Source organism: Diadema antillarum, unplaced genomic scaffold (genome assembly GCF_040938485.1).
Source record: "Diadema antillarum isolate AM-2024a unplaced genomic scaffold, OU_Dant_1.0 scf00000022, whole genome shotgun sequence".
In the NCBI taxonomy this organism is placed as follows: domain Eukaryota; kingdom Metazoa; phylum Echinodermata; class Echinoidea; order Diadematoida; family Diadematidae; genus Diadema; species Diadema antillarum.
The window spans coordinates 2,163,802-2,288,019 of NW_027270911.1; the positions used below are offsets into that span (position 1 = coordinate 2,163,802).

Here is a 124,218-nt window from a genome sequence, read left to right on the forward strand (position 1 = left end):
TGCCCTGGGCACTGCTAGTCTGAATTCATGGTAAGGGGTAAAATGCATGCATGCGTAAAAATAGTAAGCACATGATGTTTTCATATATTATTATTATTATTATTATTATTATTATTATTATTATTATTATTATTATCATGCTTGCATAAACTGAATAGAGACTAGCTTTGATAGTTGAATTCATCATCATGAATAGATGATAAAGCAGTCAAACCCTGGCCATTGTTCAGGACATTGTCTTTGGGTTAGCCATACACTTTTGATAGCCCAATATAGTTTAGTTCCTATACTGTTTAAGCCGCTAACAAAAACCCCCTTTGGCTTTCGTTGCAAAACCACAATAAACCACTGAGAAATGCAAGCTGGCATCGGAGCCAAAAATCCCACTTCACAGCAAATGAAATTCCACTGGTCAATGTATAGAAAGAGCGATATACAGAAATAAAAGAAGTAACATTGCAAGATTTGGGTTTTCATTTTTATATTTTCGTTTATTCTGAGGTCCCCATAATCAGTTATAGTCAAGTTTTGAATTTGTTTATTGTCCTTTTCGTTGTTCTGCGTTGGTGCAATGTAATGAAGCGTGGTTGTAACGTTATAAATCATAAGTTCTGATAGGTATCGTTTTATAAATACGTTTATTTCAACCTTTCATTTATTTAGACATTTCCAGTAATGCATTTTATAGGTACCTACTTGTGGCCCATGCTTATCAACCCAAAATTTCATGAACATAATAAAGGTAAACACTTGAACTTACGGATGCTGATAATAAGAGCAACAATTGTTTTATCCTCCATTGCACACTGGGCTAAAACACGCAGATGTATTAGAATACCGCATCGAGTCTTGACGCTTGAGAACCTTGCCGAATGCTTCCGTTCAGCGGACAATTCCTTGTCAAAATAACCGTGAGTGGTACAGGACGCAGCCTTACATTATCTTATTCACTGTACTCTCACTCACTACAAAAGCTTGCCCCCCCCCCCCCCCCACCCCTCCTGCTTTTAACAGAAGTATAGAGTTTAATGTTTCGGTCACGAGATCAAGAATGGGCCTATCGAAAGCACTTCTGGGGACAGTGTATTCTTGAGTGTAACTGAGATTGTTATAATGTATATTATACATGTATATAAACAATGCCTATCCCACCGTTACCAGAATCACCAGGAACAAAGCACATATCAATAGCATTTACTGCGAGTGGGATTGAGTACATGGGAGATTGACGTAGGAATATTCTATTGCACTGAAAAACGAGGTCCATGTGCAGTGCGCTGTTTTGATCTGAAAGGCAACATTTTGTGTTGAGTGCTGAGATTTTTTTTTTTTTTTTGGGGGGGGGGGGGGGGGGCAAATCGTGGATTAGTGTCTTTATCTAATTTTATGTCATACATTCGTCACCAGGAAAAAAAAAAGGTGCAAAGTGGATACTCACGGCATAATCATACCAGTAACATAATGCGTGTTGTGTTTATTTATTTACTCATTTATTTGCAAATGCATATCTGATATACCAGCTGGTGACACACTGATATAGAACATAATCGTTATCAAAGTACCTCTCATGCTTCTGTTAATAAGTTAGTCGTCTTGTTTTAAAGGCCTGTATACATTCTCTCTGTTTAGTATAATACTGTACTTTCATATTGTGAAAATCTAACTCTTTCTATCCACATTCTCGAGGGTAAAACTGTTGGATAGTTATATTGCCTGTCCTAACTGTTTTTGTTTTGTTTTGTTTTGTTTTTTGCACTATAGGAATACAGAATGGTCTAAACTTGGTCACTCCCATTTTTAAACACCGGAAGTGGCACCAGAAAACATTATTTTTTTTCCTTCTTGCCACCGATGAAACCCGGAAGTGGGCGTTGAAGGCTTTGCTTTTATTTTTCTATTTGTATTTCTTTTCTGGTTATTATTTTTTTTTTGTTAGCTGATGAAACCCTGAAGTGGCAACTGAAATATAAACTCCCCCCCCCCCCAACACACACACATATACTTTTAAAAACGCGGCCCCGGCCTTGGATTTAGAAGAGCCTAAAACTCAAAGGCAAGTTGTAAAATCCAGGCTTGTCAACCATATTGGTCGATGATCATCTGCTGCTCCCAAATTGTGGAATTAACTACCCAAAACTCTCCGCAACCAGCAATCTCTCGTCACCTTAAAAAACATCTAAAAACTCACTTGTTCCGTTAATATCAATAATCCACTGGTAAAGCGCATTTGAACATGTTTGTTTATGGAAAATGCGCTATATAAATGTATTATCATTATTATTATTATTATTATTATTATTATTATTATTATTATTATCATTATTATTATTATTATCATTATCATTGTAAGAGGACGCTAGCGTACCTTTGTATGGAGAGCCTTCAAGCTCTGTTTGTATATTATGGTATACACGAGTCATAAACGGGTGTACAACTGATGATACGGTAAAAAGACCTGAAAATACACTAATTTTAGTATACAAATATTCTTTGTCTTAAGAGTTTCTTGTTAAAACTATGGGCAGAGGTGACTCCAAAAGAACCATTGACTGAGAGGCTCAGCCCCCGAAGTGAATAGTATAATTGAAAAATGTCGTCATAGAAGTGACGTCATTTTGCAAATAGCACTTTACGGAGTGACAGTTTTCTTACATAGCTGAAAATACCTATAATCACGTGAAGCTCTTTCAACCAATCACCAGAGGAGAAATTTTTGATCCAATATATACTATCAACTAATTTGTCTGCCAGGAAACGTGATCCACCGGTATTATCAATCTAATGTATAATCAATATCTAATTGACTTATTCCTTTTCTAAAAGCATAGCTATTTCTCAGCTTCGTCTGTTTTTACCGGGGTTTTCACAGAAAACGGAAACAAAAATGTCGTTGTTGTTATTTTGATTTCAAGGCGTGTGTCATTCAGTTGTGAATATACGCGTAATACCTACTAAAATCTATATTAATATATCGTTTTCATTTAAAGAAAACAAATTCAAATTAATAAGGTAACAAAAATAACAATGTAGTATCTAGCCTTTTGTCAAGACCCTCTAACTGTAACGGGCGAGCGAATCGAGCCCAGCCAAGGGCGACAGCGTTGCGCCTCGCGCAACCCCACTCGGCTGGGCTCTCTTCACCATACAGCGAGGAGGCCTTTAGTCCATGGGCCGGGCCAGATATTGGTACCACCTGAGGTGGCAAAACCTTTTTGGTGTCATTTTGTTTGTCGGGCATAGATATGCTTATCAAGCTATGATACCATTTCCAAATGAGTAGCTTAGTCATAGTAAATGAATTTTTAACCAATTTGATCTCGTTGTTATATCCCTATACTTCTGAATTGAAACTAACCGCTATACAAAGAAGAGTATTGTCTTCTGTATGTTCACAGGTGTTCTGTTGTAAACGCGATGCGCTTGGTCTTTCTTCAAGGCAGCGAAGGGAATATCCAAAGGGTTATGATGTCCACAGCGCTTAGTCTTTAGTCAAGACGGCGAAGGGAATATCCAAAGCTTATGATACAGTGTATATCCTTTTATCTTAAAACAACAACAACAAAGCAATTCCTCGTGAATTTCACCGTATTTTTCAATGATTTATCATTTTCCGGTGAAAACGCTACGGTGAAAACGCTAACACCACGCCAATGTCGCTTTATTTCCATCCAACAATAAAAGATAATGCAAAAAACAATGTACCGGTACACTACAATACATTATTATAAATACTATTGTAAATGAACGGAGTGATTTTTGTTTAAAACTGATGTATTTGTTGAGAGGGTGGTATAAAAAACAGTATAGATAATCCCTTTTATTAGGAACTTTAGATATGATAACGGTACATTGGTCTAGATAAAGACTAAGTGCACTGCGTGACAGCTGTGGACATCATAACCCTTTGGATATTCCTTTCGCTGCCTTGAATAAAGACGAAGCGCACCGACGGAAGACAGCGCTCTTCTTTGTATAGCAGTTAGTTTCGATTCAGAAGTATTGGGATATAAAAACGAGACCAAATTGGTTAAAAATTCATTTATTATGACTAAGCTACTCATTTGGAAATGCTATCATAGCTTGATAAGCATATCTATGCCCGACAAACAAAATGACACCAAAAAGGTTTTGCCACCTCAGATGGTACCAATAACCCATTTTTCGGGTCTTGGCCCATGTACTACATGTACTTGGCAAAAGGCCTGTATCGGCCTGTACCGATAAACGCAAACGCCAATGAATACAAAACAGCTGTGCAACAACATAAATGATAAATTGGGGAATCCCCCGATCAGCAAGCCGCGCCGCCTGCGCGCTCGCACTGCTAGCTGCTCGCTGCACACAAGCTGGTTGCCGGTTGTTTGACGTGAAATATTACCTGTTGAGTACCTGAATGCAACGTCAAAATTTATAACAAGAACAAAAACTTTGGTGGTCGCGGTCTGAAGTTACAGAACTGTGGCAGTTTGGCTGAGGCTACCCGTGGAATTGGCTATCCTTTAAGCCAATGCAATCTGGAAATAGTTTACCAGTTGACGCGACATCAACACACCGACAACCCTGATCTACCTTACTATTGATAGTAAATGTAGAACACTACTCAGAAAACACTGACAAGGACAGACTGCACTGCGAGATTGTTACTGGTGCTGGAGACTGTGGCCATGTGGAAGAACAGTAAGTGTCCCTGTGGCTTTGCCATGTACATGTACTTTTAAAAGTACACGTATAGCCATTTTGTATTTCTTTTAGAGCTCATCGAGTTCATTTGAATGTACAAAAGTGTCCACTGCACTTACCGTGTTGTTTATTATAGTACTGAGGTCAAGCTTTAGTCTATAGAACATTAATCTAATAGTAATATTACCTGCGATTTGTGAGCTTATATCATGATATAGATATATAGCATAGCCATTCTAGCCTGACCAGACCGCTGTGCAAATGTTAGCGACAGCGGCTGCGTGTAGTTATAAGTCATAGACAAGTACTCTACACACATTTGTGGAATTAAATTAGTATTACTTAGTTTAACATATAACAGGTCATAAAACTGTTTTGTGGTTTAAATTTAAAGCTTCAGCTCAAACCAGCTTTGCTCACTGATCCGATGTCCGATGAAGTTATTGTCACAAACATATAGCCGGTTGGCTGCGTACAGTAAACAGTTACTAGTAGCCTACTACTAGTGTGAGTAGTACGCGTGAGTAGTGTACCTGGTAGGCTAGCCCCGGAGACCGCGCCGCCAGGCGCGGTCCTGGCGGCTTCCCCCCAGTTTCGCTAATGTGAGAGCTCCCCTATTCTGTGTGCTTGTGCGAGTGATTGTGAATTCTGTGAACATCGGTGAGCTGCTTATAAGACATCATTTTGTGCATCACAAGCAATGAAATGCCTCAAACAGTCGCCGATGATAGTCATTTAGGTTTCATCGACCCATGTAAGTATTCCTAGTAGTTTCTGTTGAAAATTTAAGGAAATATAGCGCCGCAAAGGCACCCGTTTGTTCAACATGAAGATCTGAAATGGGAGCACGGCGCAGCCGCCACACTGCGTGTGGCGGCTGTCGCAGTTACTGGTAGGCCTACTGATTCGCTACTCATTCGGTGTAAGACATGTATATGAGTAGACCAAAGTCTATAAAAGGTAAGGCATAATCGTGATATAGTCCCCACCACTGCGTGTCCGTATACTAAATAAAACCCTACCAGTTTGACCCAGAAGAGTCCTTTGCTTGTCCATGTTCATCAACTGCTGTACAGCGCCACTAGACTTGTGTCCTAATGTGGATTCTTCGTCCTGATGATAACGTCAACGAGAGGCAAATAAGTTATTAATTTTAAATGCCTACTTCCAAGGTATATTTCCAAGGTATAACGTAACCCTATAAACTATACCCTAACACTATTAAACCTAACGGGTGCATGCGCTATGTGGTGGCGCAGCAGTGGGGACTATATTATCACAATTATACCATAGGTAAGTCTAAGTATAAGGATATACAAAGCAGTGCAGCTATAACTCATTAAACAATGAACTTATCACAAATATTAGTGTTATAAGCTATGTATTTTATCATGTTTACTCAAACAGAAGAAAAGAATTCAGGCCTAAGAAATATATGGAACACAAACCTAATGCAACGTACAACACACATTAGATACCCAATATACACTGTGTATAGATATGTGTACACCAACTTCAGAGACTCCAACCCAAAGCACCTTCTGATCTGGAGATTCTCCCGCCTAAAACCCCTAGCAAACGGGAGACTCCAAGTTGATGTGTGTGAAGCGCGAAGTTCCTAGGGTTCTAGATGCTCTCTGGTGCTATTGAAAGCTTATTTTTTCAACATACAATAGCAATAAGTAAGAAATCCTTTCCAACGGGAAACACAGAGCCAGGGCGGGAGAAATTAGATCTCAAGCGGGAAAACGGGAGATTTTGCAAAAATGGGTTTTCGGCAGGAGATCTCCCGTCGAAAACGGGAGGGTTGGAGTCTCTGCAACTTGTCCATCCGCATGCATAAACCCACACACGCACCTCACCTCTTTTCATGCTATTATTGAAATCTCAGTACAATATCAAAATATAGTGTATTATATCCCTCATGTAAAGCTTCTTGCCATAGGATTGTACAGAGCACGAACATGGTGTAGTTTTACTAGCTAGCACGAGCAGCTGGATGCGGTGCAATTGGTTACTAGCCAGCGTGATATAGTACTTTTGGGAATCCACGATTTGCACCCAATTGTGATCGTGTGATCGATATCTACATTTCTCACTTAAGAATGTACGCAGTGCGCGTAGTAGCGATACTTTTGAGCGACAGTCCTGTGGCTTGTAGCTAGCTAGCTGGCGCTAAGAGAGCGCGGAGCGCGCGGTGTGCGATGCGACAGCTCTGCAGCATTACAGAAATCTGTGGTGCGATATGGCGTGGGTGTGTGCGACGGTGTGGACGTGTTGTGATCAATGCATTCAGCTCAATTGACAAAGTGACTGCTTATCAAGTAACGGAAGAATGATCGCAGGAGGACACCATATCAGGTACGAATTAGGAATAAACTAAAACCAATTTTGAAGATGATCTGGGTAACGAAGCCGCTTTATAGGCCTACTAACGTAGTCCTGGACCTCCTCGATCTTTCGGAGTTTTGCACGCTGTAGTGTAGCTCGTGTGTAGGAATCAACAACAGCGCAGCGGTGTCGTTCACTACGCGCTGCACGCACTGCTGCTGCACTGCTACGGCCTAACGTTAGATTTATCGTTCACGAAACCTGCACACTTTTCCAAAAGGGAACCGTCATTACTCTAGTAAAATGCTCGAGAGGGATATAAAACAAATATCGACTGCTTTCTTTCGGGCCATGGTAAAACTATTTGACCTCGGTGATGTCTCAACAGAGCCATGTCCCTCGACTTCGTCTCGGGACATAGCACTGTTGAGACATCACCTCGGTGCAAATAGTTTTACCATCTCCCTCTGCAGCAGTCGATATTTGTATAATATTAAATGACCTACATAGATATCAATGTGTGATTGGTCAAAATGCAGTCACGTGACCATTGTCACAAGGATGAGAAGCGTTATATTTTCATAACATGACGTAAATTACGTACAACCATGGAATATAACAGCGACAACGTTAAACAAATGCGTTATATCAGGAGGGGTGACGTCATCAAAAACCAATTGTTATGATGCGCGCAACATACACAGAGACGCTTTGCACACACACGAATGCAATCGTCGTGACCACAGTACACAGCAGCACACTACTGTATTAAAAGCGTTAGCGGTAGTAACACTTCATATGCACAGCATGCACGCGCTACAAGCGAGAATTGCGAAATTGCAACAGATTTGTTTTTGTCAAACTGTTAGCAGTGTTGTAACTGGAATGGCAGCTTGAGAGAGAAACAAACTGGTGAATGTGTTGGAAGCTATAGAGCCTACTACTCCCGTTAATGTTAGACAGTCGTGACAGGGCCAGAAGGCAAAGGATTTCCCATTCCGTATTACCACCGCCTGAACTGAGTAAGTTTCTTTGACACCGGTTGTTCTATTGTAGCGCTGGACCTGGACCAGGGCCAGGTCCGTAGTCTAACAGCTACAGTTCATGTACCAGTGACTGCAGACAGAAGAGATTAGGCCCTACATTGTTAGAAAGTTCACATTCTCATACATCACCACAAACACTTACCTCAACAAGCTTGCTTTAGACCAACAGCGGCAGTTACGGTAGTCTTCTACAATTTAAAAAAAAATAATTTTACAACTGTCATTACAAAATCTAGCTCTAACGTTACCGCTACGTAAATAGGCCCTCGCTACAGGCCTACGTACGTATGATTGAATAGCGACTGTTCTAGGAATGCTCCTGCACGGCTATTTATATGCCACGGAAGAACGAATTGCCGATAGTAGGGCCGACGCGAAAGCCATCATAATTTAATATGGCTCGGTTTGGCTCGATTGCATACCACTAACAGTGTCGAGCGTTGTAACGCGCGTTCATGAGTTTGACTGTGGGTTTGAAAACGGAGAACTCGTGTTGCTTTATACAGCAGTTTATTTCTTGTACTGGAGGTCATATAATATAACAGATATTGACTTCTTTCCTTCGGTAGGAATATAACATTTCATTTCCCTTGGAAAGTTATATTTTTGTCTCGAAATACTATATTTTTCCTCAGCGCTACGCGCTTCGGAAAAATATAATAATCCTCGACAAAAATATAACTTCCCGCGAGGATCTCAAATGTTATATTCCACCTCTGATAAGTCAATATCTGTATACTATTGTACGCAGTGCTAGCAAAGCTGGATGAGGTACATGCATGTGCACATTTTGGTAGTGAAAAATCAATTTATGTAAAATCAGCTCAGGCTTAGGTAACTATCCTTCACATCAAATGTGCGTGTACTCTTAAAGGAGGTTCTGCACAGTATAGGAAGAAGAAGAAGAAGAAGAAGACGAAGAAGAAGTTCAATGCATGGATAGGCCTACATATGGGGAGGGGAGGGGAAGGGCACAAGGAACAGAACCAGAACCCTTGTATGACAGGACCAAAGACCATCATTATTGATTTTCTCAGTATGACCAACAGGTGGGCCAAAAGTTGTGGATAGGCCTACCTGTAGCTGTATAAAGAAACAGAAGATTTTGTTGTTTTGCTTTGTGTTGTTCCACCCCCCCCCCCCCCAGTTCCAGTGTGTATTTATGACATGCATCCTTTTATTCACAGACATGATGATTCACCCTGCTTTAGCGACCATTTCTCTTGTCATGAATGTGGGCCTCCCAGCGACTGTCGTTGCTGATGGTAGTATTCAAGAAATATGTAAGTACACGTATTGGAAATGCCTTTGTGGCTATTGTAAATATTTTCTCCCAGAAAACATTTTAACTAAAATTCATGTGCCTACAAGGTACAGTGATTAATCATTATGCATATATTGGTGAATATATACATAAATAGATTATGTCATAAACTCCCTTGGTGATATCCCCCCCCCCAAAAAAAAAAAAATTGAATAAAATGACATTCTCTCCTTTAAGTTAGCAAGAGAGAGGAAAAGTTCCACTTGGTTGTAAATCTTGTTCGTTGAAATAGTTAATTCTCACAAGTCTTCTTTTTTAATATGTTTTTAAATCAGTGGTTAAAGCAGTCTATCTATCACAACATCATCTTTCTAACATTTAATTCTTACCATCTCCATTAAAGAAAAACATAATATTCATTGTGTAATCTTAATTCTGCTATTGTCATGCTGCTTTGATATCTTTGTGTAAAAGAAAGAACAAAGTAATCATACCAAATTAAATCAAACCCTTCAACGATCAATGACAGGCCAGGGGGTGGGGGGGGGGGGGAGGATTACAGGGGTTAAAAATGGCCCCTTGCCCACTTGAGTTCCGACGCTACTTGAACAAAATAGAGTGCCAAAGTGATGACATCATAGTCTTTTGGTAGGCTTAAGATGGAACCAGGCCTGAGCATGGTGAGCGACAATAGTGTTCACAGATATTTTGACCAGGTGAGGTTGTTTAGAACCCATTTCCATGGCAATAGATGGCCATGACTTTACAAAGGGCTGCACACTATAAACCATTTTCTTTCTACCGGCCCAACCTGTTCCTGTCAGACCAGCATACCCATTTTTTTCTAGAACTTTTTCAGTGGTCCAAACCTAAAATTTACTGGTTCTAATTTATTTATTTTTTTAGATTGGCCCCAACGATATTATTATTCATATGTTAATGGTCATGAAGGCCAGTGAATTTGAAAATTCCCAAAAAGTTACTGGCCCAACAGTGATTTTTACAGGTCTGGGACTTTCAGACTGGTGCCAGTGTTAAGTGTTGTGTTACATTTGGTACTCTATTGATACACGAGTATGTATGTATGTATGTATGTATGTATTATTATTATTATTATTATTATTATTATTATTATTATTATTATTATTATTGTATACATATATATTATATGCTTTTTTTTTTAGTCACACAACAAAGAACTTAAATGATGAACATGCAACTTAACACATCTTACTTTTGTAATTTTTATTCAAAAACTTTCCAAATATCCCACCAAAAGTGCACGCCAGATTGTTTAATTTCATATCTGAAAATGGAAAAGCTCCCCTACTGAAATCAACATGCCAATTCAATTCTGATGTGTACATGGGGTTTTGAGTTAGGGAATTTTGTATGCGGAGAGATTTTTCTGGGAGTTTTAACAGGTAAAGATTTTAGTGGCAGGTCCAAGATTTCAGAAATCTTGGACCAGTAAAATGAAGGATGTTTTCTAATTGGCTAGTGATGCTATATGAATGTCTTATTGAAACTTATTTGATTACTTGAAGGGATTATATTGTGAGAAAAAAAAAAATTCATGTTGAGAGAAACGTATCTAGGTGAAACATGAGAGTGGAATGTCATTATGTGATACGTTTACTTCAAGTTAATTGCCCCAACATGTACAGAGCTACCAAGTCTCACGCATTCTGCGTGAGACTCGAGCATTTAGGGGCCATATCTCACGATCTCACGCATGACACCCATTTTTCTCAAGCATCAGGCGAAGTCTGCAACTTGGGCCTATAATGATGAGCATAGCTCAAAAGATTAAAGTAATAGTTGCAATTGAAGGTATATTTCCCTTTTGTCTTTCAAAATATGTAAAAAATAGTCACTTAAGTATGCACCTGATCGCACTATTAAGAGCTAAAAATTGAAAAAGCTCCCTACCGTGGGAGGCCACAGGGGGGAAAAACCCCTCCCACACCCTCGCTCGTGCGCACATTCACATGCCGAGACGTCGAGTCATGAAAATCTCACTCATAAAATTTTTTTGGCATCCCTGCATGTACCAACATTAAATCTGTAGGCTTTTGTATTTAGATAACAATTAATGGATTAATGTATAACATTTTTGCAATGGTGCAAGAAATTTGAAGTATCAAGTAATTTGTGTATCCTGTATTAAAAGTTTGTTCTGTTTTGCCTCTGATGCCAAAGTTAATACCTGAGGTTTAATAACAAATGGCAAATATCACTGGAAAGGAAGATTTGTATACCAATCTGAAGCCTGTATTAGTACTGGTAATCCAATGTGAATTTATTTTACAAAGAATAGGTATTGTAAAACACATCATTGTTAACTTGAAAATACGAGATATTGGTCATGAGAAGGTCTTTCTACAGGCCTGCAGGTGGCATTGAAAATGATGCCTTTGAACAAAATTTCTGCTGTATGCCTATCACTTAGTATCTATATACATTTGTTTGCCTTTTACCCTTTATATTCCATATGTCTTTTTTTTTGTGCTCTTATCCACAATAAAATAACTTCTTTGGTAATTCTAAGTCCCATTTCAATTTTGCAATGGGAGAATTAATCATTGCATTATAGGCAAGGCATGTACACCTGGGTCCACAATGTCATAAGAAACACAAAATTCAATCTTGTTGTCATCACAAAATATTTCAGTCATATTGGCATCAATAAAAGAATTTGTTCAAGTTGTTAATCTGCGTACTATGTGTGTTTTGTTCTGCCATAAAAAAAATAATAAAAAACTTGAATTGTATTGAAAGCGCAAATAAAATGCAGGCAAAAGTTCTTGTCTACACTATACACATTGAGGTTTAGAGGCCGAAAAAGGCCATTGGCTCCAATTCGGGAAGATTTCATACTGCAAAAATGTCTTTTTGTACAGTATTCTGTAATTACTTCTGTTCATATAAATTGATGAGAATGTTGTTAAATTGTCATAATGATTTAAATTGTACAAGAGGAGAAATAAAGTAAACAAACTGAAAATGAAAGAAATGTACCGGTAATGCCGTGAGGTGATTATCATTTCTCATACTGCACATATCTTACTCCGTTTGATCAGTTACTCCAGAATATCTGTATCATACTCATAATGCTTAACCTCTGTTGTAGATGCCCCTGAAGGCAAGACGGTAACGCTGTCATGCCCATGCACTACTAATGAGGTGGACGACTGGTTCTGGTATAAAAGCACATCTTTGATCGGGTCATCATTCACTGGTCCAACTGGCCGCTATGTCATAACAGAGGATGGTGGTAACCTGACTATTTTTAATATCACCAACAGTGACCATGGGACTTATGAGTGTAAGATGATTCTAACACTCCCAGGTATAGCTGAATGCACAAAAAAGTTCAACGTAACCATTCTAAGTAAGTATCACGCAGTGATTATAAACAATAAAATTTTCACCTTGAAAGCAATTTAATCATATGTACTCATTTCTTGATGGTAATATTTATCAACTGATTAGTAAGAGCACGATACTAATCTAAATGCATAGTTCGTATCAGAAGTCTGTTTCTCAAGTGCAGACTTTTTTACACCTGTAAAACAAAAAACCCTCCCCTACCAGTCCCCCCCCCCCCCCAAAAAAAAAAGCACCCATGGATGCACATTATGCCTTGTTTCTTAGACTTTAGTATTCATAAATGCACAATATAACTATGACAAAATAAATACATGTAGTATCTTTTACCTTGGAGACATGCATTTTATGATATAATGTAGGCCTACATGTATTTGTGCACAAATCATTGAGACAGATGTGATTTGATGACATTTGTGACCAGTAGCATTTTTGATGAAACATGCAAAACAAGTATTTCATAATACCAGGTAACCTTTCTTGTTTTAAGTCTGATTTTAATGAAACTTATATCATTTTATCTTTTATCATCTTTTCAGATTGTGGTTGTGAATTGCACTTTATTAACCCCTTGGGGACGGGCTGATTTTGCTACAACATGCATTTCCCATAGACACCTGCCCCAGTATACTCGGGACTCGTCCTCAATGGGTTAAACAAAGGGATGCAAACTTTATAATAACAATACAATACAATATTTACATTTGTATGTAGCGCTCTTACAAACTATTTAGATTTTAGTAAGTAGTGCAACTGCTATTTCCCAAAACAAAATTTAATGGAAATGACACTCTAGGCAAAAATAATGTAGAAATGCAGTGTGAGGATGCAGAATGTTGAATGATGCCAGAAAGGTTGAAAGAGTTTGATTTACAAACAAATCTGGTCATGCCAGAAACAATCTTTACTCTTGTGACAAATAATTTGAAGCAATAGGTCCATTTAAGTTTAATCAAAAGCTTTAAAGGGAACTCAAACCCCAAGAGCAATGTGGATTGAGTCCTCAGTGGCGTGCGCCCTCAGTGGCAGGGTGCGGCTCACGATATTGCTTGGCATGTGTACACACTGAAGAATCACGATTATACAGCTGCACACTCATTCAATGATACTCGGTATTATGATGATATGTAATTTTTTTTTGTCTTTGTCGATTTTTATAGAATATTATATGCTCAAACCATATATATATTTCTTAAATTGCATTCAATGATAATTCTTGCCCATTTTTTGGTCCCACCCTTTTTATTATGGTTGTTTTTGGTATGTCATGGTTCCTTCCTTTTGGATGTGCTTTTTTTTTTCTTCTTCTTCTTCTTGTCCCTATTTATTGCAAATCCAGTTCTTTTTTATGCGACTCATGATTTATGTAACAGTGTATAACGACATACAGTTTTAATATTGTATATTTGCTCAGGGGATCAGCCTCGAAAGGCCTATGGCCTACTGCTGATTTCCTCCACCATTTATTTTAATTGTTATGTCAATCTGGAACACACACCTTTTAACTTTTAACTGTGATTATGTATTTATCCAAAATGATTTTTGGTTTGTATTGTATGTATGTGTTAGAACTGATTGATTGTGTATTTATATGTTTTTACCTGAACTGTGGAAATAAACTGAAACTGAAACTGAACTGAAACTGAGTGAAAGCAGCAACATTAGTAGAACACATCAGTGAAAGTTTTAGGGAAATCGGACATTCGATGCAAAAGTTGTGAATTTTTAAAGTTTTTGATGTTGGAAACGCTGGATGAGGAGACTGCTAGAGGTTATGACGTATGAGTAGACAGCATTATAAAGAAAAGGTAAAGGGAATTACGGAAAAATTCACTTTTCTAGCATAATGAAAGAGCACTTGACTAACCCGGAAACCGCTTTCAGAAAGCAGGGGGAATAATTGCTACCCTTAACATATAATATGTATCAAGTTGATGGAATGTGTTATTTTCATGAAAAAAGCGGTTCCAACACCAAAACTTTAAAAATTCATAACTTTTTCATCGATTGTCCGATTTCCCTAAAACTTTCACTATTGTGTTCTACTGATGTTGCTGCTTCCACTCAATCCACATTGCTCTTTGGGTTTGGGTTCCCTTTAGTGATTCGTATCCATCTGCATTGATCTGCAAATTATGGATACCATGATCATCCAAAAACCAGTCATAATATTGCTATTAGAATTTTAAAGGAAGCAAACAAACATGGAAATAAAACAGCGTCATGTTCATATGATCAAATAAAATTTCCATGTTAATAAAAAAAATTCTTTGGCAGATCGGGAATTTTGCCTCTATACTGACACTTTGGGTTATGACTTTATCTTTCTTGACAAGCTGTACACATGGATCCCTGTGAGGACCCTCATGGACACAGTGGATGTGACTGCCTCCTAAATGCCACCAAAGCAACTGAGATTATATGCACTGCATATGGGTTTCCAAATCGACCAACCATTCAATTTACAAGTAGTAGCAGGAACCCAATTCCAAGCATACGTAGCACACATGGTGATGTGTGGTCTTCTAGTGCAAGAATTGAGCCCGCATCTTCAGAAAGAGTTACCTGTAACGCAACATTCGAGCAGCATTCTGCGACAACAAGTGCTTGTTTGGTTTCCCCTCCTCCTGGTGAGTGAACTTTTGTAACCTCTTGTAAAGTACCCTCTTACAAGTTCATTGCTTTGATAGATCCATCTTGAAAAATAGATGTAATCACAGACTTGCTTCCATAATCTGCAAATGCATGACAACCTTAAACAAGAAAACAAATCTGATATTTGCGTCAATTTCTTATAACAGAATTAAATCCTCACAGAAGAATCTGTTCTGGCATATTTGACATTATATACTTCTTGAGATAAAAAGGTTTCATGCCTTATTATTCTTTCTTACAAGCTGTGCACATGGTGCCCTGCGAGAATGGTGCCAGACAGAGTGGTTGTAATTGCACCATCAATGCCACTAAAGAGATGGATCTTACATGCTCCGCTACTGGGTTCTCAACTCGTCCAACCATTCAGTTTACTGATAGTGATGGAAACCCAATTCCCAGCATTCCCAGGACACATGATGATGTGTGGTCTTCTACAGCAAGAATTGATCCCGCATCTTCAGAAAGAGTTACCTGCAGTGCTATGTCCGAGCAGCAGTCTGCAACAATAAGTGCTTGTTTTATAGTTTCTCCTCTTCCTGGTGAGTCAAACTCTTTTGACCGCACGTTAAATGGAGAAATGTTTGCTGTAAATGTTAACAAACCAATAACTTTTCACTATTTGTGTGCAATCTAATGGGAGAGTTGTAAATTAATGGCATCATGTAATAGCTAATATGCATGATAGTTGTGACCAGTATTATTGTTCAGTGAAACATATGTAAAAACACATGTATACCTTTCAAGGTTATTTTTTTCTTTTAGTCTAGTTTGATGAAACATTTATCATTTTGTTTGTCCTGATCTTGAGTGTGGAATTTAATTCACATTCATGAAGGAGTAATTGCATACTTGGTAATGAAATGGGCAGTTTCGAGGCAAATTTACTGTAAAAACTGTTATTTTGCGCACAGATAATTTTGCAAATGAGGAAGTCAAGGACATTGTCACGAGATGTTGTTTTTGCAATTTTGACTTTGATTCTATTGTAAGTGCACCGATGCCTGTCCATTCACCATATTTCCATGGTTGTTCAAAAAAAATCACAGCCCAACGTTGATTGCCAAAATTCATCATTCCATCATTCTGATTTATGGTATGGAATTTCACTTTCATAAAGACATGATTGCATTCTTGGTATGGATGGTTTAATCAAACTCGATAAGTAAATGGAATTGCAGTATGAGGATGTAAGACATTAAATGATGCTAGAAGGGCTGAAATCTGTTTTATGTAACAAGATGCTTTTTTCCCCTCGTACAAGTTCATTGATTTAATAGGTCCATTTTTCTATGTAAATTGTAATCACAGGCTTGCTTCCATAATCTGCAAATGTATGCCATCCGTAGATAAACAAGAAAACAAATCTGATATTTTTGGAGCTGATTGACAAATTGCCCTTCATCGACGTAAATAAGTACTGAATTGATCAGTGTTTTAGTAGTAGCCATGATAAAAAATCATAGGTGTACATACTCAAGCAGGATTCGAACCTACCACCTCCTGATCACCAGACAGGCGTCATCTCCACTAGACCACCGAGCTTTCGCCCGACAGCAGGTGTTGGTTCTAATCCTTATAGCATGCAGCGGGTGCTGCTTTGTTATTCAAATTCTTGAAATTCTTCCATCGAGATGTTTTCATTGCAACTGATTGACAAATTGCCCTACATCGACGTAAATAAAGCACTGAATTGATCAGTGATCAATCTGATATTTGCAGCACTTATATGACCGAATAAAATGCTCACAGAAGAATCTGTACTGGTGTATTTGACATTACGCTCTTGGCTAAGATTTCATGTCTTGATTTATTCTTTCTTACAAGCTGTGCACATGGTGCCCTGCGAGAACAGTGCCAGACGGAGTGATTGTAATTGCACCATCAATGCCACTAAAGAGATGGATGTTACATGCACCGCTACTGGGTTCTCAACTCGTCCAACCATTCAGTTTACTGATAGTGATGGAAACCCAATTGATGGAAACCTAGATGGGGATGTGTGGTCTTCTACAGCAAGAATTGATCCCGCATCTTCAGAAAGAGCTACCTGCAGTGCTGTGTCCGAGCAGCAGTCTGCAACAATAAGTGCTTGTTTTATAGTTTCTCCTCTTCCTGGTGAGTGAACTTTTTGACCACTTATTTAATTCAGAAATATTTTCTTTACTCTCACAAATTGAGTACATTTCTCCATGGTTCATAGGCAACAGGGTTGGGATTATGATCAAACAACCTGACATACTCTAACTTGTATCAAAATATGTAGAGAAAAGGTACGTTTATGCCAATGTCTTGTGTATAGGGTACATTAGGGAATCCCTAGGCAAAATTATTTTGATTATACAGTGTTTGGAGAAAGCATGTCGGGGGGTGGGGGGATGGAACCAGGTTGCCCAAAGTTTTTACATTTTCATCTTCTTGAAAATGCATGGTCTAATTTTCACCAAACTTTGCATGAACTGTAGCTCTGATGATATCTATTTTCATATTCATGGGGGCACCATGTGCCCCATTTCGGTTCCAGAGGAGGCCTGCAACACCCAAATGAGGGACAAGACTGGGGAATCAAAGAAAAAATAATAGCTTTTAATTTCCCCAACATTACCAATGGCTTTTGTGATAAGGCATCTTATTACCTCCGCCAAGGGAGGAGGTTATGTTTTTGTTACCGTTGGTTTGTTCGTTAGTTAGTTTGTCTGTGTGCAAAATAACTCAAAAAGCAGTCAACCGATTTGGATGAAACTTGCAGGAAAGGTTAAGAATGATACAAGTAACAGATGATTAACTTTTGGTAGTGATCCAAGATTTTTGGGGAAATTTATGAAGGATTTTTGATATTTTGACAGGTAGGGTCAATGAACTTGGGAGTTCAGGCTGCGCGTATTTGAGGTTTGCTTGCGTGCACTAAAGTGCGTGCTCTAGTTTCTGCTAGGGCGAGGCGCGCCGTAGCAGCTGAGTGTTTATGACATAACAAAACCTTCTATAATTGGAAATCGGGCGATTTTCGGCATACAATGTATGGGTGGAAATCACTGATATCTCTATGGAAGATTAAGATCAGTGGTGGAAATGAGCTGCATGCTTGGCGGAGGTCTATGCTCTCAGAGTGCTTTTCTAGTTTGTTTCTGTCTGCAAATACATGGTGCATTTCATCAGAAATGCATCCAGTCATTGAATGAAAACAATCATAAAAACATATATGAAAGACTAACATCACATTCAGAATTAAGATAAGATATTCACAAAGTACTATTCAAGCACAGCTTGTGTTACTTTTCTGGCTAAAACAGTGGCTCTCCATCTTTGCTGTCACAGTCTCGTTCTTTTCAGAATGTATAGGATATTTTGACGTGAAAGACTACAATGGCATTGACTTTCAGGCATAGCCATCAGAATGAAAGGTATTTTTTTGTGAGTCAGAAAATGGAAACAAAAGCAGTTATATATTAAAATAAAATGCCTCCCCATTTCTCCTTCATGCACCTCATTGCAATGTAGTATACAAATGATGCACAGGATAGAGTGCGTTAGTGGTTGTTTTCTAAAATGGGTCGAAAACTAACAGCATTTTTCACGTACCTTTGTGAATCAAGATGTCCGAAGATGTTCGTCCCAAACATTTACGCACGTCGCACTCGGAAATCCCGCACATAAGTACTGTACATATAAGAGTATACGTATGCCACACATGTTATGCACAAGAAAGGCTGGCCGGCAGCCCGAACTAGAAGTTGTTTACAGGATTGACAGCGCGTATAGTAGCGCGTGACGCACTTGTAACAACTGATTGAGTGCGCACTGTTAGTGTAAGCATTGTGACGTCAGGCCGTGCATGTTAGTGAGAAATTAATGCAAGCACACGTGACTCATTTCAGCGCTTCCAATTGGCTACATTCTTGAACCCATTTTATAATAGATTTTAAATGTCAGATTGCCCATTTTCACAAAAATCGATGTAGATACAACCACTATTCATGAATACGAATAGATTACATTGTTATCAGTTGTTCTACTTTCGATGTTGACATTACATTCGCAACACCCTTTAATATTAAGTCATTCTTTCTTTTACAGAAAATCAGCCTGCTCGTAAAGTTGTAGATCCATTGCTCATATGTTTACTTGTGGTCATCATCATCATCATCATCATTATCATCATCATCATCATCATCGTCTGTATTAGAAAGAGAAAAAGGTATCACCATTTGCTTTGTTTCTTCACAATCTTGTTACTTCTAATAGACGTCATAGATTAATATGATGCCATTATGTCATGCAAAAATGGCAATGATCCAAGTGTAGCTTTAAATTTTCTATTGTGTACAGGGATACCAGGGAGTTGATACAACATGTAGTATGGGTCGATGTTTGTCAATATTAGTATGTACCTTGGTTTATGATCGATAGCTAGTATTGTGTTTAGCAAAAACACAGGTATATTGTGGCCTAATTGCACAATTTGTGATTACCCCATGAGCTGTACCAGCCAGAATGTGATTTTTGCAATGTACAGGGTGGTTGTTGTTGTCGTCGTTGTTGTTGTTGTTGTTCGTTGAATTCATCTTTATTCAAAACATCAAAAACACTCACTGGTGAAAAATTGAGCTGTAATCATCTAGACAATATGAGTACTGTGTGACCTATTGTACAAAGTGTCATCACTTACTGCATTGTAAAGTGTCTCAATAACTATAGGCCCAATGTTCATTTCAATGTACACTTTTTTGTCCTGCAGTGTTAGGATTGCAACCTGCTATCAGATTTCTACAAATCCAAATGAGGTAATTGTGAAATGAAAAAGAAAAGGCAATATACATTTCATTTTCAAAACTGAGCATATTTCAACATTATCCTCTATCCTCTCTGTCTAAAAAATAATGTACTGTAATGTATATGCAGTATATGTGCATATATAAACAGTAAATGCAGGTCATGCAACTACAAAGGGGTTCCCCAGACAGACAACAGCAATGATCCCAGGTAAGTGATTGTTAAATGCTGTATGTGATCACCCAGCTTCAAACCCACAAAAAGAATGTTCAAATGAATGTCTGCGTTTCTACATATAGTTTAAAAGAGTAAATGCCGAGCTTTAACCCTAATCCCACCGGGTTTTTTGAGGGACTTGAAACCTCACGAAAATTTGCAGTAGGGTAGAGGCCAATGTAATCTACCAGACTGTATGGTTAGATTTTTCAAATTTTAATTGATGTATTTTATATCAATTTGTGCTAATTTATGAAAAAATAATTTTTTGCCTATAAATAAAAAAATAAAGCTCCAAGACTTCTAATTTTTGGTGAATATATTCTTTTCAATAACCTCAACAATAATATTGAAGCAAAAATTCGGATTCATAATTATTTATTATGTATTTTATTGTTTATTGAATTTATTATGTTTTTCCTTGTTTTTTTACTTTTTGTTTTTCTTGTTTTTTTCGTCATAATTTGTCGCAGAAACTTTTTAAAGCAAAATCAAGCCAAACTAAATCATTATCAGCCATTGAAAGTAAAAATATTTATTATTATGTGAATTAATTGCAATAACACAATTTACATTGGATTTGTACACAAAATCATGTTTTTGAGCAATTTTTGGGTCAACAAATTTTTTTCAAAGGGGCGTGGCTTCAAAATGGTATGCCTGGAAGCAACAAATTTGGTCTCAAAAGTTTGAAAGAAAAAAGTCATAAAATGTCACGGCGAGAGCATCACGCGTTGCGGAATAATCACGCGAGATGTCGAGGGGAGGGGGGGCCAAAATTGATATACCTTATTGTCTTTCATTCATTATGCTGCCCATGATTCCAATGGGACCACATCAAATCTCCTATTGATGAAAGATATAATGAAATGAATTAGATCAACAATTATGAACATGCCCAAAAACACCACTATGGCAGTGCTAATTAAAAGAAAACAACAACCCATGACTACATAAACAAGTATTAAAAAGAAATGACATTTCATCATACATTGCCAGTGCAGATAGATATCCTATAATAGATCAGTGTGCAAAAATACACTCAGGTTATTGAGTTTTCCTTCTCAACCTGTCTTGCTGTTTTGTTTTCCCAATTGATATTCTCAGTACCGTCACCTCAAAAACATGTACCAATGAACTTCACTATGAACAGGTTGCAGACAGTGGTGAAATATGTACCAGATAAATGAGGAGTTAGTCTCACGGGCAAATGAACCTCAAAGAAGTGCAACAACTTGAACACAACTGCATAATCGGATGCTGCTCAATTTGTTTGTTGTTGTTGTTTTTTGTTTGATCACAGCAGTCTTATTTCACATGCAAGTGTGACAAAGATATTCTGTGTTTTTAAAAAGGCATAGAAAAAATAGCAGGTTGTGCTAATGCTAATAAAAACAAAAAACTGACTAAAAATGTAAATTTGCAATATGATTTCGACCCATCTCACTTGTCAGTGTAGATCATGATTATGATTTGAAAATGCAAAAGTGAATGTCTCGTGTCATCATATCTTGCTGTTTCTTCTTCTGATGAATTCTCTCATGACCATCACCTCAAAATATCATGTGTGCTGGACAGCGTGGAGGCTCAAAGGGCGGTTGAACTTCAAGACGTTGCAGTGGATCCAAGCACCCCTGTGTAAGATGTGTTTCTCAGTCTTTTCCTAATTTGATAACTGTCGTATCCAGGCAGGTCTAGGCATGCACATGTTGAAGTTTACCGGTGGTCTTTCTGTGTGTTTAATTCTTCATATGGAATATTAGACTGCTTCGTATATTTTCTTGTCTTTTAAGATATTTCCCCGTAGACATGTGTCAATATGTTCTGTCTGTCATTAAATGTAGTTGGTACTTGTGGAACTATTGTGCCCAAAATAGATTGAGTGATGTACAAAGTTGTATGTCTTTACTGTCAGTGTTTGCTTCCATTGATTTCATCGATCAAATTGGATTAAATGAGGTTGATATTCATGGAGGTACCAACAACAGCAGAAATTGTCCACATTGTAAAACTGATAGTAGGACTGCCAATGAAGAAGACAACATATGATTTCATTCCATCTCACATTCTGGGTTAGATAATAACCTACTAATGTGTACACTTCATTTTGAAGATGCGTTTCTGCCTAATTCTGAGCCTATCTTGTTCTTTCTTTCCACACTAAAGGGTCAATGGGACGGAGGGCAAGACAGCTCAACAAGGTGTTGAATCAGCTCAAATCGATGAAATGCATATTACTCCAACTGTGTAAGATGCTTCTCAATATGTTTCTCATTTGATCGCAGTTTTTTCCGGGCATGTGTATTCCATGCATATTCAATTGTGCTAATGGTCTTTCTGTTTGCCCTTATTCATCCTGACTGTGTTCTTTTTTTTTTTAATAGAATGTTAACATGTTGAATGTACAAAGTGGGTTCATCTCATTATGTAAATGCCTGTTTTTATGCAAACATTATCACCTCAATATTACTTGAACTTATTCAATAATGACTCAGATATTGTACATAATCCCGCATGACAAAACTAACAGAAAGTTGCCAAACTTGGAATTTTACTTAAAAGACTGGGGGGGGGGGGGTTTGAGGGCCCCCCCCCAAACATTTTCACTATAAATTTGTAACATAAATTCTCATGTCACGACATTTCATGACGTTTTTTTAAAGTCTCGCGCAACTTTTGAGACCAAATTTGCGATGCCCGGGTACGTGGTTCTGAAGTTCCGCAGTATTTAGTATAAGACCCCGTTTACAGTGTGAGGCTCGGCCTTGGCTGAGCCATGGTCGAGCCCACCTTCATTTCAGTGTAAATGCGCAAAAGGCCAAATGCGAGGCCGAAATTGGCCTCGCATTTGGCCTCGCTCTGGAGGTGGTCTCAGCCGCGGCTTGGCCGCGGCCGAGCCCGGCCTTTTCTCAGTGTAAATGCAGAGTGGGCCAAATGCGCGGCCAATTTTAGTCTGGCTTCCAAACCCTCTGCCTGTATCTTTCGCTATTCAGGATATTAACCCCCTCAACGTCGAAAACTAGTACAATTTAAGGTGGTTTTGTCCTGCAAAGGATTTTTTCCTTAGGCAAAGGCCTTTGCCCAAATGGCGACTTTGTCGACACGGAATTCAGTTTGCAAAGGGTCTGAAAACCAGACAATACCAAATTGCGTTTGTTTACAAGCAGAGTGCCACTACGACAAAATATTGAAAGGTTTGAATCAAAAGCGCGGCCGAGCCCGGCAGTGTAAACGGACAAAATCGCGGGGCCCGGCCTCGCAATTCGGTGGATTCCTATACGGTGCGCCACCTATCGGTTGTAGCGGACAGGCCGAAATCCGCAATGCCTTATGGGAAAAAGTCGACATCAAAATTAATCGCATTATAAATCATGCACATGCAGCGCAGCAGCGCAGCTCAGCTCAGCCGGCCGCGGCGGGCGGGCGGGCGCCCGGGCTGGGCTGGCTGGATATTGCGAGATCGGGAGATAGATCAATACAGTATGGTATTAGCAGCAAACTGGCTTTCCCGTGTTGCATGTTCGACGCGACGTCGACGTCTGCGCTGCTGTAAATACACATTTTTACGTCAAAGACTATTTCCTGTCGATAATTTAAACCCTTTTCATCATGGTTTTCATGTGTGAAGCAGCAGAATGCTATTCACACACTGCCAAGCTGAAAATTTGGAGAAGTACCCATGGATGAGAGACATAAGATTGGTAAAATGGCCACGCAAAAACCCTGCGGCAATGGCGACCGTAACGCGTACCTCTAGTTACCGCGTATATACATACCGATCGCCAGGCGCTAGGCCAGTACAGTTATTGTACAGTAAACAGTGCATTGCGCTGCAGCGTAGCTCTAGCTGCATAGAATAGCGCGATGTCGACCCCAAAGTTGAAAATCGGCCTGTCCGCTACAACCGATAGGTGGCACACCGTATATGGAATCCACCGAATTGAGGCTGGGCTCGGCCGCGGCTCGGCCCAGCCCCGCACTGTAAACGGGATCTTAGTGCATGTCAGACCCAAAATTGCTCCAAATTGTGATTTCATGTACAAATCGAATGTAAATTCTGTTTGTTTGTTTTTTGCCAAGATTCATATATGTATCATCTTTACTTTTACTGATTGAAATCAATTAATTTCATGTTGTTTATGATCTGAAGAGTGTTGCTGATGATTTCTTATCGAAAAAAAAAACAATTAAAAATAGTTGAAAACTAAGAAATAGATAAGACGTTTAAAAAACAATAAAATACTTAAGGAAAAAAATTTGATGCATGTACACGTATGTACATCCAATAAGAATCCTAAAAAGAGTACCAAAAACCAAAAAAAACAAAAATTAGCAGTTTTGGACTTTTATTTACAGCCAATTTGTTTTTTATTTCATGCATAGATTAGCATGATGAATTCATTAGAATACATTTGAATAATTGCTGAATAATTACCTATTCAGTTTTGTAGATTACCCTCTGGTAATTTTCCTCACAATCACGCAGTCAATGACTAAGATCTCAAGATCCCCCCCCCCCCCAAGTCTTGCTAGGCATCAAAACAGGGTTAAGGGCAGGTTCTTAAAGAGCAGACTCTATGCTTTCTAATCATGTATCACTCAATCCAAACAGACTCTACAAACCGATCTTGATATTGAAAAAAAAAGAGTATCTGATGTACATGGTTTATATTCAAGCACTTTATCTTTACCAAGCCGCACTAGCTGTGGAGTAAAGGGGGAAAAATAGGATGTAAACCACCATAGCAATAACAATGAAGGGATTATCAGATTAAACCGAATTGAGCATGCTCTGCCAACATGTTCTTCCCATGATTAATGCCAACTTTCACAGCAGTAACACTATACAGTAAACCTCGGATAAGTCGACGTCGAGTGAGTCGAAAATCACTTAACTCGAAGCAAAATAAAAAGTCCCGATTTTTCCCTATGCATTTTCTCTAAGAAATATTTGGATAAGCCGAAGTACGAGAGTCGAATTTCGGCTGTGTCGAAGTAAAACATTCAGTCCCTTTTGTACAAAATACACGTAGTTTACATCACTTGAGCCGAAGAAGATTTGTCTGGCATTCTCATGACATTTAGAGGAGAACAAAAAAATCGGCATGTCGCAGAACCCCGTCCCTGGCCTGCATGCTGCAGGTAAGCATGCACACTCACCGTACCGGTATGCACGCATGTCAAATACGTACACATGTATACATGTAGGGTATACACACAGCACATCGATCCATATACTTTATCCATACACACAGCACATCCATACTTTATCCATGTCAAGCCAGAACTCCTTGGTCAACCAATCGCTGCTTTAATATTTTAGTGACAGGCCAAGTGGGCGGAGCTTGTTTGTGCGTGCCCGGCTGGCTGTATAAGTTTTGTTCAGTGGAGGTGGGATGGGCCTGGGAGAGTGTTTGTCTCAGGGTAGGTTGACAGAGATGGCTACCTACATTGTATGTTGCACCATAGACATAGCATATGCACATTGCCACATTAGCGCAGACATTCTCAGAACTACGTTTAACTACTAGTATTGATACAAATTCCATGTTCAATTTAGAACAAAATAAGAACATTATCTTCAAGAACAGACAAATTTGAATGCAAACACACACACGCACGCACACACTCACACACACACACACGTGCATGCAAATGTACTATAATACATGTACATAACTGTGAGTCGAAAAAAAAATCGACTCTCGCGAGAGTCGAATTTCACTTAAGTCGACGCATTTTTGCCAGTCCCGAGAGCTTCGACTCATGCGAGGTTTACTGTACTTTATAAAAGTCATAAGAATTGAAAGTGAAGAGTGTGCAAATCATTTTTACGAATTGAAAAGGGACCTCTATGACATGCCTAATCAAACTTTTCTACAAAAAAAGGTTGTAGAAAAACTGCTGTAAACACCCTTTGCCATTTGTTGTTTTGATCCCAAACTCCAAATCATGTTAAAGAAGAATAACTCTCTCTTAAACTATGAAAAACTCAAGATTTATTGGTTGACCTGTTAACCTTTTATGAGTCCTCATGTAAAATCAAGTGGTGCAACTTTTTGTTGGTTCTGTGATGCTCAGTCACATGTTATATGGTAGTAACATGTAAATGATGGAAATAGATATTTCTATTGTTGTTGAAATAAACAGAGTGGAAGTGACAAAGTCAAGTGCCCGTGCATCCAGTGTGCCGGACACCAAGGTAGTTCAAGGAGAGGGTGGTCCTCAAGACAGTGCAGTGGATCCAAAATTAGCTCAGTAAGATTCATCTCATCCATTTTATTAGCGTCGTGCATTGTACACTTTTTTTTTTACAAGTTTTAACATTTTCATCTTTTTCATGAGAACCCCTGAGATTGTTTTCACCAAACTCCTGAGGTAACATCAATTGTAGGATGGGATCTCAATTTGTTCAAATGGACACCATGCCTCCTCTAGGGATCCTCAGGGTGGCCTAAGGTCCCCCCCCCCCCCCAAAAAAAAAAGTAATTGTAAAAGAGAGTTTCTTATCTGGAACCAGAGGTACAGCAACCAGAGGGGCCCTGTTTTGGGGGTCCAAATTTGGGCCTAAATTTTACACAATCATCTTCTTGAATGTGGGGAATCAAATTTTTCATCAAACTTGGCAGGCGTGTTATTGCTGTGGTAAAAGAATAGATATTCTAGGCAAATGAGAACTATTCCTTACCTGGGGGCCTCCTTAAACACAATGCACATGGTTATTTGTCTTAAGTCTCAGACAAAACCCCCAAATTTGGGAATCTGTACAAATCGTTTTTCTCTCAAACCTTTAAGTGATCAACTAATTTGGTGCCATGATTTTGGTTAGATTGATGACTTTATTTTCAAGTTTGTTCATAACTGATCATGGGTTGGCTGGGGGAGGGACAATTGTTGCTTATTTCCATATTCCATCTTCTTCTTGAAAAGGCATAGTCAGTCAAAAATCTGTATGACTTTGCTTTTCTAGAACCAGAAGGGATACTAAGTTTGTGCTATGAGGAAGTAGAGTAGTAACTATAATAGTTTCAAATTTGTTCATGGAGATCCAGGGATGGGCTGGGGGAGGTGAGGTGACCTACTTGCGGCTGATTTTCACATTTTCATCTTCTTGAAATGCATTGTCAGATTTTCACCACACATTGCAGGGAATATTGTCTTTGATTCCTATCTGCACCTATTCATCTTGATTGTAAAATGAATTCTGAAAAGAATTTAATAGTCTGGTTATTTTTTTGGTTTTTTTTTTGCATTTTGCATTTGTGTGTATGCAGTCGATATTTCTCATTATCTTAGTGTAAGAATACACATTGCATTATCATGATATCTGTCACTACTCCATTCACTACCTTTATTTTGTCATTGCCATTGAGGACTATCCATGCATCTCCATATAGATATAGTACATACATTGTTGTAGTAAAACTCCCCACACAGAAACAAGGGGATAGGTACCACATTTTAGACATGTTCAATATCCCTGTACAGTGCTCACCCATTAATTGAGAGCCATTTGGCGGAACCCCACTTATGCGCAACAAAACTTGATTCAACAAAATTTTCACATTATTTCCACCACTTTATCAAACCATGAACCGCTTTATCGGGACAAATCTGGCTGAAAACTTCCATTGTCCGTGTCCTAATGTCTAAAAATAATAAGTAAATCCTCAGAAAAAATTGCAAGGGTTTAATTTCCTTACCAGGATTATTTTCTCACTAGTTCGTGATAGATTATGCCGACTGCGCAGTAGCGGCGACTTATTGAGCGTCATCTAATCGTGCGTCGTCAGCTTCTACTCACGCACTTACACTATAATCGAGTCCACTGATCTCACCAGCCAGCCAGATCCACTTGCCACTGTTGCCAAAATTGTGAGACTGCCGTGCCATGTTCTTTCTTGTTTCCATTTTGGGTCTGTGTGTCATAGCGTGCTGGTAATTGACGCTGAAGTTATCGTCAGATTTGACAATTGTACATGGTGGTTTAATGTAATGCCCTCATACTTGGCTTCATGTTGTGTGATTTGCATGGGCCAATACCGGCCATCGCTTAAGCGGGAGCACCGCTCAAATGGGAGAAAGACGTTTCTCCCAACCCCTCCTGATTTTTTAAGCGATGAGCACTGTATATTAGTTTTTCTAATTTTTGATTAAAGATTGTCCACATATTCCATCAAATTTTAATTTCTTGCATGCGACCTTATGGAACACCATTAGGGAAACAATACAAAATTCATTTCACTCCAGCCAATATTCATTTCACTTTTAACAAATACATTTCACTCACCAATATTTATTGTCCCCGCCGAACGAGTTCGAGCAGGGGACTATGAAACGGGCTCCGTACGTGTGTGTGTCCGTGTGTCCGTCCGTGTGTGATCAAAATGTTCAATTTGCTACTTCTCTGTCATTTATGAGCCGATTTTGATTCTGTTTGCTTTATATGAGAGCACTACATGGGAGCTTTGAAACTTCTTCACAGAATTTCAGTTGTGACCTTTGACCTTGACCTTTGACCTATATTGTACAATTTGCTACAAAATGCTACTCCTTCGCCATTTCTAACCCGATTTCGATTCCGTTTGCTTTATGTGATGGCACTAGTTGAGGGTTTCAAAACTTCTACACAGAATTTTGACCTTTGACTTCTTTGACCTTTGACCTTGATTTTTTGATCTGTATTGTACATTTTGCTACAAAATGCTATTTCTTCACCATTTCTAACCCGATTTCGATTCCGTTTGCTTTATGTGATGGCACTAGGTGAGGGCTTCAAAACTTCTACACAGAATTGTGACCGTTGACTTCTTTGACCATTGACCTTGATTTTTGACCTATATTGTACATTAGCTACAAAATGCTACTCCGCCATTTCTAACCCGATTTCGATTCTGTTTGCTTTATGTGATGGCACTAGGTGAGGGCTTCAAAACTTCTTCACAGAATTTTGACCTTTGACTTCTTTGACCTTTGACATTGATTTTTGACCTATATTGTACATTGCATGGCTACAAAATGCTACTCCTTCGCCATTTCTAACCCGCTTTCGATTCCGTTTGCTTTATGTGATGGCACTAGGTGAGGGCTTCAAAACTTGTACACAGAATTTTGACCTTTGACTTCTTTGACCTTTGACCTTGATTTTTGACCTGTATTGTACTTTTTGCTACAAAATGCTACTTCCAGCGGGGACATATATTACGCACCGCGTAATTTCTACTTTTCCTTGTTTTACTTTTTATAAAAATACATTTCACTTTGAAAGAAAAATTCATTTCACTTTTAAATAGAAATTCATTTCACTCTTCACAAAAATACATTTCACTTTTAAATACAAATTCATTTCACTCTTCACAAAATGTATTTCACTTTTTAACCAAAAACATTTGACTTTTCACAAAAATTCATTTCACTTTTCAAGAAAAAAAATAAATCATTTCATTTTTCCGTAAAAAAAAATCATTTCACTTTGGCGTACCATATCACTCTGACGAAACCATTTCATTGTACTAAAACCATTTCACTCTGATCAAAAAAATATGTTCCTCTTTTTTCCCGGCCAAAAGGTGGCGCCAGTCTGAGAGGAGTCACAGTGCCATGGCACTTTGTTAGCACTGAGCTGAGGTGAGCGGCCGGTTGGCTATGCAGTACCTAGATTTAGCGCGCTCGTATTTGGAGCTTTGCCCGGGAAGAAGTTTTCACTTTTTTTTTTTTGGTTCAAGCGGACCCTGCTCGCTAGCGGGGGGGTTCGTTCGAACCCCTTGAACCCCCCCCCCCCCCCAGTCACGGGCCTGAAACGTACCCATACCGTAAGGTACCCACCTTTGAAAATAAGTATTGCGATAAATCGAACCCTCAATTCCAGTCCAAGATGCATTATTCAGCAAGTCAGGCATAGATTCAATTCTCGATGTAGTATGCATATAACGGCACGAGCGTGCATGTAAGTGAGGCCGAGGCGAGGGCCGTCGACTGCTAGCTCGCCTCGCGTCGTTGCCGCGCCGGCGTAGCGTGCTAAATCTAGGTACTGCATAGCCAGCCGGCCGGCTGGCCGGCCACTCACCTCAGCTCAGTGCTAACAAAGTGCCGTGGCACTGTGACTCCTCTCAGACTGGCGCCACCTTTTGGCGGGGAAAAAAGAGGAACATATTTTTTTTTTATCAGAGTGAAATGGTTTTATCAGAGTGAAATGGTTTGAGTGTAGTGAAATGGTTTCGTCAGAGTGATATGGTACGCCAAAGTGAAATGATTTTTTTTTTAACGGAAAAATGAAATTATTTGTTTATTTTTCTTGAAAAGTGAAATGAATTTCTGTGAAAAGTCAAATGTTTTTGGTTAAAAAGTGAAATCCATTTTGTGAAGAGTGAAATGAATTTTTATTTAAAAGTGAAATGTATTTTTGTTCAAAATGAAATGAATTTTTATTTAAAAGTGAAATGTATTTTTGTGAAAAGTGAAATGAATTTTTCTTTCTAAGTGAAATGTATTTTTGTAAAAAGTAAAATAAATGTTGGTGAGTGAAATGTATTTGATAAAAGTGAAATGAATATTGGCTGGAGTGAAATGAATTTTGTATTGTGTCCCTAATAGCATTCCATACAACCCAGACCCCTCTTGTATTAATCTTGCCATTTCCAATTTGAAATCCAATTATACATACTATGTTTGTGCTTCTCATTTGTTCACTCACTGAATTGAGTCGCCTAAACTGAATGTTGGTGCTAGTGATAACTGCATTTGTTTTTCTCTCTCTCTGTCGGTACACTGAGCACTACTTTTTGTTGTGTTTCATTTCATCAATAAGTCATTTTGTTTTTCGTCCGATGTGATGTCCTTCTGGCCAAATTCTTTTTTTTTTTCTCTGTCGACCTACTTATATTTGATATGATGCAGTATTGTTTCATCAATTAATTGTATCCCCCAAACAGAGTTCGGAGGATACTATGGTTTTGGCCTCGTCGCGCCGCGTCCGCCGCCGCCGCCGAGATTTCCTTGTGAGCGCTCTACCAGCTGCGTTTCTTTTCCGATCATCTTCAAATTTGGCATGAAGGTGTATTATGGTTAGACGAAGAAGCCTATTGTTTTTGGTGATGGCGCCTTTGCTTGTTCCGTCTTTATACATGAAAAGGTAAATCCAATAGGGTCTGCTTGTGAGCGCTCTAATGGCTGCAGTTCTTCTTCGATCATCTTCAAATTTGGCATGAAGGTGTATTATGGTTAGACGAAGACGCCTATTGTTTTTGGTGATGGTGCCCTTGCTTGTTCCGTCTTTATACATGAAAAGGTAAATCCAATAGGGTCTGCTTGTGAGTGCTCTACTGGCTGCAGTTCTTCTTCGATCATCTTCAAATTTGGCATGAAGGTGTATTACGATAAGACAAAGATGCCTATGGTTTTTGATGATGGCACCCTCGCTTGTTCCGTCTTTATACATGAAAAGGTAAATCCAATAGGGTCAGCTTGTGAGCGCTCTAGTGGCTGCAGGTCTTCTTCGACCATCTTCAAATTTGGCATGAAGGTGTATTATGATAAGATGAAGACGCCTATTGTTTTTGGTGTGGGCGGAGACATCGTTGCCATGGTAACAAGAATTTTTGTGGAAATAGCAGAGATTTCCTTGTGAGCGCTCTACCGGCTGCGTTTCTTCTCCAATCATCTTCAAATTTGGCATGAAGGTCCATTATGGTAAAGACGCCTATTGTTTTTGGTGATGGCGCTCTCGCTTGTTCCATCTTTTATATGAAAAGGTAAATCCAATACGGTCTGCTTGTGAGTGCGGTCTACTGGCTGCAGTTTTTCTTCGATCATCTTTAAATTTGGCATGAAGGTAGGTATATTATGGTAAGATGAAGAGGCCTATCGTTTTTGGTGATGGTGCCCTCGCTTGTTCTGTCTTTATACATGAAAAGGTAAATTCAATAGGGTCATGCTTGTGAGCGCTCTACTGGCTGCAGTTCTTCGATCATCTTCAAATTTGGCATAAAGGTGTATTATGATCAAGACAATGGTTTTTGGTGATGGCACCCTCGCTTTATTCCGTTTTTATACATGATAAGGTAAATCCAATACGGTCTGCTTGTGAGCGCTCTACTGGCTGCAGTCCTTCTTCGATCATCTTCAAGTTTGGCATGAAGGTGTATTGTGGTAAGATGAAGAGGCCTATTGTTTTTGGTGATGGCGCCCTCGCTTGTTCCATCTTTATACATGAAAAGGTAAATTCAATAGTGTCTGCTTTTGAGCGCTCTACTGGCTGCAGTTCTTCTTTGATCATCTTCAAATTTGGCATAAAGGTGTATTATGATAAGACAAATATGCCTATGGTTTTTGATGATGGCACCCTCGCTTGTTCCGTCTTTATACATGAAAAGGTAAATCCAATAGGGTCTGCTTGTGAGCGCTCTAGTGGCTGCAGGTCTTCTTCGATCATCTTCAAATTTGGCATGAAGGTGTATTATGGTAAGACGAAGATGCCTATTGTGTTTGGTGTTAACGGAGACATCGTTGCCATGGTAACAAGAATTTTTGTGGAAATAGCAGAGATTTCCTTGTGAGCGCTCTACCGGCTGCGTTTCTTTTCTCCAATCATGGGTATGATTGGGTGTTAGGTTCAAGGCAGACTAAAGATTTGGATTAGGGTAAGCGTTAAGCTTTATGTGCGCTTCAACACTAAGATTCCTTGCTGGAGTATTTGTCATCACAGCATTTGTCATGGAACCCGCTTCTGCAGAGTTACACCGCTGCATCATATTATTGTCATCAAATTTGGTACCCAGAGGCAAAATGTGGACAGGATCATTGTTGCCATGATAACCGTATTTATTTATGGCATTTCTGTATGAGCTCTATATATTGCGATGATGTATGATGCTGTGAGTTCGGGGGATACATGTGCTCGGCTGCGCGACCCGCCGAGCACCAATCTCTAGTTTGAATTGAATTACATTGAGGATCATACAGGTGCTCAAAACAGCTGAACTCATAATGATTAGGAGGAGCACAACTATCCCCTCCCTTCCCCCCCCCCCCAAAAAAGTTAAAAAATCGAACATGTAATATATAAAGCTTATACCCTATTACATATCACTGAGTGAGCAATATGTGCCCCTAAGACAACACAGTTCAGAGTCTGTTGAGACAGAAGAAACGAAAGATGCTTCTCACGATGTGTATTATTTGTTTACCGTGTCGAGAGTTAAAATGAATTCCTAGAAACAGCAAAACTTGTTGAATGCAGGATTAATCTTTAGATATATATGAGGTGCACATTTCTCCTAAAACTGGCCCTAATGAACATTATTATACTGCAATATAGAATGATAAAGAAAGTTGTACAGAGACAGCCAGATATATTGCCATATTTTATAAATCTCAACTAAGCTGTGTATGTGAATCAGTATGTATCTGTTTACATAGATTATGCAGCTTTAGACATTATTCCTTTGTAACTGTAGACATGTTTTTATACCTCCGCCTCAAAGTGTCACCAGATGTATTAGGTTTCCGGGTTGTTCGTCCTCTCTCCATCCTTCCGTCTGTCCGTCTGTAATTAATTTTGTCTACCAAGCAACTAAAAAAGCGTTTTAGGTATCCTAATAAAACTTTGCATGGTATATGTATGAATGGGCGAAGTTGTGCTTATCAACTTTTGGGTGCACATGTTCAAGGTTAAAGAGTAAAGGTCAAGGTCAAATGCTCATAACGTTACTTTTTCCCTCATTCATGTATCTATGCAATGCCTGAAGCTATTTTCTTGACACTTAGCGTATATACATGTATATATGAACCTACGTAATAAAGATTCTCTATAGAGAGTTTCGGGCCATGAGGTCAAAGGTCATTAAAGGTCAAATGAAAATGTTCAAATTTCACTTTTTCTTCATACATTGTACGCTTGGAAAGGGTCTGAGATGTCTTCATGGAACTTAGTATATAGCTAGCATATACTGGCTGGTAGTGATTATCTTTAGAATTTTGGGGTCATGAGGTCAAAGGTTGGGGGTCAGAGGTCAAGGTCAGCTCTTCAAAATTTCACTATTTGTGTCATATCTATGTAATGCCTGCAAGATTTTTCTTGAAACTTATAGTGTAGAAATATGTATCACCCACTGATTCTCTTTAATGTTTTTTTTTTTTGTGTGTGCAAAAGGTTAAACAAAGGTGAAGTGCAAATGCTGAATTTCACTTCTTCCTTCATATTTCAGAAGTGGCTCAAGGTATCATCATGAAACTTAGTACATAAAATTATTAATGTATGTTCTGCCTGACAGTGATTTTCTTGGGAATTTTAGGGTCATAGGGTCAAAGGTCAAGGGGACATGGCTAGGATAAAATGCTGAAATTTCACTATTTGATACTGAAATTTCACTTTTTCTTCATACCTGTGTGGAAATTACCTTATACATAAAGGGTCAAAAGTCAAGTAAAATCCTCGAATCTCCATATACTTGCAGGCTCTCTTATGCAATAGAGTTTTTCATCCAATTAAACCTAGTTCAAGGAAAATTAGTAATTATTTGAAACCTATTTGTGACAAACATGTCATTTTAGTATTTTGCAAATTATGTGAAACTCTCATCACACATTGTCAATATGTACTATAGAGCTGTTAGAAGAACAACGCATCCTGGTGGAGGTATACTAGTCACCATGCATAGAGACATTTTTAGTATGCAAGTATTTTAAATGATTTCAGATTCGAAAAAGAAACTGGCAGCAACAGTCCCATGCAACCTGTTCTGAAAGAAGACAAGGGCTGTGACAATGAAATACAGGTAAGAGCTTTGATAAAATAGTGTACCCTTTATACCCACATGACAAAGTTGGCAATGATTGACTGGTACCGGTATGTGAAAATTAACTATTGCCAGACATAGTTCTGATTAGGATCAAAATGTAATTGATTGTAATGTATCATGCAATCTGTATGTGCAAAATAACCTGATAAGAAAGAATAGAGAATGAATTATTTACCATAGAACCAACGAAACAAAAAAGAGGGGTGCTCATATGTACAGGCTCCAAGTCCTGCAGTGATCCTATAAAGACCCATACTGTTGGCCATATTAAAGCCGTGTACAGGAAGGTTAAGTGTAGGGAGCCGGTCATTTATGGTGATCTACTCCACCGTGTTAATGTCATTTGAGGAAGAGGGTCAATGAAAACCCGCAGTTAGTAGTAGAATAATAGCATGATAATATATGACTTTTACTGTTTGTTTGTTTGTTGTTTTTTCTTTATGACTGTGATCTTTAGTAGTGTAAATGCTGATTTCTGTTAATAGAGATGGATAATATTGTTACCTCATCAAATGTTATGTTCTTCATTAACTGAAGTGAGGGATTATGAAAATGGCACAAGAGAAAGTAATTTATTCTGTTTTCTGCATCTTCTTCTCTTCTTGCTCGTACATTTCTTCAACAGCCGATGGATGACCACGATCGTTTCATTATCATCCAGATCATCAGAAACGATTTGAATCGCATCTCTCCAAACACTGGAAAACAAAATATCTTACTCAAGCTTGTAAAAGGCATATTAGATGATGTTCAACCAAGAGTCTTTCCACAGACATCTTCTGAAAATAATATGATGATATCCAGTTCCAGCAGGATCATTGATAGTGAGGTAAGATCTTATCTCTATTCAATCTGTGTTATATATGCATTTGTCATGTACTAGAAGGTGTTGGGAAGAAGAGAGTTGAGAAATTATCACATTTGACACATCCGAACTAAAATTATGTAGATAGTAAAATAAGAGCAGTAGGGAATATAAAGTCAGAGTACAATGTTCTCATATTCACAAGGTCTCAATGATGGGTGATTTTAAAGGGCCACGCTGCCAACATATACTTGTTGCTGTTTTTTAAACCGAGTTAATTAGCTGAATGTCTTCTGGTTATAGAAATCTGCTTAGGTTTGTAATGTCATCGTCTAATCCTGATCATGCTAAGTTGGCTTTCTTTCAAATTCCAGGCTATGAAGAAAAGAATAAGGGTGATTCTCAGGAATGTAGAGTGTCGGCTATCTCGCCTCCAGGACAGGCAAGTTCGAGACAAGTGTGAACTCCGCATGTCTTGCCTTCCCTTAGAACTGTCCTTGAAGAGCTGTCTACCATCGTCAAATGTGAGTTCATGCTTTTCTCAAATTTTATGCTTTTATCTGTATGTCATTTTATATAGATGTTTGCCTGAAAGGTGTATCAATCTATTACATGTTATTCACTTTCTCGATCAGAATATTTGCTTTCCTATTTCAGAAATCCTATGCAGAAAGAGTTTGTTGTGTTTTGTTTTCTACTTTCATTCTAATCACAGATGGATGATCTTGCAAGTCCTCGTGAAAAAGAATACAACGAGCAGCGAAATACAATCACGCAATTCATTCTGGCTGCCTACAAGGAAGACCAAGACCCATCCCAAAACAATGATTCGGTAAGCTTGTGTGATCAGGATCCTCTGAATATGAATATATCCTTGTCAATACTTACTGCAGTGCAGATTTCCACTTTCAATTGCCAAAAAATTACAATTTTCTTAAATTCTTTAATAGTATGAGACCTAGCATGATGGTGCATGATGGTGCCAACTGTCAATATCACTCGTTTTGTATTTTAAAGGCATAATTTACCATTCGCAGATGAAAGAAAAACCCAGCTTTAGTGCTTCAAAATACTTCTAGAATGTGAGTTAGGGATAGAAACAACCACTGTAAAAGTTTCAATCGGTATAATTAATGTTAAGTACTTGTATTGTTAAATATATAAAATGTGAACAATAGTTGTAATAAAAATGGTTCTCGACTATTCAGCCGTCTACAGTTACGGTTTGTTTAGAAAAATAGTGATATCTTCTTATATCTGTAATAGGCTTTATTGCAAAATTTTTACATGGTAGGATGTTTCGTGATCAAAACTGACCTACACATATTCATCAAATGTGATATCTCGAACATTTTTTTAAATCACTGCTCCCAAAGGCAAACTGTACCTTTATGATTGAGTACAATTAAATCAGATTCATTTTTCATGCCTGTCTTCCTGTCAAGTTTATCCAACAAGTATTGGCAATCATATTTTTTATAATGATTCACACCCTCGTCATAAGATATTTCTTCAATTTGTCTCCAGCACAAATAAATTTGACAAAGAAAGTATTTATGACCAACATGTTGGTTAAAATGTAGATCAGCAGTTATGACCTTCAAATTCATTTGTAAAGAAGGGAGATGAATATAATTGAAGAAAGATCATAGTAAATATTAACCTCTCTGCTTGATAATCTCCTGCTTTCATTTAATATGCCTTGTCTGCCTCAGACTACTTGAAATAACCAGACTCAGACCCTGGTTATTTTTTCCAACTTTATTGTGTCACAGCCGGCAACTGGGGAAAGCCTGGTGGTAGTGTCATTTCCCGGAAAAGCAATAGATGATAGGTTCAAGTCCTGTGGTTCCTTTTTTCAGACATGTTTGTTAGATCATAGATCAGTAGCTGCAATCTTACAAGTTCATTTGTACAGAGGGAGACAAATTGAAGCATTATCATATCACGTCTTTACTCCTCTGCTTAATAATCCCTTGCTAACACCCTTGTTGTCAATCACTTGTGTGTGTGTGTGTGTGTGTGTTTGTTTGTCATTTTTGCATGCTCTTGTAGTTGTATTCTTTGTTTTCCTTAACTTGTCATACATATGTGTGGTGTAGTGTATCGCACATTAATCATGCTCTGATTAGAAATTAGTTATTCTCTTGGTTTCCTTTTTTTTTTTCAAACACAGGGAAAGAAACTTGACAATGAGGAACTTGATCGTCTTCGAGACTCTCTCAAGTTAAATCTTGATTGTGCTACGAAGCCGCAACATCATAATGCAAGCTTCAGTTTTGATGCCAGTGACGAGGACCAGGGGCATCAAGCAAATAGTGCTCTCGTAAGCATGTGCGATTATCCTTTCAGTATAAAAAAAATGCAAGTTCTTGTCATCAATGACTGTCGTGAGCAATGCATTATGAATGCTATGAATAGGCAGAATTTTGTTTTTCTTTCCTTAATGAGTGGTTCTTCATCATGATGGTGTTATGTCAGTTAAGATATGTTGGTTGTATATGTTCATATTATGTATGTATTATGTATATAAATATATATATATATATATATATATATATATATATTTATATACATGTATATATAATATGTATATGTATACATGTATATATAATATGTATATATAAAAATATACAGATCTTAACGGACTGTATATATTACTAGTGTTTATACACTCAGCAAAAAAACAAAAAAAAAGAAGAAAGAAAGTAAACACTTCTTCGAGTTCATAATCATTCATAGAAAATTTTGATGAAAGTCAATATGTTATATGACATATTAAAGATAATTTCATTGGCTGTCAGCATAGTAGATCAATATAAAGGGAAACTTTATGCATGAGTGAACACAATCCTTTTTTGTCCTGCAATGCACAAAAGTAAAAATTGTAAAAATTGACATGTTGCCGTTCATTTGCAAATGGCCTTTACTAGATAACAAAAGTCCAGTTTAACACATTAAGAGACATGAATGAAATAACAAAAACAAGTTTTTTGTTCTCGGGGGGGGGGGGGGAGGGGGGAATTTCTGTCAACTCAAACTTCAAGTGACATAGAACAGAATATCTTTATTCCATTCTTTTAATTTAGTAATGAAAGAATTTATAAGACAAATTCAAGAACCAAGTATTATTTACAATTTTGCATATTTGAGAAATCTGTTTAAATGCCTACCATTTTTGTTTATATTGCTTCCTCTCTCATTTTTTCACTTGGATTTGACAGAAGATTCTTCATTTTCCTCCATTAATTTTAGCCTTATTGATCTTTTGGGCTTCAAAGATATTACAGAGATCATATTTTTTTTTTTTTCGGGGGGGGGGGCAACTTCATTCATCTCTTTATTGTCTTTAATGTTTTTTTTTTTGTTCTCATTGTTACCTGGAAGAGCACTTATACGCATGAATGACAACTTCCTGCATTCTTTTAATTTTTACTTTTGTGCCTTGGAAGAGAAAAACAAAGGTGTTCACTCATGTGCAAAGTTTGCTTTTCATTTGCCTACCAGGTTGATAAACAATTGAATTACCTTTCATATGGTATATCATTCATTAACTTTTAGCCAAATATTCTATGAAAAATATGAGCTTGAAAAAGTGTTCACTCTAATGTATATAATGTATATACAAGGAGAGATAAAAAAAAGCTCCAAACTTTGCCTATAGAGCTTTGTCATGTTCTTGACATGATTTGCTTTTCAGCAACCCTTGCCTCTGTGAACTTTTTAAATTCAAAAGTTTTAAATGTTTTTTTTTTTAGCAGAACCAGTATACAATGTAGTTTCATGCTTATCTGTGAGAGCTTCTTATTGTCACTATGTTTTAACCATGTTATTACAAAGAAGCTGAAGGAGCCTGAACAATTTTCTATATGCCTTCAGCTGGGCAACAAATAACAACTGTGCCTTCTACCTAGCTGTCACTACATTTGCAAACCCCAGATTCTGTATCGCTGAAGTTTCTTTCAATAGCTGTAAAGAACGTGGTTCACTCTCTTACCAACTTCATTTCATGACATCTTGTCGATCATGTCCCTGGAGGAAAGATGTCACCAATAAATATGATATTCAGCATTGTTCTCGCTATGTGATGGAACTTTTGCGTCGGCTTTTTTTATCAACTTTTGAAATACATGTACAGTATTACTATGATTACAGTGGGAATATGACTGGCCAGATTAAATGATTACATTACCTATGTACATACAAGTATTCACACAACCACAGCTGCCACCATGACTGCGGCATGCTTTTTTGTGACATATACTATTGTGCTCTTCATGTTTTAACGCTCCTGTGCATTTTTAAAGCAATGTTGTGAACTGGCTATGAACATCATCATCATAGCAAATCATGTCAATACATTGATAAACCCCTTTGGGCAAAATTCGTTTAGATATCAGCCCCTTCTGGAATTGTATTAACGATTGTCTCTTCATAATCGGTCGAATATATTTACGAGTAAAACACCTTTGTTTAAATACACATACGTATTGCTACTGTGTGTGTGAGTGTGAATGTGTTGTGTAATTTAGTAGTCTGTCATTTAAATGCAATTTTACTCATTTCATATCAAAAAATGGTACAAATTTAAAAGCAAGTTCAAGTGATATCTGCTGTCCTTCAGGTTAGCAACTGATCGCCATCAGTTATTTGAAATTTGTAACAACAGATTGTACAACATCATGAACTTTTGTGTGTATCATCGATTGAAGACTATTACATACTTTGGTTCCACATCTATCCCAAATCAAATACAGTATTTGAAAGTAATCTCAGTGACATTTTATAAATGATTGTGATCAATGAGCATGACAATTAAAGGTGAAAAAAAAAATAGATTTTCTTGATGTTTTCATTCCAGGAGAATTCCCCTTTGAAGAAGGATGATTTCTCCCTGCCGGACATACAAAATGATCTTCTTATCCAGTTTTGGATGGAGAAGATTGAGAACATACCTCATGGCGATAGACAGTACCAAGTATTCACCGACATCAGCAACTATATATAGCAAAACTCTCTAAATAACAAGGTGATTTTGCAGATCCTAACTCTATAGCATACAGATAATGAATGTTTATGAGTGCAATGGACAGAATATTTCTTGAGCTGAAAGATGAAATGATCAATTCAACGAATGGATCAAACATTTTATCTTTCACCATCTGTATTATCGATGATGATTTTAACATGGCAAGATCACCTAATCCACATTACAACACCCATCTCTAACAATGTTGATGTTATTAATGAATAAAATAATTAATTCTGGTCCTATTACAGAATGTTTTATTTAATTGAATATTTATTTAATTGAATAATATTATGATTTGCTGTACTTCCATCATGTATCGTATTATTGTCTACTGTTGCCGAAATTGCCGGAATTGCTGTAAGACTATAAGCTGTCTCCTGCAGGCCGTAGTGGGAATAATGAGTAGTTTTGCCATATAAAGAAAGGAACAGACAAATATATGTATGATTATCCTGCACAGGACCTGACACCTATCATGTACAGAGGAGTAAAATGTTGTATTTATCTCTCAGCAGCAATAATGACTCCAATCAAGCCAAATCGATGCAGCAATACAATCAGAGATTTTGCTTAATACATTGTATAGCAAAGTATGAATTCAGGCGGCAATGTTTTTCACTCAATTTGTTTTAATTGTTTATCAATTTGGTTATAACAAAATTTCAATTTGATGAAAGAATACTGCCGATATTGAGGACTTCATTATAATGGGAGTCCACTTTACTGCAAACCGTCCCTTCTAGATACTCCCATAATATGCAGATTCACAATCAATGTAACTTATTCTCTCTCTCATTCCATCTTGTATACACCTTCCTCTTTCACTCCAGTGGCCCGTATGTCTCCTCTCACCACACCCACTGACATCTTTAATTTCCTATTTGACATTCCTCTCTCACCTGTCTCTTCAGCATTAAACTCTCTCTGTTTCTCTCTCTCTCTCTCTCTCTCTCTCTCTCTGTCTTATACCCTCCACCCCTCATGTAGCCCTTTGACATTACCAGACCTCCCAAACCAATTCGAGTTTGGCGGAAAGAATCTGAATTTGGACCACTCTCAGCTCTTGTTTCAATAAGAGTTTCATATTTCTCTTGCTAACTGTACTGCACACTGCTAGGAAACTGGTGTATCTTTCTTACTTTTTGAGCCAAATCATCCCTATTTTTTTCAGTCAAAAAGGTAGGGAGGTCTGCATTAATCAACTCTCCATCTTTGACTTGGTATCTCCGTCCTCAGCATTTTTCTTCCTACATCTTAGGACCCTGTTGAATAAAATTATATGGTAACTATTAGCAAATGATCAATGGAAGCTATGTGATCTTTAAGGTAGCTACAACAGCAATACCATTCCACAGCCGATCAAAGCTAAAAAATAACTGAAGGTCAGCACTGATTGCAGAGGAAGGAATGAACTAGTTAAACTAGAATTTAATGAATTTGAACAATTACGCAGTACCCACTGCATGCTGTAAGGATTAGAACCAACACTTGCTTTTGGGCGTATGCTCGGTGGTCTAGTGGATATGACGCCTGTCCGGTGATCAGGAGGTCGTAGGTTCGAATCCTGCTCGAGTATGTACGCCCATGAGTTTTTATCATGGCTACTACTAAAACACTGAGCAATTCAGTGCTTATTTACATCAATGTAGGGCAATTTGTCAATCGGTCGCCATTAAAAGAAAAAGCTGTGACTGATTGTTTAGTCATCAAACTTCTTTCATTTTTTACATATTGCATTTGTACAGGCGAAGAAAATTCTGTGAAATTTACATTTTTTTCTTTCACAGTTCAAAAATTTGTTTAAGATTAGAAGAAGTTATTCGCATATAAAACTGTGAAATCACCTTGTATATTGCAATATTGATTGTATTTGTATGTCATTCTGTATTTTGAACTGTGTGTTGCATCAATATTGCCATTCTTTATACATTTATTTCTTTTTGAATATGTATAAAAATTTAAGATGCGAATACATGCAAACTTTTACATCGTTGTCATGTGTTCATGGCTGAAATACTGCTGAAGTTTATTTTTGCCATGCATAATGTGCCAAGCTGGAGCAGCGAAAACTGAATATACTCACTAGTGACACTAGTAAATAGGTAAACCTGTGTTAATTACATGTACATGTATATGCAGCTGTAAGTTATAGGTGTAAATTCATGTAAGTCTATGTGCATTTGAAAGTATGCTAATTGACTTGTAGATCTAACGAGTGTTTTCAATGGCCAAGTACTGTCTTACAGCCTTGTGAGATATGATGATCAGGGATTGTCAGTGTCCTGTAGATTTTTGTCTATGCATTTACAATGGATTTACTGAGGAAAAATTACCCAAAGTGTGTTCATCTAGTTATTAGTACTACATGTATATGGCATGCAAAATGTCAATAGAACACATCTGTAAAGTTTGAGGAAATTGGATGATGTGATATGTTCTGAAGTATGAATGCATGTAACCTCTTGATTAGAGTAATGTGCCGACATTGCTGGATTGCATTGGTCATCTACTGTATATCAAAGTATAATAGTGAAATAATTTTTAAGGGATGGTATAGTTTTGGTGGAGATGGAGCCTCGGGTTTCTAACTTCCTTTGATGATAACTTTTTGAGATAATGTGAAATATGAAATATGAAAGAGCATACATAGTATTATTATTGTAAGAGGAATTCAAAGTTTATTTGAATAAAATTGGTTTTGAAATTGCTGAGATATGTAAAACAAAGCAATCCTAATAAAAGGTGGGACCCACCTTTTATAAGGATCGTTTTGTGTTACTTAAATAGTGTTTTGATATCTCAGCAATTTCAAAACAGATTTTCGAGTATACGTTGAATTCCTGTTAGAATTGTATGCTCTTTAACATTTCATAAAGTGGTTTCTAAGTATCTCGCTAAAAAATTTAAAAGCTGGATACCTACCTCAACCAGTACTATACCATCCCTTTGAGATAATGCAACCAGAATGCTATACAATTTTAGTTCCAGGGATAAATGTCATATTTTCTAGCATTGACAACAGAGCATTTGAGTTATTTGCTCCAGAAAGCAAGGGGAAGAATAATGTACTTGATGACCCTTTAAAAATGTTGAGGGAATGTACACTTTACATGAAGATAGATATATTATGGGTTTTTTTTATTCTCTTTATCATACTGTCTTTATATATTATTGTACTATTATGACATCATATTGTCATAGCCTCCTCATTCAGCACTGATGGAACAGGGATTAACTAAAAACTGTAAAACTTCATGACTTTGATACAACTTGCCCAAATTTTCTAGAACGTCACAGATGTGTTGTGTTCGTTTTTTTCTACATTCGATAATTTCATTCAATTCACAAATACAAATGTACTTACTAATGTTTTGATTACATTCCTCCTTTCTTGTATTTGTAAATGCTTTTGATATTCAAGCCCATCTAAAGTACTCATATTTGATGTTCCGGAAATCATGTGTCTATTAATCTAAATTGTGAACAAATAATAATGAAAGTACTCTTTTCTATCAGCATGCACAGCTGTAAAGCTGCTCTGAGTCACCAGCTATTAAAACCACTTTCGTGATGATCGTTGTTCCAATTCCTCAGTAGCAGCTTGTAGGCATCCATGTCATGTTGCTTTGCTTCTTTATTAGCTGTTGTGTTTTTTCATTTTTTTTTGTTTTTTTGTCCTGTAATGTCTGTCAGATTTTGAATTACTTTATATTTTCCCTATGTGAGTTTTTTTGTCCCCGCCGAACGAGTTCGAGCAGGGGACTATGAAACGGGCTCCGTACGTGTGTGTGTCCGTGTGTCCGTCCGTCCGTCCGTGCGTCCGTGTGTCCGTGTGTCCGTCCGTGTGTGCGTCCGTGTGTGATCAAAATCTTCAATTTGCTACTTCTCTGTCATTTATGAGCCAATTTTGATTCTGTTTGCTTTATATGATAGCACTACATGGGAGCTTTGAAACTTCTACACAGAATTACAGTCGTGACCTTTGACCTTGACCTTTGACCTAATTGTACATTTTGCTACAAAATGCTACTCCTTCGCCATTTCTAACCCGATTTCGATTCTGTTTGCTTTATGTGATGGCACTAGATGAGGGCTTCAAAACTTCTACACAGAATTTTGACCTTTGACTTCTTTGACCTTTGACCTTGATTTTTGACCTATATTGTACATTTTGCTACAAAATGCTACTCCTTCGCCATTTCTAACCCGATTTCGATTCCGTTTGCTTTATATGATGGCACTAGTTGAGGGCTTCAAAACTTCTACACAGAATTTTGACCTTTGACCTTGATTTTTGACCTATATTGTGCATTTTGCTACAAAATGCTACTCCGCCATTTCTAACCCGATTTCGATTCCGTTTGCTTTATGTGATAGCACTAGGTGAGGGCTTCAAAACTTCTACACAGAATTTTGACCTTTGTCTTCTTTGACCTTTGACCTTGATTTTTGACCTATATTGTACATTGGCTACGAAATGCTACTCCTTCGCCATTTCTAACCCAATTTCGATTCCATTTGCTTTATGTGATGGCACTAGGTGAGGGCTTCAAAACTTCTACACAGAATTTTGACCTTTGACTTCTTTGACCTTTGACCTTGATTTTTTACCTATATTGCACATTTTGTTACAAAATGCTACTTCCGGCTGGGACATATATTACGCACCGCGTAATTTCTACTTTTCCTTGTTTTTTAGTCGATTGTATGAGTTGTCCAAAGTACCAATATACAAGTTTTGCACTTTAGTCGACTCCTAATCCCCCCCCCCCTTCCAGCATTGATTACGGATAACAAGTTTGGTTTCAATTATGCATACATGCTTTCGATCCGTAAATTACATTGTACCTCTAATTTTCATTTTTCTGTCAAACATCGTGTATTCAAGATCACTTGTCATTTTGTATATTATGTTACGGTATGTGGAAGAAGAAAATGACATAAATTGAGTATAGCTTAGTCGGGTATTTCTGCACTCATTGGCTAACTTTCGGTGTGAAAAGGAGAGTAATCTTTCTCAATAAACCACAAATGTACACGTTTTCATTAACATTTTCATTATTACTATTGTTCACAGTTTGTGTATTCAATAACCCTTACAACATGTAACATCAATTATACCAACTCAAAGTTTTACAGTGGTTTCTATGGTGTATCCCTAACTCACATTTTAGAACTGTTTTAGGCACTTATGCTGGGTTTTTTGTTACATATGCAAATGGTAGATTCCGCCTTTAAGGGACGCCTTTTATTAGTTGTATTTAAAAGAAAACTGAAGTAGATATTGTTGCAGTCACTTCAAACGTGAGTAATTTTTATGGAGTACTATAGTGATAATCAGTACATTGTATTTGGGTTTTTTTTATGTCATTAAGCTATTGCCTGTATCTTGCACATGAATAAATCTACCATATGTCTTTCCTCTTTCCCATTCGTCTTCCTTTTCTCTTTTCTCAATTCCCAGTTTCCGTTGTATTTATGCGTTTCAGGTGTTCTTGTTCGTACTTCGGTGTGTCTGAGCTCCTTTACCTTTCCTGTATTTTGTTTGTTTGTTACTCTCCCTTCTGCTGGATTTGTATACTTTGTTTATTTTTATCATTTTTTTTTGTGAATTATGCATTATGAACAGAGTTTGGTGACAAAGCATTTTTTTTCTTGATATATGTATGGACATTTTGTATATTGTAACTGATGGGAGCGACAATCTACACACTTCGCTTTTTAGTGGGACTACATCTATCTCCATTCTCAAATTTATTTACCACCAAAATGCGTATTTGTATTTCTGCAATCCCCATCAAAAGGATAACGTAGCCCCTTTTTATTGAATATACATGTACTTATGTTGATATCTTTTACGTTTATGTACGCTACATTACGTGTGCGTATACATTGTATGTTATTGATTATGTTGAGATGGACAAAAAATAAAATAAACGTGAACTTTAACTTGAATATGTGTTGTTACATCTGGGTAATGATGTCAATTCTTACTATACCCTAAATACATTTTACAGTTATAAGAGGGTTGAGCATACATGTACAGCCGTACAGCCATAAAAAGACGGATGCTTTTCGTTATTCCGAAAGGTTGTTAATCCGAAACACACAAATTCCCTATACCTAGAGGTTCATTAATCCGAAAAAAAAAGGGTTCGTTAATCCGAACATTTGATTTTGCGGCGTTATTCCGAAGGTTCGTTAATTCGAAAGTGAAATATGGTTCGCTATTCCAAAGGCTCGTTTATCCGAAAATTAAATAGGGTTCAATATTTCGAAGGTTCGTTAATCCGAAAATGAAATGGGGTTCGTTATTCCGAAGGTTCGTTAATCCGAAAATGAAATGGGATCGGTAACAAGCCTTCGGAATAACGAACTTTGTTTCATTTCGGATAAACGAACCTTCAGAATAATGAACCTTATTTCATTTTCGGATTAATGAACCTTCGGAATAACAAACCTTATTTCATTTTCGGATTAACGAACCTTCGGAATAATGAATCTTCGGAAGAACGAACCTTCGGAATAACGAACCGTCGGAGGATCGGACTATTAAAAGAACCTTCGGAATAACGAACTGTAACCAAAAAGACAAGTCTTAGAATAAGTGTGAGGGTTCAAAGGATGAATGAAACGCAACATCAAAATACACCAAGTGTGGATGAGTCGCTATACAATTGTAATATCTCATCGAAGGCTGGTAGACCAGTGATCCAGATTTATTGTCCCCGCCGAACGAGTTCGAGCAGGGGACTATGAAACGGGCTCCGTACGTGTGTGTGTCCGTGTGTCTATCCGTCTGTCCGTGTGTGCGTCCGTGTGTGATCAAAATCTTCAATTTGCTACTTCTCTGTCATTTATGAGCCAATTTTGATTCTGTTTGCTTTATATGATAGCACATGGGAGCTCTGACACTGCTACACAGAATTTCAGATGTGACCTTTGACCTTGACCTTTGACCTATATTGTACATTTTGCTACAAAATGCTACTCCTTCGCCATTTCTAACCCGATTTCGATTGTTTGCTTTATGTGATGGCACTAGTTGAGGGCTTCAAAATTTCTACCCAGAATTTTGACCTTTGACTTCTTTGACCTTTGACCTTGATTTTTTGACCTGTATTGTACATTTTGCTACAAAATGCTACTCCTTCGCCATTTCTAACCCGATTTCGATTCCGTTTGCTTTATGTGATGGCACTTGTTAAGGGCTTCAAAACTTCTACACAGAATTTTGACCTTTTGACTTCTTTGACCTTGATTTTTTGACCTGTATTGTACATTTTGCTACAAAATGCTACTCCTTCGCCATTTCTAACCCGATTTCGATTCCGTTTGCTTTATGTGATGGCACTAGTTGAGGGCTTCAAAACTTCTACACAGAATTTTGACCTTTGACTTCTTTGACTTCGTTGACCTTGATTTTTTGACCTGTATTGTACATTTTGCTACAAAATGCTACTCCGCCATTTCTAACCCGATTTCGATTCCGTTTGCTTTATGTGATGGCACTTGTTGAGGGCTTCAAAACTTTTACACAGAATTTTGACCTTTGACTTCTTTGACCTTTGACCTTGAGTTTTGACCTACATTTTATTGTACATTGGCTACAAAATGCTCCTCCGCCATTTCTAACCCGATTTCGATTCCGTTTGCTATATGTGATGGCACTCGGTGAGGGCTTCAAAATTTCTACACAGAATTTTGACCTTTGACTTCTTTGACCTTTGACCTTGATTTTTTACCTATATTGTACATTTTGCTACAAAATGCTACTTCCGGCGGGGACATATATTACGCTCCGCGTAATTTCTACTTGGACAACTGTTATTTTTGTACTTCAAAAGGTTCGTTATAATTTTGTTTTTGATGCATTTCAATCACTGACACGCTTTACCAACAATGTGAGCCTATCACAATCATGACAAGTGACAAGGAGAGTAACTTGCTTTACACAGTGGCGCGACTCTTGGCAGCAAGAACTACTAGTAATGTCCAAAGGTAATAGGTATAGGCCTACATGAAAGGAAAATCTGAATTTTTCGAACTATTTCTGCATATTTATGTTATAAAAAAGAGTGGAAAAACCTTGTCAGTTATGCATTCACCAATGTTATTCTATAAACGCGGCATTTTTTTTTTGATCACGAGGATGGTTAACTATTTAAAAAGCTAACAACCACCTTTTGCTTACTGTAGACCACAGAGGAATGCAGAGCTGGCATCGAAGCTATAGACACACTGCACAACAATGACGGGCCATGGGTCAATAAAGAGAAACAGCTTGTAGGCCCTACAGAAATTTACCAAAAGAGATGCAGGATTATCATTATAATTATTTTTTTTTTTTTGCATTTTCATATTTTCGATCATTCTGAGGTCCCCGATGATCAACTATGGTCAAGCTTTGATTTTTTTTCCTTTTTATTGTTCTGTGCTGGTGTAAATGTAATGAAGCGTGATTGCTTAACATGTTTGAGAATTCTCGCTGTAAGGTTATAAAATTAGTCAAATAGTAATGATTTTTGTTTTTGTTCCCAACTAAAAAAAAGAATGTCCCATGGGGGTGATTGGCGATCATCTTGGCGGCCATTTTGGCGGCCATCTTGGATTTTCAGCGAAGATCATTAATTATCATAGCTTTTGAACTACACAATATGCAGGGACAAAGAAAACGTCTCTTCAGGGTAAATGTGGCACGAGGGATCGATTGAGATGATTATTTGCATGATTAAAGCAAGTTTGCTTCAAGAAAGCCCAAAATATGAAAATTTCAGTATCGTTACTCTTATACAGTGGAAATTGCCCAAATAGTCCGCATACATATACATGGCTAACTACACCTCACAAAGTAACTAATCACTGTCTGTAGATCATAGCGCAAATATGGTGTGTCGTATCAAAAATATTTAACAGCACTTGAAGGAAAGTTTTATAGAAAACATTTTGACATCTCACTTGTTGAAATCGAATGGAGAATGTAAGCACAATGGCGATTCATTTTGCGAATACCCGTATAAAGGTCAAAAGAGGCCAAACATGATACTAATTTTGATCACTGTCATGTTAAAGTGACTAATGGACAAAAATAACACTTAAAATGAAATTTAACACTCGCTGTGTGCATTCTCTTTTGTTTCATTTCGTATCTAAAAAGAGTCTGAGTTGGAGTATTTGCATGAAAACAATCACTGTGTCAAAATGTTCAGTCGATTTCACCAGTTTAGGCTGCAAGATGTTATTTAAAAGTTATTTAAAATTAGGTTAAACGTGGTTCATGTGTTTGTTTAAACCTTACTGTCCGAAAATAAAGAGATGAACTTACAGCGACAGCCAGAAATCTACTCTTATGAGAGACTGCTATAATTATATATGTGGATTTCTGCAACTTTTACTTTGGGATAGGTATTTGCATATATGAATCGCTACACTCTAAAAAGAGTCTAAGGAAAATTTTCAGTCTTGACGGAGTGAATTTCAGGGGAAAAAAAGTGAGTTAAGAGTGAAATGGGAGTGAATTTTGCTCCATATGTTTCATCATTAGGTGATATTTCATTTCATTTCATTTCATTTCATAAGACATTAGTAAGCAAAACACAGCCAACATTTCCTACGTTAGTTTTTAGAATCGAATCTTCAGGTTCCTCTGGAAGACGGCGCCATCCCCATCCATCTCCGATCATCAAAGGAACAAATGCACCTGTGCACGAATTCTTCTAATAGTGAACTGTACACTAATAGAAAACTGACAGCTGCTTGAATAAGTAGCCAGTTATGCCAGTTGGAGCTCCATCTCTTAAACCTCCTTCTAATATAATAGAGTGGCTACATTACTGTGGCAGAGTGACCAGCAGAACTGTAGAAAATATATCACTTTAAGTATCAACCAATTTGACTGGACGGAAGTGTGATCTATATTGTATTAAGACAACCAGATCAACAGTAGATTATTAATCTACTGTTGACTATAATCTAGACATAGTGTGGACTAAACTTGCGTATGGTATTTCTTTCCCCATAAAGCTATTATTCTAAGCCCTGTTGTTTTCACTTTGAATGAAAACCAACCAACAAACCAACAAACAAACAAACAAACTACAACGTTATATCAACTGCCATATTCATTGATTTTGTTGAATCTCTACCGGGGAATCCCCGATCAAAGTACGCAGTGGGCATTGTGCGCCTGGAACACAGGGTACATACTGCTTGTGCTAACAATGGAATGTAAGTTATAATATACGTCTACGATGCTAACTGAATACTCGTGCGTGAAGTGATAACGGTTCTGCATTATATGTGCATGTACTTGGGGTGGTTATGCTACCTTTGAAAATGAATTGCCTTTGAATTTCTTGCGGAGAGTATAATAGTGCCCACCTATCCGTACGCACTCCACGGACATAAGCACCTGCTGGTTGGTGTTGTGGTACTCCGAATACGTCGACCGGGACAAACTGAGTTCATTGCTAACGACTTAACGTTGCACTTGGCAGTGGTGGACTGGAGGTAAGTCGATTATAAAGTACACCTAAGTCTTGTACTTCTTGTCGTAGTAGCATAATTCCCACGTAATGCAGCGTTCCCCTAGCTCATATTTTGTGCTAGGTGTCGGGTGCATTTATAATTATATCAATGATATATTCTGTTACAATATAAACTATAATTTGAGAGTATACATGCAGTTTGCGAAATTACATGCTAGTAGATAATGAACATGCTGACATAATGTGCGAAACTATGTAAGACAGGTCTTGCGGAAAGTTTTCTAGGGTGTGCATAATAGCAATATAGGCTAACTACTTAGGGCCCCATTTCATAAAGAGTTTGTTTGATGACAACTCTTTGCTGGAATGACCATTGTCATGGTAACGACAAGAATACAGCTTCTTGATTGGCTGTTTGCTGTGGAAAGTGGTCATTCCAGCAAGAGTTGTCATCCTAACATCTTTTATGAAATGGGGCCAAGCACGCCTACAATGCAGCGCTCATTAGGCATATCAAAATATTCTCTGTGCTGTGATCATTATTTTGCGCGAGACTTTATACCTTTGAGAAGTGCATACTGTGTGCAGACAATGCGCAGTGTTCATATTGTTTTTCATGCCGTAATGTTTATCAGTATAGGTGACTTTTTGATCGCTGCACTCCACAAACGAAAGTTTTTTGTTGAATGTATTTGTCCATAACATGCAACTTTTTTTGCGATGTAAGTTTTCCTAATAATTGTCAGCCAATTAAGGGTTTCAGGCCAACACGTAACAAAGAAGAGAGGGCGTGGTGGTGGTGGTGGTGGGGGGGGGGGATAACTAACAAACAAACCTATATATAGTCCTGGATTGCCGTATTATAATTTTTTTTTTTACGTTTATAGTTTAAATCGCTTTGCTGATCATATTATATTAATCACATTAACCCTTGGAATATGGTAGACTAGTGGTGAAAAGGTCTACCAATAGCCCGCCAGAACGACACCAATGGGGTCCAAAGTTCATGAGTGTATACAAGATATAGCAGGAGAGCGATATAAGAATGAACTTGTCGAAATAACATAAAGTTCTATGTTTTATCGTGTAATTGTATGGTCAATCAACGATCTATGATATGAACTCAAAAGAAACGAATGTTCAGACCTACACAGGAAAGAAGTGGAACTCAAACCTTAATTATGCATTAACATGTTCAGAGAAGTTGGTCGACACATATAGGCATGGTATACACCCGACATACACCAACTTATCCATCCGCACTAAGGCGTAAACACACACACACCTCAACCCTTTCACGCTGTTATTGAATATCTGTAATCATTCATAATATAGGTCGGACAAAGCTGCATACACTTAGTGAAAATGTCAATTCAGCTGTTCATCCTGCACAGTCGAAAGCATGAACGCAGGGGGTGGGGGGGGGGTGGTGGTGCAAAGAACGGAACCCTAACAGGACCAACCCCACCATTCTTGGGGCCGACCTGTAGCCGCATTAGAAACAAAAAAAAAAATTGTTTTGTCTTTGTCTCTGTGTTTCATGAATGCTTATTTTGTTTTTCCCCACCCCGGAACCAATGTGTATACAGTAGGCCTACTTATGACCCGCATACACCCTCTTATTCGCAGACACGATGCTTCATTCTGCTTTAGCGACAATTTCCCTTGTCATGAGTGTGGGCCTCCTAGCACCCGTCGTTGCTGATATTCAAGAAATATGTAAGTAAAGGCCCTGATATGTATTGCACATGTGTTTGCAGCTGTTACGAATATTTTCTCCGAAAAAGCAATTCAGCTATAGAATCCATGTAACTTTAGATACTAATCATTATACATAAATGAATGCTAAATTGTATATGTATATATTTGTGTGCAATTAATAAGTACTTCAGTGATATTCCTAAGAAATGATATTTCCCCTTGAGCAAGATATTGGTGGGGCGGGAGCGGGGTTATAACGTCCCCTATACCAGTGGAGAGTAGGATCGTGAACAAGATACGGTATACCGAAGTGATGATGTCACATGTCTTGTTATACAGCTTGGGTAAACCAACCAGGTTCGAGCATGGTTAGCAACTGGTTAGCAATAGTACTGTCTTCAAAAAATATTCGGACCAGGTGAAGTTGTTTAGAACCAGTTTCCATGATGATAATGGTTATGACATCAAACTTTCGTATTCTATTGTTTGTTTTTTTTCTCTCAATCTTTCAACAATGAACGAAAACGATTAAGTTGCAACAACAAACTTAGAGTTGGATTCACCTTTGCACTTGAAAAATTGTGCACCAAATCGTTTAATTTTGAATCTGACAATGGGAATGTTCCCTTGTGAAAGTGCATAGTGATTGGATGTTATGGTGTTGTAATGTTGGTAAGGGAATTGTGTGAGAGGGGGTTTCTCTGAGAGTTCTAGGATTATAGTGATTGGCAACTTTAAGAATCCAGTGCAGGGCAGTCTTCTGCCTCATGCCAAATGTCTTTGAAACGTTAATGCGATGACATATTCATAATCGAATATATATATATATATATATATATATATATATATATTCAATTATGAATATGATAGGAAGATTCGTATACGAATCATAAACTTATATCAGTACTCCACTGTTATACATAAACTCCTTTCACAAAGAATATATACGGTTTTCGGAGACAGATCGAAATGAGAACTTCTTTCTGTGACATAAAAAAAATGATGCCTTGGAACGAAGTTTCAACAGTATCGTTTAGCATCTGAAAATAATAGGTCCTATATATTTTTTTCTCTCTTTTCTTTGTATTTTACTTTTTTATGAGTGACAATTTTTTCCGCTCAAGTTTATGCACCAAGAGACATTTTCTTTCTTTTTTTAGTTATTGTGAGTCCCGATTCTGAGTTAATGCGGAGTTTAAGAGTGTGTGGTTTATAAAGCACTAAAGGGGGAAAAACTAATACATTGCATTACCGGCAAGACACGTACGCCAATGGGTCCATGAGAAAACGAAACCTGTAGTTGTCATCACAAAATATTTCAGCCAGAATATACACCAAAATGTTTCTTGGAGTTATTCATTTTGTGTGTGTGTGTGTTTTGTTTTTTCAGTATAAAAAAAGATAGAACTGCAAGATACCATATTACCCCGAAGCCGTTTTCTCAGTCAAGCAAATTGCTTATTGACAACAGTCTCTTCAACCTGTACCGTATAAAGATTATTAATGTGATTATAATGTATATGCTCCTGCGACAATCGCTCCGGTAATAACTATTTTCTCCAAGGACTAGGAGTTAAGTTTTGGTTGTGATTAGGGTTTTAGGTATAGTTTAATGTGAGCATTAGGATTAGGTTTATGATTATTTTGTGGGTAGGTTTTGTGTCTGGCTTACAGATATTTCATGGGAGCAATATTGTCACGCGAGCAAATGTCATGGAATCATCAATTTTTCTTTCATGCTCTGTGTGTAATCTTATACTACTTGATGAGGAGGTTGTTGAATTGCCACATTGATTTCATTAACAAGTTGAGAAATTAATTAAACAAACAGACTGATGAAGCATAGAGAGACAGAGTACCTGAAGGCACTTAAAAGGAACCCAAACCCAAAGAGCAATATGGATTGACTGAAAGCAGCAACATTAATTAGTGGAATACATCAGTGAAAGCTTGAGGAACATCAGACAATCGATGCAAAAGTTATGAATTTTTAAAGTTTTGGTGTTGGTACCGCTGGATAAGGAAACTAAAGAGGTTATGACGTATTATATATATATATATATATATATATATATAAGAAAATTCCACAAAAATTCACTTTTTCTATAGCATAATGAAAGAGCACTTGACTAACCGCTTTCAGAAAGCGGGGGAATATTATTGCTACCCTAATATATATATATAATATGTCAGTATCAAGTTGATGGAATGTGTAATTTTCATGTTTTTTTTCTTTTGGTAATATTCCGTTTATATTTTCTTTGTTGTCCACGCATACGTCACAACCTCTAGTAGTCTCCTCATCCAGCGGTTCCAACACCAAAACTCTAAACACTCATAACTTTTGAATCTATTGTCCGATCTTCCTCAAACTTTCACTGATATGGTCTACTAATGTTGCTGCTTTCACTCAGCATTTCTCCTTGGGTTTCGGTTCCCTTTAATTTCTCCTATATCGTCTTACTTATTTTGATCAGTAGGCCTAACTCTGGACTGATCGAATTATATTCATGTCTATAATTATAACTCCCTGATAGATGCTCCTCAAGGAACGACGAAAACGCTATCATGCCCCTGCACTTCCAGTGGCGCAGAAACAGTGTGGTACTGGTATAAGGGCGCAACTTTGATCGCTTCATCATTTTCCCTTCCGAATGACCGCTATGTCTTATCAAATGATGGTCATAACCTGACCATTACTGTCACCGACTATGACCATGGGACTTATGAGTGTAAGATGATTCTGGCGCTCCCGGAAATACATGAATGCACCAAAAAGTTTAATGTGAGCATTCTAGGTGAGTATCAAGATAATGATATTAAACAATTGAATTCTCGCCATGAAAGTGAAATGATAAGTACGGTATAAAGAATACTAATTTCTTGTTTGTATTATCAATTTTATTAGATGATTGTAACTATACACTTATTCACAAAAACACAGTATTATTTCTTTCTTAAGTGCAGAGTTACACCATTAAAACAAAGTAACCCCCTCAAAAGGCAAAAGCAAAAAGCAAAGCAAAACAAACAAGCAAACAAAACAAACAAACAAACATTAAGAAATATGTCTTGTTTCTTCGAGGTTAGTATCCATGCAGAATATTAATGATGAAAAAAGTATAATATTATTGTATCTATTACCCTGGGATATACTTTGTAGGTGAATGGTCCTATTTGTAAGCAACCGAACTGAAGAGTTGTGAGTAGATGAAACAAATCATCATTCTAGCTATTTTTTATGCCTCCGCAACGAAGTGGCCGGAGGCATTATGTTTTCGGGTCGTCCGTCCGTCCGTCCGTCCGTCCGTACGTCCGTACGTCCGTCCGTCCCGTTTTGTTTTTGTCGATATCTCAAGAACCGTGTGGTGGTTTTACATCAAACTTGGTATTAGGGTATATCCTTGGGGGATAATACTTTGTGTGGATTTTAGGGTCACAGGGTCAAAGGTCAAAGGTCACAGGTTATTTTGTGAAAAAAAAATTTGAAATTTCATGTTTTTCTCCATATCTCGCAAATGGTTCAAGGTATCTTCATGGAACTTAGTATATATGCTTGTACTGATGGGCAGTGATTATCTAGGGAAGTTGGGGGTCATGGGTCAAAGGTCAGGGGGGTCAAAGGTCAAGGTCAACTTCTCAAAATATCACTACTTTCCTTAAATTTATGCAATGAATGAAGGTTTTTTTTTTTTTTAACTTGATGTATACATGTATTACCCAATATATATTCTGTGGGAAGTTTCTTGCCAAAAGGTCAAAGGTCAAAAGGTCAAAGGTCAAGTGAAAGTGCTGAATTGCACTTTTTCCTCCATATCTCAAAAGTAACTCAAGGTATCATCATGAAACTTACATATTTATGCATGTTCAACCTAACAGTGATTCTCTTTGGAACTGTGAGGTCAAAGGTCAAAGGCCAGGTTTAGATAATGCTATTTTCCCATTTGATACTGAAATTATACTTTTTCTCAATACCTTGAAAAATTACTCAATGCATAAACTTATAAAAGGGTCAAAAGTCAAGTAAAAATCATCAGTTCCCCAAATACCTGCACTCTGACATTTTAATCATTCATCCAATTGAACCTAGTTCTAGGAAAGTGAACATTCAGCACATTTGTGTCAAACCTGTCATTTTAATATTTTGCCAATTGTATGAAACTGTCATCACACATTGTCAAGACATTGTACTATGGACCTATTAGGAGAACCATGCATTATGGCGGAGGCATATCAGTCGCCGTAGCGATATATCTAGTCATAATAGCAGTGCTTTTGACCAGAAATACTATCGAATGAAACATGTATAATAAAAATATTCGTAGCCTTCGTGTTTTAGGTTTGATTTTACTGAAACGTATCATTTAATTTTGTCTTAAATCAGTTCATGTGGTTTCGGGTGTGAATTACACTTTACACTAAAGAAGGGATGCAAACCTAATGATGGAGTATAGATACTCTAGGCAAAATAATGTGGAAATGCAGTGTGAAGAGGCAGAACTTCGAATGATGCCAGAAAGAGTGAAAGAGTTTTGTTTCTAAACAAATCTAGTCGTGCAAGATACGATTTTTACTCTTCTTACAAATTATTTGACTCGATATGAGACCATTTAAGTTTAACACATGTTTAATCAATGTGCATCCTTCTGCAGTGATGTGTACATGCATACCATGATCATCCAAGAACCAGTTATTCAGATTTAAACAAATAAGTAATTACTAGTTTGCATCACGTCATAATAACTATTATTATTAGATAAATCGTTCGCGTAACAAATCAGTTCTGGCAGATCCGGCATTTTGTATAATCCCAAGCTTTAATGATTTGCATGTCTGCCGTGATGTACACATGCATACCATGATCATCCAAGAACCAGTGGGTATTCATATTTAAACCAACAAGCAACTACTGGAATTCCTTTTATATTTTCATCAGGATTCATATTCAAATGATCAAATAAGACGTTCACATTAAACATCTGTTCTGACAAATCCAGAATTTCACATCTTGGCTGATATATCTTGTCTTGACTTAGTCTTTCTGTGTTGACTTTGCCTTTTCTTGACAAGCTGTACGCATGGAACCCTGTAATATGGATTCTGCCTCAGGAAATGGTTGTGACTGCTCTCTAAATACCATCGAAGTGACTGAGATAACGTGCAGCGCGTATGGGTTTCCGAATCGACCGACCATTTATTTCACCAGTAGTGACAAAAACCAAATTGCAAGCATTCCCAGCACAAATGATGATTTGTGGACTTCTACAGCCATTATTGAGCCCACTTCTTCAGGAAATCGAGTAGTTACCTGTAGCGCTTCATTGGAGCATTACTCTGCGACGACAAATGTTTGTGTAGCCGCCACTCCTCCTCCTGGTGAGTCAACTTTGTTTTTTGTTTGTTTTTTATTGGGTTTTTTTTTGGTGACAATTTTAATTGAATTATTGCTTCCAATACCATGTTTTCTCAATATCTGTGAATAAAGTTGAACAATGTTCCTATGTACCTTAATCATTGTAGCAATGTAATCCTGTAATCTTGAACAACACGACCTGAGAGATGCGGCCCTGTTAGTAGACGAGACATTCAAAACTTGGGCATTTTGAGAAGCTCAATTTGTCCAGGGTTGGGCTTGCCATGAACCTGCAACCTGACGCACTTTAATTGTCTAATGATTGTGTTTTCCGCTTTATTCTGAAATTGGTAGTTTACATCGGTAGCCGACTGCGTGATTCCGAACACATTACAAAATTTTCTTATTTTGAACTCTTTCAACTCGCACTGTCCAATTTGCAAGAAAACATGGGGGCATTTCATGAACCATTTTGTTACCTATTTTTCCTGACAAACTGTTATAAGCTACTGAAATCCTTGCATCTGATTGGCTTAGAGCATATTTGTCCCACAAATTTGTCGAACAAAACGCTTCGTGAAGTACCCCCAGGAGCATCAATGGACTTGCTAACAATATAACCTGACTTTTCGAAAATTGGAAAATTACCATAACGAATTCCATGAAGACTTCTCGCCACGAAGTAATGAACATCATTATCTTCTGATTTATAAAGTATGCAGATCATTGCTTGACAGTATACTCACGATGTTCTCTATCATCTATTATTCTATATTTGTTGTAAATTAATCTTTAGGGGAAAAAAGCTGTTGAAATCTGCTTTTCCAGTAGAGTTGCGAGCAAGTGCATGGAGTGAAATACATGTAGAGTCAATAGGCTGAGCTTTTCACCCTGTAGCAGAATCTTCGTCTTCTAATTTCTTTTTTTTTTTTACGGAGACTCAGCTAGGACAGAAATTCCAGTCCCCTTTTGACTCCTTTTGAATACAATATTAAGTAGATTCTTAGTTCTCTTCCTTGAAAACTCGACCGCAAGCGAGCCCAACCCTGGACAATGCAATCCGGAACTTGTTGAACAGATGGACCAGTCAGGATTTGTCTGAGAGTATGATGTCCAGGCTAGCGTAGCCCACATAAATAATGTATTGAACAATTTTCCGCATTCATTCATTCATTCATTCATTCATTTATGTTTTACTTTCACTTCCGAACAATATACATATTTATAGGTAATATAAAAGCGTCCATTATAATAGCATATCTTGTAACATAATCATAATACATCTTTTTTTAGTAAGGACTTGGTGGAAATGAAAATTCCTTGTTGCATGTTTCACTCTTTGTTGTTTACATTTTAGTATGAACTGTACGATAACAGATTATTTCCTGAAATGATTAAATAAAAAATAACCCAATTTATTCTGATAACTCACACTATAAGAAGGAAAGGACCACCGACCTCGTCAACAGTAAGTTTGGATTTACAGTAACTTTGGGAAAGCGGAGATGAATTGCGAGACATCAAGCCCCTATCTTTCTCCAAAGTGAGCATGTGTAGTGTTTTTAAATACTTGTAATTATTTTATTTTGTCTTCGTCTGGAAGACAATTGTACAATGGAAGGATTTATCAAGAAAGATCATAAAAGCCTATCAAAACCTCAAAACACCCAGGGTTTAATATCAAATAAGACATTCACAGAGTCATCTTTTTCTGGCAAATTTGGTGTCATTGTGTTGTGGCATAAACTTTAGTTGTTGGCTATGTTTCTATCCACAAGCGTTACGCATGGAACCCTGTGGGAACCCTGGCGAAGGGAGTGAGTGTACTTGCACCGTGGACGCCACCGAAGAGACTGATATCACATGCATCGCATCAGGGTTCCTCGATCGACCAACCATTCTTTTCGCCAACAGTGAGGGACCCCAAATTCCAAGCGTTTTCAGTTTCACAGACACTAACGAGTGGTCGGCTGTGGCCACAATTGAGCCTATACTTGCTACAGAAAATCGAGTGGTTACGTGTAGCGTTTCATCCGAACAGCCCTCTCTGACAATAAGCGCTTGTTTGATCTCAACTTCTACTGGTAAGTTAACTCTTTTTGTTATAATCATAAAATTGTGACGCGTAGCAGATCACAACTTTACTCACAGATTTTGTTTTGTGTTTACAAGCCTTCTATTAAAAACTTGCCACCCAAAAATGACAATCAGATTTTCGCATTGATAACACCCAATATGATTAAATTGTCTATATGCTACTTCAGGGTCTTAAAATGTAACATCATTGCTCTATTTTGCAGAAAACCCAATTCAATTTGGTTAAGCGGTCGCAGAGAAATGTGGATTGTTGTAAAGCATGCTCATGTCATGAGTCTGATTCTTCCAAGTTCAGCACTTGGATGCTCTTGTTTGTTCACAACAGACTGAACTTGGATGGAAGAGATTCGTGACATGCTCTTCAAAATTCCTCATTTTTCTTTGACCACTGAAGCAAATCGAACGGGGTTTGCTGTAAGATGTGGGCAATGCGTTACAGTTTTGCACCCTGAAATTGAATTTGGACTGATTCACTATTTTTAAAATTATCGTTGCGGAGGGTCCTGTTGTATTTTTTTTTTTTTTGGGGGGGGGGGGGGATACGGTAATATCGTGCTCCTATAGCGTAATAAGGATAACGTTTGAATTGTATTGTGTATTTTCTGACCTTCAAATAGTAATTTGAGAATTGCCGTTTTGATTCATTAATTTCTAGCAGCGTCGCAACCCGAAAAAAGGGATAAAGGAATCGGAACTGGTGGTATCATTGGAATTATTGTCTTTGCTGTCATCGTCATCCTCCTGATAATCATTGGCCTTATAGTATACTTCAGAAAAAGGTATTGGTACATGCCTAAGTTATTTTCCTTCACATATCATTTTACCTTACACAATATGTAACGGAATATGCAGTCAAAAAAGTATAGTGAGAAATGATGATAATTTAAGTTGATTAGTATAATTTTCTCCCATTCTCTGGTAATCCATAAGGCAGTGTAAGTGTGTGAGAGTGATGGGAATACACGCGACTAAGTCCCTGTACGTCCGTTTCGCTGCTTACTGCACACGTCGGTTTAAGAAAAGTATTTTGCCACAAACTCACACGTATGTCGATGTGCCATTTACACTACCAAAAAGAAAAACAACAGAAACTTTCCGGTTAATTGGAAAGAAAAAAAAGGAAAAAATTGACCAACAAAACTATTTTTGTTGTTTTTGATGTTACTGAGTGTTCCATCTCAACTTATCTTGGACTTGTTATCCGAGCAATTCTTCTTACCCAAGTAATTCTCTGGGGACCACCATCTAAAAATCTATTCTATCCATAACCTATATTCAACAGGCTATCCAAGAGAGCGACAGATTCCATGGTGACAAGCGACATGAACGGCCAAGGACATGATAAACTTGAAACCAGTGAAATGATTCCAACCAGGACCATGTAAGAGGCTTTTCAGTCTGTTTCTGATTCTGCATCTTCAATTTCTGAATGCTTCGTATGATACCTTGTCTTTTGAGTAAAATATTTCCCCTTTTATATGTTCGGAGGACTTGTCACATTTAGTCAATACTTTCTTTCTCTTATTAGTGAAATTTGTGCCCAAAATGAATCGTCTATGTCTTAGGCACTTGCTGCGTTGATTTCATAAACCTAATGATATCAAATTTAATTCATACAGACACCAAAATCAGTAAAAAAATACCCATATTGTCAAACTAAAAGCATGACCACCAAAGAAGACAAGCTGATGGTTTCATTCCATCTCACACACCAGGGTAGATGTTAACCGACTGATATGCAAACTACATTTTGATTTTGACTTATGTGCCTTCTCAGCATAATATCTATATGTTTCTTTTTCCCTTGAAGGACCGATGGGTTAGGCGGCAAGAAAGGACAAGGGGATATTGAAGCTCAACCCGTTGCAATTGATACTTGCACAACTGAGCAAGATGCTTCTCGGTCTGTTTCAGATTATATATTAATCACACCTGCCTTTTATCGGAGCATGAATGCACATCAAAGGGTGCAAAATGGTCTTTTTGTTTGCCCTTATTCATCCTTGGTATAGAATGAAATTGTAAACAAGTACCGTCTGTTTCTCTGCCAATGATATATAGTCTCAATAATATTCCCATAATTTTGGTTATGTTTTATGTATTTTCCGTATAAAAACACAACAACAAAACAATAATCGTACAGTCAACAGAATGATTTTTTAAATACGGCTGGATTGCCCTACTCAGCTGTGCCTACACGACACAGCTGGTTCTACCGAGGGGTCCAGGAGCAGAGTAAATTATAAATGCAATAGAAAACATCGAATGCGAAAAACAAAAACCCCAAAACAAAAAACAAACATTACTATAACTTTAAAACAATATCTAAAAGAAAAAGAATGAGCAAGAACTAAGTAACACCCCATCCACCCACCCTTATTTGTAGGCTTAATATTTATCTTGATATAAACATTATGAAAAAAAATACAAATACAAATCATACATAATCATTTGAACTTCAGCAATTAATCCAGTAATCGCTTATAACATGAAAACGAGAGGACAATGTTCAAGCTCAAAGTCTAAGATATCAAATCTTCATGCGGACAAAGGGCAATTCGTATATGACATGCTTTATGTCCTTCTGACATGGGGATTGATATGTTTGCAAATTTGAAGAGTGTGTGGATGTTTCTTTTTGTGCCCACATCTAAATCTGAGTGAACTCAATTCCTGAAAACAACAAAAATGTTTACTGCACAGCTGTCATTGAACTCTTTGTGGAGGCCCCCGTTTCTCCAAATAAACCAAATGAACCAAATGGATTTGCTACACTCTCAAAAAGACTGAAAGTTTGCCGTTTTACCAATTTCGTATGTCTTGTGATATGTATCGTAGCAATGTAATTGCGGGGACTGCATCATACAAGTTTGCTTTTAGCAGCCCCTTCATCCATTGTTTCATCTTTGTAATACGTTTACAAAAATGTTTGGAAAGTAAAATGAAATGAATAAATAGTGAAGATTAATAAAATGTTGGGTTTAGGATATTGGAACACTCTCTTTTGCCTTGAAAAGGGAAGAACATACTTTGCTTCTGCCAAAACAATTAAATCGTAATATAAGAAAGTCGATTCATGTTGTATGATACCAGTATAATGATGTATAGGAAATTGCCTACCATAATAGCCAAAGACAGCCAGATATACCTGCAGTATATTACAGATCTCAAGTATAGGTTGTGTGTAAACTCATTTGTAGATTCTACAGGGTATATTCCCGGGTATGTAGGTATATTCTAATAAACAAGCATTTTGACTGGTTTCAGAGATGTTTTAGAAACTGGACCCGACAGTCCTCTCCAACCACCTATTCTGAAAGAAGATAAGGACTGTGACGATAACACAAACGATAACGAAATATGGGTAAGAGCTTCAACGAATTTATCTCTTTTACTCCCACCAACAAAGTCGTCGAAGTTGTTGATGTTACGGAAGATTCAATTTATGTGAAAATTACGTTTCGTCAGGTATACATTTTAAATCGATTCATTTAGTATCAATGTGAACTGAATTTATGCGAAATATGATGATGAATGAATGATAGGAATGTATGGAAAATGTCTACCTAAAACAAAGAGGGCAATTGCTGTAAAAAGCTTAAGTGAGAAATTAGAACCTCAGGGCTACAAAAAATATGTACAACTTATTTCAGTGAGGATATAGTCGAGCTGTCAGGTACGCTGTAGTTAGTCTCCCAGGTCATTAGCTTATTAAATGGCGTATACGGCACATCAAATTTGCATCCCTAATAATGGCGTCACGCCTGTAGAACATATTCTGAATGGCGTTACCAAATGAGTCACATACCATAAATAAACTCAAATAAAATTGCCTTTAATTCGTAGGGAATGTCGAAAACCTATTTTGCCAAATTGGATCCTCATCGGCGATAGAAAAACAAACAACGTTATTGTTTTTAGATAGGACCCCTAAGTGGCGACAGAAAAAACAACAACCTTGTTTGGGAAAACGCCATAATGTCCAAAAACAGATCTTTTTGATGCTGATACGTAGCAGGTCATGTTGATTTGGAGAGTGACCCCCGTGGTTCATATAAGTTTTGTTTTGGGCCCGTTGGTCATTGTGCAGACATTTGACCACGCACGCAGGTCAGTTGGGTCGATATGGTATACACACTTTAATAGTTCAAGGACTCCAATGAGCCTTTAACAGGGGTCCTATCAGCGAGTTTCCTATACTGTGTAGGGACTATGCTTGGAGTCTTATGTGCTTCTTAGGGTCTTATATGAAGTTTCACAATGGTGTCCGAAGCAGCTATTAAGAATGCACATGGGCTCGCATGTTGCCACATCCGCTCCCTATATACCATGCTGGTCCGAAGTGTGTTCCGACGTATTTTTCTTTGTTTGTTTGTTTGTTTGTTTGGTTTTTTTGTTTGGTTTTTTTTTTTGGGTTTTTTTTTTTTTTTTTTTTTGGGGGGGGGGGGGGGGGGGGGTCTTCTCTTGCTCTTTGGTAAAGATACGCCTGCATGATGGTTCCGTATAAGGAAAGGCAGGAAGGTAACTTTGCAGAGAGATTGAATTAAAAAAAGAGAAAGTTATGAAAGTGCGAAAAAAGAGAAAGTCATAAATTTGATATCAGAGCTGTGGCTTATTGTACCTGATATCCTTCTCTAATTTCCTTCTTCCACTTAAATAGAGTCCTGATGACCGAGGGGAGCCCCTTGTCATGCAAATATTCAGAGACGATTTAGAAATAAGCTCTGACATTGAGATTCAAAACGACATGATCAATACTGTCAGGGGCATATTAAAGGAGTTTGAAACAGGCAGTACAACGCGAGGATCTTCTGGGAGTTGCATGAGGCATTCTAGCAAGACCACTGACAGTCAGGTAAGAACCCCCCCCCCCCCCCCCCGGATTTAACATGTGGAATGAGTGAATGGAGCAATATTAAGAAAATCGAACAATCCTATCAGAAGCTACGAATTTGCTTAATGCTTTTGTGTCACCATTGCTGCATGAGAAAACTACAAACGTTCTTGAAATTACTGCAGAAGAACGATATAAAGAAAATGTAGAGAGAGAGAGTTCATCATAGCTAATATTGCATTTAGCTTATATTGCCTTTAACATATGTCAGTAACAAGTCAAAAAAATGTGTTCTTCAGATAAATGAAATTTACATGCAAATTTAGAGTAAATTCCCCTTCGAAAATAGACATTAATTGTTGCTTTACTCATTCCATCTATGAAGATGATTATAATGCAGATAAGATACAGTAAAACGTGCACTGTTAGCTTCATGGAAACGTCCCAAAATAATGCTGCCAAACGTATTTAATGTAATTTTATTATGTTTGTTGTGTTTCTTGCGTGTTTTCTGGCTTTTGTTCGCTTAGAATACACAATGTAGTCTTCTACTCCTGATTATAATATGTTGAGCTGGATGTCTTTCTAATTCCAGGTGCAAAAAGAGAGAATACGAAAGCTTTCTAGGTCTACAAAGAGTCGGCTAAATCGCCTCGGGGAACGCGATGAAAGACATTTGCGAGACAAGTGTGAACTCCTCATTTGTCAATCCGTCGTTGAACCACAAAAAAGTGCTCCCCCTCAGCTGAACATCAACGAAGAGAGCCAACGAAATATTTCAAATGTATGTACATGCTTGCTCTTTGTTTGCTTTTAAAATTCTCTTTTTTTGTTTGATGTATAGAGTCATTGTAAATAGAGAAATCTGTTCATGTATCGCACGCTTATTGTAATCTTGATCGATTTATCTCCTTTCATCTTATTTCAGTATGATAATAATAATACATTGTAATATTAATAATAATAATGATAAGGTCTTATTTATCGAGGATAGCCTCTTCAGTGTTGCCACAGCGCCCCCACAATGAGTATAAAGATAGATTAGTTCGTTTGTCTGTTTTCCATATTCATTTAAATCACAGAAGAGCCAACTGAGACCTGAAGAGATCAACGAACTTAAAGAACACCTGGAGTTCATTTTAAAGGTAGCAGTCAAGCCCGATGAGGAGAGATATCACATAACGCAGTTTATCCTTGCTGCCCATGAGCAAGACCGGAAGTGCCAAACAGCCAATACTCGAGTAAGCATATCCATTTCTTTTTTTCTTTTTTAACTCAGACGTCTTTATCATTATTAGATTATATTTGTTTTATTTTGAGGAAATCATTGTTCTACGTATACACACTTTTGTTAAAAAACATTGCAAATCCAATGGAGACAAAATCACGGTGCATATACAAACGGCATATTTACTATTAATAATGTATGTACATTTGCAATGATGAAGCAAATCAAATCAAATCAAGTCAAATCAAAGCAAACAAGGTCATAAAACGACATAAACTAAATGCCTGGATTTACAAACAAACAAACAAAGAAACACAATTTACACAAACATTTTCTAATGATTTTTATTCATTACCATTCGATTATACAAATGGCAATATCATGAAACAGTGTGCTGTTTCTAGCTCATATGTATTGTATTTCTCGTGCAAAATAAGACTCGTCGGCTAAACTGATGGTCTGTATACCTGTATGGGCTAATGACTCGTGGGATGTATGACTCCTGGGCTGTATGAGTCGTGGGCGACGAGCTCGTGACATGTATCTGTATCCCATATCGCTCATTGAAGTTTAGAATGGAGTCAATTGAATATGTGTATATGATAATTTGTGTGTATAATGTTTTGTCCATAATAAATATTTTGAATTTACCGTAATATTTAAACTGGACACAAAAGCAACTTCAAAGAAATGCGTATTGTTCAAGTATTTAGTCACCAACTGCAATTGACGTGTTGGCAAATAATATATTCAATTTTATAGTGACAATACAGAAAACATTGCAAACTTTCGCATTATGGCAAAAATCAATTCAGTTGGTGAGTATTTTGCGGTAGTTGTTCCCAAGATTGCGATTGCAGTCAACTAGTAACTTCAGTCACAGTAAGTGAATCTATGAAAGATGTGTTTTTTAAGTATTTCACTTTGGTTGCTTTGCAGGGGAGTGGTCTTTCGGCAAGGTATAATACGGCAGTTCCTCAACAGGACACTCCGAATGGTCGTATCGCCAGATTTTGGGTGGAGAAGATTATGAACATAGGCGACAGTAATATCCAGTTTCACGTATTCACTTCCATCTGTGACTACATGTAAATCCCTCAAGAAACGGAGTTGACGACACTTCGATGTATCGCCGAGGATACTCAAACCCTTAATTGCACTTTCAATATCATTGAGCACATATACATGTACAGTGGCCTGTTGAACTGTAGTAGAAAATCAAATGATTCAAACTGATTAAACGGATACACAATAACATCTGAAACTATTACTCAATACTGTATTAATAGCTGCAAGTGGTAAATTGCTGTATACTATTAGTATTAAATTATACTGTATTACATTGTACTATTGGAGTCAAAAAGGGCATGAGCTTTCAGTCTTAGCAGGATCTTCGTCAGAGGCAAAATGACTAACAGGCAGGGAAAGCAAACCCATCTAAGAACTTATTTATAAACACATATAAGGACTTCACGCAACAAGAACAATCAGGGACAGGCTAGGGACACAGAACACAGAAAACAAAAAAGAGGGTATAGGAGGTCACGGGCAAGGAGCCTAACAGGTAAAGGGAGGGGATTAGAGCAGGAGGGTGGACAGACAAAAGGCAGAGGAGGGTCAGTGATGATCCTAGGACCAAGGGGGCAACCACTGAAGAAAAAGGATGAATGATTTTTTTTTTCTGCTACACATTGTACTTTTAGGCTTGTGCCGAAAGGGTGGGTTGGGTGGTGGCGCGTCACGTTAATGGGAACACCACCCTTCGTCCAAAGCCCCCCCGGTTTTGCCGAAAGGGTGCGTTGGGAGCGTTGGGTCGCGTCACGTTGACTGGAACCCCACCCTTCGTCCAAAGCCCCCCCCCCCCCCCCCGGTTTTGCCGAAAGGGTGCGTTGGTACTTTTTCTCATGTAATATTAACCCTATAAAGCCCAAGCTATTTTGACCCTTCCCAGGCCCAAGGGGGGGGGGGGGGCACATTGTGCCCCCCCCCTATATAACTTTGTTATTGTTTGATATTTCATCGTCATATTTGGCACATGGGTAGAGCAACTCATAGTCTACATGACCGCATATATACTTGATTTTTTTTCAAGGTCACACATAGAGGGCGCTATTTACCAACATATAAAGAAATACATAGGAAATATGCTAAAAACATGATTTTTCTGTATAATTTCTTTATCCCCAGTATATATGTCTTATCATAGACCAATATTTTTCATTTTTGCCACAAATGATCTGCAAGTCAAAGCTCATTTTTTATGGTTGAAATTTCTCAAGGTCACCACATGGGGGCGTTATTCATAACAAAATAAAGAAATACATTATGAGACATGTGATGTATTGTTTGGGATAGGTACATGCATAGTTATCATATTTCATATTCCCATAATATCGGAATTTTAAGTTGCAGATTGATAATGTGATAAACAAATTATATTAGAGGTATAACTTGGGTGGAGGAATCAAAATGACACAAAATAGAATGGCAATCTTTGGAAAATACTGTTATTTTCAAATATCTCTATTATATCTATCGTTTTATGGCATTGTCACAGAAAAACAAAGGAAATAATAGGAAAAACATTTCAGGGCCATAATTACTTCACATTTTGCTCCTTCAGCAAATTTCAACCAAGAAACGCCCATTTCATACATTATAATATGGTTAATTGGAATTGGAACAGAAAAAAATGAAAATCTGACTGACATGGTTGTCAGTTTATTGTTGCCATGGCAACCAGCAATATCAAATATAGCTAAATTATATATCAAAATGTTCGGAATACGATTTTAGGAAAAGTCATCAACTGGGGCGAAGGAGTGGCGGATGAAAATCTGGTAGGGGGCAAAATGTGCCCCCCCCCCCTTGGGCTTTATAGGGTTAAAAGACGAGTTTTGAATTTATATTTAACCAACTGATATTAAACAACAAATAACAATTAGACCAAACAGTAATTGGACGAAATGATGACTAGACCAACTGGTTATAAGACCAACTGATATTAAACAGTCTATTAGACCAACTGGCTGTAGACCAAGTGGTAATAGAGTGTAAACCGATCCGGACGATAGCCTCTTTGAAATGGTTGTTTGAAGGATAAATATAGATTCAAAACTCGTCTTTTAATATTACATGAGAAAAAGTACCAACGCACCCTTTCGGCAAAACCGCGGGGGCTTTGGACGAAGGATGGGGTTCTAGTCAACGCGACGCGACCCAACGCTCCCAACGCACCCTTTCGACAAAACCGGGGGGGGGGGGGGGGGCTTTGGACGAAGGGTGGTGTTCCCATTAACGCGACGCGCCACCACCCAACCCACCCTTTCGGCACAAGCCGTACTACTACCATACTAATACTACTACCTCTACCACCATATCATCAGCACAACATTCCTCAATTCTGATTTACTTCTTTTGATGCAACATATCACTTGTAACGTATAATTCTTGCACAATATTTTCCCACCACTACTTGTTGTGTTATCTTATTGGTATAATGATAATGGCAATGATGGTAATGATACGAAACCATGGCAGTCAAACTAACATGACAAGCACGAGTAATCCTGTATATACAGTTCGTGCTAGGCTTATGATGAAAATTGTCTTCACTATACTAAAACTTCCAAGACCTGCTTATGTGACAGTAATGTTCCTATTCAATAATGATCACTCTGCCATTGATGAGTATACCACAGAAACACTATTTTTGCAGTCAATCGAATCCAAGAAATAACTGGTTGTTGTCATTGATCCCAAAGGGAGGGTTGCACTTCATTATCATTCTTCTCTCTGACAATTTTATTGTGATTGGTGTGTTTTTTTTTTCGTTCATCCAATTTTCTTGTTTTGTAGATATAGCGCTTTCATTAAAGTAGATAAAATGTAGATAAAAGTACATAAAACATTTTGTAAAATTTACATTTTGTACAGTTTTATTTTTTTCACATTTCAGAATTTGCTCAGAATACGAAGAAGTTATCCCCATACGGCCATGTAATCACCTTGTACAGTAGTATATACAGTATTGTGTAATGGTATGTCATTCCTTATTTTGAACTGTCTACTACATCAGTACTCCCTTTGTTTATGGTGTCGTTAAAAAAAAGATCCTTGAATTTCTGTGATAACTTTGTAGTGTAATTAAATGCCAAGCTTTACATTATTGTCATTTATCAATCAACTACTGCGAAATATTGCTAAAGTTTGTGATTGTTCATGAATTCTTTTCCTGCAGAAGCGTGTGTATTGTTTCTTTTTTTTATACTGGTAACATTAATTTTGTAAATGAATTTGTTAATTACACGTGCATACGCGCAGTTGTCAATGATCGGTTTGAATTCTTGTAAATCTATGTGTAGAAGTAAAAATGTATAAATGCTATTCATGCACAGTAACTGGTTGTGTATCATAAAACTACGCGTTTTTATTGGCAGTACCATCTTACTAACTTATGTGTGTGATAAAAATCATCGATACTCTTACGTCCAATAGGTCTTTCAATATTTCTAAACATTGACAATGTACTTCAATTAGACCGATCACAATGTATATACATGTATTGATTTAAAGAATGCAGTATATTAATGATACCGAACCAATCTGTAAAGTTTGAGGAAAATCTGACTCTGCGTCCAAAAGTTATAGTGAATGTACACTTTTGGTTTAACTAATATGCCGACATTGCTGGGTAATACGGCTACAACTACATTTTCATCATTATCACCGTGGCGTAGTGGAACGAGTTGTAATTTTATTAGGAAAATGCGAAGAGAATGCTAGATAGTTTCATATTTCCAGCGGCCAAGAGAGAATTTTACTTCTTTGCCCTAAAAAGCAAGGAAGTAATAGTATGATGTTATGATGACTATTAGGAAATGAGATTTCGTGGAGTTATCTTTGTGCCTTTTTATATCATTGTACTATTGAGACAATGTTGTAATATTCCCGTCCAGCGATGAGTGGAATATCAATTCAAGAATTGTATAAATTCGTGATTTCTGCACAGCTTGCCCAAATTTCCTCAGACTTCACAAATGAAAATCATGTTTGAAATGCATTCCCCTATAAGAATTTAATAGGCTTGTATTTGAAATTGTATAGCAACTCTTATCTTCGATGTCGCTGAAATCATGGGCCTATTATGTGAGCCCTGGAATATAGGGCCCCACAATATGCCCTAAACTGCGTAACATGCGAAAATAAAAAAATGTATATAGGCCTATAATTTCCAGATCCAAGACTCGGTTTCTACTACTCTTGTCAGTGTTTAATAGACTCGAATTACTTTCGAATATTCTTTTTTTTTTCTCACACAGTCAGCCTCGTCTGGGTCATACATGTAATTCAGGGACCAGAGAAAATTCTTTGACTTCCGTGAATTTTGATTTACACATTAGCATTAACACTTGCTTATACACTGCAAAAAGTCCGGTGTTAAATAGTGAACACCGAGCTGGTGTTAAATTTTCGGTGCTCATTTATGGTGTTAAATTAACACCTACGGGTGTCATTTCCAAATTTGAAACTGTTTTTTGAAGAGTTTCTTATTAACTGCACTTCTTGTTGATTTTTAATTTAAACAAGACGATCAAGAATTTTACATTAAAATACTAGATTTTTGAAAAAATGTGAAAATAAATTTACACCAAAGTAACACCAGCTGGTGTGGTCCCTTATTGAAGCTGGACGGGTGTTAAACCATTGATATTAACACCAGCAAATATCAAATCAACACCATGTGGTGTCATTTTTGAATTAACACCAGTACAGTGTCAAAATAACACCAGGTACAGTGTCAAATTAACACCACGAAGTGTCAGGTGAACACTTTTCAACACCATCACAGTGCATTTTTAACACCTGTGGGTGTGGTCCTTTATTGAAGTTTGATCGGTGTTAGATTTAACACCCGTGGTGTTAAATCTAACACCGATGTTTTTACAGTGTATCGTTTGGTTTTTTTTTTCTTTGACTTGGCCCATATTCTTTTTTCGACATGTGTGATCTGAACTTTATAGGCGAGGTTGATTGTAGCTAATATGGGATGCATATAAACACACAGGCATGTACAACAAATATAATAACTCCCCCTAAATCAAAATGCTGTAACTTTTGAACGAATAGACTTTGAGCACAGAGGCAGAGGCAGAGGTAACATCAATAGAGGTATATATATATATATATATATATATATATATAGAGAGAGAGAGAGAGAGAGAGAGAGAGAGAGAGGTATATATTTATATAATATATGAATTTGATATATATTTATATATAACATATATATACATAATACACATATATGATACATTATATAATGAATGTGTTTGCAGTATATTCTTGCATAAATAATATGCATTCACTTGAAAGTATGATTATCAAACTGCAAATTAAAAATAAGTAAAAGCATCAATCTTTTGACAACAAATTTATGCACCTCATGACAAGAAAAGATTTCCCACAACCTATGAAATAAGCAAAATATGTCCTTCCTTGTCACACCCCACCTTCCTCGTGACAACCACCATCTATCCCAACCATGTTTTTTTTTTTTTTTTCAGTAAACTGATTTTTTTTTCTCTCGATATAACTACATGTATTGTATACATCAGTGCTTCTCAACCAGTGGGCCGCCGAGCTCTCGTAAAGGAGAGCTCCGATGTCGTCAAAAAAAAAAAAAAAAAATTGTATTTGATGTAACAGGGCCTCAAGAAACTCTGTAGGAGCCAAAGTGATTAGAAGAACAGGCACAAATCATAAGCATTCACTTGAATTTTTACAAAAATGAAAATTTTAATACAATTATCTATTCGAAAAGAAATATGTATGTTACATCATGATAAAATTATCATTTTTAAAGAATTCTATCGATCACTATAAAAGCAATTTCCGGCCCCACCTAAGACAAACTAAACAAATCAACCCTAATCTTTTTTTATCGATTATTTGTTGAAATTCAAATGATCAAAACAAAATTCGGTGTTTTTTTTTTCACACACACACACACACACACCCTCCGTGCGTGCTTTCAGCCCTCAGGTTTCACTTAACACACTTGAATAAATCTGACCTATTGACGCGTAAATAGCCATTTTTTCTTACACAATACAATCTTGATGCGGAAGTGATGGAAAAGCAGCAGCAAAATAGCAATACAGTTAATACAAACACACACATTCATATAAAATATTCCATCATCGGCTTCCATCATATACAAATTGTTTGTACACTGACGAATGCATTCCAACTAACTGTTAACTTTTAACCGTTATATTATTCATTTCTTCTTTACACTCCCTATATTATTATGTCATCACAATGTCATATCATTAAAATTTGATACCGCCACTTCTAACCCTCTTATCCCCTCCCCCCCCCTCCCCCCCCCCCCCCCCCCCCCACACACACACACACACACACACGAACACGTATGATAACTACAGAACTCCAAAGTTCTGTGATGATAACACGGGCGCCATAAGACCAACCACTGATGATCCCAGTGACAACGTACTGCACCTGCCAGCAGCAAAACACCCACACGCCTAGCGCCTGCGCAGCTTGTGTACAGGAAAACCTATGTTTGTTAACGGAGTTACCTCAACGGGCTGTGCCGGTCAACAAGCCTAGAGCCAGAGGACAGCGATTACTTTGAAATCAGTGTGGATAGTTGTAAAGGAATGACAATATGGTGAATTTAGCATTCACTCGTGTATTATCTATCGCTATGACGATATGTCTAATAGTATTTAAAGACACGTCTGCGTTTAACTTGACCGTTTTGCACACAAACGATTGTCACACGCGCTTCGTGGAAACAGACGTGAGCGGCCGAGTCTGCACCGCCGCGCTCCGGGAGGCTGGTGAGTGCTATGGAGGGGTTGCCCGTCGAGCGACTGTTGTCAACAGAATACGATCGAGGGATCCGGGCGAAAATGTTCTACTGCTGGACGCTGGTGACCAGTTCCAAGGGACCGACTGGTTCGTCGTCTACCGGGGTAACGCTACCGCCTACTTCATGAATATCCTCGAGTATGACGCCATGGTAAGAATAAAGATGGAATATGTTATAATCTGTCAAGAACCAATAGGGCCTTGTAGACTATGTGAAGTGTAAACGTTGGACCTAACACTAACACTACAGTATTATACAGTACACTAGTGTAAAATCTATGAAGTAATATTAAAAATTGCAAGTAGACCCTAATATTACTTCAACACTGGTATGGTACAACTAACGGTTATACAAGTAATTTTAGTGGAATAGCTGGGGAGGCAAAATGAGATGAATTGAACAGACTGTATGATAGTAATAATAATAGTGAGACTCTTATAAAGCGCACATTTCTACCTAAAAAAGATACTCAAGGCGCTATAGAACAGAGTACATATTGTGTCACGTTACAACAGTATCACAGAAAATAATAAGACAATAAACCAACAAACATATATAGTCCTATACGTACACATACTATACATACAGATATACAATATTTTCAATTCAAATTAAAAATATATGTCTTGAGATTCTTTTTGAAACTATCAATGGAAGATACTTCTCTAAGAGATTTTGGTAGGCCATTCCATAGTTTTGGGCCCATATATGAAAAATCCCGATCCCCCCAATTATGCTTGATTCGAGGTACCTGTAATTTTAGCGAGTTTGATGAACGGAGATTACGTGGTGGTTGGTGAAGATGAAGAGTATTTTGAAGGTAGACGGGGCAACTTTACGCAATGTACGGTAAACAAGAAGAATCTTGAAGTTAATGCGTTTTTCTGCAGGAAGCCAGTGTATGAAGGAAGAGAGGTGGAGGGAGAGAGAGAAGTTAAAAAAAAAGGGGTGGGGCACTCATGATTTTTTTTTTTTGTTTTCAAATGAGATATTGCTACTAAAATAAGAAAGAGCATACATGTGTCTATGACTCGATCTGCCAGATAATGAGAAATCAGTACTGAAATATGAAAGATCATACAAGTTACAACCAATATATCTGTGACCTGGGCTGCAGCACAATCAACAAAAAGGTCGCCACACAGGGATTTTCAGTTTTAAGAGTAGATTATGAAAGAGCAGACTTCAGCTCTTAAAGGCAGCCGATCGCCATCCCTAATGGTACGTAAACTCCGAACGACCGAAGTTTGTGCATGCAATTGCGCAATGCTACCACTGAGACAAGTGTGTGTGTGTGCGTGTGTGTGTACGCATCATACACAAACATTGAGCTGCGGTGATTGAAGGAGAGAGGCCAGAAGACGCTGCGGCGTGTGTGTGTGTGTGTGTGTGTGTGTGCGTGTGTGTGTACGCATCATACACAAATATTGTCACCGCGAGCTGCGGTGATTGGAGGAGAGAGGCCAGAAGACGCGTGGCTCTTTTGGCCTCTCTTCATGCGCATGCGCACTGAGAGTGGGCGTCCATTCGGAAGCTCTCGTGGCTCGCTGGGACAGCCATTTTGGGTTAGGAGATAAGCACAGGGAGCTTTCTTGTAGCCTACCGTATTTTTGCTGACCCATTGAGCCAGCGCTATTCTCATTCGGGGGTCACTACATTTGATACAGAATGGGGGAGGCAGCGTGTTGCGTTCGTCTCCGTGCCGCACAAACCACTCGCCACGACTGAGTGTCTTTAAGTAATGTGTGACTCAATTCAAATGGACTCTCCTTTACCGTACCTATGTAAATATTGGAGAGAAAGTACCCACTCTGAAAAAGTGTAAACTAAAGAAAAGAGGCTCTGAATTACAAGGGTCTATTCAAACCCTTGATCTTTTACCAGGCTGTGCTAGCTGTGCAATGAATGGGACAAAAAAAAAAAGAAGAAAAAAAAAAGAGAGATGTAAATCACCATGTAGCACTAACATATTGGGATCATCAGATTAAGCTGAAATTAAGTGTGCCCTATCTGCACATTCTGTCCATGACTACCAGTATTACCAACTGTCAAAGCAGTAACATCCTTTCAAAAGTTATTAGAGTTGAAAATGAAGAGTGTGTATAAAGAGGATATCAAAGAAATAAGAAAAGGGCCTCTTGATATACCTAATCACACCGATCTAAAAAGAAAGTAGTCTAGAAAACTTTCCCATTTATTTATTAATCTCAAATGTAAGAATACGTGTAGAAGAATAATGCTCTTTCAGAAAATATGAAATACTAAAGATTGACTAGGTTGACCCATGATTTTCACCTTTTTTTGAGTCCACACGTAGAATCCAAGTGGTGTGACTTTTAGTTGGTTTTGTGATGCATGCTCACATACACTATATTGCTAATATTGTAGGAGGAACCCAATGTTAATTTAACGAAAATTGGTTTTAAAATGGCAGATATATTCAAACAAAACGACCCTAATACAAGGTGGGACCAACTTTTATGAGGATCTCTTTGTTTTCCTTTTTTTATATCTCAGCCAATTCAAAATCAATTTTTGTCATTTGCTCATTGAATTCCTCTTAGAATTGTATGCCCTTTTACAACATTTCATAAACTGGTTTGTAAGTATACTCGTAAAAAAGTTTAAGTTGAAGCTGAATCCCCACCTCCCAATACTATTTTTTCTCCCAACCGTTGAGGACGGTTTACTACAACACGCATTTCCCATAGACCCTTGCCCGAGTATACTCGGGACTAGTCCTCAACGGGTTAATATTTTTCAACCGGCTTAAAAGGCCAAATGCAGGACCGAAATTGGCCTCGCATTTGGCCTTGCTCCGGAGGTGGCCGCGGCTCAGCCGCGGCCGAGCCCGGCCTTTTCTCAGTGTAAACGCAAACTGGGCCAAATGCGCGGCCAATTTTAGTCTGGCTTCCAAACCCTCTGCCTGTATTATTTCGCTATTCAGGATATTAACCCCCTCAACGTCGAAAGCTAGTATAATTTAAGGTGGTTTTGTCCTGCAAAGGATTTTTCCTTCGGCAAAGACCTTTGCCCGAATGGTGACTTCGTCGCCACGGAATCCAGTTGGCAAAGGGTCTGAAAACCAGACTATACAAAATTGTGTTTGTTTACAAGCAGAGCGCCACTATGACAAAATATTGAAAGCTTTGAATTAAAAGCGCGGCCGAGCCGGGCAGTGTAAACGGACAAAATTGCGGGGCTTGGCCCCGCAATTGAGGCTGGGCTCGGCCGCGGCTCGGCCCAGCCCCGCACTGTAAACGGGGTTATACTCAAGCAGGATTCCAACCTAAGACCTCCTGATCTCCGGACAGGCGTCATCTCCACTACACCACTGAGCTTCCACCCGACAGCAAATGTTGGTTCTAATCCTTAGCATGTAGTGGGTACTGCAGAATAAATTCTTCAAATTTATGGAATTCTTTTGTTGAGAGGTTTTTATAATGCAACTGACTGACAAATTGCCCTAATCAATAAAGCACTGAATTCATGAATTTTGATTTCAAAACCCTCTTTTTATAAGTACACAAGCTTTCAACTGTTGCTGGTTAAAATTGTTTGTGCAAGTCACTCATGACTTCCTTTCAGAGAACTTGTGTTAACTTTCGAGCAGGAAATAAAGCTTTGTACACTGTAGAACTGTGCTTGAACTTTTTTTTACTAAGAGTGCCCCTCCCCTTCACATATTATCTTTACCACTAGCAACATATTTATTCTCCATCATTTCATGGGCTTTTTGGGATATAACATTACTGTTGAGGGAGAAAGATATGCAGTATTATATTCCACACACTAAGAATCTTGCTATAGGATTGGTCAAGAGCTGATCACGTGATAGAGCGCAGTTTTGCCCATCACATCACCTGAGAAGAACTAGGTCACTTGATAGTACACAGTGCAATGCACTTTCCCTTCAGTGTCGCGCAGTGCGCGCAGCAAATTCATTGTTTTGTCATCTATAAAGACAGTTGTTTGTTATGCTGATCTCTGGCAGTCCATACAGTCTTAACGCGAGATGAGTACAACGCGCGAAATAAAAGTGCGTGGCACTGTGGACTATCATTAAATAGGTCGCTTGATAGTACACAGTGCAACGCACTTTCACTTCAGTGCCGCGCGGTGGGCAGCAAATTTATTGTTTTGTCATATACGCGCACACGTAGCCTAAGCCCTAAGGATACCTAAAGACAGTTAAAACAGTTTCAGATGTGGAATAAAATGGGAATTTCTAGGACCCTAGATGTGGAATATAAAGCAAATAATCAACTTTTAGTTTCAGGCAATGAGACAAACTATCACTTGGCGATCTGAATGTGTACGCTATCTTTTCCTCAGCTGCGCTTCGGAAAGATAGCTACATCCAGATCGCCTCGGAAATGATAGTTTGTCCCATCACCTTCACCAACGTTGATTATTTGCTTATCACACCATCTGTATAGTCCATAAGGATCTTGCTTGGCAAAAGAAGAGCCTGGAAAGAGGAGAGTTGAGGAGGGAAGAGACATTGGGAGAATGTAAGGAAGGCAAATAGCGACAAGTGAGGGGCAGCAGTGAGCTGGAAGTTGAAATTTCACTCGTGGAGATGGGAGAAAAGGGAACAAAGAGTCATAAGGGAGAACGTGAAAATCAGGAAAATGGTTTGGACATCGGTGGGAGGAGAAAGGTAAAATAGAACTTCGAAGGGAGGGGGGAGAGGGAGAAGATGAAGGTTGGAAAAGCATGGAGCTAAGAGAGAGAAGTGAGGTAGATGTGAATGTCCGACAGATGTTTGATGAAACCAAGGGGAAGAAACAAAGTCAGTGATTGATGTAGACTATGGAATGCAGAATCAAATTGATGAAAGGAAAAATAGATTGGAAAGGAAAGTGGTCAGTTGAGGAGAGATGAAACTACAGAGTATTGAGAGGGGAAAGAGAGATAGCAAGAGAGGAATGGAAGCTGTGGAGGAGAAAAATAAATAATTTGAGTTCAGTCCTGACAATGTTCCTTTTGGAGAAAAGAAAACTAAGTGAGATGATATTAAGTTAAAGTGTAGTCTTTAGGGGAGAATGTACTAAGAATTAACCTGTAAATAAACTATGAAATTAGAGGTGGTCCTGAAAAAGATAGTTGGGTTGTAAGGAAACAGAGATAGGTCGTTCCGATAGTATATATATATATATTATATTATATTTATATATATATATATTATATGTAGGAGGAAGAATGAAAGAGATACAGTATAAGTAGAGGAGAAACAAACTACATTGTATAGTATAAGAGAGAAAAAGAAGTGGAGTGAAAATGCTTGAAAGCAAGAACAGAGTTAAAGTGAACCAGTACCCTTAGTAGTATGTTTGCTATTGTAGACTTGAGACATGTCCTCTGCAAAATATTAGAATTTATTGTCACTAGAACAGCACAGGGTTTATTCAGATATCGTGCATTGAAGGGTCTCAAGGAATTGCGGGAGGAGTGGGTTAAAATATGACTGAAATAAAACTGATGATATGAATGAAATACTTCATAACATTATAAGCAGGGTTTGACAGTAGTAATTACCCGGGGCTACTAAAAATTGAACGTTGGCCCCTAAACTTCCAAACAGGTTATCTTTGGGTTGCCCAATCAGGCGACAAAGTTTCAGGTTGGATTTTCACATTTTTCTTTCATTCAGGACCACTCTTCATCAAGCCACCAAAATTATTAATGTGGAAGATTTCAGTGGTGGGAAAGAGCCTCCAGTGAAAAGAATTAGTGTGGATCTCTGCATTAAAAGAAAGCAAAGTAAAACACACTCAAGATTTTAAGGTGTTCAAAGTTTGAGATAAATGACAAATGTTAGATCAAATGTCAAGAAGTGCTTTGAATCGTCTTGAGATTATATACAAGGAGGTTTGTGTCTGTCCAAATATTGTAGATCGTTTTGATTGTCAAAGCAGCTTCAGATGGCACGTTTGTGACACCTCTAGTCCACATTTTGTTTACCGGTAGACTGGGTGATTTTAGGCTGTTCCACAAAGACAGAATCATGGTACATTGACCGCTTCCACATGACTGCCTCGTGTACTTTACATTATAACACAAACCCTGACTGTTTTGTCACATTCGGCTTTGCCTTCTTTTTTGTCCTTTTGTTTGTGAGTCCAGCCCAAGGATGTTGACTTTAGTATTGTCACAACCCTTCTTCCCACCTCTTAGAGTTTGCTTAGTCTATTTTTATTTCAATTTGAAATCTATTATCCGTTGTATCAAAAACTGTCCCAAATATTTGTCATCCAATTGGGGATCTTTTCATTCCTGTGCGTGGTAAAGTGCGATGTACAGCAGTACTCAGAAGATGGACTTCTTTTTTTTATTTACTATGAGATACCAACTGGTGTATTTGATAGCCTTCTACAAATGCATACCTGCCAACTGTTCAGTTTTGATCTGAATATTCTAAGTTTTCGCCGAAAGAAAATGTGTTGATTTTAGTGTGTTCTGATTTTTTGGAAATATCAGTTAGTAAAGTACCGGTATATGAAATTTATGAAAGTTCAGATTTTTCACTGATTTTTCTTTGTTTGGACATTCAGATTTATACTCAGGGTTTGCAGGTATGCAAATGACTACTCTATCCACTGTATAGTGTGCATGTTCTCAGGTATTGATGGGTTAAAGACATACAAAAAAAAGAAGAAGAGAAGGAGAAGTACAATGTTCATGTACTTGTACGAACGAGCTAGTACAGGTACACATGTTATATGTGTTTGGTATACACTGAGATACATGTATTCATGTTGCATCTTTAGCTGAAGAGGAGTAATTCTCTGTGGCTGGTCCATGATGTCGATTAGTTTCATGCACCTTTGTTGAGGGAGACACCAAACAATCTGTTGTGGGGCTGAACCCCCCCCCCACGAAACATAGCACAAAACATCTTCAGTGTAAGTATACAAGTGAACAGCTAGAGAATGTGCTGTCTGAGCTCAAAGTCTACCTCAGTGATAACAATAAAGTTCGTCCTGTGTGCAGCTGAACTACACCCATGCATAGATGATCAATGGGCTCTACAAGTGTAGGGTAATAAGCAATGTGGGAGTGCTTTATCTTAGTCGATCTATGCAGTGTTGTGACAGTTATTTTGAAGTGCTGTTACAAGGGTTCATATGTAAGCAACTTGAAAGTAAAATTGACAATGAATATACATGTCTTAGTTGTGCATGTGTGTGTGCATTTGGGAATATCGCTGTCCTCTAGTTACCTTATTGTGCTCTGTAATGATCTTTGATAATAGCAGCCAGGTACATTTGTACCTGACTACTGTTGTTATAAGTCATGCGAAATTAGGTAAATGAATGAGGTTGACATTTTCCTAAAGGGTAAGATGTTCCGTCACAACATAATCAAAGTCATGATAATCACCTATTATAATATAATAATAATAATAATAATAATAATAATAATAATAATAATAATAATAATAATAATAATAATAAAAAAAAAATAATAATAATAATGATAATAATAGTAATAATAATAATGATAATAATAATAATAATAATAATAATAATAATAATAATAATAATAATAATAGTAATAATAGTAATGATAATAACAATAATAATAATAGTAATGATAATGATAATAATGATAAAGAAAAAGTTCTTCTTTATCCAGGGTAGCCTCTTCAGTATTTTCACTGTTCTACTAGAGGGCCCGACCATTACTTTTACACTAGCTTAGCCAGGTACCAATTTATCAATACACCTGGGTGGAGAGGGATTATGTCCTACATAATGTTTTTATTTTATTTGGTGGTCTTGCTATGTTGTTCTTATGTGCTTTGTTGACACGCAGTGTCTCGGCAACCATGAGTTTGACAATGGGATCAGCGGCCTCCTGCCCTTCCTCAAGAATGTGAGCTTCCCCGTCCTCAGCTGCAACATCGACGCGTCCAGCGAGCCTCGCCTCCAGGGCCTCTTTGTCTGCAGCCATGTCTTTGAATTCAGCGGGGAGCGTGTGGGTGTGGTCGGGTACACCCTGCAGTCGACGCCCGACTTTGCCAAGACAGGTATGTGGGGGAGACTCCTGAAGTTGATATGGGGAAAAATGTATTTTGAAAGATCAGGTTCAAGAAGGGTTTTAAATCTGACTAGGATCATTTGGATGAATTTCATCCTGATATGATTAAATGTACATTAAAAGGAATGTAGCATCATGTCAATTATAAATGATTTGTCCCAGACTTCTGTCCAAGACCATTAAAGAGATCATATACTTTTTTGTTTAGATGTGCCTCTGGGCATTCCAATTTTGTGTGTGATAAGGAGACAGCATACAATTGTATGTGAAATATGAAAAAGCATACAATTCTAAGAGGACCTTAAATTTATTTGAGGAAAATTGTTTCGAAATGGATGAGATCTCCAAAAACAAAGATGTCATATTAGAATCCAAGACCCACCTTTTATTAAGACCACTTTGTTTTACTTTGTTTTTTGATATCTCAACTATCTCACCAAATAAACTTTGAATTCCTCATAGAATATATTTTATATTTTGTATTAGTATATGTTTCATATATTTCAAAAGTGGTTTCTAATCATCTCTCAAAAAGTTTACGTCTGAATCTTCCCTCAACCAAAACTATATCTGTACACATTCCTTTTTGATAACAATTGCAAGTGGTCTGTATTACAAGAAAGATGACATCTCCTTGTACATTAATATGATCATTACTTTCACTGTTTTACAGTTATATCAAAAGCCCATTGGAAAAGAAGAGAAGTAGAATTTATACAAAACATGATATCAATTTCAGTCAACCTAAATATTGTATATTAAGTTACATCATTACACAGTAATAACAAATTTTGTCATTCTTTCTTTCTTCAAGCCAAGATGTTATGCAAAGTGCTCCTATATTTTGGTTGGTCACATTTTGTGTCCATTTCATGTAGACATACAGTGTGTGAATTTATTGCTTCCAATCCCAAATATATGTACGTACACACACACAGACACACACATACACACACACACACATATGTGTACTGCATAGTATTCATAATACATGTTATTTTTCATGCGGTCAACAGAACAGCTGACCTTTGGCGAGGAAATTGCGGCCGTACGAAACGCCGTGGATGACCTGCAGGCATCGGGAATCAACAAGGTCATCGCCCTGGGTCATGTGGGATTTGCCATGGATGAAGAGGTGGCGGCATCTGTCCCTGGCATTGATCTCGTGATCGGCGGGCACAGCAATACCTTTCTCTACACAGGTAATACCTCTAGGATACCAGCTAGGGGTTCTTTGGATCTCAGTACCAATATTTCTAAAGATTACTAACAGTCTTCTTGTTTCCAAATAGCCAAAAAAGACTAGTTACTCATTTGACTCTGATACTGACTATTTTACCAAAAGTTTACTGGTCTGCCTCTGTGGAAGAAATCAGCACTCTCCTCCTCCTCCTCCCCCCCCCCCCCCCCCCCCCAACAAAAAAAAGTAAAAAAAAAAAACAAGCAAAAGAATGAAAGAAATCACAAATGATGTGTCAAATCTAAAAAAAACCATCATGTCATCCACCTAACCTACATGTAAATATTGTTTGAGCAGCTAGTATTTGAAATTTCTTGAAGGCTAATTGCAACATTAACAGTGTCATTAGAGAGCTTTATTTCCCTTAAACAATCACTTGCTTCCTCCAATCTCAAGCTTATATTTTCTCTCTTTAACCCCTCTCCCTTTTCTTGTTTCTGAGTATGTCTATTTGTTGTTTTAATTATTATTTTTTCTTTTTGCATTTGACAGAAAGCTGTAGTATTTAAGAAATTACTAGATAACTGCCATTCTGAAAGAATTAAGGAATCCCTAAAAAAAATCTAACAAATAAGAATTAAAATAAAACCCCCAAATTCCATTTTTTTTTTCTAAAAAAAGAAACACGTCATCTGGCTACCCTTAATCTTATTGGAGCAAAGTATGTCTAATTTCTGAAAGGCTAATTGCAACAATAAGAGTGCCATTAAAGAGTTGCATTTTCCTGGGTTTTTTTTTTTAATAGCAGTCAGTTTCTTCCTGCAATCTCAAGTTCGTATTTGCTTTTTAACATTCTTTGTCCCCCCCCCCCCCCCCCCCCCACTTTTGGTTTTTGAGCTTGTTTGTTGATTATTAGGTCTGCTTTTTTCTTTTTCTTTTTTTTTGCATTTGATTGAAAGTTGTGGTGACTCCCAAAGGAAATCATGAAATGACCCTACATCTTCGAAAGAATTCAGCAACCACTGAGAAAGCAAGCTAACAAATGAGAATCTAAAAAAAAGAAAACAGATTCCATGTTTTCTAAAAATAGAAACATGTCATCCGGCTAACCTTAATATTATTGGAGCAAAGTATGCCTTATTTCCGGAAGGCTAATTGCAACATTAACAGTGCCAGTAAAGAGTTTTATTTTTCCATTTAGCAATTGCTTCCTTCCTCCAAGCTTGATTTCGTACTATCTGTTTTTGAAATTCTGCTCTCCTCCCCCACCCCCACCATCCTACTTCTGTGGTTTCTGAGTGTGTAATTCATTGCTGTAGTTCATATTAGTTTGGGGTTTTGTTTTTGAAAAATAGCTGTGGTCATTCCCAATCAAATCATGAAATAACCTTTAAACTGTGAAAGACTACTGTGGTAATCCTGGTTATACTCTGGGAGATATCTATGCAAAATGCATGTTATAGCAACATCAGCTCATCCTCAGTGGGTTAACCCATTCCATACTGAATTCTGAAATGCCCATACAATTCAATACGCAGGCCAACAGGTTCCTGTATGGAACGGGTTAATACATCTGCAAGGACCACCAGAAGTAGGTGTTGGGCCACCGTTATTTAAAGGTCGTGTTTACCTTTGGAAGCAGTGATTTAAAAAATGTTCAAGATACCACTTTTGATGAATATGTGTAGGTCAGTTGTATCACAAATCATCCTACTATATGAAATTTTTGCAATCAAGCCCACAACATAAGGAAATATCACTATTTTTCTTATCAAACCATAAAAATCTTACTGTAAACGCTTTAGTCTGGAAACATTTTGTTATAACTATTGTTCACATTTTGTATATTTAACAAGACCGGTACTTAACATCGATTATACTGGTTCAAATTTTGACATTGGTTGTTACTATCCCTAACTCACATTTTAGAACTATTTTGAAGCACTAATGCTGGGTTTTTGTTTCATCTGCAAATGGTAAGAAATGACATGTTTTGAATCCAATCAGACCACCAAGAATTTGTGAGTATATATGTTTTGTATGTGTTTTTACTTGTCCGGAAAGGGGAGAATAACTTACAGCTCACTGAAATGTGTGCATTTCAACTGAATGCCACTCTTCTTTAGGAAGCTGTTTCCATAAAAATTTTAAAAATTCTTTTATTTTTGTGGCAGGGGATGCCCCATCAAACCAGGAGCCGATAGGACCTTACCCATTCATTGTGCACCCAACCTATGACACCAGTCTGTCCATTCCTGTGGTGACCGCCTATGCGTACGGAAAGTATCTGGGCTATCTGCAATTGGAGTTTGATGACAATGGTGTGGTCACTCGCTACTCGGGCAACCCCATCTTACTGGACAATAGTACTGCTCCCGGTGGGTATGCAAGGACCTACATTGTATAGCATTTCTCAGACCGTTGGAAATATTATCAGCAGTCATCCGAAGCAACGTATATCTCGGTTTTCAGTCAAATTTTAGATATTGAGATTTTCAGTCATTTCGATAGTGGACATTGCGTTATACATATTGTGAAATTTTCAGTTTCTAACTTGATGTAATTTTTGCGTAAGTACATCGTATCATTTCACTGTGTTCATTTCCCCATAGGCGTGCACGTTAAAAAACGGCGATACGCAGTCCTCACCTTCATGTATATATGACGGTTATGATGACTGCAAACACAGTGTGCGTGGTCAACCAAACTGTCAGAAATTGATTGGGCACATTGACTTTGCACGTAATATTAGTGATTTATGATGGTCCAGTGACTGCAAGTACTGTGTGTGTGGTCAACAAATTTGTCGTATCATAATCATGGTAAATGACAATGGTCTGTGCAAACCGAGAAAACATATATGTAGCTCTCTTGCGATTTCTCACATAATTCCTAAATATACAATTTGACAAAAGCATCACATGTTAAGAGTAAGAAACGTATCACAAAGAATCATTGGAAATGCCAGACTTAAAAGTGAATCAGTCATGATTGAAAAATGGGTAAACATGATTATTTTGAAATATCATTTGTACACGAAAATTGCATATTGCGACAGGTTCAGATGACTGCCGAGGATATGTGAACTATTGTATACGGCAAGTACAGTATTTATTAAGTCCAGTTCTTTTGCAAATCAGGACATCCCAAAACTTATGCAAATTGTTAAATTCACCATTGTGGACTACAATAATGAACAAAGAAATGTATGTGTGCTCGTTGCATTCATATTGGGATAATTTGCGAGTAAATTCTGAGTTTCTGTCACTGTTTAGTGTTCAATAGTCATGCCTCTACAATGATGTAGCCACTGGTAATTAAATAAAACAGATTTCCCGTACAATTTACATCAAAGCAAATCTTACCTTTTTCGCTGCAACTTTGCTCATTATATATCCAGGGAAACAAAATCTATAAAAGCTACGTAAATTTGAAAAACACAGTGTTTTCCAAAAGCACGACTACATTACTGTCTCAGAATAATGTGGCACACATGAGGTTTACACCATGGAACACGAAGAGTTCATGATTATAGGTTCTGTTTTGCCAATTATACATGTACAAGTACCTTAGTGCCAACCTGGATATATCAAAACCTACAAAGGCAAAACACATACTCAGTACGTTTTTATTTGCTCGACTGGGTTTTTTCTTACTCTGTAGATCCCTATGTCCAGTCCGAGGTGGACGCCTGGCAGATCCGAGTGGACGAGGTCTCGACAGCTGTCATCGGCCACACACTGACACCCCTCGAGGGCAGCTTGCAGATCTGCGGAACGCAGGAGTGTAACCTTGGCAACATGATGGCAGACGCCATGCTCCTCTCCAATGGCATGGAATGGAACGATGCAGGGATTGCCATTACAACGTCAGGGAGCATCGCCTCTTCCATAGATCAAGGTCTGTGGGAAATCTAAAGATGTGTCTTGCTGCATGTGCTGCATAGTACGTGTAGTTGTGATTTATATTGCGCCAAATTCATTAAATGAAATGCTCAAGGCGCACTTGAAGGTGAAAGGATGAAGGTAAGATAAAATGATGAGAAAAGTTCAAATATCATGAAATGTTTTTCTTTTAAACTCATTCTTACAACTCATTCAGACATGACTCTGTTGATGAGACATTTCTTATGTAAGGTGGTAATGAGTTCCACAGTGACAGCCTAGCATGTGGAAATTAGGGAAAAAGAAATATTCAGGGTTTGAACTTTGTACTATGATTTAAGATCCCTGCAGTGCTACATGTAGATTGATGTAATGAGAGACGATTTCTCTTTTTAGTTGCTTTGTATACACAGTCCCCAGAGATATCTTGGGGATTGTTTATCGTCAATTCTTTCTCACCAGTAGTGCAGTTTACATTGTAAAGGACTGAAGCATTTGCATTCTCTTCCTATTTGCCACCTTAACCCGTTGAGGACGGGCTGATTTTCCATAGATCCCTGCCCGAGTATACTCAGGACTCGTCCTCAAAGGGTTAAGCTGCTGTTTATCCATGGCTTTGTCTACCCTCCCAGGATATGTGATCTTAGAGGAAATGTGTAAAGTACTACAATGTATGTAAAGGTGGTAAAGATACAGAACTGAGTGTGTATCAATTATGTGCATTTTTTTTTTTTTGGCAATGCCACAAACATTTGCAGGGCATTTTGCTATTTTTGGCATCCAGTAGCAAGGATTAAAAAAAGCATGGAAATATATTCAATTTTTTAATGTAAAATTTCGTATCAGGGCAATTAACCCCCAGCTAAAAACTGGTTAGTGATAAGGTTAGTGTAAAGATTAGGGTTAGGGTTAGGTTTAGGGTTTAGAGCTTGGGATAGGGTTAGGATTAGGTTCAGGATTAGGATTAGGGTTAGGTTCAGGGGAAAGGTCTGGGGTAACTGCCCAGGGGGTAATTGCCCTAGACCCATAAAATTTATATGAAAAAAAAGCCCCTCTGGCAAACAATGCAACGACACTGTACATGTTTGTGTTTGAGAAAGCTGTCAAACCTGTCTCTAATACTTGCCTTGTTCCAGGCAACATCACAACGGGTGACCTGATCCTCGTCATGCCATACGGGAACACGATAGACCTGGTCCAGCTCTACGGCTCCCACCTCCTGCAGCTCTTGGAGGTTCCCATGATGTCTTTTGAACCCTCCAGGCCTACCTACGGATTCGTGCAGGTCTCAGGTGAGATCGTGTAACAATGATGATAATAATGATTAACAACAATCAAATTAAATAATGATAACTTTGATGGTTATGATAATGCTGATCTTGTTTATAATAATAATAATAATATTAATAGTAATAATAATAATAATAATAATAATAATAATAATAATAATGATAATAATAGTAATAATAATAATAATATAAACAAATTATTATTCTTATTATTATCATTATTAACATTATTTTTATCATCATCATCATCATCATCATCATCATCATTACAAGTTTCATACCACAAACAAAAGATGGTAATAATTTTTCTAATGTAATATGGGTATTATGACAACAATAGCAAGAATGATTATATTAGCATTCTTGGTGGTGATGATTATAAACATCATAATGATATTGCAAGTTGGATTTTGTGCTAGGTACAGAAATTTCTTATTGCTTAGATGGACTGAATTGCAATGACCTTTTACGTAAATTGGGTTGAAGGTGACTGCACATAGGCTACAGGACCCTATACTGGAGGCATTGCTGGTGTAGATACACTTGTAGGTAACTTTGTGCTGAATCACCATATATCATGATGATACTGGTGAGCCGTTGAAGATTTTAAGATAAGAAAAGGTATCTCATAGCTGCAGATGTCAGTGATGAGGCTGAAGGAGAGAAAACATTGCAAATAAACAGATTTTATGAGAATGATGGTAACATCTTGTCTTTTTAAAGGACAAGTTCACCTCCATGCACATGTGGATTGAGTGAATGCAACAATATTAGTAGAACACATCAGTGAAAGTTTGAGGAAAATCCGACAATCCGTTCAAAAGTTATGAATTTTTAAAGTATCTGCGCAATTACTGCTGGATGAGAAGACTACTACAGTGTGTGATGTCACATGCGTACAACGATATAATGAAAATAAAAAGAGAATTTCACAAAATTGTACTTTTTGAATAAAGTGCACATTTCTTGGACTTGTTACTGATGTATGTTAAGGATAATTTTATTACCCTTGCCTTCTGAAAGAGAGAGGTCGAGTGTTCTTTTGATATGCGAGAAAAGTGAAAATAAGGTGAATTTTCTTTATTCTTTCTTTATACCGTTGTACTCATGTGACATCACAAGCTATAGGAGTCTTCTCATCCAGCCATGACTGAGCAGAAACTTTAAAAATTCATAACTTTTGAACGGATTGTCGGATTTTCCTCAAACTCTCACTGATGTGTTCTACTAATATTGCTGCATTCACTCAACCCACATGTCTATGAAGGTGAACTTGTCCTTTAATGATACTTGAGGGCAACACAGTGCCTCGGCCTGCACTTTTTTGTGCTTTGCAGAAGTTTTATTTGAAGAAATGGCCGCAAGTATCTCAAAACTGCAGTAACTTGTAGTTTACCACTCACCATATCTCACACAGGTCGCAGGTGAGATCATAAAGTATATTTAGGTAACATGTCTCTGCAGCATCACACTGTTCATCATACGTCATGGAAGTGTGAGCAGAGATTAGTATGAGGCCATGCCACTGGGTTGATGTACCAATCGATGCACTTTGAAGAAGTTTCAAGTGATGTTGATCGTGGCATGGGAAGTCCCCGCCATTGCAAGGATTTGCAGTTTACCCCACATAAAAAGAGCTCCATAAAAAGGTTTTTAACATGTGAAGAAGACTGCCACTGAGTAAACTTTATCATGAAAGGGCGGGGGGGGGGGGGGGGGGGGGGGGGGGGTTGTTTGAAAAGTGATTAGCCAAGCTCATCTTCCATATAAACACTATCAAACAAAAGTGCAACTCACATCAAACTGAAGCTGATTGTAAACTACCATACAGGACTTTCAGTTGATAAGTGCTATCAGCAGGTGTCTTCTAAAATTCTGCAGCATCCTCCCCTCTCCACAAAGCAAAGGGACAATTCAAAACCAAGTCTGAGATGTGTAGCAATCACAAATGAAGTGAAAGTTATACTTATATCATAATATCTCAGTCCAACAGATAGGCATTCTATGACAAGGCTTTTAATATCTGTGTTATACAAATTGTGAATGGTTATGAGTGCAATGGTACAAGGTTTCGCACGAGGTAAAAGATAGTGGCGCTCTCGAGTTGAATAGTGCGCCTCATCTTTCGCCAAGTGGAAAATCCTGTTCCATTGCATGAGTAAAGACTATACACTATTTGTTGTATACAACACCTCGAACGTCAACAGATGTGGTCCACACAGATTCTTGAATTTAGCACAGAAATGACAACCATTTTCCGTGAAAGATAAATGAGTAGCCGCACAGTCACAGTCACTATGTACGTACATGAACGCGGAGCCAATTGGTTGAAGTTGTTTAAAAAAATGAGTGGCAAAAGTGCGCTCTTGTAAGCGTGCGGCAAATGTTTGTATATTGTGACATGAGAGCAGTGCGATGGAACAAAAACTTTGAGTCAATTGTGAGATTAACATGGGAGTCAGTGGAAATGGATGACGTCAGCCATGCGCTGTCCATTTTTGCTCTAACGAAATAGCACGGCTGACAGCCACAGCGTGCGATGGAACTTTTAACCAAATGCCACGTGATGGGCAATCGACCAATCGGATAGGTACATTCTTTTATAGATGTTGTATGATATGCATTAGTTACTAGACTTTTGACAGCTGACAAACATTGATCACGTCGTACAGTATCCACAAACCATCGAATGGAATGATTCTGTCATCATCGCCCCACCTACATCCAATCTTCTCTCTCACTCTCCATCAGCCCCATGCCAGCACACACTATCTAACCACTACCTCTTGCCCAACAAACTCACACACACTGTTTACCATTTTCCAAGTAGAACTATCCACAACACCTCACCTCCTCACCGTAACACAATTAAACCTCAATGTAACTGTTTGTAAATACATATCAGAATGATTCACAAGTTACTCTCAACAATCAAAGTGTGCACTTCTCAGTAAATACATGCTGTCTCTCTATGCTGTGTCCTACACCAAAACATCAAAACATTTCACACATGTCCACATGAACGGAAAGAAATATGGCCCTGCATTTGACAGAGGGTAACATGTCGAAATCTGCCTCGACATTGCTCTTGTCACTGGCGAGTTATGGCAGCCCTACGTGACACTTCCTCACTCGAAGTAGAATTGAAGGACAAGTTCACCCAAATTTTGTTATGTGTAGCTTGAGTGAATAGAGCAGTACTATTAACGGAACATAGTGTTGACAGTTTGAGGAAAATTGGACAGTCTGTTCAAAAGATATGAATTTCTAGAATTTTAGTGCTGCCATGTGCTGGGTGATATGACTACAACAGTTTGTGACGTCACAGCAAGACAACAGAATTCAACATACTGTAAAACATGATATATTCGCAGCATGAAATTTTTGTGAATTATAGCTGATGGCCTTTTTTGTGGCATGAAGTTTTTGTGAATTGCCACTGGCGGTCAGTGCATATAGTGTAGACAAGAACCTTTGTGTGCATTTTAATTGCGCAAATCTTGGCGCTCGCGAAATTCGCCAAATCAAAATGCATGCCAACATTCCTCGTTTTACAGAATTTTCTCTATTTCCAGCGAAATAAAAAAGACTTTCGTCTTTCAGAAACCAGGGGGAATAATATTACCCTCAACATGTGTCAGTAAGAAGTTGAGGGAATGTGTACTTTTCATAAGAGATTAAATTTTGTGGATTTTTCTTGATATTCTTTTAATATCATTTTATCCTACAGTGATGTCACAAACTGTTATAGTCTTCTTATACAGTGATGGCTGCACTGAAACTCTAAGAATACATACCGAGGTAACTTTTAAACGGATTGTCCAATTTTCGTATCTTCCTCAAACTTTCATGATGCGTTCTACGGATAATTGCTGCATTCACTTTAATAATCGACACATATATTTGGGTGAACTTGTCCTTTAAAACCCATATGCCACCTTTCATGCAGGCATGAAGATCGAGTATGACCTGACGAGGGAGGATGGGGACCGGGTGTATTGGGCCCAGGTGCAGTGCCAGGACTGCGTGGGCGATGGCAGCGACGAGTTCGTCGACGTCGACCCCGACGAGCTGTACTTCGTGATCATGAACAGCTACATGGCTGGTGGCGGCGGCGGCTTCGAAGTGGTGCGCGACAACAAGGTGCAGCACATCAGCGGTAAGTCGGCTTCGCTGTCAAACTCTTGGCTTGTGAGACCACCTGCTCAGAGTGCATATCCACTCTTAGGGAGCATTTCATGAAGCATTTTGACAGATATTTCGTCTGACAAACTGTTCAAAGCTTCTAAAATCCTTGCATCTGATTGGTGGAGAGCAAATTTGTCCGACAAGTTAGCTCCGATGATTACATTTGAACGAAGCAACCAGAATATTTGGAGCGTTTCATTAGAATGAGACTTTAAGTTGTAACATTTTGAAATGTTACAGCATGACATGTTTTCACAGAACAGGTAATAAGAGGCACCCAAAATTCGCCAAATCAAATTGGGGAAGTATGTCACTGCCTTCAATACGAGTGTCCCTCTTACAGGTTCCATATAAAAAAAGAAAAAGGTTTATACTTGAAATCAAATTATTCTGTTGCAAAGGTGGCTTTTAAGGGGAAAGAAATACAGTTTCTAAACATTACATAATTGAATTTTGAATGAGAATCTCTGATCTCAATGTTGCTGTATTTACTGCCTTTGTGTATTAAAAAAAAACAAAAAACGCAACTTTCCATTGTGTCAATCTACCGACCGCACTTGAAGCCTACAGCAACCGCTCAATTCGTACACAAAAAGCAGCCCTTGTAGACAGGTGGCCACAATAGACAGTTTTTCAGCCAATTTGATTTTATCTCATATTATCTCTGGTAGATATCACAGATACAGGTGTGCATCACCTGTTACGAGTACAGACAGTTGCGAAAGTTTGCGTACTGTCTTATCTCATGAGTTGATGATCTCAAGAAAACAAATTGAATGAAAGCAGTGTTTTGAGTACAGTGTCTGTCATTCAGTTTACAGTATGTTTGGCCCTAAAACAAGAACAAAATATGAGAAAGCAAAGAATGTGAGATGTGCAAATGTGCATGCTATTCATCTCCATGAAGAAAACATTGGGGAATGTATAAAGCTTACATCATGTGAAAGATAAGTCAAGAATCATTTCGTCCTGATTCCATTCCCATTTTCACTTTTACACTACAAAATTGTCACCCTACTTACACATTTGAAAACAAAAATTGAATTCACAATTACTAAAGCTAGCTTTTTGTCTCAGAGCTCCACAGCATACTTCAGTTTCAGAGGAAATGGATCACAATCAACTTTGAGATACAGCTTCCACAAGGTTATTAAGTTAATGCATGATTCAGGAAAAAAAAAGACGAAAAAAATTCCTGTAGACATAACACGTAAACTTGGCTGATTGTGGTACATTGAATTTTATTACAATTGTCAATATGATGACATCTTCAAATTAAAAAACAATAGATGCAGACTCAAAAGACAATTGCCCTACATTAAGTATAACGTACAAAGTAACATATGCAAATTTGGGAGAACATTATGTAAGGAGAAAAAAAAAAGTTGTGATATGCACAAATAAATGTCAGAAACATTAAATCATAATGTGGAATGAAATTCAATTCCACTTTTTTATTTTAAATGATAATATGATGTCAGCTCATTGGTCTGATATATGGGTACTTGAAATGTTATGTAAATTTCACTAGGTTGTGGAATATGCAATAAAGACAGAGGTAGCCTTCCATTTTGAGGAGCTATGACAAAATAAAGGTATCTTATATTTTTTTACTATATTTGCGCATAGACTTGCACACAGAATATTAATTTTGACGCACACACATATCATTGTTATTGGTCAAGATTGACCGGAAACCAATGGATACTACTACTGAATGTATCAGAAATCCATATCAATTGAAGAAAGTGCATTTTTATGTTGCCTATGCGTTGTTCACACGTTAAAGTGTGGATTGACGCTCACATTCGGAAATTTTTGAAACACTTAAATTTGTCTGAAAGGTTTAGAAAATTGGTCGGGAAGTCGTTTTGAGCATTTTAAGATTTTTACACACCGTACATGCACATACTGGCACAGCCATGATGACCTTTGTGATTGGCATCTAATAGTGCAAAAAGATCAGACATGACTTGCTACGGGAAGTTTCTATTCCAGCAAAAGTTGCCATCCCAACATCCTTCATGAAGTGAGCCCCTAAAGTGATGTTGATGTGATGCGATGGCCTGACAAGAGCGTTGCTTCACCTGGCGCCATGACAACCTGTTTCATTATGTGTTCTTGGCCTATTGTATACGCCGTATATTTAGCAACTCTAAATTTTCACGAATCGGGACTTCCCGACGATTTCGCGAGTGGTTAAATTTGCGATCGTGGAGTACTGTATTGAACAGAGAAATCTAATGCGTGTGCATCACATTCTTTTGAGGATCAGAGTTATTTAACTTTGCATGTCTTTAATTTCGCAAATAGCAACTGACTCGCGAATTTCGCGAAAATAAAGACCTCACAAAATATTTGACGTATACCGTATTTCAGGAAGGCATTAGATACACTGTACGCATATGTACAATTTTTTGGAGACATAACACATCCTCCAGATGGGCTTGTTGTCAGAAGATGATGAAGTTCATCTGATAAAGTGGCTGTCCATAATGTCCATTAAATTCATGTCCATTAAGCCACAATTTGCAGTCTATTAAAAAGTGGTGATGTTGTGCAGACTTGTGTATATTGAATATGATTTTTGTCACATGACATTCGAAACTCCCGGTTGAATAGTACCCGCGCACGAGACAAGACAAGATTCGACGAGACAGGATTCTCCGCAGAGCCCAGTCGGTTTGAAATATTGCAAATCCCACAAGGGAGAGGGCATGTTTTCCAATAAAACTCCATTGGAAGCTTTTATACTCTTTTAATAGTTTCCTACCTACCAGTATTTAACAACTTTTTGTGCCATCCCCTTCAACCCAACAAACATTTCCTGATACAATTCATATTGTTCATTGATTATGATAAGCCTGTAATTATGTTATCCTAATGTGTAACACGAAATCAAAATGTACCTTCAATCATATGTTTCATGTATGATTTTTGTGTGAAATTTTCTTCATGAAAGAGTTGCAGAGACCAATGAAATGAAGTGAATAGACTAGCCCTGTCTATAACTGGGCATGCAAACCATGATTTGCAGTTATCATAGATTTAATGTATTTTATATTCACACACCTTACATTATTCCAGGGATCAATGACGTGGACGTTACATCAGGCTACATCCGGGCCATGTCTCCTCTGAATGTCACCGTGGAAGGACGCACCATCATCTACGACCAGGACAACAGACCCGGGGCTGGACACATTGTGAAGCCGTACGTGGCGCTAGTCCTTTCGCTGGCACTGATGATGTTGATACGACTTCTGTGAGACTTTGCAAGAATATGAGAGCAGCAAAGGGTGCTTTGTTATCCTGTAAAAGTGGAAATTTTTGCAGTGTTAAAATTTTTGTGCATTTCACGCAACCAGAAAGTAGCGTGAAAATAAAAGTGCCACATGCAAATATCTTTTCTTGCTACATGTTCCAATAGTTAAAGGGATGGTATAGTATTGGTGGAGATAAGGATTGGGCTTTTGACTTTTTGCAAGATACCAAAACTGTTACAATCATTCTGTTTTGGATATCTCAGCCATTTCAAAACCAATTTTCATCAAATAAACGTTAAATTCCTTTTGGAATTACATGGTCTTTTTGATTTCATAAGAAGTTTTTTATTATCTCACCAAAAAATGTTAGAAAAGAGAAGGTAGGTCTCAACCAAGACTGTACGATCCCTTTAATGTTTTGATTCTGCAGAATTAGAAACGCCCTTAAACTAATCTTACCCGACCAAGCGCAAGAAATTACTCATGCGAAAATATCCACTTTTACAGTACTAGAAGGCCACACAATTGCTAGTGTGTGTTCCTTCCCCTGCACTTTTACTCTGTACAGTGCACTCCCGTTATAACGAACATGGTTATAACGAAATTCCGGTCACAACGAAATGAAAATTCCGGCAGCAACATTATCCTCTCTATTTCTTTTTATTGTTTATTTGTTCGGTTATAACAAAATTTCGATATAACGAAAGAAAATTGCCAGTCCCAAGGACTTCGTTATAACAGGAGTCCAGCGTATTGGCAAATGCTCTTTGATATTCTCATGTTGTGTGTATGACTAAACAGGGCTTGATCTTAGCGGTGGTGTGGGTCCCACTGGCCACATGAAATGACAGCCAATCTTTAGACATTACCAACTAGGTTGCCGCGCTGACCACCTTAAAGGTTACATAATAATCATCATCAGCATTTGTAGATATGCGAATAAATTCTGTACATTTTTCAAGTGCACATGATGTCCAATCTACTTAACTTTGATATTAAGATGTTTTGGAGATGGTAAAAATCCCAAATTTAAACTCTCAGTTCTGAAATAAAAGGATGTTTTGTGAAAAAGTGATGACAAAATGTATTTGCATGGTGATGAAATATCATGTATTTTGTGTATTCATATACCAGGGCTCCACACTAACTTTTATTTTTGGTGGCCCAAAGGCAAATATCTGACCTTTTTTGGTGGCCCGATCAGGCCACCAAATTCTTCATTTCTGAAATTTGGGTGGCCCGATGTGCGTTTTTGGTGGCCCCGTGCCACCGGGCCACAGTTAGTGTCAAGCCCTGCATATACATTTGTCCAGTAGTAATTGTTTTTTGGCACTTGTTCTCACGGTCGTAGAGTAAACTGTGCCAATCATTTGTATCATTTTATTTCACTCCAAGTGCTTAATACAGATATCACTACTAAGTGCTTATTCTACTGAATTTTGAATGAGAGATTTCTGTCAACAGTTTTCAGCATTCCATGGATAATTCAGATCTACTCTAGGTCTGATTGGAGACAGATTCCATGTGTCTGTTTGTTGGTGTGTTTATTTTTGTCTATCAGTTACTGTATACGCCATAGATTTAGCGAGTCTAAATTTTCACAAATCGGGACTTCCCGACGATTTCGTGAGTGGTTTGATTCGTGATCGTGGAGTACTGTACTGAACGGAGGAATGTGTACGTGTGTGTCATATTCATATCGGGATCAGAGTCATTATTTTTGCGTGTCTGTAATTTCGCAAATAGCACATAACTCGCAAAATACGCAAAAATAAAGACCTCGGCGTATACAGTACTATGTAATTTTTAGTGCTACAGTGTAAATGGTGATGATATTTTGATGAAAGTGACTGGGATAATGCTATGCACATCTGATATGTGATGGCTAAAGTTTTGTTGCTAAGGTATAAGTCCATGAGTGATATAGCATTATAGCATATGCAAAGTATGTATATATAATGTAAATATCAATGCTTTAGTGAAGTTTCCAGAGTAGAACTCGGCATAGAACATTGTGAATTATCAGAATTGATCACCAGTTTTGCCAAAGCATCATGTTTTAAGGTGAGAAGGCAACTTGTTCAAACTTGCCAAGGATCTTTTTTTTACCTTCTAGTTATAAACAAGGTGCCTTTGCAATTTTGTGCAAGTTGCCTTGCTACCTTTTTGGCCAAAATGAGGTGCCTACATTTGATGAGTTTGTACAAGTCACCTCTTGGTCTTTTTTGGCCAAAACAAGGTGCCTTGGCAAGATGTACAATTTACCTTCTTGGAGCACTTTTAAGCCTGTGTATGCAAGAGATTGCAATCCATAGACATAAGATCCATACTGTGGGCAGTTTTTCATGCGATATCTCTGAAAAGTGATCATGGAATGACTGTACAGTTTCAGCTGCCTTCAATTTTTTAGTAGATAGGAAAGGAAACTTTCTTGTGTGATGTTAATTGCTGCAGATTAAAAAAAAAAAGAGTTACAATCAAATGAAAGCTTAGTGAGAGCTTAGTAATATACATATACATCAAGTGAAAGTTTTTAAAGTCAAACACATTTTCATCAAACACTGACATCACTCATAATCACTTTAATATGCAAATTAGATTTTGATGTGGTGTCTGTCGATCCTCACAAGTTTTGATGAAAATGATTATTTTGAAATGATTTGCTGGGTTGCTATTAAAGTCAGCAACTATACCTCCTCTCCTTCACAAAGTCAGCATTGCATAAATCACAACTGGTCGAATGCGATGTGATGAGAACAATGATATTCTGTATATGCCATATATTTTGCAGAGTTTATATTGTCGCGAATTTTACGAGTTGGGTGCCACGTGCGAATTGAACATGCAAAAATATCAACTCCTAATTGTGGCATGAATGTGACGAACACACGTACCTTTCTCAGTTCATTACTGTACTCCAGAATTGCAAATGTAACCACTCGCACAATTGTCGGGAAGTCCTGATTCAGGAAAAATTAGGCTCGCTGTAAAAGCAAGTCTAATTTTTTGCAAATCAGGACTTCTCGACAATTTCATAAATGGTTACATTCGCAATCGTGGAGCACAGCAATGAAAGGAGACATGTACGCATGCAAGTCACAGTCATGTAAAGGTCAGATTTAATTTCGCCTTTTTAACTTCGGGAATAGCACCGTACTCGCAAAATTTGCAAAAAGTCTATGTGCTTTTTCTTGGAAGGGATAGAGATGTCTTTCATTGATACAAGTGTGTTTTATCTATGTGCAATGATTGAACCCATTTAATGTGGCAACAGCCATTTTAGGAAGACTCTTTGAGTTGCGAGTGACACAAATGTGCCATAAGATCTGTGCCTACGATCATCTCAGGTTAGGGAAAAGATTGAATAGTTGCACATCAGTCTATTTCATATTTTAGTCTGCAGAATATGTGTGAAACGTGCATCACAAAACCAACAAAAAGTTAGACGCACTGATTTTGTGTGAAGACTGAAAATAGGTGAATGAAACGGGTCAACCAAGCCAATCTTAAGTTTTTCATATTTTTCTGAAAGAGCAACAAGTAGTCTTCTTCTACATTATACTAAAGTTTAGGATAATGAAATGAACAGGAAATTGTGTTTTTAGCAGTTTTTCTTGTATAACACTTTTTGGTAAAATAGTGTGATTTTGTGTGTTTTATAGAGGACTGTTTTATAAAGTCCCCTTTTCATTTCTTAAAAACTGTGTCCATACTCTTCACTTTCAACTCTAATAACTTTGTAAAGGATAGTGCAACTGCTTTGAAAGTTGGCATTAATCATCTACGGAATGTGTTGATAAAGCATGCTCAATTTCAGCTTAATCTGATAATCCCTTCATTGTTGTTGTTCCATTGGTTTCAATCCTGTTTTTTGTTCCAGTCATCGCGCAGCTGGTACGGCTTGGTAAAGATCAAGCGCTTGAATAGACCCTGTACTTCAGAGCCTCTTTTCTCAGTTCACACTTTCCAGAGTGTGAGTTTTTCTCAGTTCACACTTTCCAGAGTGTGAGCTTTTCTTTCAAATATTTAGATTGGTTAGGAGACTCCATTTGAGGTGAATTATACATCATTTCAAAGCTTAAAGTCTGCTCTTTCAGAATCTGCTCTTTATTAAAAATCCATGTCTGGTGACTTTTTGTTGGTTGTGTGATGCAGGATCCCATATGCCTGTACAATCGTCAGATCAACAACAACAAATACCATTTTCTTGGCGTTTTGATGATTTTGGCAAGTTTCTCTATTATGTAGTGATTGATGGTGATTGCAAATAATATTTTTGTAGAAAATGCAGCTTGTGAAAGTCATTCTTCACATTTAAAGGAGTTATTTGTTTGCTAGAAATGTAATGGTCATGAAGATTTTGCTAGAAGTAATACCTATTGCTGCATTTAATGAAACGTGACTTGCATCCATTCCACTGGACATGCAACCGACTGATAAGTAGGTCTAAAGTAGAATGACTTGCCTGAAATTTATGTATTTCTATTTCACCAGAAAAGAGCCTCACCGATAAGTTTGAGTTGTTGGTGGTAATTGGTGTGTTCTTCTATACAACTCTATTTTGTTGTGATGTTAAGCTAGCATAATTACACGGTGCAATATGAATTTGATTCAATCAAAAAAAGGCTTCAGATTTTTTTTTTTTTTAATTGTGAAGACAGACTTTGAGATGCTACTTTTATGTTGTACACAACAGATATCCTGTGTACAGGTTTTTGTATATTTCGCCATATTTTATGACCTGATGTATTTAATGCAACTGCTAGTGTTATGGAATTTATATGATTATTTGCAAACCAAGTACTTGTGCAAATTTTGTATCTATGCTTGATGATTTACATTGACAAATAAACAAGATTTTATCCTATGTACAAATGATCTTGTTTGTATAGATGCTATAATTTGTGTGCTTTGTATACAAAGATTCCACGAAGCTAAAATACAGTATCAAATGTGCATACAGGTCTGCTCAATACAAGACAACACTACTAAAGAGCTAAAAAGAGGACTTTTTACATGTCTTCCTCCACTGTCTCACACACACAAGCAAGCAAAAACACACACATACACACTCAACAGCACAAACACACCATGACACATACACACACACTCACACACAAACACACACACACACACACACACACACACAAACACTAAGACCCAAATTCATAAAGGTGGGTCATACTTCATAGACCATGGTGTTACAAATTTAGACCATGGTCTGAAATAAAGTAGGAAATAGGTAAATTATCTTTTACATATTGTGCGTCTCAATGAGTGTTTGTTACTGGACGTCTGTTTTCATATGCAATTTGTAAATCATATTTAAGCAGAAGAAATTTGTAAAATCATCGATGGTTTAGATTTACACCAGCTTTGTGAATTTGGGCAAAAGGGTTTTCATCAAGCACTGGTCCATGATGTATGTTCTGTGACACCAAACACTTGACCCAAACACCACAAATTTCGGGTCTAGGGCAATTACCCCCTGGGCATTTACCCTGGACCCTTCCCCTAGCCCTTATCCTAATCCTGATCCTAATCCTAACCCTAACTCAAACTCCTAACCTTAAACCTAACCCTAACCCTAATCTTTACTCTAACCTTACCACTAACCAGTATTTAGCCGGGGGGTAATTGCCCGGATACCACAAATTTCATATGCAGACTTCTGGATCTCATGAGTTGGCAATCGACACATTGTGAAGCCCTTCACCTAGTGACGTTTATCAAACCTTCTAGATGATGGACCAATGTAAACACATTGCATTATTACCTCTACTAGGGAGGTATATGTTTTTGATGGCATTGGTTTGCTTGACCGCGTCTGTCTGTTTGCAAAATGACTCAAAAATATGTTAACAGATTTGGATGAAACATACAGGAAAAGTTAATACATGTAATGGAACTAGGAACAGATGATTAAATTGCGGTAATGTGGATCAAGATAACCGTCTTGATCAAGGGTACTATTTTTTTTTTTCTAAGGATTTTCATTGACAATAGGGCCAGGGAGTTCAAGCTGCACGTATCTGGGGTGTCCATACATGCACTGAGTGTGAGTTTGCTTTGATGCAGCATGTAGCTAGCTGCTGATGAGGTACATGTAGACTCTGAGACACAACAGAAAGGCTTCTTTACCATTGGGAAATCAGAGCGATGGGTAGAAATAACAAGGGCGGATCCAGGAATTCTTTAAAGGGGAGGCGCCTTTACAAAATTAAGGGGTGGGGGGGGGGGACATTTTTTCTTTTTATTTTGTGTGTTTTACCAAACAATAAAGAGGCATTAGCCCGGTGCGCCCCCTTCGGATCCACCAGTGAATAAGCTGCTTGGTGGGGGTTGTGCTCTCCAAGTGCTTTTCTAGTGCATTGTTAGTAAAGTTACATTTGTGTTTATGCCTGCTTTCTAGTTCCATTTAGCAAGACTTCACACTCTGAGTGTACCACGCTGAGTGCATGTTTTATTCTTGCCAAGCGTATGCAAGTTTGAAGGCATTCTGACACACAGACACTTCCCACACACACACACTGCTTAAAGCGACACACATTGCATGTTCACACACTCCACACAATGTACATTAGAATGTTGCACAAAACATTGTGGTAAATACTGGAAACTTTCATACAAATATTTATTTTTTATTCTTTGGCGCTGGGCCAATTTAAGTGAGCTTCACTTGATTGATATTATAAATATTGCAGATAGAAAAAATGATAGAAAATTACTGTATCTAGATATCTTTATCTCTAAATATGTGCATGTGTAATAATTTCTTCAACAGTCAAATAGAGTGCAAAATGCACTAACAAATGTCCACACTTACAGAACTAATAATCAAAAATACTCCACTGGCTACATCCAACATCAGAACCCATGAATATGATAGTTCCCTCTGAATCTTTTTCTTATGTATACAACAAGTTAATACTAGTATACATAAATTTCAAAGTAGTTCATTCTCTTCTTAATCACAAGACGTGTATGTAATTGACATATCACAAGGTACATACCGGCAATCAATGAATTACAAGCAAACTGTGTGGCCCTACTGTACTAGATGCTGTACTATGGTTTTTTTCTCAACTGACACTAGCGTACAGTCAACTTTGCACAAGTTGACCTCGCATACATTGAAAAATTGGTGAAGCCAAGAGACAAATTCTACCTGAGATGGACATAAAAATGATAATCTCATTGTGTAAGTCTAAGGATTTTCTTTTTATAGTCCCTTTGGATTCAACTTAGGCAAGGTTGACTGTATTTTAAAGATTTTGCTCGAGTAAAACAAACTTGTTGAAAAATTTTGTGGCTACAGCACATTTAGTCACTTCTTCAGACTTCATACCCAATCAATAGCATTTTTAAAGGGACTGTACAGTACTGGTTGAGGTGGGGATTCATGTTTTGAACATTCTTAGGTGAGATAATGAGAAACATCTTATGAAATATGAAAGAGCATGTAATTTCAAGAAGGATTCAACGTTTATTTGAGGAAAATTGGTTTTCAAATGGCTGAGATATCCCAAAAAGTGATAATAATAAAAGGCGACATGCCCCACCTTTATTAGGATCTCTTTGTTTCACCTTGTTTTTGGGTATCTCAGCCATTTCAAAACCGATTTTCATTAAATAAACTTTTGATACCCCTTAGAATTGCATGATCTTTGACGTCTCATAGAGTGCTTTCTGAATATCTCGCAAAACGTTAAAAGCAAAATTCTCACCTCGACCAGAACTGTACACACCCTTTTATGTGCATTAACTGTATATCAAATAAATATTAACATCATAATTCAGGAAAGCTGTGTTTCTTCATACCTGTAAAATCACCTGTAAATCCTGTAAATCAAATCTAAAGACTTTCAAACGAAATGTATGATCCATTGATTTTAAATTTATACGCTCTTCATCGAGAGAATCTAAAGAGATGCTACTAACAGATAACAGCAAAATGACACACATAGGTAGGCCTATGTGACTGGAAGATTTTAGCTGTGCGCTCGATAGGGGTGCATCGTCAAGATCAGCGAGGTTTTTGTTCAGACATGACCACAACATTAAATGTGAAAACATACAGATGTCCTATTTGCAGGCCTCCTTTGTTTTTGATGTGGAATATGAATGAAGGAAAAGACAGTGACAGATTCATCTTGGTTCTTCAAAGGGCATTAAAGTGGAGTGCGGAGAAAATAGAACAGGTATTCAAAAGAAGCTGGCAGTAATTCTAACCTGGTTGAAAATATTGAATTTGGTGCAGGTATTCAAAAGGCAGCTGCTCACAAAATGAAGAAAGTTATGGAGAACTCTGATTTGTTTGTTTGTTTGTTTTTTCAAAATGTGATTTTCAGAGGTAGCTGAATTTTAGAGAACTGAAGAGTGAAACCTGTTCATAAAGACCACCGATGGAAGACAGAAAAAAACCCACAAAGTCTTTCTGAGCAGGAGGTCTTCATACACAGGTTCATTAACATTTACAACGCTCTGAAATGGTAACACGTCTGGTCATAATAGCAGGTGGCCTTTAGAGGGGCAGGTGGTTGCCACAAGGGTCTGGCTGTACCTTAGTTAAGACATGTCTCTGACAATGCCACTGAGTCATTCAATACTATTTGTTGATTCTGACACTCATCTGTTTGGTAGGAGAGGGGCACATATTCCAAGCTACCGTTGGTAGAAATCCATCCATACAAAGGGAGGAAAGACAGGTTTAGTACCACTGTTGCTAGGAATTACAGGACACTCGTTTCAAGTCTTGGCGCTGAAACCTGTCCTTCGTCAAGATGTTTCGTCCAGCTTTGGCACCTTGGAAATGGTCGCCTCGCGGTCTCGCTGCCCGGCCATGTCCAGGATGGCCGCATCCAGTTTCTTGTACTCTGAGAGTTCGTTGTAGATGTGCGAAGAGATGCGTACGTAGAGCGCCCCCTTCAGGGCTTTGACTGGAACCTTCAGCCAAGAAAACAAAGGTGGATGCTGTCAAGGGTCATAATACAACCCATTTCAAGTTCAAACGTCTTAGATGCTATTTCCTACTGAATGTACAGTAATTATTGCCACAGGCGAGGTTTTTATGACTTACGACACTGTTAAAACACTGCTTAGAATACTGATGAGCAAATTTACTGTCTTAGCGGTGTTATAACTCACATATTTACAACAGAAGCTACAACGAAAAATCCAGCAAATTTAAAATGGTGCTCAGAATACCACCCCTGGTCTTTGCCTGTTTGCCTTTATGCAGCAATAGTGCTCTTGGCCAAGACACTTCATCTCCATTGACTAGACCTTGAACAAAAACTCTCATTTCTGTGCCTGCTTCTATGTTTACTGTCAAACCAGAAATTTGTATGTGCATTTTACTTTAAAGTATACATTTTGTAATCATATGCTTAGTGCCCACTGGTAGGAATCCAAACTGAACTCTTGTTTATACACTGATGAGATTAAAAACAAACATACCGCTGCCATACCTCTATATTATATCGATGATACAGCTCGTTTTGAATGGACTCTGCTACAGAATAATCCACCATCTTGTTTGCGCTAAACTCTTGGGGCAATCGTACTAGGGCCATGGAACCTGTGATCATGCAGGGAAAAACAAAACAGAGCTATTAAAATATGTCCTCCAAATCAGCCATTTTTCTAGTCCAAAGACCTGAATGTTATGATATACAAGTATACAATTCTTTCTCTCCTAAATTCATACGTTACTGATACACTATTATACAGTCACTTAAGTTTACAACATATTGGCATGCTGGCATACTTTCTTATTCTTAACTTTTGGATGTGACCATTTTATCAACTTCCAGATAATCTAACGTGCATCCCTTAATTGTACAAGGTATTGTTGATTTTCCTGTTGCCAATATAGGGCTTCCCTCCAAAATTGACACTGCTGCTCAAGTGCAATTATTTCTTCTTTGGTGTGTCACAAGCTACTCAAATAATCTGCAGCTTATCAGATGTGATAAGATTTTTGGTTTGATATCCGATATTTTGTTTGTTTGTTGTTTATTCGTTTGTTTGTTTTAGAGAAGGTCAGTCTGCAGAAAATAATAAATAAAAATGAAAGAGTGATGCCACATTTCAACATTACACCATCACAATAAAATCAGTACAGCTGACTGAATGTCTGGTGACTAGAAGAGATGCGTCTTGAAAACATTGCATAAACCTTACATTGTAAGGCAGATATTTGTATAGACAAATAAAAAAAAAAGTGAACAAAATGATACTAAAGAAATTTCAAAAAGCTTTCTACGTTTCAAAGGATAAACAACTGGTCAGTAGTAGGAAGAAAGCAAAAACAAAAACAAACAAACAAACAAAAACAACAACAGAAAAATTTACCACACATATCCAGAGGAGCCAATAACCCAGTATCCCAGGATTTCACCAGCAGGACAGCTGAAAATAACAAACAAACAAACAAATAAACTATTAATTTCAGAGACTCCAACCACAAGCACCTTCTGATCTGGAGATTCTCCTGCCTGAAACCCCTAGCAAACGGGAGACTCCAACTTGATGTGCGCGAAGCGCACGTCACGAGCGCAAAGTCCCTCGCAGTCTAGGGTTCTATATGCTCTCTCTCGGTATTTATGGCTAATTTTTCAACATACAATGAAATTACAAAGTAAGAAATCATTTCACGCGGGAGAAATCAACTCTCAAGCGGGAGAACGGGAGATTCTGCAAAAAATGGGCTTTCAGCGGGAGATCTCCCGTTGAAAGCGGGAGAGTTGGAGTCTCTGTAATTTTATGCAAAGTAACTTATTCCAAGACTCGAACAGCCAGATTACAACTCATGTTCAGACATTCAAGCATGACTGGACAGTTACAGCTCGTTATTCCGAAGGTTCGTTATTCCGAAGGCTCTTCATTCCGAAGATTTGTTATTCTTAAAGGTACTAGCGCACATTTGCAAACCCACGAAAATCAAAACTGCATAAAACAGGTCCAATATGACTTCAAGTACAAGTTATAACAGCAACATACCTCACCTGTTGCTCTTTGTCTATACCATTCGATAAAAGAGAGAAAATCATCGTTTTAAAATCAATTTTCAAACCGGGTCAACCCGACCCAAAATCGAATTACGAGCGCGGGCTAGCTATGTACTAACTGCGACCAGCCCCAACGTGCAGCGTTGGGGCTGTGCCGTTTTCGCATTTAGATCGAGGAGTTGTACAAAACGGGTGCCGTTTCGGCGCTATATTTCCTTAATTTTTCAACAAAAACTACTAGGAATACTTACATGGGTCGATTAAACCTAAATGATTAATTTCGGCGACTGTTTGATGCATTTCATTGCTTATGATGCAGAAAATGTTGTCTTATAACGCGAATATCTTCAGCTCACCGATGCTCACTGAAACTCACAATCACTTGCACAGGCGCACAGCATGCATGCAGGGCAGTGCATTGAGAGCATGCGTAATGCGTACTAATGGATATAGCAGCAAGTCTCTCCACTGTTGCACTAGGGCAGGCCGCTTATTACTCCTAAAAAAATGTAGAAAATTTTGCAGTTTCTAGATAAATGGGTGAGAATAACCAAGTCGAAAAGGTAATGTATTAATTGTCACTGTGTTTATGATAGAAATTTAGCCGTGCTTTATTTGTGAAGTCGCCATGAATGTGGCAGTGATTTTTGCTCCCGCTCAGCTGCGAGGTAGCCGCCAGGACCGCGCCTTGCGGTGCGGTCTCCGGGGCTAGCTACTAGTACGTACATGTAACTTACACATGTATCGCATACAAGTAGTACGTACGTGGACCGGAGCTAGCGAGCGTTATACGCATGCATACGGTGCATTTTCATTTATTTTTATGAAAGTAATGGACTAATTGGAACGAAATTTTGCACAGGTGTTACTGCAATCATACCCAAACTCCATGCTAACTATGAGACCAATTGCTGCAGGTTTACAAATGTGGGCTAGTACCTTTAAGGTTCATTGTTCCGAATTTTATTTTCGGATTGACCAATCTTCGGAATAACGAACCTTCGGAATAACGCCACAAATTTTCGGATTAACGAACCCTTTTCCATTTTCGGATTCACAAACCTGTAGGTATAGGGAATTTGCATGTTTCGGATTAACGACCCTTCAGAATAACGAACCTTCGGAATAGCAAACCTTCGGAATAATGAACAGCACCCGACTAGACTATGTATATTCTAATGCCACAGCCTTCCTTTGTGTGCCAGTTTCATTACCCACAATCCCCCTACCAGCAACATTCTAACAAAAAAAACATTCACTATTTCTTAAAGACATAACATTAAAGAAAAAAAAGACTTGATGGATTTAAGGTCATACATCTCCTGTGCAAAAGTCACAAAATTTTGCATGGTTGAAGAATAATTGAAGTTTGAAGTTTGAATGCCTCCCAACATTGTGTACGAAATCTTAAGTTAACCCGTTCCTTCCACAATTCTCTGAGTGCCTTTAATGCCCCCAAACGAGATTCTTTTCGCCCGTCGACAGAGAGGCACACAGGTTGGTAATCCAGCTGTGTGAAGGCAGTCAAGTGGTTCATTGTGTCCCCCTTTCTACTGTCAACTACATGTGCCCGTGAACAATGGAAATATCGATTGGGTGCGAGGTATGAATAGAGCGTGCGCTGATGAGCTCTCAGAATCTTTTGTTCTACACAAAACCAGGTACCTGAATGAGGTGACTGGGGTCAGCGAACCCGCATTTCTAATCTCAGCCTTGACCATTATGTACATGTTCGTACGAGTCTACAGCAGAACAAGCAAAAAACTAAATCAGGAAAAGGTACATAATACTGTAAAACCCCTTTTTTTTAAACAGCAGAACAAATCCTGATAGAATAAACTCTGATCTTTTTATCAAACCCACTTTTCTGAGCATTTTAACACAAAGAAACATGAATTTAGGCCACTGTAGCAGGCACCCTTGTCTTCATTTTGGGAACCTGGTAAACCTGGTAAACCAGGTTCCTGTAAGGAACGGGTTCAAAAAAAAAACATGACATTCGAGAATACACTCCCCTTTAGTACAGAGAAAAAGGGTTGGAATTTTCAACCCCTTCCATCATAAAGAAGTTTATAGTTTTATCATTCTGAGGAAAGGTCTGAATTACTCACTTTCACAATATATCAGCTTATGAAAGGAATCTAATTTTAAGGGTTGCAAAAGGGACTGGCAAACTGAGTGAAGTGGAGGTCTGAATAGAAATTGCCTGGCAGGTTTAATCCATTGAGGACGGACTGATTTTGCTACAACACGAATTTATCAGAGACTGCTGTCCGAGTATACTTATTGGGACTCGTCCTCAACGGGTTAATAAAACAAAGTGCTTGGGCACTCTACTCGATTCAGAAAGAACATGAGTGGATGTGATTACCTGCTTCAACAAGAAGACTGTGCATTTTGTCCCTCATTCGGTCCATGCCCTGGGCCTGCCAGAAATCTAGTACTGTGTGAAGTGCCAAGAAAGGGCTGTAGTCCCTCAAACCTGTACAATGCAAGCAAAAGGCAGGAAAGAATTTAAACGTTCATCTAAATATGACTTGTCAGAATGTAGAGGAAAGTGCAGTCAAATGTCTTTTGTTAACCCATTGAGGACGGACTGATTTTGCTATAACATGCATTTCCCATAGACACCTGCCCGAGTATTCTTGGAACTCGTCTTCAACGGGTTAATCATTATGGTAATTTAGCAGTGATTTACAGATTATGTCAATACAATGGAAGAATCTTGGTTTGGATTTTTTTTTTTTTTTTTTTTTTTGGGGGGGGGGGGGGGGGGGGCAGAGCGAAGCACTCTGAAGAAGAATAGCAGAAAAGGAACTACAGGTATGGAATATTTGACACATAATTATTTTGATATTCTTTTGGCCACAATGGTGATGACCAGGGTATTACAAATCAACACAGGTCAACAGGCATCTGTATTCAATTCAGTTCAATTCATTAGAACTAATCACTCATTGATAAATACAGCTAGTAACAATTATGAATAGTATTGAATAACAATTTGATGTGACAACTGAAATGTAATGCATGTATGTTTGCATGACAATAAGTTACTGACGGTTATGGACCTGAAGAAGCACAGCTTATAATTGGGGCCATTAACATAATAATATACTTACAAATCATAAATACATTCTAATCACACACAGAACACAAAAGAGACTTGCAACACAAACACTGAGGATGCAGTGTAGACACCAACTCAATTCTTTTGGTGATCAAAAAAAAAAAAAAAAAAAAAAAAAATCTTTGCTAATTTGATACTGGAATTCCCTCAAATAAGATTCCCACAAGTTTACAGCAAACTACTAAAAAGTCCCTTTTTGCAAGATTTTTTTACATTTTGAAAATGTTTCACGAAAAATTCATATCATTACATAGGTCCTTAATACTGTGTTTACACCATGTTCTCAGCGACCATAGTAGCCCCGTATGCTCAAAACATAGTGCGCCATGGGTAGTTGAGACATTCTCCTGTTGAACATATAGCTATAAGATGCTGTTCTCATGGCGTCTGTCAGGCTAAACTATCAATATTTCCTTCCTCGTCCCGCTATGGACCGCCTCTACGTTTTGTTACGGCCCGTTTCATGCTGTCATGTTTTGTTGCATTCACCAAGTTTTATTACGGCACACAAGGTTCCTCATTGGCACCAGGACTGCTGTGGCAAATTTTTGACAGTTTAAAAATTTGACATGACATCCACGGCAATCACGGCCTGTCAGTTTACCTATCCCGTCTCACTGTGTTGTCTCATGTCCACCCCATTTTGTCCAAGGTGGCCTGAAATATGACTGCTGTGGCCGCAGGGAACATGTTGTAAACACAGCATTACATTACTGAGCCACTACAGCTACTTGGCTGGAGATTTCACTGTCTCTGCCCACCTGACCAGATGAACTCTGAGCTAAACCCACTGCCGAATCCGTGCGAGACGACGAGGGGTCGCGTCACCGCCCGTAGCTCCCGCCTGGCATAGAGGAAGGCACACCCCTTGGGGTTGCACAGCCACTTGTGGGCGTTGGCCGTGTAGTAGTCTGCGTTCAAGTCCCTCATGTCCAGCGGCAGTGTACCCAGAGCGTGGGCTCCGTCGATCAGAACTGGAACACCTCTATGACAGCAAGAGCAACAAGAAATAAGATTTTCCAACAAAATTTTCTCATGGAAACGAAATTTCCACAGAAAAAAAATTCATCTTACTGAGAAAACAATCCTCTGAATAGATTTAACAAGGTCCTCATTCAATTCCTTAAGAAACATCTGGAAGTCAGTTCTGATATAAGTAACATTGAATAACATTCACAAAAAAATAGATCACAAAATGACATCTTAAGTACCCAAAGTTAAATAATGAAGATGTCTGCAAATCCACAAGAAAGGTCTGTTTAAGTTGAAGTGATATTCTTATTTTCTAAAGGCAGCACAACAAAAGCGGCTTGCCATAAAGGCTTGGCGAGATCAAGGAGAAACAGAACAATAGAGATAGCTACTTATGTATCCTACAGTTATGTATCAGAACCAGTAATGAATGCATTCCTTACTGTGCCTGATAAGATCAAGGAGAAGCATGGGAGAAGTGACACACACAATTCCTCTGTTGGATAAAACCTAAAAGAGGCCAAAGAACACCTACTTTTCATGACACAGCTGGACAATCTGCTTGACCGGCATGATGAAAGCTGCATTACTAGGAATGTGGTCAAATACCGCAAGCCTGGTCCCTTTACTTTGGAGGAAAGAACAGACAAAAAATATGGAAAGCAGGAAAACAAAAATCAGCCGCCTCACAATTGAAGTTGACAAGAACTACTACATATCTTTGGTGACATGCTGCATAATATCAAAGATTGTGTTGAATAGATCATCTGACAAATATGTCCTTTATTGTCCTTTAACTTCTGGTGTCAAAGCTATTAATTTCACACAAAATTACATATTGCTGCTCATGCTCAAAGTCTGTATTGATCATGTGGACATCTTTCTATCTCCACCATATATATGAAATATTAATGGATTTGAAATCACTACTAATCAGACCATGTTACGTACATGTCACATGGAAAAAAACACAAGAGTTCATGTACATTTTCTGTTGTAAATGAATCATAAGATCTCAAAGGTCAAGGAAGAAGACTATGCTGTACTTGTCATCTTTTTCTTCATGACAAAAACAAAAACAAAAACAAAACAAAACAAAACAAAACCCAAAACAAAAAACAAATAAACAACCCTACAAACACCACATCAAATAATCACTAAGCAATGAAAAAAATAAATCTAGCTTTCTAATTTGCTGATATTTACCCCAGTCTTGAAGATATGAGATCCAAAATCTGTGAGGAAAAAGTGAAATACATAATATGACATCAAGTTTAGACAATTTTTTTCCTTCAAATCAGGTACTTAAATGCAATCATACACTGATAAATTGATGTTGGATGTTATTCAATTAATGCTATTTGGCTTCAACCTTAAATGTAGGAATGGGATTTATCAGTAACTTTTGCATTCCACTGAGTTCAATGAAGTGAAAGTGTGAAATGATTGAGAAACCATGTGCAAACACTAACAAAAACTACTATTGTATAATGTGTCTTTCATCCATCGGCAACTGGCCATGTAGCATGAAAAGATCTATCCTAACATGGTGTTTGAAAAACACAGGTAAGATTTCATATTTCAATAGGCAATGACATATGTAACAAGTATGTATAAATATACAGATGCATACAAATCTATCTATCTACTTAGTATATCAGGGTTCAACATTAACTTTTTGTCCTCTGGTGGCCTGTTTGGGCCGCTACAATCTTTAAATCTGAAAATTTTGGTGCCCCAAAAAACAAGAAAACACAACAATCCATACTGAATCTTACATGTATGTACATGCCTGATCGGGCCACCAAAAGATAGTCTTTTTGGAAATACGGCGGCCCGAAATCAATTATTAGTAGCCCAGGGCCACCGTTAATGTCGAGTCCCATAAATATTTTCTATATAGAATGACATATACATGTACCTCTTGATTCGATGTCAGAGGAAGACTAAGGCACTCCTCCTGATATACCAAGTTCATGACCTCTGCCGTATGCTTCAGCAGTTTTTTCACAGCACCTGCACAAGTCATCCCAACAGCCAATGGTCATTTGACTAAATAGCAGAGGAAGGTACAGGTGGTCATACAAGACTCTAACATACATACACACAAACACACATCGTTGAAAAACTGTCAAGAGTACAAATTGTGTATCGGAGACAGACTTGTGCATTACAACAGAGTATGCCTAGACAGCATCTTAAAGGGAAATTCCATCCTGAATTTCTTTTTCTTCTTCTTCTTTTGTTACTGTTATTTTGTTTTTGCATTGTTCTAACGTTATCTAGTCTTCTTGTACGAATAGCACCTGGTCCAGTACACTTAACAACACCATTTTAAAGTGACTTATAAATGCAATTATTATCATTATTATTATTATTATTACCACTACTACTACTACTACTACTACTACTACTATTACTATAATTATTATTATTGCTCTTATTAAATCACATTGCTTTGCATAAAAACAGCAAAATCAGAGGAGATCTGTAAAAATTTGGGGTATAAATCAGATACACAAAATTTATGTACTGATTAAGATTAGAGAGTGAGAAAAGTTGGCAACGCTGTGTGACGCACTAGTAAGTGTTGCGCAACTCTTCATTCATTTTGTATGCAAAATTTCACTTATTTTCATATTTCTCATATATTTTGGCACAGAGCAAGCTTATCCACTGAGGAGGAGATGCAAAAATGTCTTACTCTCATTATATACCCAAAACAGAACTGAAGAAAATTTTTCCCCAGAGAAAAATGAAAATTTGTGACTTTTTGTGTACAAACAGCATGGAGAGCTACTCAACATCAATATCACACTCAATTGCCAATTTGTCTTGATCTCTTTAGCGTTCATTAGAATTCAGGTGCACTATGAAGCATAAATAATTACAACTCACTCTACATAATGACAAGACACCATTCCTGTCATGCCTTGCTCTGTTTATATACATCTTTTAACTGTTTTCAAGCACTTCACAAAACATAACATGTAACATCGGTATTCTATTACTCGGCTTCATTTGCCATGACTAAGATTTCTGATGTAGAATTACCATAAGTTGTATCCAGACAGAAGATCTTCTCCCCTTTCTGGAATGGAATGCTCCGTATGACAGCATTGATGGCTGTGGTGACATTTGGCACTAGGACTATTCCAGTTGCATCACTTCCTGTGTGAAAGGGGTGAAATATCAACAACAGAAGCAATTGACATTGTGACAATAATCACAATAGTAAGTATGATGACAATGATAAGGCACTACTACAATTACTACAATAATGATAATACGCACAATGGTAATTGTGCATTTGTGACCCGCTACAACAAAATGATCCTAAAGTCGGGCGAGGTCGATTATTTGAAAATTGCATGACACAATTCCCTAATCTTTCTGCTTTAAATTGATATATAACACATCTTATAAAAATAATCGGCTGCGGAGATATCGATATTTAAAAAAGAGCATGTCGAGATGTCTGGGAAATCACTGTTTCGAGAAAAGCGCCCTAAAAGTTCTCCTTGTGACGCAATCACGATCAAGGGGCGACACAATCACGATCAAGGGACACGCAAGTCAGTATTCACCTCCGGACAATAGAAGGTAAGCCCTAGCAACCCCCGAAATGTTCATTCAAACACAGCGTCGACGGTCTCCTCACCGACCAATCAGTGACCAGGAGGCCAGGAGAAGTGGCTGGGCATAGCGCACCCCGCCAGCACGCACCAGTCGACTGGGCAGTGTGCGAGCTTCACGCTTCGGTTAGCGGCAAGCAGCAAACTGACCAATGACATCACTCTGGCCGTTGTTAGGGGCGGAGCCTATGTGTAGCGCTCAATCCAAATGTTCGAACCAGTTTCTGCTTCGTTGAAACGCCAAAAAAACATGGCCCAGAAAAACGCTATTTTTTAGTCTTTCCTTCCATCATTTTGCTTCAAAATTTCGACAGATGATAGAAGACATGTCAGACTCTAATAATATGTCAAATTCAGAAAATCCTAAGTTTTGACCAATTTTGATGCTCTGACTTCAAACTCGATTTTCACGGCTTCGACCGTGCGCGACTTTAGGACCATTTTGTTGTAGCGGGTCACATTTTTCTTTTTTTCTTTTATCCCACGCTAATAAGTCAGAATCTTTCAATTTTAATCTCACAAAGATGCATTCAATATAGCACTTACAGTAAACTGTTGTATCTTGCAGAATCCCCTCCACAAAATGTAATGTATTGGCAAGCCGAAGCCTTCAGTATCACAACCAGTTACCCAGCAACAGAGAAAGCATGAAACATAGCACTATTCAGCGAGATGCGTCACCTCCACAACTCACCGACAAAATTTGCTAGCCTCCTGGTGACGTAAGCCATGTGGGGGAGCACCTCCCGGTCAAAGAATCGCAGGGGCTGCCTCTCCACGTACCTCTGCCACCGCTGCGCCACGTCCAGGGCATCCTTGAGGGTCGCACCGAAGGCACCATGATTCAGGAAAGTGCAGTCCTGTTTCAAATGCGCGAGATGAAGAGCAAAGGCTGGGTTAGATGGTGATACAGGGAAACCCCATTATCACAAGCTCGCTCAAAATGAGGTAGGTACCATTTTCAGTGGCGGATCCAGGGAGGACTGCACCAGGCACATGCCCCCCATTATTTTTTGTTGAAACAAAAGAAATAAAAAGAAAAAAAATGGGGGAGGGGTGCATGCGCCCCCCTTTAATTTTGTAAATGTGCCCCCGCTTTACAGAATTCCTGGATCCGCCCCTGACATTTGGCGAAGTGAATTAGGTGGTCCTGATTTCCTACTACACTAACTGTATTTAGCTGGTCTCTTTTTCAGCATGTTATTGAAACAACCAGGCTCTGATGTAATGAGGTAAAATCAGTGATCCCAATTACTTTGACAACTGATTGAAAAGCTGCCCAACACGGCCGTTGATGTAGAGCAATTTGTCAATCAGTTGCAATTAAAACAACTCAAAGCAAGAATCACTCATTTGAAAAAAAAAAAAAAATATGCCTCAATTGCTGCCATAAGGGATCAGGATCAGGTAGAATCTTGGTAGCCTATAGCTAAATGCAGATGACACCTGTTTAGCAATCAGCAGTGCATTGTGCTAAGTCCAGTATGTATACCCATGATTTTTATCATGGCTACTACTATAACTCTGAATAATTGGTGCTTATGTACGCTGATGAAGGGCACTCTGTCAATCAATTGCAATAAAAATGACTTGATGCAAGAATTTCATTAATTTGAAGAGAGAGGGTGTCTTCAACAGTATATGGTACAGTTGGCAAACTTTACTCAACTTACTTCCAGCAAGAAGTGTTTCTGTCGCACTTCCCTGCCAAACTCGCAGTCTGTGAACTTGGGCAGTTCAAAGGGGAAGCTAGGTGGCTCATATAAGTCCTGCAAATCAGATGAGATCACAAAGAGATTATTAAATGCCACATCATAGTAGCAGCTGTTGACTCTCTACACACCAGTCATTGTACAACATCTTGGAAATATACAGCAAAATATCAAATTTATGTCATGTTAAACACATATATTAAAAGGTCAACATTCATCAAAATAAAGCATGAGTCGTCTGGTTTTTCTTGTTGTTGCTTTTTTTTTTTTGCAATCACATAAAATTCTAGCATTGACTTTGTTCCATAGGGAATACTTATTAGGAAATATGACAGATTTGACACTTTCTGAGACAGTCAAAATCTCAGACACTAGATTTATTCAAAAAATATTTCATGACCTCATACCCACATCCAATTAAAAAAATATACTAATTAAGAGACTCGTAGACTACGAAGATTGAACTTCAATTTGCCTGATAGAAATAACGACCTCTACTCAATGCTGTCGTATTCTGGTAATGAATATTTTTAATATCAACTGCCCTCATTCATATCTTGGCAATACACTCACAGCTTTCCTTGTATATCGAAGTTCGCACTTCATTTCTTTCATTCAATATCATCGGTCAACATGTGTGTCACGCTGTGACCCTTCACCTTTAACCCATTGAGGACGAGTCCCGAGCATACTCAGGCAAGCGTCTATGTGGGAAATACCTGTTGTAGCAAAATCCAACCATTCTCAATGGGTTAACCTTACCTCTGGTGCTTCACATAGCTCCTGAACATTTGAAGAGTGGAAGGAGCCGAAATCTCTCTTGGCACCTGCCAACATCAAGACACAAAATAGTCACTGAACAGTAAGAGAATATCTCATTTGGTATTCAAGCTTTTGGACAGCACGGGAAATCAACTGGAAAAAAGACTGGGAAAATTTGCCCACATTTCAAAAATTTAGTTTAAAGCAGAGTTTACTATCTACTTGTACTTTTTAATACAGCCATGTTTGCGGTCTGTTTTGAGAGGTGCAAGCAATTCACCCAGATTTTGTGACTAGCATGTCCTTAGCTAAGTTGTACACAAATCATCCATGGTTTGGGATTGAAAGGCACATCAGCTATAGTAGTAGACAACTCCTCAGGAAAAAAAAACAAAGAAAAAGTTCTAACAAGAAAATGAATCTCAGCAAAAGTAAGAAAAGCCAACACTATTGTAGGAGTCTCATGCATATTTTGTAAAGAGATGTGACTGCACCTACAGAAGCATTAACAATTACTCCAACTTTTGACATTTTGAGGCCATGATATATATAAAAAGTTAATTATAAAATGCATCTTGATTGTCCACCTTTGATTTTATCATTATGACTATTAGTAACATGACATGTACTGTATGCATAAGAGATTGACAACACTTCTGCAAAGTCATTGTTGCCTAATAGTTTTAAATTATGATTGGCTCTCATGTAGATGACCTATTTCAGACTAACTGTTGCCAAGCACTGACTAGTCACATGATGAACACACAATTGCCCATGCAACATAGATGAAGATGAGAGCGATACAGATTTTAAGCAAGCCACCAATAATTCAACCCCAACACCGTCCAAACTTCAACCGCCTGCTACATGTAGAAATCTACAGTATATGCTTCTGCGCCCACTGAATTTTGGCACGGGAGGAGGTTGAACCTTGGTGCGGGTTTTTTAAATTTGGAAATCCATTCAGCTTTATGGTTCATTCATCCATACTGTGAGTAGTGTTACTTACTGATAGGCTCACTTCTTTCTGAACAGTCCATTTTTCACTCAAAATGTGACCGACATTTTCGGTGTACTAGTACTGGCCGTCAAGCTGGTCTGGGAAGGAATACAATATCAAAGGTTTATGATCATGAGGTAGAGGGAAAGCAAGGCTGCACACTAGCACTGGTCCGATGGTCCTGGGACCAGTAAAAATCACTGTCGGACCAGTAACTTTTTCAGGAATGGACCTGTTAAAAAACAGAAAAACTGTGCACCTGCTGGTCTGCCAGACAGGTCAGCCCAGTAGAAAAAATGGGTTAGTGTGCAGCCCTGGGGAAAGACATTCAACCAATTGTCTGAACCAGTCATTCAGTTCAGGCATAAAATAGAGATGAAATGAACAGTGATTCATTCTCAACTACTACTACTAGTATGGCAGCAGCAAAACACAACATAAAAACGGGTGAACAAAAGTTAGAAAAAAAAGTCTTGTTATAGGGGGCTAGAGTCCAAGTCATAATCATTGGATTGATATCATGATGTTTTCTCTTTTATCAATATTATAAACAATATTATCATGTTCAGACTCCAGTTACCTTATTAAGGCATGCCTTTCTTACAAATATTCTACGCAAATTTAAGGTGTAATTACGAGACTGGCAGCTTTTTGATGTCTTTTTCAGAATGTAATCTCTTCAAACAGAAATACCTTTCCAATGTTTTCTAGAGAACGTGATGAAATACACGACACGAATGCATCGATTTCTCACACGTCATGCATCACGCACGTACGGTTCCACGAGCAGCCACGTCGCCGCACTCTCTGGCGTGGGACTCCGTCAAAATCTGCTCTATTCAATCAGCTGCTCTTTGCGGCGGTTGGCGCAAGTGGGTTAGCGGCACACATTTTGTGGAAGAGTCCACACTAAATGAACCACAAGTTGTCACAAATAGAATGGGAGTTCTGTAGAATGCCTCTAAAGCGTCCACTCTACCTTGCAGAAAAAGTCATCAACCTCATGATCAAGATTATTTGCTGCAGAAACTCAACTCACCTGCATACCGCAGCAGTCAAAACCCTGATACCGTCCGCATGAACATAATAGCCTTTCCTCAAGGCGCGTATACTAGAGGTAGTTTGCACAGAGAGCTCAATAATGCTCTTCTATGGTTTACACTAACCGCAGCAGCGACCCCATACGGACAAATACGTACCGTAAAGGGGTCGCACAGCAAGGCCTATCCTGTCACGGAAGCACCTGATATGGCTTAGCATTTACGTGACCAGAGACCAAAATACAGGGTTTTATACTGAAATTAGTAGCCTTACTCTTAGATAAGATACTTACAATCACAGCAGGCGAAGTCGATTTACAATATGATCTGTTTTGAGAGCCCTGTGAAAGAGTTTATCCGAGGGTTTTAAAGTCCTACCGCATTTCGTATTGTGGTACGACTTACACAGCGCATGCGCGAATATGGATAAAACGTAGCACATACTATAATACGCAATGTATGCGTGTGGAAAATAACCCGGACGGCTCGCTGAGATCTGAAATGAATATTCATGAGATGTAACAAAAAAGAACGCATGCTGGGCGCTGATTTACTATCGGGCCTACCGGCACTTATTAATTTCGTTTTTAAAGCACATTTTGAATGTGTGGTTCATTATTTATTTGCAATAAAGGAAGTGCACACATAATGAACATCTGGAGATATGACGGATTAAGAAAATAACAGGTGATTTTCATGATAGAGGGTATGTTTGTTTCTTTGTTTGTTTCTTTATTTGTTTGTTTTTTAACAGTCTGCAGGGGCAATGTCCCAGATGTCTCATCTATAAATCAAGTTTCCTTTCACACTGTAAAATGTTGTACATTCACAATGGGCTCCACTCACAAGCTCTGCTTCTTGGGGACTCATATTCATTTTTGCTTCATGTTTATTATCTGCTGTGATTTGATTTGAATACACTTCTGTTACATACATGTCTTGTCTATTTTCAATGTTTCAGGATTGTTTGATTATTTATTAAAGAGACCTTTCTTTTTTCAAAGAATTCCACCGTATGGGAATCCTTTCCTGTCTTTTTCTTTCGGGCATGTCACTTGCTGTTTGATTGTGTGTGTGTGTCTGCACGCATGTGTGTTTAATGATTATTTGTGTGTAACAAGTTGGATGAACTGGAAGCTAAATTTCTATGTACTGTGATATACAGATCAATAAAGTTGACTCTGAGTAGTCCTTCATTTTCTTCATTCATTCATTCATTCATTCATAGCAATGGGACAAGAAGTGTCTTCCGAAATTTTTATATCAGAATGTCATTATTTCCTTTTTTTTTAAATCTGATTTTATCATTTTTGCAGTGTTCTCCTGGATTTTTTTTTTCATTCTCATGAAATATAGATAAAGTTTTAGACTGGCTTTCATCTTAAAGGTATGATGGATTGGTTAATGAAAAACTAGAAAGTAACCCTTTCAGATCCATCCATATGGTCATGGGGATTGTATTCCACTGCTCCCTATGTCATTTTCAAAACATTTAGTGTCTTTTTTTTTGCACTATTATCGACACTATATCTAATAACACTATACACTCAATTATAGCTTCATATTGATATTGTTATTTATACATACGAGTGTGTGATACACCTTTTATGTATTGGTGATGGTAATGTACAAGCATATTCATACACTTATTCTCTTCCTTCTCATTCGCATTAGGAATAAAATAAGCACTAAATTATTATGTCATGTCCCTAGTACTCATTCTCATGATCGTGATACTATATACCTGGGGAGGGAAGGTGACAATAATGCAAGCCTTTCTATTCGTGTTCAATCAATAATCATTTTTCCTTATCTCATAACCATGCTTGCTTTAATTGATCGATATTTTAATATTATTAATATGTCATCAGAACCTGCCTTGCTTGATAAATTATATAAGATTATGATAGTGATATAATGATTATCATTATCATGATTTGAAATATCTAATCATAACTAGTACCCTGTATGGCTTCAGTTTGCTACTTTCACTGTACTTATTGATGCCATTGCATACTCACTTTATCCAAGATTTGGTGATGGAAACCAAAACAAACGCTCTTGCCAAACCCAGTTGGCAATATCATTAAGGTGTCCTTCTGTTTCACTGTGCTTTCCATTATTTCTACCTGCTCCTCTTTAAACTTAATTCCAGCCTCCTCCTCTAATTCCTTGATAGCATCTTTGAACTCCATGATGATGATACTGATAGCTATGAATGGTCCGAGAACTACGAGCAACATTGTACATATGTACATATATGGCAGATGACGTAAACATGAATATTCATTTGCGCATGCCCAGATCAATTTACTTACGTGATATTTTCAAAATGGCGAGCGGCAGTGTCGATAGTGTCGAGTGGGGTTCCAGCAAAGATGATGGCGATTTCTCTTGTTTTCGGAGGTAATGGTGAGTAATACATAGTCGGCTAAAATATTCAACATTATGGTATTACAACATGTGGCTTTTTGTTGCGAATCCATGTGTCGTTTTGAACGGTGAGTTTGTGACAGAATTGTACGCGTCGCAGTACTTCCTAAAAATCGCATGGGATGCTTCGGGGCGCTGTTACTGTGTTACAGCGCCCCGCGACGGGGTTAGGTTTACACTAGACAGAAAGATCCGTCTGTCCGGAGGACTCTTTTATATTTTGCCATTAACGCTGTCCCCCGTAGACAGACGGAAGGTTGCAGTACCCATTGCTGTGTGGATGTTCTTAACCACTGTCTCTATGGAAAATTGGGTGAGGTACCTCACCCTTCTCGATTGCGTCTAATTCACGGCCCTAGGTAGGCAAATTTAAGCTTGTATGGTGAATTTATTTTATTATGAATACGTTACACTCACCAGATTAATGAATAATCCAACATTTTAGGAGAATTTTCAACGTAAAACACAGCCTGTCGCGTCGTCACATTCAAACTGCAGAAACATACACTATGAATCTATTAGCCAATCACATGCGAGGTAGTTTCTACGTGTTTGTTTTACTAAAACACGTACCTCGCATGTGATTGGCTTAGCAATTGTTACAGATTCAAAATGGCGACTTACTGCTCGCGAACGGCGATGTTGCGATATCGATAAAATTTCTGCATTATAACCGAGGTTATGTGAGTATTTCGATTGCACAATGTGAGAAATTTATCCCAAATATTGCTGCATAATGTGTCATGTCATGTCATACTTGTTTGAATGTAAAAAAGCTGTCTGAAATTTGGTTTATCGTAACGTTTGATCTGTGCGCGACTGCTCCACACAGGAGCCGCAATCATTGACTTCGGTCTGTATACGGAGGGGATCCGTGAAGCCAGACGCAGTCTCCGCGGAACATTCCCCGACGGACAGATACAGACCGATCTTTCGGTCAAGGTTTACACTAGCTTTAGTCCATGGGCCAAGAGCCGAAAAATGGGTTGTTGGTTCCATCCGAGGTGGCAAAACCTTTTTGGTGTCATTTTGTTTGTCGGACATAGATACGCTTATCAAGCTATGATAGCATTTCCAAATGAGTAGCTTAGTCATAATAAATGAATTTTTAACCAATTTGGTGTCGTTTTTATATCCCTATACTTCTGAATCGAAACTAACCGCTATACAAATACGAGCACTGCCTTCTGCAGTACACAGGTGTTCTGTTGTAAACGCGGTGCGCTTAGTCTTTATTCAAGGCAGCGAAGGGAATATCCAAAGGGTTATGATGTCCACAGCTGTCACGCGGTGCGCTTAGTCTTTATCTAGAACAATGTATCGTTATCATATCTAAAGTTCCTAATAAAAGGGATTATCTATACTGTTTTTATACCACCCTCTCAACAAATACATCAGTTTTAAACAAAAATCACTCTGTTCATTTACAACATTATTGATTATAATGTATTGTAGTGTACCGGTACATTGTTTTTGCATAATCTTTCATTGTTGGATGGAAATAAAGCGACATTGGCGTGGTATTAGCATTTTCAACGTAGCGTTTTCACCAGAAAATGATAAATAATTGAAAAATACACTAAATTCACGAGAAATTGCTTTGTTGTTGTTGTTGTTTTTAGATAAAGGGATATACACTGTATTATAAGCTTTGGATATTCCCTTCGCCGTCTTGAATATTAGACTAAGCGCGGTGGACATCATAACCCTTGGATATTCCCTTCGCTGCCTTGAATAAAGACTAAGCGCACCGCGTTTACAACAGAACACCTGTGAACATCATACAGAAGACAGTGCTCTTCTTTGTATAGCGGTTGGTCTCGATTCAGAAGTACAGGGATATAACAACGAGATCAAATTGGTTTAAAATTCATTTACTATGACTAAGCTACTCATTTGGAAATGCTATCATAGCTTGATAAGCATATCTATGCCCGACAAACAAAATGACACCAAAAAGGTATTGCCACCTCAGATGGTACCAATATCTGGCCTGGCCCATGGACTACTTGAACAACGTGCCGTCACCAAGATCGACTCTTTAACCCGAGCGGCTTCCTGTAAGGCCAGCGTTGTGTTGTCTTT

The 124,218-nt window shown here is 38.0% G+C and overlaps 5 protein-coding genes and 1 non-coding gene across 7 annotated transcripts; 5 read left to right on the forward strand and 1 right to left on the reverse strand.

The window, feature by feature from the left end:
* The first annotated feature begins 17,198 nt into the window (after nt 1-17,198).
* Nucleotides 17,199-26,611, forward strand: LOC139731052 (uncharacterized). The gene is made up of 6 exons (XM_071641933.1): nt 17,199-17,481; nt 19,438-19,558; nt 20,263-20,343; nt 21,928-21,987; nt 22,516-22,596; nt 26,500-26,611. The coding sequence occupies exons 1-6, from the start codon at nt 17,199-17,201 to the stop codon at nt 26,609-26,611; spliced, it is 738 nt and encodes a 245-aa protein (XP_071498034.1).
* Nucleotides 26,612-42,487: 15,876 nt separating this feature from the next.
* On the forward strand, nt 42,488-42,560 carry Trnat-ggu (transfer RNA threonine (anticodon GGU)). The gene has a single exon. It is a non-coding gene; the product is annotated as a tRNA-Thr (tRNA).
* An 8,708-nt stretch (nt 42,561-51,268) lies between these two features.
* On the forward strand, nt 51,269-62,154 carry LOC139731621 (uncharacterized). Of its 2 annotated transcripts, none has more exons than XM_071642514.1 (7): nt 51,269-51,493; nt 53,101-53,190; nt 55,710-55,970; nt 58,243-58,548; nt 60,304-60,609; nt 61,278-61,401; nt 61,905-62,154. In XM_071642514.1, exons 2-7 carry the CDS (start codon nt 53,106-53,108, stop codon nt 62,005-62,007), a joined length of 1,185 nt encoding a protein of 394 aa, XP_071498615.1. In that variant the 5' UTR covers nt 51,269-51,493; nt 53,101-53,105; the 3' UTR covers nt 62,008-62,154. The 2 variants fall into 2 exon arrangements, with proteins under 2 accessions (XP_071498615.1, XP_071498623.1); XM_071642522.1 differs by having other exon boundaries at nt 61,281-61,401.
* Nucleotides 62,155-62,440: 286 nt separating this feature from the next.
* LOC139731638 (uncharacterized) lies at nt 62,441-68,211 on the forward strand. Its single transcript, XM_071642532.1, has 6 exons — nt 62,441-62,510; nt 63,890-63,986; nt 65,283-65,477; nt 66,052-66,240; nt 66,539-66,697; nt 67,624-68,211. Exons 3-6 carry the CDS (start codon nt 65,313-65,315, stop codon nt 67,774-67,776), a joined length of 666 nt encoding a protein of 221 aa, XP_071498633.1. The 5' UTR covers nt 62,441-62,510; nt 63,890-63,986; nt 65,283-65,312; the 3' UTR covers nt 67,777-68,211.
* A 6,118-nt stretch (nt 68,212-74,329) lies between these two features.
* On the forward strand, nt 74,330-97,927 carry LOC139731649 (5'-nucleotidase-like). Its single transcript, XM_071642543.1, has 8 exons — nt 74,330-74,734; nt 82,406-82,619; nt 83,647-83,832; nt 85,985-86,188; nt 87,474-87,710; nt 88,831-88,986; nt 92,933-93,142; nt 96,259-97,927. Exons 1-8 carry the CDS (start codon nt 74,378-74,380, stop codon nt 96,438-96,440), a joined length of 1,746 nt encoding a protein of 581 aa, XP_071498644.1. The 5' UTR covers nt 74,330-74,377; the 3' UTR covers nt 96,441-97,927.
* Nucleotides 97,928-105,215: 7,288 nt separating this feature from the next.
* On the reverse strand, nt 105,216-118,700 carry LOC139731057 (uncharacterized). Its single transcript, XM_071641940.1, has 13 exons — nt 118,670-118,700; nt 117,661-117,725; nt 116,860-116,955; nt 115,881-116,046; nt 114,606-114,722; nt 113,473-113,567; nt 112,758-112,786; nt 112,087-112,179; nt 111,341-111,564; nt 109,821-109,931; nt 106,794-106,850; nt 105,908-106,017; nt 105,216-105,383 (listed from the first exon to the last, which is right to left on the reverse strand). Exons 1-13 carry the CDS (start codon nt 118,698-118,700, stop codon nt 105,216-105,218), a joined length of 1,362 nt encoding a protein of 453 aa, XP_071498041.1.
* Nucleotides 118,701-124,218: the final 5,518 nt, after the last annotated feature.

Excerpts from the sequence above, each read along its gene's own strand:
- LOC139731621 (XM_071642514.1), top strand. The coding sequence starts at position 53,106 with ATGCTTCATTCTGCTTTAGCGACAATTTCCCTTGTCATGAGTGTGGGC. Across the intron at positions 55,971-58,242 it reads GTTTAATGTGAGCATTCTAG|CTGTACGCATGGAACCCTGT; the intron begins GTGAGTATCAAG and ends TTTCTTGACAAG. Across the intron at positions 60,610-61,277 it reads TTTGATCTCAACTTCTACTG|CAGCGTCGCAACCCGAAAAA; the intron begins GTAAGTTAACTC and ends ATTAATTTCTAG.
- LOC139731057 (XM_071641940.1), bottom strand. The coding sequence starts at position 118,700 with ATGGACTGTTCAGAAAGAAGTGAGCCTATCA. Across the intron at positions 116,047-116,859 it reads AGAAACACTTCTTGCTGGAA|GACTGCACTTTCCTGAATCA; the intron begins GTAAGTTGAGTA and ends CATTTGAAACAG. Across the intron at positions 112,787-113,472 it reads CTCTGACATCGAATCAAGAG|ATTTTGGATCTCATATCTTC; the intron begins GTACATGTATAT and ends TTTTCCTCACAG.
- LOC139731638 (XM_071642532.1), top strand. The coding sequence starts at position 65,313 with ATGCAAATATTCAGAGACGATTTAGAAATAAGCTCTGACATTGAGATT. Across the intron at positions 65,478-66,051 it reads GCAAGACCACTGACAGTCAG|GTGCAAAAAGAGAGAATACG; the intron begins GTAAGAACCCCC and ends TTCTAATTCCAG. Across the intron at positions 66,241-66,538 it reads GCCAACGAAATATTTCAAAT|AAGAGCCAACTGAGACCTGA; the intron begins GTATGTACATGC and ends TTTAAATCACAG.
- LOC139731649 (XM_071642543.1), top strand. The coding sequence starts at position 74,378 with ATGGTGAATTTAGCATTCACTCGTGTATTATCTATCGCTATGACGATA. Across the intron at positions 82,620-83,646 it reads GCCCGACTTTGCCAAGACAG|AACAGCTGACCTTTGGCGAG; the intron begins GTATGTGGGGGA and ends TGCGGTCAACAG. Across the intron at positions 83,833-85,984 it reads CAATACCTTTCTCTACACAG|GGGATGCCCCATCAAACCAG; the intron begins GTAATACCTCTA and ends TTTTTGTGGCAG.
- LOC139731052 (XM_071641933.1), top strand. The coding sequence starts at position 17,199 with ATGGTGCCCTGCGAGAACAGTGCCAGACGGAGTGATTGTAATTGCACC. Across the intron at positions 19,559-20,262 it reads TGTATTAGAAAGAGAAAAAG|TATATGTGCATATATAAACA; the intron begins GTATCACCATTT and ends ATGTATATGCAG. Across the intron at positions 21,988-22,515 it reads GTGGATCCAAGCACCCCTGT|GGTCAATGGGACGGAGGGCA; the intron begins GTAAGATGTGTT and ends TCCACACTAAAG.